This window comes from Tursiops truncatus, chromosome 13 (assembly GCF_011762595.2).
Source record: "Tursiops truncatus isolate mTurTru1 chromosome 13, mTurTru1.mat.Y, whole genome shotgun sequence".
In the NCBI taxonomy this organism is placed as follows: Eukaryota; Metazoa; Chordata; class Mammalia; order Artiodactyla; family Delphinidae; genus Tursiops; species Tursiops truncatus.
This window is the reverse complement of record NC_047046.1, coordinates 88,019,257-88,155,361: the sequence shown is the minus strand read 5'-3', so window position 1 is coordinate 88,155,361 and position 136,105 is coordinate 88,019,257. Positions and strand designations below refer to the sequence as shown.

Genomic DNA, 136,105 nt, shown 5'->3' with positions numbered 1-136,105 from the left:
TTTATAGTTATTGGTGCTGGGTGATGGATACATGGAATTCACTGTGCTATAATCTCTACTTTTGTGTATGTTTGAAATTCTCACTTAAAAATTCTGTAAGCAAAGAAGGGTTCTTTCAGGGTACTGATTTGGACATACAGATTTGAGCATAGAATTTTTTGCTTCCTTTTATTGATTCTAAAATTGTTGCAATGTTTTCATAATTTTAACTTTTTTGTGTTTATTTTTTTTTGCGGTACGTGGGTCTCTCACTGTTGTGGCCTCTCCCGTTGTGGAGCACAGGCTCCAGACGCGCAGGCTCAGCGGCCATGGCTCACGGGCCCAGTCACTCTGCGGCATGTGGGATCTTCCCAGACCGGGGCACGAACCCGTGTCCCCTGCATCGGCAGGCAGACTCTCAACCACTGCACCACCACGGAAGCCCTTAACTTTTATTTTTAATGCAACATAATTAACTATTTTTTTAACGTACTATTTATTATGCAATTCTGGCCCCATTTACAGTAAGTTGCCTTTCCCAGAAGCAATTATCCTGAGTCATGAGGACCTCCGGTACTAGTTGTGAATTTTAAAACAGTGGCTCTCAGACCTGGCTGCATGATAGAGCCACGTAACATTTGTCAGCACTCTGGACGCCTTGGCATTTGTGGTTTTAAAGCCCTCCAGGGGTTTCGGTGTGTGAACAAGCAGTCAAAACTGCAGAATGAACAGATTGAGGAAAACAGAAAAGGAGGAACTGGCTTAAACCTCCCCAAAGGCAGAAAGGGTCTTCATTTTCTCAAATTTGGACATAGACCAATGTCTTACTGCCAGCTGTTTAGAACTTGAAATAAGATAGATTTTCGAAAGATTCTTTCTTCTGCCTGTTCAAATCTGCCTTTGATTTCTCTAGTGAGTTTTTCATTACAGCTATTGTACTTTTCAGCTCCAGAATTTCTTTTTGGTTTCTTTTAGGTTTTCTCCCTCGTTACTGATAGCTCCACTGTTCACACATTGCTTTCTCAACGTTCTATGTTCCTTTAGTTCTTTGAGCATCTTTAAGGCAGTTGTTTTAAAGTCTTCATAGAGTAGATCTGTCATCAGGTCTTCTTTAGGGCCAGTTTCTATTAAATAATTGTTCCCTTTGAACAGGTCATACTCTCCTGTTTCTTTGTATGCCTTGTGATTTTTATTTTGTTGTTGCTGAAAATTGGACATTTGAATCCAATAATGTGGTAACTCTGGAAATCGGATTCTCCCCCTTCCTCAAGGTCTGATGCTTTTTGTTATTGTTTTTGTTCTTTGCTTGTTGTAGGTTGTCTGAGCTGAGGCTCAGTCTGAGGTGGAAACTTAATGTCTGCTCAGGTCTTTCCTGAGCCTTTCCTGGGCATGTGCCATCATTTTCTGTCTTTTCGTGTCTATGCAGTTGTTTTTCAATGCCCTAGTCTTTAATGTCTGGCTTGAAAAGGGGGAAAAGAGAAAAACAAAGGGGGATAAACGGGGCACTCGCCCTTGAAATCCACTTGGTGGGGGAGGGGTTTGCAACAAGGGGGGAGGTGTGGCAACAATGGCCACCTGCCTCTTTGGCTGCATCTCTGCCATCTTAAGCAGCATCAGAGCACAGATTCCTGATAATGGAGGACAAGGTCCTTTTGGTCCACCCTGGCTGGCTTCTGCAAGCTGCTCTAGAAACACGTGTATGGCCTCCTGCCATGTGGCTGAGGGTGGGACGGGTAGGTGCTACGTGCTAAGACCTGAAAGTCACCACAATTGACTGCAGTAACCATCCAGCACTTCCCCTGGAACTTGCAAGCCTTAACCAGCTCTGGATTCCAAGTTAGTTACATCAGACAGATTCTGTCCCTGTAGTTGTGGTCCAGGTGGGGGCCATTCCCGGTGCTTGCTCTGCCATCATCCCAGAATCCTCTCCAACCTATAAACTTCTTTAAAAGCTTTTAAATACTTACTTCCAAGGTTGCCCCAACTCTTGCTCTGACCAGCCCAGCATCTGGTTTTTGTTCTGCATTGGTCAGTGTCAGTGTTGGTGTTCCCACCACTCCAACAACTCCTCTCAAAGGCCACCCCAAGGAAAATACACAATGAAGAAACAGCTTTCTTTGCCGAGTAAAAATAAAATCAGCTCGCCTTTTTCCACTTCAGGAAAATCAGTGTCTTGCTGTCAGCCCCTCAGAGGTAGAAACTCTGGGGCTGGGGGCTGGCTCCTGGCCACCCCCCACCCCATGTTAGCATTCACAGGTACTTCTGAGCCTCTCAGTGGGCACCTGTCTGTGGCCCACAGTTGCCTTGGGAAGAAAAGAAAATCCAAAGTCTGAGTTAAAAATGAAGTTGCTTCTTTTCCAGGTAAACAATTTTATCACGTCACAATCTTCCGTTTTTTTCTGCCGCACCACGTGGCTTGTGGGAGCTTGTTCCCCAGCCAGGGATCAAACCCAAGCACCCCCCCCATCCTCCCTGCACCCCCGTAGTGAAAGCGCTGAGTCCTAACCACTGGGATGCCAGGGAATTCCCTGTCACATCACAGTCTCAATGAGGGACCTCAAGGAAACACTTGCGTGAGCTTTAGAGAATGTGTCCAGCTGGACGAAAGTGTCCAGCTCTCTGGGGAGCCTCGGGTGCTTGTTCCAGCCCCAGCGAGGAGTGAGGGCCCAGGAAACTCTCAGGCAAGGTGCGGGGAGGGAGAGAGGGAAGGAGGGAGGGAGGAAACATTCAAGAAGCCTCTGGGTGATTGGTTGCAAGTTAATGCACACTTTGTATTTAAAAATTCTGTTTAGTACAGTCTATTTTCCCTTTACTGTATGACTTTTCAAATAAAAAATTGTGCTTTTTGCTACTGGTCAGGTCACAGTCTTAAGAGGTAAGATACTTGAGGAAATGTGAATGACAGAAAACTTAAGTCGCCTGAAACGTTTCTGGAGCTCAAGCACATTAATTATCATTTAAAAAGCAGGCCACCAGGCAGCTGAGCAGAAGGGGGGCTCCGGGGGCCCCTGGAGGGAATGAGCATCCTGCTCCCCTGCTTCCTTGGTGTAAACATGATGCTGGTAGAAGCAGCAGACACAAGGCCAGCATCGTGTGAGTCCATTTTCTGAAACGTCCAGAACAGGCAAAGGCATAAAGACTGAGAGCAGACTGCTGGTTTCCAGGGCTGGGGGGGCAGGGGCTGGGGAGGAACTGCCTAAGAGGCGTGAGGTTTTATTGGGGGATGAAAATGTTCCAGAACCAGATGGAAATGGTGCTCCCACCACACTGTGAATGTACTGTATGCCACTGAGGTGTTCATTTAACAGAGCTAATTTTCTGTTGCATGAATTTTGCCTCAATTAAAAACAAAGAAGAGGAAGGTTCACAGGCAAAAGCGTGCGCTTCTGGAGACGGGATCGTGCGTGTGTGCTCCTGAGGGCACCCCTCAGCGTAAGCACTGCTGTTCTCGGCTGACTGGTAGTAATCTGCACCTTGAGCCTGCATTCTGCATCTTCTTTCCAGCAAGAGTTCCTTTCGCTGAATGAGTGCGTGGTGAACCCCGAGGACGCGGCCTTTCTCTCCGCGAAGCCACCTTGAATTCACAGGCGATGCTGCCTCTGGACGCCTCCTCCATTTCTGCTGTCAGCCCTCACGCCCTCTGCTGCCGCCTCCAGCTCCGTCCTCGTCTTTCCCTTCCTCTGCTGCCGCCTCCAGCTCTGTCCTAGTCTTTCCCTTCCTGAGTCAGTCCCCTTTGCAGTCATGAACTTCTGCTATTAGAGCTTGTTGCGAACCACTGCCTTTTGTTTGTTTTTGTGCTACAAGATCTTGCATTCATTTTCAGTGGATTTTCAGCCAAACACAGTGAACAAAGGTCACATTCCAACTTCTCTGTTTTTATTTTTCATCTCACAGGTAGCTGAGATCTAATTACCTGGTTTGAATTTGAAATGGTTTCTATTCCAACTATTAACAAAGAATTTTGAACACGAGACGCCTTCATTTGCCTTCTCTTACTTTCCCTGTGCTCACTGGCCACATAGTCTGCTGGATAAACCAACTGCACGGAACTTCCATGTCACTTTTTAAAATAAGCGAAACCTTTTCTGGGTCTTTTGAGACTTCTGATGTGACCCCATCGGTCCTTTGAGCTCTGCACGTTGTTCACATCTGGACGGTTCTTTGTCTGGTAACTGCACACGCTTATTCTGGTCTTTTCTTTTTCGATGTGATCAGATTCAGACCTCATCTTTACTCAGTGTAATTTCACTATGGGCTTTTTCTCTGCATGTTTTACAAAATAATTCCTTGATAAAACTTGTAACTATGTAGTTCCATAGCCTTCTAGCCTCCCTCTAGTCTTCAACCTACGCACAGATTTCCCACTAGCATTTGTTTAGTTTCTTCAAACTGCAGTTTTACCCCCCAGCTCAGCCTCTTTTTCAGAGAGCATCTTGTTCTGTACACACTTCCGGCCTCCCGCAAGGATGGCTCACTTAACTAGGGGGTATGACATCGTTGCCACAATGCTACTGGCTAAACTGCAGACGTTAGATCTGTCCAGTTTCACAGGCACGTTTGCTTATTCACTTACTTTTGGTGCATAATGCTACCATCACCCGACAAATTTTAAGAATTGCATCTATTTCTCTGAAGATATTTAAAAACGTTCGCACACTCTGCTGTTCAGTCGCTGGCGTCTTTTGCACTTTCTGGAAAGTGAAGTTCCCAGAAGAAAAGTGGCAAAGCAATCGATTCCTGACAAAGCAGTGAGGGTGCCGGGCGCCCAGGTACTTCATGAAAACCAGGCTCAGACCCCCGTGGGCAGCACCGCCAGGGCCCCCGGGCGCGGCTCCACTCGTGATTCTCAAAGGTCTCCGACACCAGCCTCTGCACCCTTGCTTCCTACTCGTCTCTTGGAGGCCGACGGGGCTCTAACTAGTTCCCAACCTTCCTACCACCCGCCTCTCAAGCTGGGGGCTTGCTCTGTAATTCGGGGCCCAGCCGGTGGTCTCCCGGCTGCGGGACACCCCTGCCCCGTTCACTTTGCTCAGGTGGTGTCCCACCTCTGTGCTCGGGCAGCCGCCCCACGTGCTGTGTGGTCTTTGGTGTTTCTGCTGCCCTCCTGATTTCACTGCAGGTGGAGTCTGCATTTCCGTGTAGGGGTTCCTCACTGCTTTGGGGGAGGGACATGTGCATCTAGGCTGGTGCTCTGTCTGGCCGGGCCTGTGGCCCAGGAGCTCTGTCTCCATCTCACCAGGGAAACCTCGGGGCTTCACAACCAGGAGCCGGACAGGACACCTCTCAGGATGCACATCTTTCCTTTCCTGCTTTTAAAAGAACATTCTCTCCCCTTTGTTGTCCTTTTATCTTACTTTTGTGTGTTTGTCATTTACAATCTATGGAGGTGACAGCGTTCTTGTGTAAGGTCCTAGCAGTCCATCGGCTACATGACACTCCCGCACAAAGGCTGAGGTGGGGGGCCCTCCAGCATGGGGCTCTGGAAGGCAGAGGCAAGGCTGAGAAGGGTGGTCATATCCTCGACCTTCGAGGATGTCCAGGGCCTGAGCTGAGTCCAGTAGAGGCCAGAGGAGACCTGGAAGGGTGACGGCCTGTCCCAAGGCCTGCGGAGATGGGACATGTGGCGGGTGCAGGGGCGGGAGCACAGTTCTGTGCTCTCTGCAGGTGTCCTTCGCCTGCAGAACCATTGTTTATGGAGCAACTGCAGAGCCGTCGTGCTGTCAATGAGTGTTGATGCTAATGAGAGGTGCCCTTCACGTCTACCGCCTGCTCTGTGTGGGGCCGAGGGCAACTCGGGTGGGCTTGCAGTGGCTCCACCACGTGGGAACACAGGTGCCAGTCTGGAAAGTCAGCAGTGGGCTCATGTGGGCTGTTAGGGGCCACTGGGCTGGGGTTTGTGTAGTATGGTTGACTGTCGTTAGATGCCACTTGGGAAGCGCTAAAGTTGTGGACACTTCAGAATTCGTGTGCGTGTGAGGGGAAGTGATGCTCCTCTGTAATGAACAACGCCTGTTCCAGTGGTTGAGCCCAGCGACATTCTCATTGGTGGCCACGCCCTAGTGGAGCTCTCTACTACCTTGTTCGCACCTGGCCAGCAGGAGAGGGCGAGCAAGGAGGCTGGGGTGGAGACTGGCGGGGCCAGGCACCTCCACCCATGTCACTGGCCAGAGGTCAGCCGCACGGCCGCCCCGAGGCAAGGGGTGGGCCTGGGGGCCAGCAGTGAGCCCGGCCTCACATGGTAAAGGCACGAGCTCAGGATACATGAAAATAGACATTCGCCAGGCAGAAGCCAAGGCCGGGCCCATGATGCCCTGCAGCTGCCCTTCCCAACCGCCCCGCTCTGCAGCCTCTACAAGCCTCAGCTGGGTGCTTTGTCCACAGCCCCTGGATTCTATTTCGTCTACATTCAGAGGCAGAATGGAGTTCTCAGAAACAACCCGTAAGCACATCCTCCGGCAACGGGATGCATGGACCCTCGGGTGACTCTCAGCCCGCGCGTCCTCATCGTGCCGGCTCAGCGCAAGCCCTCAGCCTGGTGGGCTCAGTGACTTCGGCGAGAGCTCACCTTTCTCGGTGCCGTTTCCATATTCTCCACTCGTTCCAAAAATAGCACCTGTGCGCTGAGGAGAACGTAAGAGCTCACACCTGGAGCCCATCTGCCTCAGCTAGAGCCTTGCAATGGAGCCCACAGGCATCCAACAAGTGGCATGTGCTTGGCTCAAGGGCAAACGGGGGACACGTCTGGATGCCACACGACCCAAGTGTGGGACATGCTTTCACTTCTGGGGAGAGGTAGCAATGCAGAAACTCGCCTTTTCTTCTGGTAAAGTGGAGCCATCTATTTTTTTCAATTAGAAAAGTCATACAGGGACTTCCCTGCTGGTCCAGGGGTTAGGACTCCGAGCTTCCACTGAAGGGGGCACGGGTTCGATCCCTGGTTGGGGAACTAAGATCCCGCATGCTGTGTTGCAGCCAAAAAATAAATATTCCCCCCAAAAATCATACATACTCACTGTAAAAAATTTAAGCCAGGGATTTCCCTGGTGGCTCAGTGGTTAAGAATCGGGGATTCTGCCAATGCAGGGGACATGGGTTGGAGCCCTGGTCCAGGAAGATCCCACGTGCCACGGAGCAGCTAAGCCCGTGCACCACAACTACTGAGCCTGTGCTCTAGAGCCCCTGAGGCACAACTACTGAGCCCGCAAGCCACAACTGCTGAGCCCGCGTGCCACAACTACTGAAGCCCGCGCGCCTAGAGCCCGTGCTCCACAACAAGAGAAGCCACTGCAATGAGAAGCCCGCGCACTGCAACGAAGAGTAGCCCCTGCTCGCTGCAACTAGAGAAAGCCCGCACAGCAAAGCAACAAAGACCCAATGCAGCCAAACATAAAACAAATTAATTAGTTAAAAAAATTTAAACCACACAGAAAGGTATAAAATAGTCATATGAGAGATAAGTATTAAGAATTGAGGCTTTATCTGCTCAGACTTGTTTCTCACGCACTTACTCATATACGTGAATAAATTACTAATGGTCTTGCTGACGCTCCGTCTTTTTTGCAGCATAGAAGCAATTCCCTTGGGAGGGCGAAGGGCCAGCAGCATTGCCTGAGACAGCTGTCCCTGTCACCCATCTGCTCACAGACCTCCGTGGTCCTCTTCCCTGTATTTCTGCTGCACAGGACACCACATACCCCAGGGACAGTGTCGCTTGCGGAGGCTTATTTCTGAACCTCACCCAGCCTGACAATCTCTGTCTTTTAATTGGTGTGTTTAGACCACTCACATTTAAAGTGATTATTGATATAGCTGGATTAAAATTTAGCACTTTGTAATTGTTTTCTATTCATTGCATTTATTCTGTTTCCTTTTCCTCCTCATTTCCTGCCTTCTCTGGTTTTAACTGCATTTTATACAATTCCATTTTTATCTCATCTCTTGGTGTATTATTTATGGTTTAAAAAAACTTTTCTAGTGGTTGCCCTAGGGTTTACAATATATATTTTAAAATTATCTAAGTTCACCTTCAAATAACATATACTGCTTTATGTGTAGTGCTGGTACCTTATATGAGAATATTCCCCAATTCCTCCCTTACATCCCTTGTCATTCATTTCATTTATCCACGTGCTATAATCACCCAATACACTGTTACTTGATTGCTTTAAATAAACGATAATCTTTTAGATTAAGAATAAGAGAAAAAAAAGATTTACCTTCATTTATTCTTTCTCTGAGGGTCTTCGTTTCTTTATGGAGATCCAATTTTCCTTCTGACTACATAACTTATTTTAACATTTCCTCCAGGGTTGGGGATTTCGCTGGTGGCGCAGTGGTTAAGAATCCGCCTGCCAATGCAGAGGGCATGGGTTCGAGCCCTGGTCCGGGAAGATCCCACATGCCGCGGAGCAGCTAAGCCCGTGCGCCACAACCACTAAGCCTGTGTGCCTAGAGCCCGTGCTCTGCAACAAGAGAAGACACCACAACGAGAAGCCCGCGCACCACAAGGAAGAGTAGCCCCGCTCGCTGCAACTAGAGAAAGCCGCAGCAACGAAGACCCAACGCGGCCAAAACAGAACATTCCTTACAGGGCTGGTCTGCGGGCAACGAATTCCTTGGGGCCATGTTTTTCTGAGAAGGTGTTTCTCCTTCGCTTTATGGATTCTATATCAGTTCCCAGTAGTTTGCTGTGACAAACTGCCACAAGCTGGGCGGCATAAAACTGCAGAGATTTGTTCTCTCACAGTTCTGGAAGCCAAAAATCTGACATCAGTTTAACTGGGTCAAAATCAAGGCGTTGGCAGGGCTCTGCTCCTTCCAGAGGCTCCTGGGAGGATCCGCTCCCCGCCTCTGCCAGCTGCTGGTGGCTGCCAGCATTCCTGCGCTGCATTACTCCAGGCTTCAAGGCCGCATCTTCAGACCTCTCTCTGCTCCGTCACCACATGGCCTCTGTGTGTCTCGAGTCTCCTTCTGCCTCTCTCTTATAAAGATACACGTGATGGCATTTAGGGCCCACCTGGGTAATGCAGGATAATCTCTGCATCACAAGGTCCTTAACGTAATCACATCTGCAATTTCTTTCTCTTCACAGAAGGTAATGTTCACAGGTTCCGGGAACTAGGATGTGCTAGTTCTGGGTTTCATTTTTCAGACTGCACAGTTTGACCGGCTTCTTTTGTTTGTAACACAGGAAGCCAGGTAATGTGCAGCAGCCGACATGAGCTCTCTCCTTCTGCTTGAGCGATGGTTCTGGACCAGTGGGTGCCCCTCTACTCCAGACAGGTGGGGTTCACAGGATTACAGGCCCCTTCTGTGGGGCAAAATCTTGGGTCAAGAATGCAAGATTGTATGCACTTCACAGGTCTCTGGAGGCGTTTGTTGCCCACGCTCCACCTGGCACAGCTGATGGGTCCAGGGCAGCAGCTGGCTATGGACGGGCACCACTTTGCCCACGTGCTCCAGGACAAACAGGGCCAGATGCAGCGGCCTCAGATGCTCCAGTGCGTGGGGAGGGAAGACTATATCCCTACTCCAACCTCCACCATAAAGAGGACAGAACATTCTGGAGCTCCAGAGCTCGGGGGAGGATCTGGCTAAGGAGGAACACCACTTTTCTTCTCCAGCCCCTCCAGGACTTCCTTCTCCGTCTGTGTTTCATTTCCTTGTACGTTTCTGGTGCTGCGTTCTCGGCCTTCTCTGGTGGATACCCAGAAGTCCACTGGCCTCAGAGGCTGGAGAGGATGAGAGCAACCTGTGCTTCACGGAGAGCTCTCCTTACAGCCAGGCTCGTTGGGAGTTGCTCTAAGTGAGGTTGTACCTGTTCTTAGGAGTTCCCACGAAGCATACCAGGTAGGAAGCTGGCTGGCCGGTGTGTGTCCCTGGGACCCCCCTCTCTCACCCACCAGCCCTTCCCTTTTGGGGTGATTTGGGCTTGCTGTGGTGGAGGTGGGAGCCCTGGGGGAGCTCCTCTGTAGACAGAGTCCTGGGGGCCTGCAGGCGGTCTTCTCTGCTCTGAGCCCACCAGCACAGGGTCCTGGGCAGGCTGGCTGGCTTCTCACAGGGCCCTCCCTGACCCCCACCCCTCCCTCGCCCACCAGCATCCGGGTTCTGAGCACCTACCTCCCTCGAGCTTCCGAGGGCTCACCTTGGTCAGGTGACACACTCAGGAATTCCTGTTTTCTCTCTCAGTGAGTGCTAGAGTTGTGCGCTCGAGATGAAGCACGTACCCTTCGCGGATCCGAGCTCCACCGGCCAGCACTGTCTTCAGTGACAAGGTACCTAACGCACTTGTGGACGGCAGTCCTGGCTGCTGCCGCCCTGGGCCCCGAAGTGGGCCTTCAGAGGTTTCAGGCTGCGGGTGGGCTTTCGCTTCCCCGAGGAGTCGCGCCCCCGGCCCCCCCGCCTGGCCGAAACTGCCCTGGCCCTCTGCAAACTTCCGAACGCCGCTCCTCAGGGACACGCCCCGGCTCAGGATGGGGAGCCCCACAGACCCGGGCAGACCATGAACGGTGGAAGGACCCCTGGAATCACGGGGCGCTCAGACCCTGCCCGAGTCCCCACGAGGGGGGCGTCCCCAGGCCTCGCGCTGACCCTCGGGGCGGCGACAGGACCCGGTCCTCTGCTCCCGTTGGCGGCGCGCCGCGTCTACAAGGCAACTCGCCGTGGGACAGATGGCGCCGGGTCCACGTGGGCCCCTGGCCCAGAAGGAGAGGCCCCGCCAGGCAGCGATTTCCTAACCAGGGCCGGGTGGGCCCACGGAGCGCCCTGGCCACGACCCACGACACCCGGCTTCGCCCCGGGTCCCGCCCCCACCTCCACGCCCACCGGCGCGCTCTAGGACCCAGCGGCGCCCGCCCCTCCTCCCGGCGCGGGCGGGGCCACGTATTGTGACGTCACGCCGAGGCGGGGCCCGGCGCTTGGACAGACAGAAGGAGGGTGGACTGACCGCTGGGAGCCGCCGGCGCGGGTGAGCCCGGCGGGGTCAGCAGTGTGCGTGGACGCGAGCGCCGCGCTGGGCTGAGCGTCCACCCCGGGCCGGGCCCCCTGGGCAGTGTCTACCCTCTTCCCCCCTCCTCCCATCCCTCCGACCCCCAGGCTGTGCGACCCCCTCGCCCGGAACTGAGCCCCCACCCCGAACTGAAAGTCCACCCCGGGCCGGCGCCCCGGAGGAGGGGTTCGTGCCCCAGCCGCGAGCCCGGCGGTGCGCCCCCCATTGGGCGTGGAGGCTCGGCCCGAGTGCTTTACCGCTTTTCCTCTCTCGCCAGGCCCCGCGACGGAGGACGGCTCAGGGCAGCGGCGGCATGTGAGGGTGACAGCGCGCGCGCCAGGAGCCCGAGAGCGCGGAGCGCGCGTGGGCCAGGTGGACGTCAGCCTGCCGGCGGGGCCGCCGGGCGCTCGGGATGGACGCCGAAGGCTTGGGTTGGCTTTTGGTCCCGCTGCAGCAGCTGGTTTCCTGGGGGGCAGCTGGGGCCATGGTCTTCGGAGGGGTGGTGCCGTACATCCCGCAGTACAGGGACATCCGGAGGACTCAGAACGCCGAGGGCTTCTCGACCTACGTATGTCTGGTGCTCCTGGTGGCCAATATCTTACGAATCCTCTTCTGGTAGGTTGAGGGTTTTCTTACTGTGGGGTGCTCCCAGGGAGATGGCTTTCTCCTTTTCTGGGTGAGGCCGGGGTGGGGTGGGGGCGGAAGTGTTTGCACTTCCTGGGAAGGAGCTGGTGAAATGGATGAGACTTTTTCCCAGGGAAAATGGTGGGATTGAAGTGGAGAAGCTCACATAATCTCGGATCTGCGTCTTCATTTTCGGTGGCTCGTACATGTACTGGATGCTTGCCCAGGGCCTTTTCTGTGGAGCTGTGTCCTAGGACTGGGTCCATGCCCTTAGGAATTTGGGTGAGGTTTGGGGGTAGTGGAGAGAAAACGAAGGGAATTAATGAATACCAGTAACAGAAGGTGGTCAGCATAGGAAGGACAAACCACTGGCCAGTAAAGGCTCTCAGGAGGGAACCAGACAGGAAGGAGTGCTGTGGGGGTGGTCTGCCTTGAAGGGTGGTCCCTTCCTGCCTTCTGCCTTGTGTGTGCGGGTTTGTTTTTGTTTGTTTTAACAGTAAAGTCAACTTTCTGGATAATACTTAAGAGACTATGTTTTCTTGCTCCTCTCAGACCAGCTTCCTCTTATTATCATTTGCATTCTGGTCAGGAACTTGAAGTTAATTTTAACAGTTGTTGAAGCCAGACGTAATTGGGAGGGTACACTTTCAGAGGAAGTGATAAGAGGTCTCGCGGCCTCACTGTAAGGCCAGAAAAGCCCACAACTTTCCTTCCTTCTAGACGGTCCCAGGCCCCTCTGTGAGCACAGACAGGACAGCCTGGGACCGGGCAGCTGGCTCCTTCTTTTGACTTTTTGGAGTAATCGTGCTTTCTTGCTAATGGAGTTTAAGTCAGCCTTACCGAGGCACGATTTACAGGGAAGAAAATCACCCGTTGTGCAGTTTGATGAGTTTTGGCAGACGTCCCCTCTGCGGTCATCAGGGTGTGAGTCCCCTGAGTCCAGAAGTTCTCTGCTCCTTCACCTTCTGTCCACCTGGCCTAAGGCAGCCCTTGGTCACTCTCACCGTGTTTTTGCTCAGTCTGAGGTTTTAAAAGGTGAGCTGGTGAGTCGACCCCTTCTCCTGGAAGAATTGGTCACACCATGAGCCCTGTCTCTGGGCCAGTCCGCTTCTGAAGGAGGGGTCAGAGGGTGCTTATCTTTTAACTTGTTTAGCACAAGTTGAAAAACTGCATTTGACGACTCCTCCTTTCCCGGTGGCTGAGGACAGCACTCGCCCACTGCAGCAAGACTCTCCCCTTCGCTCTCTCAGCTGCCCCTCTCTAGGTCTAAGGTTGCACAGAAGCAGGTCCCAAACTGGAATCGTGTGTGACACTGCTGTCAACCCTGAGCACCCTGGGTGTGGCCCCCGGAGCTCCCAGCCCAGGCCCGGGCCTTAGGTCGGGAAGCAGCATTTCCTTTGGGCAGTGGCAAGTTTTCTGGAGGAGTGGCGGAGGATTGACTGAGGTTGCATTTCTTACGGGAAATAGTTCCTTTGAGAGGGCTTCCCCCCAGCTATGCTTATCATTCAGAATAGCAAAAAGAAAATAGGATATCTAATCGACCTCTAACTATCTGTTTTGGAGAAATCAGAAATTAAACCAGTTTCTTGAATGCCATCTCGTCAGTGTTTCTGGGTTTAACAAGCAAGCATTTGATGCGTTGGGACTGGGAGTTCTCTCTCCATTGTAGGGCCTGAGCCTTTGAGAAAGAAAGAGTCTTTGGTGGAATTCTGAACTTTGTGCACTGGCACGTCCATTTCTGCACATCTGATTGCCCCTTGCCCACAGCATCAGCTGCGTGAGCTGTCCTGGGTCCCTCCGTGAGTTCAGTGGCTGCTGTGTGAACACACAGGGCTGCCCTCAGCCTGGATTCCAGAAGACTGTGGGACCCTATGGGAAGAAGGGAGGGCTGGCAGAGGTCTCTCCTCCAGGATCCCTCTGACCTGGGGTTGTGCTTTCCCTGTGTTTCACACCTGGCAGTACTTTGTAGTTCACGTGGTGAAGCCCAGCAGACAGGCCGGGCTCCATCTATGACTTGTAACAAATACACGCGTCTCCTCCCACGTGGTCCCAAGGCCCCACTGCTCTGAGGGTGATGCCTGTGCTCCCTTTCCTTCCTTTCTCTGGAGCCTCCAAAGCCCCTACTCCTGGGTCCCCTAGCAGCCCATTTGATTTTATAGGTTTTTGAGGGTTTCCCATGGGCCAGACACTGGGCAGGTGCTGCAGGGTTAACGCTTCAGCAGAAGTGCTGTATGGAACGTGCCAGACACGTGTATATGGGTGATGGGTGGTGGGGAGGGGGAGAGCACCGGCTGGGAGCTGTGGTGGGCTCCGAGTGGGACGAGAGCAGTGATGGACTTGGAGGAAGTGAAGAGTACGTTTCCCAAAGCTGGCTGGGAATGCAGTCTCCGGAACTCCAGTCTGCCTGGGAAGCCGCCCAGGGAAATGTGTGGTGTGAGGCATGTGAGAAGCTCTGCAGTCCTGGGGGTCGGGGGTGGGGTGGGGGAAGGCTGACCAAGCTGTAGAAACCTGGCGTTTCTGTAACTCACGGAACTCTAATGCCTTTATTTCTTGCGATTCTTCCCATCCTTTTGCAGAACCAGCATTGAGCAGATCATACAAAATGCTGACGTGCAGGATTTGGCCTTTGTGGTGTCGGAAGCCAGAGGGTGGAGTGATTCTGTAAATGAGAAGGGGAGGGAGGGGGCCAGGGTGCAAGGACGCTGCTGCAGGGCCATCTGACCCAGGGCCTGAGGCATTCACAGAGCTAGTTCTCCAGCCCCGTCCCTATCTGATCAGAGATATGGTGACACTGTACCGGAGATGGAGAGACGTGGTGACATTGTATTGCAGGTGTAGTAAAATTGTATCGGAGATGTGGTGACACTGCACCAGAGGGCTAGTGACAATCCGCTACTCGAGAAGCCAGTCAGGGAAGTAGATACACAGCTTTTCTTCCAATCGAGCTTTTCTCTGCTACTTTGAAGACGCGTAGAAGGTGTTCCTTGTGGGAGCTTTTGCTCAGGCTTGGTGAGGCAGTGCACGTTCTCTGCCGCGTGCGTCTCCCTGGGAGCGAGACATGTGCACTGCACCGGGGGACGGCGCTTCCACTGGCTGCTCCAAGCAGCAGGCCACACGCTCGTCTGCTGGGCTGTCCTGTCCTCTGCTGCAGACCAGGCTTTGCCAACTGCATTCTCAGGGCGGGGGAGGGAGAGGTGCCTGGTGACACCTCTGCCGGCACAGACTATTAGCATTAAAGGCAGAAGTTTAAGTAACTTGATAAGTAAAAAATAGTGTTTTTCTATTTTAATTGGCTTTTAAAAATTACTAATGATGTTGAACTTTGTTTCATATTTGTTTTGTCCCTTGTGTATCTTCTGTGGAAAGTTGTGCTTTTTGAAATTTTCTGTCTTGTTCAGCCTGTCTTCACCCTAAAAGCAGTTTAATGTTCACTCTGCCCCCCTTACTTCACTGTAAATACTGAATTTACCTAGATTGGATTTTCGGTGTGTGGTATAAGGGGAAGCACAAACCTTCATCCCCCCCGCCCCCCCCCCCCGCCCCCCACCGTTTTTCTAGTCGCTCGTTGTTTCTGTTGAAAACAATGGAAGTAGACTTTATTACATAAAGGCCCACCCCGCGTCTTCAGCCTTGTCACTAACTGGAAATGAGCTTGGTCCCTAGACTGAGTGACTTTTTGTGATGCCCGCCCGCTCCAGTCTCCCCAGCCTGGCGCAGAACCTTCTCTGTCTTCTCCTCTGGACTATCTGTTGATTAGTCAGCCCCCCGGGGTCAGTCAGGTAACCAGTGGGGACTAGTTCCTAGAACTGCTAGAAACGTCCTCAAGCAGCTGTAGGGTTGTGTCCGCACTTTACGGAAGAGGTGAAGCCCGGAGGTGGTGGGGCACAGTGAGAAGGCTGGGGGGGCAGCGTGGTCCCCAGAGCCAGCCTGTGGCGGAGCGCGTGTGTGGCCGCATCAGCCAGCTGTCAGTGACCCTCTCCTTGTAGGGGCGGGTGTGAGCGAGGCCAGAGGAGGTGGGCCGGGCCGTGTCTCCTGGTTTCCAGGAGAAGCTGGAGGTCAGACTGCCATCCAGGACCTCCCGACTGTGACCTGTCGGCCACTAACTCGGGTTGGGGACGCCCCGTCAGGCCGCGCTGCCGCCGGTGCCAGTGGGATCTCTGCTCCGGAGCAGCCAGGCTAGAATGGGGGCCTGGGCTTTGAGGGTGCTCTTCTCGGGCCTCGCCTTAGAGGTGACAGTTCTGCAGGCCAGTCCTGTGATGCTGGTGGCCACGTTTGAGACCCTAGCTGGTGTGCGGAGGGCAGTGCTGTGACCAGCCCCTGGGCCGGGGTCTTCTGATGGGCCCAGCAGTGCCACTCACTGGACTGTGGCTGTGGCCTCCAGGAACTCTTGGCCGAGCTGCTGAAATGCTCAACACACTGGAGGAAAGTCAGCAGGAAGGCCTTGGGGCCTGTGGCTGGGAGGGCTGGGCAGGCTGGGGCTCAGAGAAGAGAGTGGACGTGAAGGCGTCCGTGCGGGCCAGCCAGGCCTGGTCGGGCATCAGGGCCTGAGGCTAGCAGTGCGGACCATGCCCTGCCTGCCGTTTCCTCTTCTCCAGTGAGGGCTGGGTGGCCCGGCCCCCCACTGCTCTGCTCACACTGGGGGCCGTGCTGGCCTGCAGACCCCACTCCCCACGGCCAGGGGCCAGGGCTGCCATCGGTCTCCAGACTCTGGAACGAGCCCTGGGGAGGCAGGTGTTCCAGCACCTGGGCTTCTCACCTGGTGGCGGCTGGGCCTCTGCAGGAGGGCGACGGTCAGCTGGCCGGACCGGGGGTGGGGGGGCGAGGGCAGGAGACCCACTCCCACCGGCCCTCGGCCCTGGGCCCTGGGAGGGTCGCAGCGGCTCCCGGGGGGGCCTGCAGCACGAGGAGCAGCCTGCCCGTGACTCGGCTCTGGGGGGCGGTGGAGGCCCGGTCTGGCCGTCGGGGGGGGGCGCCCGGCCCCTCCGCATCCCGGCTCCGTGCCACCGTGGCGTCTGGAGACCTGGCCAGCGCCTCCTGACGCCGCGGCCCCTTCCCCCGCAGGTTCGGGAGGCCGGCTCCGTGCCTCCGTGGCGTGGCATCGGAGGCCCGGCCAGCGCCCCCTGACGCCGCGGCCCTTCCCCCGCAGGTTCGGGAGGCGCTTCGAGGCGCCGCTGCTCTGGCAGAGCGTTGTCATGATCCTGACCATGCTGCTGATGCTGAAGCTCTGCACCGAGGTCCGCGTGGCCAACGAGCTGAACCTGAAGCGCCGGGTCTTTGCAGGTTGGTGACCCGCAGCTGTGGGGATGAAGCCCAGCGACTCGACGAGCAAGGCTCGGCTGGAGCTCTCAGGGTGGGGGGCCTCCACCAGTGCCACCCCAGCAGCGCTGGCGTCGCCAGGTGGCGCAGTGTCTGGCGCGACACCGGTGTTCGCAGTCAGCCAAGTGACACCGTATCGTGTGAAACTGGAACTCGGGCGAGTTACGACCTGTTCTTGCCGTGTCCCTCGCCGTGGCCGTCGTCACGCGGGCCCCTCAGCTGGGGCAGGAGGGCGGCACTGCTGGTCTGTTTCTGATCAGGCCGGAGCCAGATGTTTCCTGCAGAGGCGGTTTTATCTCTGACCTTGTGTGTGGCTTGTGCACCAAACACAGCCTCTGTTTTTCCCATTCCTTGTGGCTGAGTCAACCGGCATCTTTCTCACATACCTTGTTAAACATTCACCCGGCGTCGTGCTCTGTGGGCCTCGGGTGGGCAGCGGGGTCCACGAGCTCGGGCAGGCGAGCCCCACGCTCGGCCCCTGCGGCTTTTTGCTGGCTCAGAAGATAGAAGGTGCTCCTGCTGGTTTTGCCTTCTCCTTAGGAAATGTCTCTTTCAAGCCGATGTTCTGCGTTCGACCGCGCGGGCTGTGGGCTTCTCTGTGCAGGAGGGTTGATGCCGTACTTCTGGTTTTTCTAATGACTAAGTCTAAGACCGCTCTCCCCTTCGACTTTGTCTGAGAATGTGTGTGTGTGCGATCTCAGCTACTGCTTAGAGAAGCGTTTTCTCTGGAGTTTGTTTAGTTCTGGGACTCCTGCAGACTTGAGGTCTTGCCCAGCTATTTTTTCCCTGGTGGTTATTTTCTCTCCCTTTGAGCGACTCCTCTCCTCTTGTGTAGCTTCTGTTTCTAGAGTGACAGTGAGTGTGTGCTAACTTCAGTCTTTGTAGAAGTGGGTCAGCCTCAGCCCCGATGAGGAGCCTGGATCAGTTAGGGTCACGGAGATGGTGAAGAGGATCACCCGCCACTGTCTGTTTCCGGTGTGTTTTTGCTTTTTCTGTCCCGTTAACGCCACCCTCCCAGCTGTGACTCAGGAGATCCACCAGAGGTGGTGCCGCTGGTACCGCTGCTCTTGCCTAGAAAGCAGGGCTTCTGGACCCTGGACCCCTCATGAGTTGAGGAGCTGGCTCTGACCTTTCTCTGAGTCGAGGGCTTTCTGCCTAAGCGGCTTCTGCCCTGCCCTCTGTGGTCTGTGCCCTTTGGAGCCTCCCCTTTAATGGGTGCAGGATCTCACAGCCGAGTGCAGAGTGGGCCGCGTGGGGTGGTCAGTGTGCGTCTTCACCCAGGGCGGGCGGAAGGCCTGGAGAGGACACCCGGTGCCCTGGTGGCGTAGTGGTCCTGCCCCTCAGGCTCTGCAGCGGGAGACCAGGCTTGTGACCTTGTTTGAAACTGTGCGTGGGTCGTGAAGGCGGAGGGTGCCAGGTACAGCAGGTGTTGAGGCCTCTGGGTCACGCGGCAAACTTAGAGTTTAACGTTGGACATTTGATAGCAGCTCACGGTGATGGCCGGTCTGCTGGTGCACGCCGGCCCTGGTGGAGGGAGGACCGTGCCTCCTGACCTCTGGGCCCCCTCCTGACCCCGGCCCTCCCCCACTGGTCCCCTGCGGCCTCAGGGAGAGTCGTCTCCTAAGCTCCGCCCACACGGCTGAGCGTCTGAGCATTCAACACTTGAGTCCAGATCGGTTTACGTGTTTCCGTGTCTACTGTTTATGAGACACACGGGTCTCACCACCGCACTGTGGGAAGCTTTTAATGAATGTGTGGGTTTATTTCCTCTTATTTGCCAGAAGTAGGCGGGTGGGCTGTGAAGAAGCCGAGCGGTTCGGGCCTGGAAGCTCTGAGAGCCTGTGGGCCGCTGTGCCGCGGCCCCCGTCTCTCCCCTCACCCCCCGTGGCAGGTGGCTGGCCTCCGCTTCCCGACGTGTCAGCCGAGGCCTCGGGACACAGACTTCTTGGGGAGCTGACCATGCACATTACAGTAGCTCTCCAGGAGAGTCTGGGGAGCTTTGTTTCACGGTTCTCATAGGATGGCCAGGCAGCCTAAAAAAAAGCTTAAATATTTCCCAGCTATCTTTTATAGAGGTTTGCAGTTTTGAAGGTCACTAATTCAACTTGAAAGTTAGGGTTAAAGAAACATAGATGGTGGTGAGGAGAAAAAGCAGGTTACTTAGAAAATTAAATATCTAATTCGTTATCTGAAGAGCATCATGTGCTCATTGTAGACATTTTAGGGAAGACAGGATATATAGTAAGAGTAAAAAGCCTTCCGTCCTCCCACCCGGAGGTGACTGCTTTGAACATTGTGCTATAGTTTCCCATTTCTTTCTTTTTTCTTTGTTAGTCTCCTATCACAAAATTGGGATCATTTTCAAAATTAGGATCAAACGTTTTCAAACCTCTCATTCCACTGGCAGCTTTTCCATGCCCTTGTGTGTAGTGGGGGCAGGGCCGGGGTGTGGGTCCCCCTCCTCGGGTTGTCCCAGGTGAAATGGCATCCACCGAGACCACGTGTTTCACGGAGGAATTGGCTGGAGACACTAATATGCACCTGATGTTTAACTGTGAACTAGGAGTGAAGTGTGGTGTCCGTCTCGAAGGTGCTGTGTTTTTCCTTTTTCGCGTTTTATTGTAGAGAATTTCAAGCACGTAGAAGTAGGGAGAGTAGCATAACGGAGCTCCGTGTGGCACCGTAACCACCTCCAGACCCCGTTCACGTCTTTTTCCTGCAGTTTCTGAAGCAAATCCCAGATGTAGCCTCTTTATAGATAGTCTGTAACGTATCTCTAAAGAAATCGTCACCCATAAGAAATCAATGGTTCCTTATCATGAAACCACCATCTGTGTGTGACTTTCCGTTTCCTGACTTTTTGGCCAGTTTGTTTCCTTAAATCAGGATGCAGCACACACTGTGATTGGCTGGTGTCTTTTTGTTGTTGATTTGTCTTCTTAATCTATAGGTTCTCCCTAACTCCCCTTTCTCCTTGGAACTTATCTGTTGTTGAAACAGGTCGTTTGCTGTGAGCTGAGCGCTGCACGCCCAGCACAGGGTCAGCAGACCAGCAGCAGTGTTCAGAGCGAGTCAGGCCCACGGGATCTGGACGGAATCGGGCTGCTGAACCAGGTCTGTCTGGGACGCCCTGCAGAGAACATTTTAAAAGATAACTGCACCCAGGTCTGGCCCTTTGTCTTTGCAGGACTGTTGCGCCCTTCCTCTGGGAGGTGTGGCTGTCAGCTGGCCCCTCTGGGTGGTGGCAGCCACGGGGGCCCAGGGCCCAGTCTTGACAGTCAGCCCCGGGCCACCAGCCCCGAGGCTCCGCCGTCTCAGCTTCTGTAGAGAAACTTCCCCACAAACGCTACTTGGTCTTCCGATGGTTTGATTTCTAAAGGAAGGCAGGTAAAGGCCTATATTTGCCTCTTTTCAAAATTGGTTCCCAGCACCTTGCAGCGATGAGCACGTTTGTTTGTATGTTATCCTGTGTTTCATGAGGTGGAAGCCCCTTTACCCACCTCTGGCCAGTGGGAGCCTCTGCCGCCGGCTCTTTTTTTTTTAAATTTATTTATTTATTTATTTTTGGCTGTGTTGGGTCTTCGTTTCTGTGCAAGGGCTTTCTCTAGTTGCGGCGAGCGGGGGCCACTCTTCATCACAGTGCACGGGCCTCTCACTGTCGCGGCCTTCTCTTGTTGCGGAGCATAGGCTCCAGTCGCGCAGGCTCAGTAGCTGTGGCGCACGGGCTTAGTTGCTCCATGGCATGTGGGATCTTCCCAGACCAGGGCTCGAACCCGTGTCCCCTGCATTGGCAGGCAGACTCTCAACCACTGCGCCACCAGGGTAGCCCTGCCGCCGGCTCTTGATCTTTGACCTTTGGTCCTGTGGACCCCGGACACTGGTGCGACAAGATGCTCTGAGCGTGCTGTCCAGTTTCCTGCCCCAGACCTGCAGTCAGCCAGGTGTCCGAGGAGCCTGGTCTGGAGGTTTCCCAGGAGACAGAGTGCCCCCTCCCAGGCTGGCCCTTCACGGGGCCCTGGTCGGCTCTGATCTTCCCACTGCAGCCCAGGGACCCAAGAATAACAGAGCGTGGCGTCTCCACCAGGCGCCTCCCTCATGGCTCCTGGCCAGGTTCCGTCATGAGGCCGCCGACAGCGAGGCTGCTGAGAAGCTGTTTCCTCGGGGATCCTCAGGGCCACACGTTCCTCCCGCCAGATTCCCGTGTTGTACTGTCACTAAGAATAGTGCCTCCCGATGGGTGCGTCACCAACCGGCTGCAGGCGTGAACTCACCTGAGGTTTGCCCCACATCTCAGCACTGGGGTGGCATTGGCTGGGGAGGTGGCCGGGAGGGGTGACTGCTGAAGGGGACAGGTTTCCTGTGAGGTGAAGCAAGTTCTAAAATACCGTAGCGGTGGGGGCTGCACCACACACCTGTGGGCATCCTCCACACCACTGGGAGAGCGACTTTTTATGGTGTGTAGTTACAGCTCAGTAAAGCTGTAAAAACACGTTGGGTGTGGAGGTCACGTACCATCCTGAGATTGAAAGCTGAGGACACCCCCTTCCCCAGGAAGATGTTTATCCACAGACCGTCCTGCATTTTCAAGGGCTCCGTTGTGTCCTCGGACATCAGGCTACGATCCTGCTTCAGTTCAGCCCACTGCCCTGGAGCTGACACAGGGTCTCCTGTTCCCGTGTTGCCTGGACCACCATGATAGTACTCCTCCTGGCCTCCCGGTCCCCCGGTCCCCCGTAGCCGTCCTCCCTTCCACCACACGCAGGCACCGTTGCCCCCGCGTGGTCTCTCCAAGAGACCCCAGCAGTGAGTCTCAAAGTGTGGCAGGACTAAAGCCCCTGGGGCAGTTGAGGGCCCGCCTCTGGTCCACCCCCCAGCCTCCTGCTGGCCACCAGAGGCTGGCTCTCCCGTCTCAGCTCTGCTGGAACTTCTGCCTTGTCATCTCTGGTTCCTGGCTCTGGGGCTGCTCGACGAGTGACCCCAAAACTTGATGACGTGAAAGGACATTTTTGCTTCGGACTCCACAGTTCGGCTGTTTGCTCGAGCTCTTTCTCACAGTCTCATTCACTCTCTCCCGTCCCCTCCTTTCTCTCTCTGTCTCTCCCTCTCACTGTCTCTCCCCCTTACCCTCTCTTTCTCTGTCTAGCTCTCTGTCTCTTGCTCTGTCTCTCCCTCTGTCTCTCTCTGTGTCTCTCTCTTTCACTCCTCTCTCTGTCTCTGTCTCTCCCTCTGTCTCTGTCTCTCTCTGTGTCTCTGTCTCTCTCTTTCACTCCTCTCTCATGTGTCTGGGTTGGTGCTGGCTGTTGGCCGGACCTCAGCCGGGCTCTGCTGGAACATCCCTGCGTGGCCTCCTCATGTGGCCTGGGCTTCCTCACAAGGTGGCGCTGAGTTTCAAGGGGAGAACCGGGTGGACGCTGTATCTTTTTAAAGATCTAGTCTTGGAACTCACACAGCATCACTTCTGAAGACCTGCAGTCTCAGGCCCACCCATGGTCAAGGGGGCAAAGACCCGCCTCCTGGTGGGGGAGGGGAGGTTCTGAGGACAGTGTGGTTGTGTGTTTTTTTAAAGATTCAGTTATTATTTATTTATTTTTGGCTGCGTCGGGTCTTAGTTGCGGCACGCAGGATCTTCATTGAGGCACGCGGGATCTTTCGTTGCAGTGTGCGGGCTTCTCTCTAGTTGTGGCGTGTGGGTTTTCTCTTCTCTAGTTGTGACACGCAGGCTCCAGGGCTTATGGGCTCTGTGGTTTGCAGCATGCAGGCTCTCCAGTTGTGGCACGTGGGCTTAGTTGCCCTGTGGCATGTGGGATCTTAGTTCCCTGACCAGGGATTGAACCCGTGTCCCCTGCACTGTAAGGCGGATTCTTTACCGCTGGACCACCAGGGAAGTCCCAGTGCAGTTGTTTTGGAACCTTCGTGCCTGGCCTGGAGTGTGTCCTCAGTACAGCTCTGTGGAAGCACATGATTGTTGAAAACATTTCTAGCGTCTCTCAGCTTCAGAGCCCACTTTCTTCCATCTGTCCTATACAAAGGTGTCTTTTCTAAAACGTAGATCTGATCATGTTGCTTTCCAGCCAAGGAACCTTAGGCAGCTTGCCGCAGTACACAGGGATGTGACCTTCCCACCCAACTTACCCAGCCCTCTGCTTGCCGACCCCCAGCTCTGCACCCGCGCACTCTGTGCGTCTCCCAGCCATGCCCGGTGCTTCTGCATGTGCGAAGCTCTGCTTGTCAGCTCAGTGTGATCAGGCCTGGAGAGGAGAAGGGAAACGGTGTCTGAAACGCACAAGTAACTGAGTTGAGCGCTCTCTCCTACAGCCTCCCTCCTCTCCCCTCCTTCCCTCTTTTGGGATTTTGATCTGTAGAGTAGGTGCCCATGAATGGTGAAATTGGTCTGAATCAAAGAAATAGAAGCAAAAAGCTGAGAGAATCTGACCAACTCTGAGGGGTCAGAACCCAGAAGGTCCAGGAGGGGGTGTTGGGGAGAGGGGTGGGGTGCGGAGAGGAGACTGCAATTTGTGTTGGTTTATAAACCACTCCCCCTGCCCCGACCCCCCAGCTCCTCCCGGTCTAGGCAGCAAGTCTGGTGTTTGCTTTTAGTTGATTACATGCAAAATTTCCATTTTGGGGTAGAGTGAACATGGCCTGGGGCAGGTGACACACGACCTTTGGTCTTGCCTCTGCTTTCTGACCTCAGTGACTCTTCTCTTTAACTACCGTCTGTCCCAGGTCCCACCTGCAGGTGGAACCCAGCTGGAGGCGCTCTGTCTTCAGGGCCTCTGGTCGGTAGGTCAGTCGGTCATTGTCCTGGGGTGGCCCAGACTAGGGAGGTCTCAGGTGGGGTGGGGTGCTCGGAGGGGCAAGGTACCTGGCAGTCGAATTGTCGCATACTGGGTCAGGTATTCCTTCCTGGGCCACAGTGGAGACAGCTGCCAGACCTGCTCCCTGACTGGGTGTGATGTCCGAGGGCGGTCAAGTTCACGTGCTGAGCTAGCTCTCCGTTTATGGCGGGGGTCCTGTTGAGTGTCCTCTGAAAACAGCTCTATTGAGCAACCTTCCGGAGAGTTTGGACCCTGAGACAACTGTCTTGCAACCAGGGCTTGCGTACAGATGAGTTCCCAGGGGAAAGTAGAAGAAGGGTCTGCTGTATCTCTGTCAGCACCTCTGACCTTAGAAATTAAATGAAAATGAGGTGGCTTTTCATTTTTTTCCCTCTGTCCCAAGCACTTATTTGGAGGAGGGTAGGTTTGGAGAAAAATGGTTCAGAAAGTGTATTTCCTAATGCACAGAAACCAAAAGCTTGCTGTCTTCCTGTTCCATTGTTTTTTTGTTTTTTTTTAAAGAAATACAACAAGGACTTACCAGTGTTAAAACCAGTCTGTTTTTGTCTCTTCTTCCTTCCTGTTTTCTCTCTCTCTGTCTTTAAATGTAGCTGCAGATAATAAAGATGAAGCCAGAGCCCCCCCCAGGCGGTCATATCTGGGTAGGTACCATGTTGCATGAACCCCCCCCAGGCGGTCACATCTGGGTAGGTACCACGCTGCATGAGCCCCCCCCAGGCGGTCACATCTGGGTAGGTACCACGCTGCATGAGCCCCCCCAGGTGGTCACATCTGGGTAGGTACCACGCTGCATGAGCCCCCCCAGGCGGTCACATCTGGGTAGGTACCACGCTGCATGAGCCCCCCCAGGCGGTCACATCTGGGTAGGTACCACGCTGCATGAACCCCCCCCCAGGCGGTCACATCTGGGTAGGTACCACGCTGCATGAGCCCCCCCAGGCGGTCACATCTGGGTAGGTACCACGCTGCATGAGCTTCCTCCTCTGCAGCTCGTCCCTCTCTGTCTCTGCTCCCACCTGTGCCGCATCCTCACCTTGCGTGTACATCATCCACCCAGTGTGGCCGAGGCTGCAGCCAGCTAACCAGCCACACCTGCTGTTTTCGAGCATGAAGTAGCTCCTAGAAACCTGCCCATTTCCTGCGTGTGTGGGAGGGGGGAGAGGGAGGGAGGGGCATGGAGAGGTGGAAAGAAAGAGAAATGATCGGAACACAAGTTTTGGAATTCTTCCGTTAAATTTATTCCAAAGTATTTTATTCTTTTTGATTCTGTGGTAAATGGAATTGTTTTCTTGATTTCACTTTGGTTTGCTCATTGTTTCTTTGTAGAAATAAAATTGATTTTCACATATTGATCTTGTGTCCTGCAACTTTGCAGAACTCATTTATTCTAATCGTTTTTTAGTGGATATTTGAGGCTTTTCTATATGCAAGATTCTGTTACCCACAGTTAGAGGTCGTGTTACTCCTTCTTCTCCGATCTGGATGCGTTTCATTTCTCTTTCTTGCCTAATAGCCCTGTGGCCAGAAGTGGGAGAGCAGGTGTGCTTGTCTTGCTCCTGATTGTAATGAGAGGGCATTTAGTCCTTGACCATTAAGTATGATGCTAGCTGTGGATTTTACAGAGATGCCCTTTATCAGGTTAAGCAAGTGCCCTTCTGTTCTGAGTTTGTGGAGTTTTTCCATCATGAAAGGATATTTAAGTTTGTCAGATGCTTTTTGTGTCTGTTGAGATGATCACGTGGTTTTGTCCTTTATTCTGCTTTTATAGTGTGTTACATTGATGGATTTTTGTATGCTGAACCAACCTTGCATTCTCGGGATAAATCTCATCTGATCATGACGTATAATCCTTTTTATAAGTTGCTAGATTCTGTTTGCTAGTATTAGGTGGAGGATTTTTGTGTCCATATTCGTAAGAAATATTGGTCTCTTTTTTTCCTTCTTCTTGTGATGACTGGTTTTAGTATCAGGATAGAACTGGCTTTATAAAGTAAGTTAGGAAGGGGAAGTGTTCCTTCCTCTTCTATTTTTTTTTAATTTTAAGACTTTGCTATCAATTCCTTATTAATTAAAATGTTTTAATTGAAATATATTTGACATGTAACATTATGTAAGTTAAATGTGTATATGTTAATTTGATACATGTGTATACTGTGGTATGATAGCCCTGGAGTGGTAACACCTCTATCATGTTACATAATTATCTTTTTTTTTTAGTAGTTGGAATAATTACTTTTAGTCTCTTAGCAAGTTTGATGATTATAATTCAGTGTTGTTATCTGTATTCACTCTACTGTGCATTAGATCTGTGGGGCTTATTTACTGCTTGTTGCAAGTTCACCAATTCTTTTAAATGTTTGGTACAATTATCCAGTGAAACTCTCTGGGCCTGGGCGTTTTGTGGGAAGTTTTAAAAGTACTAATTCAGTCTTTTACTTGTTATAGATCTATTCTGATTTTCTATTTCTTCCTGAGTTAGTTTCAATAGAAGTTCTTTCTTAGAATTTGTCCATTTAATCTGTTATTTAATTTGTTGGCATATAATTGTTCTTGGTATTCCCTTATAATCTTTTTGACTTCTGTAAAGTTGGTGGTAATGATCTCTCTTTAATTCTTGACTTTAGTAATTTGACTCTCCTCCCTTTCTCTCTCCTTCTTGTTTTGGTTCTTCCAGCTCAAGGTTTGTCCATTTAATTGGTTTTTTTTCCCCAAAGAGCCAACTTTTGGTTTTGTTGATTTTTCTCTATTGTTTTTCTAGTCCCTATTTATTTCCACTTTAGTATTTATTATTTCTTTCCTTCTGCTTATTTTGGGTTTAGTTTGCTTTTTTTTTAGTTTAAGATAGAATTAATTTATTGATGAGGTATTTCTTCTTTTTTTAAGTTGACGTATAGTTGATCTTCTTTTTAAATATAGCATTTACAGCCATAATTTCCTTGTAAGGAATGCATTAGCTGCATCCTGTAAGTTTTGGTATGTTGTGTTTTTGTTTGCATTTTGGTCTTAAAATATTTTTAAATTTCCTTCAGGATTTCTTCTTTGACTCATCTGTTATTTTTGAGTTTGTTGTTTAATTTCCACATATTTGTGAATCCCCCAAATTTCCTTCTGTTATTGATTTTTAATTTAATTCCATTGTAGTTGGAGAACATATTTTGTATTATTCCAGTCATTTTATTTTATTTTATATTTAAAAAAAATAAATGTATTTATTTATTTATTTTTGGCCGCATTGGGTCTTTGTTGCTGCTTGCGGGCTTTCTCTAGTTGGGGCGAGCGTGGGCTACTCTTTGTTGTGGCACGCGGGCTTCTCATTGCAGTGGCTTCTCTTTTTGTGAAGCACAGGCTCTAGACATGTGGGCTTCAGTAGTTGTGGCACACGGGCTCAGTAGTTGTGGCTTGCGGGCTCTAGAGCGTGGGCTCAGTAGTTGTGGCGCGCGGGCTTAGTTGCTCCTCAGCATGTGGGATCTTCCTGGACCAGGGATCGAACCTGTGTCCCCTGCATTGGCAGGTGGATTCTTAACCACTGCACCACCAGGGAAGTCCCTATTCCAGTCATTTCAAATTGAGGCTTGTTTGATGGCCTGGCTGATGGTCTCTCTTAGAGAACGTTCCATGTGCACTTCAGGACGATGTATATTCTGCTGTTGTCAGGTGGAGGTGGAGGGGTGTCTGTTAGGTTTGTAGTGTGGTCAGGTCTCCTCTTCCCTTTTTCCTCTGTCTAGTTGTTATGTCCATTACTAAAAGTGTGTATTGAAATCTTCAGCTACCTTTAGATTATTTGTTTCTCTTTTCACTTCTGTCAGTTTTTGCTTTTTATATTTTGGGGCACTGTTGTTAGGTGCATATGTTTATCGTTTTATCATACTGATAGATTGGCCCTTTTATCATTATAAAATTTTCCTTCATTTCTAGTGACGTTTTTGTTTTAAAGTCAATTTTTTTCTGACAGTAGTGTAGCTACTGAAGATCTCCTATGATTGCTGTTTGTATGGCATATCTTTTTCCACTTTGCTTTTGACTTCTTTGTATCTTTGAATCTAAAGTACGTCTCCTGTGGACAGCATATAGTGGATCGTTTAAAAAAACTCATTCTGGCAATTCTGCCCTTTGATTGGATTGTTTAATTCATTCACATTTAACATTATTGTGATATGTTTAGATTCACACCTGCCATTTCAGTTTCTGTTTTCTATCCTCATGTCTACCCTAACCCCCAACTGTTCCTTCTTTACTGCTTTCTTTTGTATTAAGTGAACATTTTCTAGTGTAATATTTTAATTCCTTTAATGAGCCTTAAATATATATATATAGACACACATACATATGTGTGTGTGTGTGTGTGTATACTACATTATATCACATTATATTATATTATATTATGTTATTTTCTTGGTGGTTGCTCTAAGGCTTATGATATGCATCTTACCAGAATCTACTTCAGACTTATACTAACTTAATTATTTAATCAGTTAAGAGAGGAAAGGAGAAGAACTACGCACATATACTGTCTTTTATAATTACCTACATAATTACCTTTACCTATACTTTTTGTTTTTCTCAAGTGGATTATAATTATTGCCTGATGTCTCTTTCTTTCATCATGAAGAACTTATTTTTTGTATTCCCTGTAAGATGGGTCTGCTAACAAGAAATTCTCCCAGTTCTTTTTTATCTGGAAATGTCTCTATTTTGCCCTTGTTTTAAAAAAAATTTTTTTGCAGGAATTTCCTGGTGGTCCAGTGGTTAGGACTCCACGATCTCGTTGTTGAGGGCCCGGGTTCAGTCCCTGGTTGGGGAACTAAGATCCCACAAGCTGTGCAGCCAGGATAAAAGAATAAAGTTTTGCTGGATGTAAGAATCTTGGTTGACAGTTTCTTTGCTGCATTTCAAATATGTTACTCATTATCTCTTGCTGATTTCTTTCTTTTTTTTTTAAGTTAATTTATTTTTTTAATTTTGGGCTGCATTGGGTCTTCGTTGGTGCACATGGGCTTTCTCTAGTTGCGGTGAGCAGGGGCTGTTCTCAGTTGCGGTACGTGGGCTTCTCATTGTGGTGTCTTCTCTTGATGCAGAGCATGGGCTCTAGGCACGCGGGCTTCAGCAGTTGTGGCACACGGGCTCAGTAGTTGTGGCTCGAGTGTTCCAGAGCGTGGGCGCAGTAGTTGTGGTGCACAGGCTTAGTTGCTCTGCAGCATGCGGGACCTTCCCAGACCAGGGCTGGAACCCTTGTCCCCTGCATTGGCAGGCGACGCTTAACCGCTGCACCACCAGGGAAGTCCCTGATTTCTTTCTTCTTTTTTTATTTTTTGGCTGTGCCACTCAGCTTGCGGGATCTTAGTTCCCTGGCCAGGGATTGAACCCAGGCCCTTGGCAGTGAAAGCATGGAGTCCTACCCACTGGACCGCCAGGGAATTCCCTCTCTTGCTGTCTTTTTCTTTGGCATTCAACATTTAGACGGTGGTATTCCGTGAGGGTGTAGTTCTCTTTGTACTTATCCTTTTTGGAACTTGTTAAGCTTCTTGGGTGTGTAGACTGATATTTTCATCAAATCTGGGACGTTTTCGGTCATTATTTCTTAGGCTGTTTTCCTCTCCTTTCTCCTCTCTTCAGTGCACCCGTCACACGCACGTTGGTGCGCTGACTATTGTTCTGTGTGTCTCTGAGGCTCTGTTCAGTTTTCTGAATTCCATTTTCTCATTCTTCTTCACATGCATGATCTTTATTGATCTGTGTTCAAGTTTGCCGAATCTTCCACCAGCTCAGCTCTATTGTTGAGCCCCTTATTGTGCTTTTTTTTTTTTTTACCTCAGTTACTGGACTTTGCAACTCCAGAATTTTCATTTGGCTCTTTTTAGTAATTTCTACCTCTTTATTGCTGTTCTCTGTTTGATGAGACATTGTCAGTATACTTCTTCCTTTCATTCTTCATGTATGGTTTCCTTTAGTTCTTTGGACATATTTGTAATGGCTGCTTTGAAGTCTTTTCTGCTGAGTCCAATGGTTCTGTCCCTTCAAAAGCAATGTTTCCTTCTTTTTCTTTTCTTTCTTCTTCTGTGTATGGGCCACTTTCCATACATACTTTGTTGAAAACTGGCTGTTTGAGGTAAAATACTGTAGCAACTCTGGACGCTGACCCCACCCTGCTTGGGGGCCTGTTTGGTGTCTGTGTGTTTAGTGACTTGGCTGGATGGCTGCCCTCTTAGAGTCCCTCCCCCGCTCCCCCGCCAGGCTGGCTGTGGACCTGCTGTTTTTGGCTGTCCTTGGCCCCCCTGTTAAGCTGCTCCGGGGTCTGCCACCACTGATTAACAACTGATTGCTCTGTTGGTTTTGATAACGGCCTAGGCTGCGCAGCGCTCCAAGGTCTGATCCAGTTAAAGGCAGGCAGGGGTGGCCTGAGGCCCGCCTTTGACAGTTGCTCTTGCTGCCTCTCTCTGATAAACGGCCAGCTTCCCCTCAGTTGCCCTCCGGCAGGTTACCTATTGTGTTTGTCTGTGCCCCTCCGGCAGGTTACCTGTTGTGTCTGTGCCCTTAGGCTTGAGCCTGTTCCAAGCAAGGTACCCCTCTGGGGGGAGCTGTGGAGCGCTCTGTTCTCACCCCTCCACCGCCAGGGCAGACCCTCTGAACCCTTGCTCTGGAGCTGGAGGCCGGGCAGCGGTGGCCCTTGTTGGGGTGACTGCAGTGCTCTAAGTGCAGGCACTGGGGGTTGTAGCCCCTGGTATTCCCGGCTTCCCCTCCAGTTGTGGGACCTCCACCCCATGAGCGCACTGAGGCAGGAGGGGTATTCTGTACCTGCTGCTCCTGGGGGCTGCGGGGAGGGGCCCCTCTGGGCTGCCCCCACCTGGGGTGATGCTGTCATCACTCGGGGGCAGGGCGGGAAGCAGGCCACGTCCAGGCTCTTTTCCCAAATAGTTGCCTCTCGGTTCCAGAGACTCACACCAGGGGGTGGAGAACCTCACGACCTGTCCTGGACGGCCCGTCCCCTCGGCTGTATTTCACCCGACGGAAGCCCTGCTGCTGAATCACAGAGGGTGTTTCGGGCCAGGAGGGCACGAGCTTTTCCGTGTTTCTTTACTTACGGGGGAACTCAGGGCACTTGAGCATCTCTGTGGGTTTGCCGTCACGCGGGCGCCCTGGAAGGTCCGCCTTACCGGAAGGCCATGTCCTCCCTTCCGTTTTGAGCAGTAGCCTTAAAGCTTCACTTTAAAAGTGAAGCTGCTATCTTGATTTGGCGAAAACGATTTATCCCAGTCTGCCTGGGTCAGGGCCTTTCTGGCGCTCGTCCAGCTGGGTACAGCCATGTGGGTGCCGTGGTTCAGCACAGAGCTGGTTCGGTCAACCAGTGACCAGCTCGCTGGGCAGACTGGCAGAGCAGGGAGCACAGGCCGTCAGCCTCTGGCCTCTCTCGTTGTCCGAGCAGAAGCTAGCAGTGGGGCCTGGAGGTGTGACGGGACACGACAAAAAGCCTCTTGCAGCCAGGAGCCAGGAAGGCCAACCAACCAGCACCCACGGGGAGGCTCACCCTGCCCGGGGCCGCCTTGGGACGTGATGAGCTCACCTCCCAGGTAGCACTTTTGAATGAGGGGTGTGTCCCCTCTCAGTGGTCAGTCCTGCCCAGCTAGGGGGTCGGTGGGGCCTTCGGCTGGGTCTCTGAGTCTCTGGGCCGTGGCCTGCCTGCTTTGGACGAGCACATACGGGATGAAAGGTGGGTTCGAAACGTGAGCCAGGCTCTGTAGGCTGAGAGGGCATTTATACTCGTGCACCAGATCGCTGGCTACCCTCGCTGAGTGCTGTGTCGTCCCTGGTCATTTGGATAAAGTGAAGCTGGGGGCCAGGAAGGGTCCGCACCTGGGTGGGCTTCCCTCCAGGCCAGTCCCTATCTGGAGCCTGGCCGGGCCATGCCCTGGGTCTTCTCAGATGGCCCTGTGCTCCCATGGGGGCTGGCACGCCCTCGTTCTTTGCTGGAGGGTGAGCCCTGGACATGGGTTCGGAGGTCAGGGCTGTGTCCCAGGACCCAGCGGGCACTTCAGAGGCGTATAAACCGGTGAATGAGACAGCGGTGGGGTTAAGAGCCGGGTTTCAGTTTGAACCAGGGCTTTGAAGGGATGGAAGGTTGGCACGTGAGGGTCTTCTGAGAACGGGGCCATCCCGAGGGTGGCCTTGCCCCCGGGAGTGGGGCGCGTGGGGAGCCCCCTTGGTGGTGTCCCCGCCACGGGGCTCGCGCGCTCTCCCCACGGGGCCGGGGCCGGAGCGCACGGGGCCCTCCGGCGGTCACTCGTGTCTTCCCGGGAGCGGGTCGCACGGGGGCGCGCGCGGGCCGCCAGGCCAGGATTGAGCGTCAGTTGCTGCGGAGCCGTAACTGCCCGCGGTTAATAGGGTCTCGGGTTTAATGGGAGGGGCGGGCCCCGGGCTGTGGGCGGGACGGGTCCGGGCCCCCGTGGCGGGCCCGGGAGGCGGTGGTGCCGGTTGTGCCTGTTTTCCATGGCCTTGGACGGCGACGCGAGGAGCAGACCCGACAGCCCAGTCCGGTGGCAGCAAACCGGCCTCGGCATCAGCCGTGCTGCCGGCCAGGCCCAGACGTCCGGGGTCAGAGGGCAGTGCCCACAGCGTCCCCAGAAGCCTCCTTCCTCTTTGAAATGTGACCTCACGATTTGAGAGGACCAAGTTGTTGCATTGAGATAGGTGAGCGGTTTGTGTATTTTAAGAAATCAACTCCGTGGAGGTGCAGTTTACATACAGCGGAGCCCCACTTGGAGGGAGTGCGCTCTAGAAAAGTCGCTGGGGGCGCAGGGGGCTCCTGGGCCGGCCGGCTGGTGCGTGTCCCTCGCAGGTACCCGGTGAGGACCCGCGATCCTGCCTGGGGAGGGCCCCGTGTGCCGGCCGGAGCAGAGGCCCAGAAGGGCTGCCCGGACACGGCTGCAGGTTGCGTGTGGCGGTACCTGGGGTGTCTGCGCGCTGTTCCTGCTTTTCTCTCACTAAGGAAAGCACCAGGCTGAGTGCGGCGACCCAGGTCGGCTCCGTGGCGCAGCGGCTTCTGTGTCTGGAGCCGCATTCAGAAACCTCCCCTGGGTCTCTGCTCTTCTCACCGGTGGCCGGTCTACACCCTCTTAGGCCAGATGTTTTCCATATTCGTTTGGAGCATAAAACCACAATCCGTTAAGAAACCGAGTCTTTCTTGCCACTAGGACACAGTCTCCTGGTGCAGATTCTCCAAATGGTAAATCACGTCTTAACCCAGAAGTGATGGGACTGAACAAGGAAGGGATGGATTTGTGGATCCAGGGAAGCCTCAGACCTTCTGAGTAACATTTCAATAATTGCGAAGCTTCAGGGATGTGCTCTTCACCATCAGGTGTCTTTAGAGGCAGGTAGGGAGCAGGTGAGCTGGATGCGTCTGAGGCCACACGTGGCTCGGCCCCCAGTCCTGGGCACCTCCCTTCAGCTCTCAACGCCTTGTCTTCAAGTCTTGCCTTCTTGTCTGGAAACCACATCCCGGGACATCCCCACATCCCAGGAGGAAGCATATCCTGCCCGAGTTTGGGGCTCGCTGCGGAAATGGTGACGGGGTGCAGTTTATGTTAACACCTCCAGTTCCTCGGGCCTCCTCCTGGCGGTGTTCTGCCCGTGTTCCTGTTCTCTGAGCACCGTCTGCTCACGCCTGCACCTGCACTTGACTCAAGTCCCGGCACAGCAGGGCGCGGGGGCCCCAGGGGGAGACGGTGTGGCTCCTTTTGAGGAGTCGGGGTGCCCGCCCTCCCCTGTGCCTGGGCCAGCACCAGTTTTTCTGAAAGGGAATCCAGACCTCTCTTCTTTGTTAGCTTCGTTTTTTAAATTATTAATGAGAAAATCTGACATGGGAATCTCTAAAGAAGTAGAAAAAATGTTTGGTCACATCTGATTACAGATCAGGAATCTACTTTTGATTAAGCAGCTTCTGTGTTCCTCTAACTTTTTCTGACTAAACTCTGCAAATTTCATTTCATGCTTTCTATATCTACCCAGTGGTATCTTCAGCTGACATTTTTCCTTATGTAATTCCTACTTTTTTCTCCCTACTGCTTGATTTAATTCACCGCAACACATCAGTTACAGTTGATGGGTAGATGGGTCGCTGAATGGATTTTAAGTTGTCCAGGATTCCAACGACAGCACCTAAGACTTGAAGTTTAAAAGAACTATTTTTAATTTCAGCATTAGAAAATATATTTACTAAAGTGGGTATTTACATCTGTATCTCTCTATGAAAAGCAAATCATATATATGAAAAACTTTATTACACATTAAATTTATTTTTAAGATATAATTTACATATCACAAAATGTACCCTGAAAATTTTTAAAGTTGAGATAAAAGTGGCACAAAGTCATCCATTTTAACCATTTGAAAGTTTACAATTCAGGGTTTTTTTTTTTTTTTTTTACAATTCAGGGTTTTTTTTTTTTTTTTACAATTCAGGGTTTTTTTTTTTTTTTACAATTTAGGGTTTTTTTTTTTTTTTTACAATTCAGGGTTTTTTAGTACATTCACAATGTTGTGCAGTCATCACCACTGTCTAATTACAGAACATTTCTATCACCCCAAAAAGAGACCCCACACCTCCCAATGTCCTTACGCCAAGCCCTGCCAACCACTCAACTGTTTTGCCCGTTTTGGACACTTCACATCAGGGAATAATACAATATGTGCCTTTGTGTCTGGATTCTTTCACTGAGCATAATATTTTCAAGATTCGTCCAGTTTGGAGCATGTGTCAGTCCTTAATTTCCCTTTTAAGGCTGAGTAATATTCCAGTGTGTGGCTGGACCACATGTTGTTCATCCGTTCGTCCATTGATGGACATTTGGGTGGTTTCTACCTTTTGGCTGTCGTGAATAGTCCTGCTGTGAACATTCCTAGGAAGGCTTCATGGAGCCATATGTTTTCAGGTCTTTTGGGCATTTACGTAGGAGTAGAGTTGCTGGGTCTGTGGTACCTCCATGTGGAATCATTTGAGGAGCTGCCAGCCTGCTTCTCAAAGTGGCTGCGCCATGTTACATCCCCATCAGCCGCGTATGAAGGTTCCAGTTTCTCCACGTTCTCACCAAAACTTGTCTTGTTTATTTTTGCCACCATAGCAACTGTGACCTGACAGCTCACCGTGGCTTTGGCTCGCGTTCCCCTTACGATTAGTGACGCTGAGCATCTTTTCATGTGCTTGTTGGCCTCTCCCGGGAGCTGAGTGATGCTTGTTTTGTAGATTTCTCTGGTTTAGTGTCTCTCAGAGCTTCTCTTGGCCCTAACGTCGCGGGAGGTGACCCGGGACGCGTGTGTCCTCCCTGCAGCTGCCCCCGTGCTTCCCCTCCTGGCCCCTGCGTAACAGCCAGCGGTTAGAAGAGTCAGGTCCACAGGAGCCTCCTGGGCGCTGCCCTCCGGGGCTGCCTGGTCCTCGACCGTCGCACCGAGGATGTGCTGAGAGCACAGCCCCTGAGGGTTTCCTTAACTTGCGGCGAGATCAGAAGGCAGAGGAGTGGACGGGCTCCAGCTGTTCTCTCGTGGCTGCGTGACCTGGATGAAGCCTGTGTGGGAAGTGGCCGAGGGCTGGCTTGTGGTGGGAGGAGCCCCTCAGAGGGTCGGTGAGGCCCTGTGCGCCGGGGCTGCAGCCCGGGTGGGGTCTGGACACTGGCAGTTTCCTCGCGTGAGGATGCGCGGACCCCTCCTCGCATCCGAGGGAGCACGAGTGACAGTGACAGTCGGTCCGGGACCTGGGAGGGGCCTCGGTCTTAACCTCTGAACTGGGAAGCAGACCCCCTCCCTCATGCAAGCAGAACGGCAGGTGAAACTGCGCCAGTTCTCATCGACCCCCTGTGCAGCTCCGAACACTGAGCCGTGGGGGTGGGCTTCCTGGGACGGAGGGCCTGTCCCCCTGCCGCGTGGCTCGCTCCTCACGCCCCTCTGAACTCCCGCCCCGTTTAAGCAGCTCCGTTTTCTTTTAGCAGCTTTACTGAGGTCTGATCAGCACATGACGGGCGCACTTGGTGTGCAGTTTTGGTCAGGTTGGGCATTATACAGCCTTCACCCAAATTAGGACAGTGAACATGACCGTCACCCCCCAGATTTTCCTCTTCACCCCCAGGCCCTAATCTACTTTCTCTCACTAGACACTCGTTTGCGTTTACTAGGATGTGACAGAACTGGAACTATACAGTATGTACTGTTTTGTCTGGTTCCTTTCACTCAGCGTAATTGTTCTAAAATTTGTCCAGGTTGTAGAGTATATCAACAGTTCATTCCTTTTTACTGTTGAGTTATATGGTTGCACTACAATTTGTGTGTTTATTAACTGGTTGATGGAAATTTGGGTCGTTTCCAGTTTTTGACTGTTACAAATGAAACTGCTGTGAATGAACCCTTGCGTACAGGTCTCTATATGAACATATGCTTTCTTTTCTCTTGGGTGTATACCTAGGAGTGGACTGGCTGGATCATATGGTAAGTGTATGTTTAATTTTTTAAGAACCTGTTGCACTGTCTTCCGAAGTTCTGTACCATTTTGCATTCCCACCAGCAGTGTGTGAATTCCAGTTGCTTTGCATCCTCATCAATACTTTGTATGGACCTTTTTTAAAAAAATTTTTAGCCATTCAGATAGGTATGTGGTGGCATTTCATCGTTGTCTTAACTTGCATTTCATTAATGATGTCGAGCATCTTTTCGTGTGCTTGTTGTCATCCTTATATCTTCATTGGTGAAGTATCCAAATCTTCTGTCAATTTAACAATTGTTCTTATTGAATTTTGAGTTTTTAACGTTTTGGATACGGGTGTTTTTTATCAGGTACATGGTTTGCAGTATTTTCTCCCCGTCTGTGGTTTGTCTTTTCATTCTTTTAGTGGTTTCTTTTGACGAGCAGAAGTTTTAAATTTTTATGAAGCCCAGTTTATCAGTTTGTTCTTTTATCGGTTGTGCTTTTAGTGTCAGGTTTAAGGCATCTTTGTCAAACTCGAGGGCACCAAAGGTTTCTCCCTATTTTTTTTTCCTGGTGGTTTTGCAGTTTTAGGTTTTACATTTAGATCTGTGATCTAATTATCTGTGAGTTAATTTTTGTTCACAGTGTGAGGTATGGCTCCAACGTTGTTGTTTTTGCATATGGATGTCCAAAGACCGTCTTTTTTCCCCACTGAATCACCTTTGCATCTTTGTCAGAAGTCAGCTGTCTGTGTGTGGGGTCCATTTCTGGACTCTGCTCTGTCGCATTGATTTGTTTCTCGATTCCCATGCCAGCACCCACTGTCCTGATCGCTGTGGCTTTTTGGTGCTGAGTCTTGGAATCAGGTAGCGTCAGTCCTCCAACTTGGTTCTCTGTTCTACGTGCTTTGCATTTCTATATGAATTTTAGAATCCATTTGTCGTTTTCTACAAAAAGCGTGGTAGGGTTTTGATTGGGATTATCTTGAATCTATAGATTAATTTGGGGAGAATCGACATCTTTATGACTGTGCCGAAAGTGTTAACACCGGAGGCCTGGGACTGCTGTCCTTAGGAAAGCCTGCTTGCCAAGTTGGCCCCTGGCTGACGTCTGGGAACTTGGAGTTTGGCATACTTCCCGTCATTCTCAACGATGAGAGGGGCTTTCTGTGCTTCAGCTGTCTGGACACCTGCTTTCCTTCTGGAAGTCTGGGATTTTGGTGTGTGCTAGGCAGAGGGTGTCTACGTGACCAGCCCCCAGTAAAAGCTCTGGGCACCGAGTCCTTAATGAGCTTCCCTGGTGATCGTCCGTTGCTGGAGGAATCAAGCTCATCCGAGGGAGGGTCCTGGGAGAGGCTCCTGGGAGCTCACACCTGGAGTCCTCCAGACGCCGCCCCATCTGCCCCTCCCTTTGTGGATTTTGCTTTATATCCTGTGGTATAATCATCACGGCTGTGGCTCTGGAGACATGCTGGGTGACTCCTCCTGAAAGATCATCGGACCTGGGGATGGTCTTGGAGACTCCCGCCACAGCAGTGTTGAGACGCCAGCGCAGAAGCACCGTGTAGCTCTCCACTTACGTCTGCTTTCATTTCCCTCAGCAATGTTTTGTAGTTTTCAGTGTGCCCATCTTGCACAGTGTCAGATTTATCCCTAAGTACTTCATATTTTTTTATTACCGTATCATGTATGGTATTGTTTATTAAATCTCAGTTTCTGATTGTTCATTGCTAGTATGTAGAAATGCAATTTACTTTTGTGTATTGATCTGATAGCCTGCAACCTTGCTGAACTCATTTATACATTCTAATGGATCTAATCCATGATGCAGATCATGTCATCTGCAAAAAGGGATAGTTTTACTTCTTCCTTTCCCACCTGGATGCCTTCTACTTCTTTCTTTTTTTTTTTTTTTTTTGCCTGGTTGCTCTGGATAGAAACTCCAGCAGTGTTGATTAGAAGTGGTAAGAGTGCGCATACTTGCTTTGTTCTTGATCTTAGGGAAAAGCACACTTTTGTTTATCCCCTGCCTACCTTAGTGTAATTGTCATACAGTTAACTTTTCATGTGCTAAAGCCCCATGCGACATTGCTCTTATTTTGTTTAAATAGTCACTTATCTATTAATAAGATTTAAATGATAAGAAAAAAATCATATATATTCACCCACTTATTTACCATTTCCAGTGGTCATTTTTTTAAATTGATTTATTTAATTTATTTTATTTTCGGCTGCATTGGGTCTTCGTTGCTGCACACGGGCTTTCTCTAGTTGCAGCGAGCAGGGGCTACTCTTCGTTGTGATGCGCGGGCTTCTCATTGCGGTGGCTTCTCTTGTTGCGGAGCACGGGCTCTAGGCATGCAGGCTTCAGTAGTTGTGGCACGCGGGCTCAGTAGTTGTGGCTCATGGGCTCTAGAGCACAGGCTCAGTAGTTGTGGTGCGCGGGCTTAGTTGCTCTGTGGCACGTGGGATCTTCCCGGACCAGGGCTGGAACTCTTGTCCCCTGCACTGGCAGGTGGATTCTTAACCACTGCGCCACCAGGGAAGCCCCCAATGGTCATTTTTGATTGGATGCCAGACATTGTGAATTTTACTTTGCTGAGTGATGGATATTTTTGTGGGCCTATAGATTTTCTTGAGCTTTGTTCTAGGGTGCAGTTAAGTAACTTGGAAACAGTTTGATCTTTTTATTTTTAAAAAAGATTTATTTATCTTGTTTATTTTTGGCTGCATCAGGTCTTAGTTGCAGCACGCAGGATCTTCGTTGAGGCAGGCGGGATGTTTCGTTGTGGTGCATGGGCTTCTCTCTAGTTGTGGCATGTGGGTTTTCTCTTCTCTAGTTGTGGCACGCAGGTTCCGGGGCCTGTGGGCTCTGTAGTCGTGGTGCATGGGTTCCAGAGTGTGTGGGCTCTGTAGTGCGTGCAGCTCACGGGCTCTAAGTTGAGGTGGGTGAGCTCAGTAGTTGTGGCACGCGGACTTAGTTGCCCCGTGGCATGTGGGGTCTTAGTTCCCTGACCAGGGATCGAACGTGCGTCCCCTGCACTGTAAGGCAGATTCTTTACCTCTGGACCTCCAGGGACGTCCCAGTTTGATCTTCTTAGATCTTGCTTTTAAGATTAGTTCAGCGGAACCAAAGCAGTGCCCAGCCTGTTCCCTACTGCTGGGGCAAGTTGCCCCTGTGCTCTGCCTAACGCCTGTGTGTTTTGAGGTTTCCCAGGCTGGCTGGGGTGAGGGATGCTAATGTGAACCCTCTTGGTTCCCTCGCTGGTGGGGGCCCTGCCGAGTCCTTGAGGGCCATTCTGCAGGCGCTTGGCCCCCACACGGCCCTCCCTCCAGCCCCGAGACCTGCGCACTCCACCTGTTCATTCCCAGACCAGCTCGTTCACCCAGGCTGTCTGCCGGCTTGGCTGTGAGGGGCCCACTTCCTGTCCCGTGTCCTGGGAACTCGCAGGATACAGCTGGGACAGGTTGGGGCGCACCACGCCTGCTTCCCATCTCAGAGGTCACTGTCCTTCGCTGCCCAATGTCCAGGGTCTTACTGGGAACTCGCCGGGTACAGCTGGGACAGTTTGGGGCGCACCACGCCTGTCCCATCTCAGAGGTCACTGTCCTTCGCTGCCCAATGTCCAAGGTCTTACTGGGAACTCGCCGGGTACAGCTGGGACAGGTTGGGGCGCACCACGCCTGCTTCCCATCTCAGAGGTCACTGTCCTTCACGCCCAGTGTCCAGGGTCTTACAAGGATGTATTTTGCCCATTTTTGGTCCAAAACTCCGCGTATTTTGACCGTGTTTTGGTTGTTTGGGAGAGTAAATGTGGCCCCTTTGCCCCATCTTGGATGGAAAGAGAAGTGGCAGCTCAGTTCTCACTTTTCCGGCCTTTGTATTCTTCTAAGCACCGCTAGCCCCTTAGGTGTAAATGCCCAGCTAGTATGGGTTTTTGTTCCTGTCCTATAGCCTGGAATTTGCCAGAGTGGAAGGATGATTAACCTTTCTTCTCAGGGCGGTGGTGACTGTGACGGGCTGTTCCCCCGCTCCTTTGCTCTGGTGCGAGCTGCCACTGTGGGTGTCCCAGGGAGTCCCCACCCCTCCCCGCTAGGGGCACCAGCTGTCCCCCTGCTGCTCTGGGGGGCCCCGCTTAGATGGCTCCGTTTGTGGTAAACGGCTTAGGGTGTGCTCGGCTTACCGGTGCCTGTTTTTTAGGAAGGGCCTGTGCCTTGATTTTCAGTGAACATCATAGGCTGAGTGAGTTGACAGGCTTGGATAGGGTTGGATGGGCCACAGAGAGGGACAGTGACCGCATCTGAAGCCCACGTGCATCAAGTCACGCTGTTGCCATGGAAACACAACTGGGCATCTGTGGGGCTCTCGTCGTCTTCTTTTTTTTTTAATTAATTAATTTTATTTATTTTTGGCTGCGTTGGGTCTTTGTTGCTGCGCGTGGGTTTTCTCTAGTTGCGGCAACCGGGGGGCTACTCTTCGTTGCAGTGCACAGGCTTCTCACTGCAGTGGCTTCTCTTTCGCAGAGCACTGGCTCTAGGCGCACGGGTTTCAGTAGTTGTGGCACGTGGGCTCAGTAGTTGTGGCTCACAGGCTCTAGAGTGCAGCTCAGTAGCTGTGGCGCACGGGCTTAGTTGCTCCGCACCGTGTGGGATCTTCCCGGACCAGGGCTCGAACCCGTCTCCCCTGCACTGGCAGGCGGATTCTTAACCACTGCGCCGCCAGGGAAGCCCAGCTCTCATCTTCTTGATCTCATCACACTTTGCCTTCCTCTTTTGTCTCAGATACATGGTAACTTTTGTGAAAATGCACGTGAGGGTCCTTTTTCCTTTCTCTGGCAGTTCACTGCTGTATCTCGTAAAGGGCCAGGTGCTCCCGGGTGCTGGCACGTTTCCCTGGAACTTCAGAAACAGTGGTCAATGCAGCTCCTGGAAGAGACGATTCCCCTGCTTGTGATACAGGCAGAGGCAGACTTCTGGGAAGTGGGCATTGATCATGACAGGTCCTCTGTCCCCGATGACTAGCTCCTATCCCACCTCCTCTGAGCCACACTTCCTCCTGCCCTTTCCCGTTCTCAGGGACCTTTGTCCTCACCCCCCGGAGGGCGTGTGGCGGTCCCCGTGCGGCGGTCCCTGTGCAGCAGTGGCCTTGGAGGCATCGACCTCTTGGATCTTGTTCTCTGAGGCGGCCAAGTACTGTTTGCCAAATGAGCGTTGAATTGGGCAGCTTTCCACCTCGTTGGGAATCCATGCTTGTTGGTGATGCTGCCTGTTACAGTCATTCGGGCCCTTTGAGGAGACACCTTGAGTTACTCGTTCAGAACATGCTTACTTGGGCCCACCTCTTCCTGAGCATAGACCTGTGAGCGAGCTGCATGACTTTTTGTTTCCAAGCCCCCGCACTCAGACGCGGGGCCCGGTGGCACTGCCGGGCCGCCCTCACGTCCCCCGCCCCGCCCCCGCCCCGCACGCCTCTGCGCCCGCCCGCGTCACTCACCCACTCGCCCGGGCTGCCGGCTGGTTCCGAGTGGGGTCCTTGCGCGGGGACAGCACTTCAGCTGCAGCAGGTGGGTGCGGGTCTCAGGTCGGGTTTACTGAAGGGGCGCGTCCCAGCGACTGCAGTGGCTGAGGTGCGCAGCCCGGACCCTCGTCACCACCACAGCAGTGGATGCTTGGGCGAGGGGCTGTCGGATGAGAATTTGACAGCTGGGATGCCTGAGCGCTGCTGTTGGACTCTGACCCACGTGGTTGAAGTTTTATAAACCTGAACGGCAGGAATTACGCTCATTTCCACAGGTCACCACAGTGAGTCACGGTGAAAAGGGCCGTGTCTCCTGGGTTCTCGAAGTGAATTGTTGGCGCCTAATCCTTCGGAGGGGGCAGTTTCCTGAGCATCGAGTCCCGGGAGCTGGCGCGCGCTGTGCGTCCTGCCGGCTCGCCCGCCCAGGGCCCCCTGGCTGGTGCCAGGCTGATGGGAGGAGGCCGATCCGTCCGTCATGCTGGGGGCTCATGTGCCTGTACATAGTCCTTGCTTTCAAAAGGAATTCTTTACAAATGTATCCAAGAGGCTGTGTTTTCTGCCACAGATGAGCTTCATTCCATAAAATGCAGCTTTGTGTTTTCGAGCGTAAACGCAGATTGCTCGACAGACTTAATACAGCCAGGCGCTCTGGCGAACGGCAGCCATGTGAGCGAGCTCTCTGGAGGTGGCAGCGGGGCTCCCGGCCCCTCCGCGCTCCCACGGACGCCGTCCCCCCCATCGTGACCCGCTTCTGGTCCTTGTGTCCCTCCTGGGAGTCCGTCGTGGTGAACGCAGGGAGGGGTTCTGTCCTCAGCGTCAGCGGAGCAGGGGGCTGACAGGACGCGGACTCCCCCGAGCGCCTGTGGGGTGACCTCGACATTCGCTGTGCCGTTTCTGGCATTTGTGTGGATGGTTTTTTGGCTACAACGGCTTTGCAGAACCTGCCTGTGACGCAGCGGGATGTGGACCGGCAGACCAGGGGCCCGGGATGGCCTGAAGAGAGCTAGCGAGAAGTCGGAGGTGGCCAGGTGGGCCCCCTGCGGCCTCCCTGAAGCCAAGGTGAAGCCCCAGGCCTGACCCTCCCTGCGGGTGGGGGGCGGGCAGAGATGCCGTGGCTCTGGCACGGCCCCTCTCTGGGCACCATTCTTCTGTCCAAGCTCGCGCTGACGTCCTGTAGCCTCAGGACTGGGTGTACAAACATCTTTTCGAGTACCTGTTTTCAGTTCTTTTGGGTGTATGCCCGGAAGTGGAATTGCTGGATCATACAGTAATTCTGTGTTTAATTTGTTGAGAAACTGCCGTCCTGTTTTCCGCAGCGGCTGCGCCAATTTACATCCCCACCAGCAGTGCTCGGGCTCCCTCTTCCCACCTCCTCGCCAACACTTGTTATTCCTTGTCTTTTTGATGATGGCCATTCTGACAGGTGTGAGGTGACATCTCATTGTGGTTCTGATTTGCATTTCCCTGATGATTAGTGATATTGGACATCTTTTCATGTACCTGTCGCCCACTTGTATGTCTTCTTTGGAAAAACTTTTATTCAATTCCTCTGCCCACTTTCATTTTTATTTTTTTATTTTTTAATAAATTTATTCATTCATTTATTTATTTTTGGCTGTGTTGGGTCTCCGTTGCTGTGCCGGTTTTCTCTAGTTGTGGCGAGCGGGGCTACTCTTTGTTGCAGTGCACGGTATTCTCATTGCGGTGGCTTCTTTTGTTGCGGAGCACGGGCTCTAGCACACAGGCTTCAGTAGTTGTGGCTCGTGGGCTCAGTAGTTGTGGCTTGCAGGCTCTAGAGCGCAGCCTCGGTAGTTGTGGCGCACGGGCTTCAGTAGTTGTGGCTCGCGGGCTCTAGAGCACAGGCTTGGTAGTTGTGGCGCACGGGCTTCAGTAGTTGTGGCTCGCGGGCTCTAGAGCACAGGCTCAGTAGTTGTGGCGCACGGGCTTAGTTGCTCCATGGCATGTGGGATCATCCCGGACCAGGGCTCGAACCCGTATCCCCTGCACTGGCAGGCGGATTCCCAATGATTGCGCCACCAGGGAAGTCCCATTCTGCCCATTTTTAATGGAGTTGTTTGTTTTTGGATGTTGAGTGGTCTGGTTCTGTATATATTTTGGATATGAACCCCTTACAAGGTAGTAAATATTTCCTCCCATTCCATAGTTTGCCTTTTTGTGTTGCCGATTGTTTCTTCTGCTCTGCAGAAGCTTTTTCTTTGTTTCTTTTTCCATTAAAGTTTTAAAGGTTGCACTCCATTTACAAAGTATTGGCTATACTCCCTGTGTTGTACAGTACATCCCTGTAGCTGATCTTACACCCAGTAGTTTGTACCTTGCACCCTCCCACCCCTGTATTGGACGCAGCCCCCCACCATAACTACTAGTTTGTTCTTTATATCTATGAGTTGCAGAGGCTTTTTAGTTTGATGTAATTTCACTTGTTTATTTTTGCTTTCGTTGCTTGTGCTTTTGGAATCACATCCAAAAAATCGTTGCCAAGACCCACATCAAGGAGCTTTTTGCCTAGAAGCACAGAAGTTTAAGATTTTGATGTAGTCCAATTTATCTGTTTTTGCATTTGTTGCCTGTACTTTTGGTATGTCTGAGAAATCGCTAACAAACTCAGTGTCATGATGCTTTCTCCCTGTATTTTCTTCTAAGAGTTTTCTAGTTTTTTTTTTTTTTTTTTTTTTTTTTTTTTTTTCCTGCGGTACGCGGGCCTCCCACTGTTGTGGCCTCTCCCATTGCGGAGCACAGGCTCCGGACGCGCAGGCTCAGCGGCCATGGCTCACGGGCCCAGCCGCTCCGCGGCATGTGGGATCTTCCCGGACCGGGGCACGAACCCGTGTCCCCTGCATCGGCAGGCGGACTCTCAACCACTGTGCCACCAGGGAAGCCCAAGAGTTTTCTAGTTTTATCTAGTATGTTTAGTCTTTGGTCCATTTTGAGTTAATTTTTGCACATGAAGGTAGGGGCCCAACCTCGGTCTCTTCTCAGAAACTTTTTGACACAGGTTTTCTGGTAGTCATTTACCAACTGACTTGCTCCCCGAGAACCTAAGATAGAAAGGCTTCCGATCGATTGACCACAGACCCAGCTTTCTGAAGTCCCCGCACACTCACCTGGTGTCCTCAGCTGTCCCTGTCCTGCCCGAGCTCTCAGCCCTGACCGTGTTCTCCCTGCTCCTCGGGCACAAAGACAGGACCTAATTCGGCAGGCCTGCGCGTCCTGCCCTGCCACACCCTCTCAGGCCCTCTGTCTCGGACGCCTGCGCGTGGGCCCGCTGTTCCGTGTCCTGCCCCCACACACGCAGGGCCACACACTGCAGCCGGGGCCTCTTCAGGGAGCAGCCAGGCGCAGGACCCTGAGGTCCTCGGGGAGGGGACCTCAGAGCCGCAGGCCGTGTCCATTCCGCCTCTGGCGCCCCTGCCTGCCCTCCCCCTTCCCAGCTCCGATGCCCACAGTGTCCTCACGTGGGGTTAGGTAGTGGGAGACCTGGATGTGGGGGACGGGGCGTGTGGTGCAGCCTGGACCCTCCCCCACGGCGCCTCCCGGCCCCCTGGACGGCCGACTCCTGGTGGCCTCGCCCGTGCTGGCAGCCCTTGCTGGGCCTTTTCCCGAAGGGGTGCCGGGCTCTGGACCTTACCAGTCTAAGGACGGGGTCAGGCTCGGCACGTCACGCCCTCCCCGACTCCCTCCGTGTTTATCCCCATTCCCTGACCTTCCCGGCCACCACGTCTGTGCCCAGGACCCCCGCGTGTCTCTGCCCGAGCCCAGGAAGCTCGTGTGGACTGCTCATTGTGTGAGTGCTTGTGAACTTGGTGTCGGCAGGACACGTCTGTGCGGCAAACGATAACATCGTACCAGCTGAGTGTGTGGTGATATCGTACATTTTTACTGGGCCCTTACTGTGGGCTGGGTACTTTTGAGATTCATAAGATAGTAGTTCCTAGGAGGTAGGAACTATTGTTCCTCTATTACATCTGAGGAAATGGAGAAATGAAATTAATCCAAAGTTGCAGAGGGAAGGAATGGGGACCCTAACCAGGAGAGGCTCCAGCGGCTCTGGGCCAGCCCGCAGCGCACCCTCAGACTGCTTAGGAAGAATTTAAGGATTTTAGTGTCTTTTATGTGGAGCTAGTATCTGTATCAAGGCTCCTTCAGAAATGCCGTAATGGAGGCAGATGGAGCCCACAGTTTACGTCCTCCTCTCACTGACCTTGACCTCCCCACTCGGTCCCGTCCTCCCCCCACTGACCTTGTCCTCCTCACTCGGTCCCGTCCTCCCCCACACTGACCTTGGCCTCCCCACTTGGTCCCGTCCTCCCCCACACTGACCTTGGCCTCCCCACTCGGTCCTGTCCTCCCCACACTGACCTTGTCCTCCTCACTCGGTCCCGTCCTGTCCTCCTCACTCGGTCCCGTCCTCCCACACTGACCTTGACCTCCTCGCTCCGTCCCGTCCTCCCCACACTGACCTTGGCCTCCTCACTCGGTCCCATCCTCCCCCCACTGACCTTGTCCTCCTCACTCGGTCCCGTCCTCCCCCCACTGACCTTGTCCTCCTCACTCGGTCCCGTCCTCCCACACTGACCTTGGCCTCCTCACTCGGTCCCGTCCTCCCACACTGACCTTGGCCTCCTCACTCGGTCCCGTCCTCCCCCACTGACCTTGGCCTGCAAACCTCGTTCACGTTTCTCTCCCTTTCGCCCTAGACCTCGACCCCCAGCACTTTTGGCACTGGGACAGCTTTGGGGACTACGTGCAGTGTGTCCTGGCCTTCACCGGTGTGGCGGGCTGTGTCACCTACCTGTCCATCGACTCGGCCCTTTTCGTGGAGAGCCTGGGCTTCCTGGCCGTGCTGACCGAGGCCATGCTGGGCATGCCGCAGCTCTGCCGCAACCACCGCCACCAGTCCACGGAGGGCATGAGGTAGGGGCGCGGCAGGGACCCGTGTCCACGGAGGGCATGAGGTAGGGGCGCGGCAGGGACCCATGCGCACATCTGCTGCTTCGCTTTCAGTTCAAGAGCAGCTTCGGGTTAGGACGCTGGTCTTCTGACCTCTTGACATACAAGCAGGTGTGCTCCTGTGCGACAGGTGAGGGGAAGCCGAGACCCTCCCGTGAAGCAGCTCACTGCGGGCCATGGACGGGAGGCGGGGTCCACAGATGTCTCCCGAAGGCAGAAGGTTCAAGCCCTTTAATGTAGGAAACGACGCGGCAGCCTCCTCCCCCTTAGCACCACCAAGAGCAGGTCTCAGGCGCTCCCTGCCTCCCTCAGGCACAGTTCCATTTATGAGAACATCAAAAAGCAAAAAATGCTTAGGAATTAACTTAACCAAGGAGGTGGAAGACCTGTACAATGAAAACTACGGTGAGATGCCACCTCTCACCCGTTTGGATGGTGACTGTCAGAAAAACAGAACAGCAAGTGTTGGTAAAGGATGGGCAAAGATTGGAATTCTTGTGTTCTGTTGGTGGGAATGCAAAGTGGTCCAGCTGCTGTGGAAAGCAATATGGCATTTCCTCAAAATATTAAAAATAGAATTACAGTGTGACCCAGCAATTCTACTTCTGGGCATATAACCAAGAGAATTGAAAGCAGGGTCTTGAAGAGATATTGTACACCCATGTTCATAACATAATAGTATTATTCATAACAGGTAAAACACGGAAGCAACCCAAGTGTCCATCAGTGGATGAATAGATAAACAAAATGTGGTCTGTCCATACAATGGAATATTATTCAGTCTTAACAGGAAGGAAGTTCTGACACAGGTTACTTCATGGAGTCGTGAGGACGTGCTCAGTCACAAAAGGACAAATACCGTACGGTTCCACTTATACGAGGGACTGAGGGTCATCAGATTCATAGACAGAAAGTCGAATGGTGGTTGCCAGGGGCTAGGAAGAGGGGAGGATGGGGAGTTATTGTTTAATGAGTATTTATCTATGGTGTTTTTGAGTGGGTATCTCTCTGTATAGATTTTTTTAGTGAAGTGTAGAAACTCTACCTCCCTTTGTGATATTTTTAATGTAGTATATTTTATATATGTGATGTTTCCCTCCACTTATAATTTTTTTTTTTTTTTTCACCAACTTTGCCTCTTTATTGGCCTTTCAGGACCCAGCAGCCGGACCCTGTTTTCCTTTGCAGAGGGACACTCTTACCACCAGGCATGGGGAATTCAGGCCTGGAAGCGTCTATGAACAAACCTTGTTCCTTCTTTTTTTTCTTTTTTTTTGTTTTTTTGCGGTACGCGGGCCTCTCACTGCTGTCGCCTCCCCCGCCGCGGAGCACAGACTCCGGACGCGCAGGCTCAGCGGCCATGGCCCACGGGCCCAGCCCCTCCGCGGCACGTGGGATCCTCCCAGACCGGGGCACGAACCCGTGACCCCTGCATCGGCAGGCGGACTCCCAACCACTGCGCCACCAGGGAAGCCCCACTTATAATTTTCTTAAATATTTCCTCTATTCATATTTAGAACCACATCAGATAATATTGTAATTTTTGCTTCAGTCAACATAATGCACAAAACTGAAGAGGACAGGAATGTCTATTGTGTTTACCCTTATTTTTGCTTATGATGTTCTTCCTTCCTTCCTGCTGTTCCAAGATGCCTTCTTTTCTTGTTTTCGTTTTTGTTTTGTTTTTTCCTGTTTTGAGAAACTCCTGTAACTAGCCTTTAAGGGTATTTCAGGTGGTGGCAGATTTTTTTACTTTTCCTTCACCTGCGAATGTCTTGATATCCCTTTCATCTCTGAAGGATATTTTTGCTGATACAGGTTGAACTGGGTTGATAGTTCATTTCTTTTAGCCCTTGAGGAATGTGCCACTTCCTTCTGGCCTCTGTGGCTTCTGAGGAGAAACCCACTGTGATGTTTGTTTCCCCTGTAAGTAAGGTGTTGTTTTGCTCTAGCTGCTTTTGAGATTTTTTTTTGGTCTTTAGTTTCCAGAAGTTTGACTGTGACGTGTGTCTTGGTGTGGATCTGTCCTGTTTGGGATTCACTCAGCTTCTTGAATCCCTAGGGTTATACTTCCTGCTAATTTGGGGAAGTTTTCAGCTGTTATGTCTTTGAGTACCTTTTCAGTCCTGCCCTTTACCCCTCTTGTCTAGGACTCTGATGATGTGGAACGTTAGGTCATTTGCTATGATTCTTTTGTTAAGATCGTTTCTTTTTTTGTTATGGTTCACTGGTTCTTTCCGGTGTTCCAGCCACTGTGCTCTGAGAGCCCATTTACTGACTGTTTCCTTTGGTTATTATATTTTTCAATACAGTAGAACTTACATTTGGTTCTTCTTTACATATTTGTTTCTTTTGTGAAGCTTTTTGTTTCTTTGCTGAAACTCTCTTTTTTCATTTGTTTCAAGCATACTCATAATTGCTCATTGAAGCAGTTTTAAAGCAGCTGTTTGAAAATCTTTGCTTTTTCTCACAGTTTTGGCATCTAAACACTGTCTTTTTAAAATTTTGTTTGAGATCTTCTTGGTTCTTGATACGACAGATGATTTCCAGTTTAAACCTGGACATTTCCACGTTATTTATAAGACTCTGGGTCTTACTTAGACCTTTGGTTTTAGCTGGCTTTCTTGACAGTACCCTGGCGGTGGGATTGGGACGCCTGGCAGGAGTAAACGTCTAGGATTTCCACCCTCCTCTGCTATCACGGGTGGTGGTGGGGCTGCCTTTTTTTCTGTTTTGTTTGGAGTAGAGCAGTTATTGGCTAAAGTTGCCTATTCTGCCAGGCTGCACCCTTCCTGGTCTTTTGCACAGAGAACAGCCTGTTCCTGGGGCCTCCTGGCATTTCCTGCTTCTTCAGCTCCAAGTCTGGCATTCCTGTGGCCTTTTCCCCACCTTTGAGAGTCTTGTGTTCCTGTGTAATGTCCAGGGTGTATAGGGGAGGAACAGGGAGACGATTCTGTCTTCCAAGAAGCTGAAGTTTGTGTCACACCTGATTTTAACTAACCCTTTGTTTTTGTGTGCGATCCTCTTATCTTGGGTATGGGACACATGACTGCAGCTGTCTTTTAAAAGGCTGACCTTCTAAACCTCCTTTTATCTGACCACCGTCTCCATGTTTCTCCAGAAACATCCTTGCCATCTGACAGTGATGCACGGATGTTTTAATTTGCCCAGCTCATCTACTTGACTGACAGCCTTGAAGGCAAGGACTGTATCCTGTTTCTTTCTTTCCCCAGCACCTGACAGTGTGCTTGGAAAATTACAGCAGTTCAGTTCAGTAAATATTTATTGAATGAACTCATGAAGGACTAAAATAGTTGATACTCGAAATCACTTTCGGGAAAGTGAGAACACTTGGGGAAGTAGGTATGAATGTGGAAGATTTACCAGTGTGGGTACCTAGCTGATCGGGCTAGTTCTTGGAGAATTTGTGCACAACAGCAAAAGTTGCAGAAGGCCCCAGTGGGAATTGTCCCTGGTGGGGCTGTGGTGACTCAGCCAGCAAAGGCAGTGTTGGAAAGACACCAGGCCGCACCACGGAGGTCTGTGCTGCTCTGCAGAAGTGCGGCCGTGGGCGTGGCCATCCCCTTCCTGTGTCAGGGTGACCTCGGGAGTGACAGGATGTGCGGAAGGCCCTGGTACCTGGGGCGTTGGACCTGAAAGGAGGAAGCCCGGGTGGTGCACGTGCTCCTGAGGTTCTGACTTTAGGGCGGAAAGGATGCATGTGGTCATCAGCCTTTGGTGACCGCAGCCCCTCTCCCCCAGTGCCCTCCCCCCAACAGACCACCCGCCTGCCTGGTGGCACTGGGTAAAGGAGACAGAAGGCAAAGGCGGAAGGGAAGGGAAGGAGACTGCGGTCAGTGCCGCGAGCAGGTCGCGAGAAGGCCCGGCTGCGCGGGGACGAAGACCCGCTCCATGCCAGCCGGCGGGGCCTGAGCAGGGCCCGGAGCCAGCGGAGGGGGGCAGTCTCTGTCACGGACATGGGCACGGGCCGCTAATTCAATCAGCTTGGAGTGCAGGGTCCTCTCAAGAGCCCCACTCGTCCTCGTTAAGACGACTAACCTAATCGTGGGCCCTGCCGCTCAGAGCCGGCTCTGGGTGGAGGTGTGATTAGGTTAGGGGCCTGTTCAGCGTTGCTGTCGTGGCAGGGCTCCGTGGGAGGGTCTGCAGGGGCAGGCCGCTGGGGGCCTCTGCGTGTGGTGTGGGGTGGCGTGTCCTACAGGTGACCGGAGGTGACGGGAGGGTCACAGGTTCTCTGCTCAGCTGGAGTTAACAGAGAGGTGACCTTGCTCTGTGTGTATTTAAAGGGCCAACACCCTTTTTCTTAGGCGTGAGCACAGACTGAGTGCTGAGAGAGAGAGTGAGTACAGGGCTGGAGCCTGGTTACAGTTTTGTTTCCTGTAAAATTTGTGCTTCTTCGAAGAAGTCTGTGTAAGAGAAACTCTAAGGTAAAGGAATTTTCACGCATTGATGGATTAAACCTGAAGCAGGTGCGTAAACAGTGCAACGCCGGCACAGGCTTCTCCCAGCGCAGCTCACGGGCACCCGGGCCTCCGCGCGTCCCTCTGCTGGGTCTTCCCTCAGCCCCACCGCGGTCTCTGCTCCATCCCTGCCAAGCTCCGTTTTGTCACTTTGTCCCCAGGGTGGGGCCTTCTTTCCTTGCTCAGTGACGTGTCTTCAGAACAGCCTGGCTGTCACACGTCAGCAAATCCGATTCCACGATCCTGAAAATGAGACTCTTAGGTTTCCCTGTGCAGCCCGGGCTGGTCTGACCTGCGTCTGACCCTTCCCTCGTCCCCAGGGCCAGCACGATGCCACCCGTGTGTTCAGGGAGCCTGGATGCCCGCTGGAGCCTGAGCTGTGGCGAGCATGGTTGCCCCCGAGTGTCCAGCCTGTCACGTTGTAGCCTGATTCCTACGGGGCGGATCGCGGGCTCCTGGGTGGGGCGAGGAGGGTGGGGCTGTGAGGAAAGCGCCCCTTGCGCTTTCCACATCCCGGCCTGGAAGAGAGAGGCTGGGGCTCCCTGTGTGCACTTAGCAGGGTCGGTTCAGCCCAAGTTCAGACCAGAACTTGCCCCGACACGGGACCCTCCGGCCGGCTGCATGGTCAGCCCCCCTCGGCATGGACACAGGAGCCTCCTGAGGTTGGTTGCTCCCGTCCCAAGCAGAGGACCAGAGGCCTTCCTCCCTCTCCTGCACCCAGGCCCGGACTCAGGACTTGGTCTCAGGGCTACCTCTGCCCCTCGTCCCCACTTCCCAGCAGCCGCTCTGCGTGGCCTGACCCAGCGTCCTCAGGCATCCATCCAGGGAGCCCGCCGGGAGGGCTGCTTCACCCCTCGACCTTCTCTGATGGAGAAGCCCTGGACCCGCTGGGATTTGGGATTCTCAGAGCCCTGTGGTCAGGGCCACCACAGATCTGCTGCAGACACTCAGCCTCAACTTGCTTCAGACAGAAGACCGTCAGGAGGTGTAAGAAGGGAAGGGGCTGTGAGGTCCTGTCTGAGGGCCAACTTCATCTCCTGTGGACCTGCTTGGAAGGGCCTACCCATGACGCCTTTAGAGGGTGTGAGCCCACGCGCACAGGTGTGTGCACACGCTCACATGCACACACTCGCACAAACGCGCAGATTCTCAAACACACACATGCACATATGCTCACACACACACATGCACACACTCATTTTCACACACGTACAGTTCTTGGAGGAAATGCAAGAGATACTTGATGATTTCCCTTTACAAAATGTTAAGTGACTGTTGCTTCTGAACCAGTACGAGAAAGTGCTGTCGCTTTTGAAATCATGTTACTAATTAGTGCGGAAGTTCCCTCCTCCTTCCTCCGCGTATTGCCGGATCGGAAGATGTTCCCCAACAAGTAATTACTGGAGAGCCTGGGGGCGGGTGGGACTGGAAGAGGAGGCCAGCTGTGGGGAAAACCATCCGGGGAACCGTTACGATTGAGGAGGGGGAGGGGCAGGCGGGAAGCCCGGGAGCGAGCAGGGGCCACGAGAGGAGGTCGTGTGTACGCGCGTGCGTGTGTGCGTGCGCGGCCCCCGTGGTGTGGTGGGGATGCCCCAGCCCGCTGCCTTGTCCCAGCGGGCACACTTCCTGCCTTGACAGGAAGCGTCCGGGAAGTGTCCACCTGGTCCGGCCCCGGCGCTGCCCTTGAACCTGGAGGTGGGCGCCTGGAGCCTTGCCTTGGCTGCTCGGGAATCAGGGTGGCGTCTCCCCCGGGGGCCGCACGTACGTCACTTCTCAGCCCCCACTCATCTTCCTCTGTCGTCCTTGACACGTAATCAGCCCACAATGGTGTGAGCGGAGAATGCCATGCACGTGGTAACAGCGCACGCCTGGGCTCCCACACACGCTTCTCCGCCACAGTACACACACGCACACGCCACACACCCCTGCACATGTGCGCACACGCCACACCCAGGGTCCAGTCGATGGACGAGGAGGGCTGGAATTAGAATTCAGCAAAAGCCCTGGAACTTAAAAGAAAAAAAAAACTTCATTGAGATGTAACCTATCACACCATCGCCATTTGAAGTACGCAATTCAGTGGAGTTTAGGACTTCCAAAGAGTTGTGCAGCCGTCACCACAATCTAATTTTAGGACATTTTTGTCACCCAGGAAGCAGCCTCACACCCATCAGTACTCCCCGTTTCCCCCACCCTCGCTGCCAGGCCTGGGCAACCACCGGTCTGCTTTCCGTCTCTGCGGCTCTGTGCTCGGGGCACGTCATGTAAATGGAATCAGACGATGCGAGGTCCTTCGCTGCGTTCACTCTGCATAATGTTCCCAAGGTCCGTCCACGTACGATCTGTCAGCGTCCATCTTTTCTAAGGTTGGATAATATTTCAGTGTGCGGACAGATCAGGTTTTGCTTATGTCTTCTTCAGCTGGTAGACATTTGGGTTTGACATCTTTTCGGCTGTTGTGAACAGTGCTTCTGTGAACATTTGTGTACCAGTTTCTGTGTGGACGTATGTTTTCGTTTGTCTTGGGATACACCTAGCAGTGGAATTGCTGAGTTGGTGGCTGCACCATCTTCCGTTCCCACCAGGGGTGTTCGGGGGTTCTGGCTTTTCCACACCCTCACCAACGCTTGTTACCCTCTGACCCCTTGATTGTAGCCATCCTCGTGGGTGTGAAGTGGGATCTCCTGTGGCTTTGATTTGCGTTTCTCTGGTGACTAATGACATCAAACACCTTTTCCTGTGATTATTGGCCATTTATGCGTTTTCTTTAGAGAAAGGTCTATCCAGATTCTTTGCCCATTTAAAAATTTGGTTAGCTGTCCTTCATTGTTGAGTTGTAGAGATCTTTAACTGTTCTTACAGATACATGATGTGCAGATGCCCTCTCCCGCTGTGCGCTGGCTTTTCACGCTGCAGCACGAGGTCTGACTTGGATGGGGTCCAACGGATCTTTTTAAAAAACTGCTGTGCTTTGGAGGTCACACCCAAGAAACCATTGTTTCTTGTGACCCACGGTCACAAAGACCTACTCCTGTGGGATGTGTTCTGGGTAGGGTTTGAATTTCGGGGAGCTTTGGATAGGCGGACAGGAGGGTAGGTGTGGCCCGGGCCGGGAGGTGGGAATGAGGCGCGGCCGGGGAGGTGTGTGGGCTGCTGGCGGGGCCGGGGTAGGCGCAGGGGTGAGGCTCTCACCTCGTGGGCACTGGCCGGGTGGAGGCTCTCTGGACGGCCGGATGGGGCGAGGATGAGGTGAGAGGTATTTTAGGAATAGTCATCTGCCTGCTCACTTGGGGAGGAAACATGCTGGAGCCAAGAATGAGGTACCGGGGGCCCGGATTAAAATAGCACGAGGGCGGGGAGGGCCAGGCATTTGAGGCAGCAGCTGGGGTGGGGCCCGGTGTGAGGGGGGGCCTAGAAAAAGGAATCCAGCTTCCCGGCGCCCCCTGAGCTGGAGGAATGCAGCCTGGGGACGGTCTCCCCTCCCACCCAGACCGGCTTCTGCAAGGTTCTCTGAGCCCTGCGCCCCCCGCATCACTGGAGCCCTGGGCCAGCTGAGCCCTCTGTCGAGGAGGGGTCTTCCTGGAGACCCAGCCGTGCGCAGCAGGCGAGCTCCGGACGTGGTGTCCACGAGGACGTCCCTGGCCTGCTGGCCAGTGGTAGCCAAGCCTCGGGGCTCGCCCTGCCCGATAGCTGTTGAGGGTAAAGGATGACCTAACACCCGTGTGGGGAGAATGGGCCTGGGCTTGGCACACGTCCACAGGGCACCGCAGGGTCTGGGGTGACCAGAGGGCGCGAGGCACGAGCTTGTACGTCCAGAGCGCCCTGCACGAGGGCTCACATCGCTCAGGCTGGCACTGGTCTTCTGCTTAGACGGGCCGGGAGCAGCCTGATTAATACTTGCCCCGAGCCCTCGACACGTGGGGCTGGTGGTGGGGCCTGTCGGATTCCTGCCCCCGGGGCGAGAGCTGACTGTGGGCCGGGCCTGGGGAGGCGCCTGGGCAGCTAAAAATGTTCGTGTGCGTCAGGCAGGGCCCAGCTCTCTGCAGTGACCTCACGTCTCCACTTGTGGGGTGAAGGTGCACCTGTGCCTCCAGGGCCCAGACGGACACCAGCCCGGGCCAGGCTCCAGCTGTGCCTTCTGCCGCCCCCTCCCCAGCCCTTCCCACAGTGTAAGGCACTCGCTGTGTGCCCTTGGGCAAGCCACCGACTTCTCTATGCCTCAGCCTCTCCTCCATGAAAGGGGCCGCACAGGCCACTCCGTGTTGTTTGTTTTTGGAGGGGGGGTCTTTGGGTCTCCTATTAAGTTCGTACCTCTGGGGGAGACTGTGCCTCAGCTCTTAATTCTGTAAAGTGGAACTAGACTCATTTATGACTCGTTGGTTCCCTTCCTGTCTTCATGGCCTTTTGCAGACATAGAGGTTGCTTGTGGGAGCTTCTCCTTGAAATGCTTGCTCTGTGGGTGTGGGTTTTCCTTTGAAATGGAGGTGCTCCGAGCTGTGGAAAGCTGGGAGCAGCCTCGCTGGCAGGCTGGGCATCTCTGTAGCTCAGATGGGTGGCTCCGGTCTGCCCAGGTGCCCGCAGCCTCCTGGTGCCACCCGGCCACACTGGTGCCCAGTCCCCCGGCGCACACCGCTCCCACCGCAGCTGTCACTCTGGTGCGTTTCTCCACCGTGTCATGTGCATCTCCCTCCCGCCCAGCCTCTGCAATCCCCCCCGGGGTTCTACGTGTGCAGGTTGACCCGAGCCACTGCTGGGCAGCCCCTGTGCTCCCACCTGCTGCTCTTTCCAGATACCGCTGTGGGCGGCCCCTGTCCAGTCCCCTGTGTCCCCGGACCGTGATGCAGAGTCACCTGCAGGCCATTTTTCACACCAGTAGTTCACTCTAAAATTCCGAGTTGGTGCACCAGAGCAGGACAGAATTCAGACGGAGAGAGAGGAACAACTTTGCGGCGACAGATGCCACGGAGAAGAGATGACAGCAGTGAGGCATTCTCCCGGCTGCTCCTCAGCCATCGTCCAGGGTCTACTAGGTCAGGTGTCCGCAGGGACCAGTCAGCGAAGGCCAGCAAAACGTGGGACGGGGCACAGGGTGGCCAGTGATGGAATGCTGCTAATCTCAGATCTTTTCCACGAAGGGCCCGTCTTTCCCCTCGGGTGCAGCTACAAATCCGGACAGGACAGATGGAGCAGCTCTGGGTCCTGGAGCAGACAGATCGACGTTTTGTTTTTTCACATCTGCCAGCCTGGACTCCAGCGCAGCCCCAAGTCCAGAACGGTGTGCTGGGTAGAAAGCTCTGAGAGAAGCCGCTCTGCCTGGTCTGAGGGGCAGGAAGGGCTCTCCTCCAGGACCTGCGGGGCACACCACCACCCAAGTCCCCGCCTGGCCACCGAGGGCTGCCCACACAGTGCAGATACAAATAGCGCCGCAGTGGTTTTGAAAACTGAGCTGAAATTGAGCCGTAGCCCCTGAAAACCACCCAGAACTTGCAGCTTGAACTCAATTTAACCGCGTCGGTTCCCTGGTAGAACATAAAACACGACGTTCTCCACAGGACTGAAGCAAGACAGTCTCCTTACGGAACGGTAAAAACGTCTAGGATATAAACCCAAGTTACTCACCACGAAGAATAGGAAAATCTCAGCAACTCTCAAAAGACAATCAACAGACAACAAAGAATCGAGAAACAGTCAACTAAGGTGACACAGATACTGGAATTATCAGATTTTCAAGGCACTAGTGTAACTGCTCTAAAGGGCAACAGCAGACGCTCTTTAAATCAATGCAAAGACGGACCATCTCAGGAGAGAAATAAAAACTGTAAGAAAAGCCAGCTCGAAATTTTTAAATTGAAAAATACAATAGCTAAATAAAAACTACACTTCAGTAGTTCAGTAGTAGAATGGTGACGACAGAGGACGAATTAATGAACTTGAAGATCAATGAAAGTCTGAACAACAGAAAAAGTGAAAGTCTGAACAACAGAAAAAAAATCGGGGGAAAAAAAGAGAACAGACTCAGGGACAGCACCATGAAATCTAACATTCGTGTCACCTGAGCCCACAGGAGAGGGGAAAGGCTGGTGCAGAAGAGAATGCTGGAGAAAGAACGGCTGAAGACCTCCCAAACTTGATGCAAGATCACCGTACAGCTTTAAGATGTTCAGCAAGTCCCAAACATGCATTACATCACAAACTGCTAAAAACCAAAGTCAAATAAATGTGGAAAGCCAGAGAAAAAGGGCTGATGATATAATAACCTGGAGTTTTAAATGCAGAGTTAGGTATCAGCTAATTAGAAACAAAAGTCTTTGAACGCCATGTGGGTCAACCCGACAAGCCAAGCGAGACGCGCTGGGCTGTTCAGATGGGTGGCCGGCTGCGGGGTCGACGGGAGCCAACCTCTGGGCCTCCCCGGGCCCTGAGTCATTCTCCTGATTAAGGATCAGGGGAGCCTCCAGACGCTGTGGTGCAGGTCAGGGGAGCTGTCCACTTCCTGTCCCGGTTCTGCACGGTCGGGCTGACACTCCTGTGGGCAGAGCAGGGGACATGGACATCCCTGCACTGGGCCATGGGCTCCTCGCCTGGTTTTACTGGTAAGAGCTGACCTGGGGTCGGAGGCCGCCCAGCTCTGGGGTGAACCGGGGCCACCTCAGGGGCGCAAAGTGCCCGCCCTGCCTGGGGCACAGACGGCTTCCAGCCTGGTGTCATCCTGTCCCTGAGGGTCCTCTCCTCCGCCCTGTGACAGGCAGCCCCCCCCTCAAGCCGTGGTCTGGTTTAGTGAGCCACGCAGTGTGTGCCTGCTGTGGGAGTGGGTCTGATTTAAACACTTTATGCAGGAAAACATGATGGTGCTCATGCCCGTTACCTGGCAACCAGGCGTTAGATGCTGTGTGTGGAAAGGTGTGTGCAGACGTGAGCGATAGATGACACGGGGCCGCTCTGTGCCACACGGACCGATCTCAGACTTCGAGAGTGGCACCGATGACCAGGAATGGAATCGCCCTCAGGCTGTGTTTTGAGTGAGGGGCCTGGCCTGGAGGGGATTCCCAGGAGAAGCCTGCATCACCCTGCTTCGCCCGGCAGCCTCTGGTTTCCTGCTCAGCACCCCTGGATGCAGGTGTGGGGGGCAGAGGGCCGCCCCTCCCAGGCCAGTTCTCGTGCTGCAGGGTCAGCCTGTGGGACGCGGCATGAGGAGGTGGCGGTCTTCCCTCCCGTCTGAGGCCACAGCGTGTCTCCCGAGGGACACACACCTGATGTGCCTGCAGCCAGGAAGGATGGGATGTTTGTGAGGCCGTGTGGGCTCGGCCCCTGTGCCAGCCCCTCCCCTGCTCTGGAGAGCTGAGGCTGCTCCTGCCGAAGGGCCTTCCTGTCCTTGCGGCCATGCACGCGGTGGCTTCATGGCCAGGACAGGGGGCCTGGCATGTCCCCTGGCCCCTGGATTAGGACCCCTGACCACTGGGTTATGTCTCCTGACCCTGGGTTATGTCCCCTAGCCACTGGGTTATGTCCCCTGACCCCTAGATTTTGGCCCCTGACCCCTGGATTATGTCCCCCGACCCGGGGGTTGTGACCCCTGATCCATGGTCTGTGAGCCCTGACCACCGTTCATGTCTCCACAGCATCAAGATGGTCCTCATGTGGACGAGCGGCGACACCTTCAAGACGGTCTACTTCCTGCTGAACGGTGCGCCCCTGCAGTTCTCAGCGTGCGGGCTGCTGCAGGTGCTGGTGGACCTGGCCATCCTGGGGCAGGCCTACGTGTTCACCCGCCACCCCCTAAAGCCGGCCCCCCACGCAGCACACCCCGCCAGCGCCAAGGCCCTCTGAGGCAGCCGGGAGGATGAGGATGCGGGACCACGGGCCGTGGGCTCCGGCCAGGCCACCTGTCCTCCCCGAGTGGGGCAGGTGGGTGCTGCGGCCCCGAGACAGGGTCCCAGCCATTGGGTCTTGCTCAGCTTCTGTGGCTCTCAGGGGGTGATGGGGCCTGGGTGCCGACGTTGTGCTCTGTTATCCAGGACTCGTGTGAGCAGGTTTTCCCCCCAGGCTGGGCGCCTGCTGCTCTCAAAGTGACGGAAAAGCAGGTCTCCTCTCCCACTTTGGCTCAAAATACTGCTGGCTGGAGCCTGGGTCATGTTCACATACCAGGAGGAGGCCACCCTGGGCCCTGCAGGACCGAGGACCTCAGGAAACCTCCACATCTCAGCCCCCGTGGCCTCGACGTGGCTGATGGGGCCAAGGGGGCCTGCAGCTGGGCTGGGGAGCCCCAAGATGGGAGAGACGGGGGGCAGGAGTGAGAAACGGCACCAGGAGAGCCCAGGTCCCAGCCCACGGAGCCCACAGCCTCAGACTGGCTGGGGGTGACTCCCAGCAGGGTCGGGCCTGGGACACGTCGGGGTGAGGTACCAAAGCATCACAGGGCTCTGGGTGCGAAACCCTAGGTAGGTCCCTTTCCAGGGCCCCCAGTGGCCTCGCTGCTCCGCCGGCCCCTCCTGGGCAGGCTGCCGTGGACCCACCGTCTCCAGCCGGGCTCTGGCCAGTGTGAGCCCCGGGGTGTTGGGAGCGGGGCCTGGGGCATGGCGGGTGCAGCAGCCCCCGGGGCTGCCTGGGAAGGGGCAGACCCACTGGCCATCCCCCCGGAGGGCTACCGCACAGGCATCCCTTTCCTCTGGGAACCGTGTGCTTGCAGATATGGCCTTAGGTGTCTGTCTTCCAGGCCTGGAGATGCCTGCGGGTCAGGGCAGGGGACAGCGAGGCAGGTGTTCCCCCATGCTGTGCAGGGTATCCCTGCCGCCACCCTCCTCCTGTGCAGCCCTCCGCATCCGCTGTGCCTGGCGGTGGTGGGGTGCTGGTCTGACACTGGTCCCCCTTCGGTTTACACGAGCATCTCAGCCGTGCCCAGCGGCCCTGCTCCAAGTCCGGGCCCCGCAGGGCAAGTGTTTAGATGCTTCCACACGGCTCCCGCAGGCGCTCTCCTTCCCCCAGGCAGAGGGGTGGCTCTGTAGCGTCCACGGTCCTGGGGCTGGTGCCAAAGCTGCAGCGTCCGCCGTGGCCAGTGCACGGCGTGCGGAGCCGTTTCCTCCTCCTGAGTTTTCCTCAAAAACTCCTGAATGTTTGAGGATCCTGCTTAGTTCTCTGGCCTGCAAGACGCTTTGAAAACGTTTACTTTTTAAAAATGAAAGGAGATGTCTGTAGCAGTCATTGCCTCCAAATTAACACATTACCAGTGCAGGGGTGACCTACATGCCACGTGTGGGAGCACTGCTGGTTCTGTCAGGGCGGCTTTAATTCAATAAACTGCTCGTGGATCCAGCGTGGCCTTGTGAGTGGCGTCGGAGTGGGGGGCCAGGGCAGAGTAAAGGGCCGGTCTCGTCCTCATTCACCTCAGGGGACCCCAGGGAAGGGCTGGGCCAGCGTCTCCTCCTTGGGGGACAGTTGTGGCCCCTGTGAGACCGGGGCTGCTCCCTCAGGCCCCCGGGGACAGTGACCATCCTGTGCCAGCAGGGCCAGGCGGGGGGAGGTGGTGGCGCCCTGGTCTCCGCCAGTTCACACAGTTCCCTTAACAAGGGGATGCCTCAAAAGGTTGGGGAGTGTCTCCTTTCAAGGCCAGAAGAAGTGTTTCGAGGAAAACGGGTAATTCTGTGTAGCAAGTAGGGTTGGATCCCTTTGTGCCGAGCAGTTCTTTTTTCGTGGAGAGTATTTCTGCTGAGGGCAAGACCAAAAAATCAACAGAGTCGAAAATACATGGAAGTGATATATTTTACGTTTTTTCAGCGAGTCACCCCAGCCTGTGGCGCTGGCCTTGGAGAGTCTGAGGGAGCTGATCAAAGGTGGTGACTCTGATGCGGCCGCCCCAGGCAGCAGGGAGCCTCGGTGTGGACCCTGGAGCCCCTGTGCTGAGTCACGCAGGACAGGGGTCCTGCTCTGGGGGTAGATCTTGTTTTCCTTCTGATAATGTGTTAATTGAAAATATCTATTTTAATTAAAAAATTAATGCCGTAGAAGTTCAAATACTAAAAAAAACAAAAAACATGAAGGTGCCTTTTGGGGACTTCACTGCTGAGCCGGGAAACAGCACTGAACAGGCTCCCGTGTTCCTCTGGGGAGCGAGCCCTGGAGCTGCCCTTCAGACACAGAGGAGAGAGAGCTGTTTCACAGGCCCAGCTGCTGCCCCGAGAGCTCTGAACCCCGAGCTCTGGGCACAGCCATCCACCGGGGAAAGGGCAGACGTTTTTAATAGCCCCACGAGAAGCGGGGCTTCTAGTGAAAAAAATATAGGAAGGTGACTTTTCCCCCAAAGCCTAAATGCCCTGTTTATTTTTATAGCTCTTCCTCTCAACGAGGATAGCATTTTGGAAATGGGAACAAAATGGTGCTGTTGCCCCAGCTCCTGGGGTGCGTGAGAAAGTTCATCTCGTTCAGTTGAGCTGCTGAAAGCTCTGAGCAGATAAAGAGCTGCAAACGGTGCCGGCACCCTGCCCACAGCTCTCGAGCTGCCCTCACCACCCCAGCCCTGGTATCCAGCTGGCCAAGAAGAAACTCTGTGCGTGTGCGCGCGTGCGCGCAGAGGCGGGGGATGCATTTTCCCCAAAGATAAGGAGTACAGGAATTGGGGCTATTTTGGAAGCAAATATGGGGGTTTCCAACCCTCAACATTGACGGTGGAGCATGTTCAGCCCTGGAGCTGCCCTGTTCAGTCTGAGTGGCACACGCGGGTCAGCTGGGGGTGGGGGAGGGCCCGTCAGGGCCCAAGGGAGGATGCACAGCCTGTGCAGAAAGCAGCCCTGAGGGGAAGGGGAGCGCTGGCTGATTCCTGGAATGTCACAGACGCAAGTCACCCCCGAAACGCTTTGCAGACGTTTTGGGGTCAACCAGACAGCTCTGGCGGGGACCAGGATCCTGCATCTTGGGGCTGTGGAGCCAGAGGGTTCTTCCGGATCACTCTGGTTGTACCGATGGGGAAACTCAGGTGCAGAGGGGTGTGCCTGGCCCACTCAGCCTGCCCACTGGTTTGGTGGCCAGCTCAAACCCAGTGCCCCCGCGTGAGCGAGTCGTGAGTCGGCGGGAACTGACCTTCGCTCTCGGCACAGCACTTGGGGGGTTGAGACAGCTGCATTCGCAAACTCAGTCTCCTGTCCTCCCTCCTGCAGTGCTTTCGAGCGTTTTCAGCAGGTGGCCAAGGAGGCAGTGATGGCAACACCACGTCTTCCAGGAGACGCACAGAGCTGTCCCATAGGAGTGTCTCCAGTCTGGGTTTCCTTGACATGCATGAGGGAGCAGGCCGGCGGGGACCTGGCCAGTTCCCGGCCCCCAACCCAGATGGGCAACCGAGGCCACAGCCAGCGGAGCCTTCCAGAGCGCAGCCGGAGGGACGGTGTGGGGGGGGTGGTCGGGGTGGCGGTGGGGAGACGGAACAGACAAGCCAGCGGCTGGCGCTCCGCCCGCGTGGTGGGCAGTGGGTGTGCTCCGCCCCTCCCCACACACCCGCGGTTCCCAGCAGGATGGCCGACGGGCACCCCATCCCGTGACCCGAGGTGGCCTCTGGTCTTGCAGGGCGCCTGGGTGCCCTCAGAGCCACTGCGGGGGGGGGGGGGGGAGGACAGAGGACAGCTGCCTTGGGTTACTCCACCGCTGACCGAACCCTTGGAGGGAAAATCGGCGAGGCCTCCCCGCCCCGCAGGAGGAAGCGGTTCTTCCCGGACGACCAGCCGTGCTGGGTGACGAGCGAAGTGACGAGCACAGATTCCTCTGGCCTCCAGAGAAGCAGCTCAGTCACCCCGGGCGGGGCCGGGGGCCGGGCTGCCCGAGGGGAGGGTGGGGCCGGCTGACGTGCAGGCCTTCAGCTTTGCCGGGCATTTTCAGGGGCGAACAGATGAGGAGGGATCCCGGAAGATCCCCACGGAGCTTGTGCCGGGGAAGGGAGGTCAGAGGTCAGGGCTGGGACCTCCCTCTCCCGAAGGAACTGGCGTGCTGTGAGCATCAGTGTCACACCTCTGTCCCTACCGCTTGGCAGCGATGTGGGCTTCTGCAGGCGTGATGAGGAGACCCCCTCTGATGGGCATGGCCCACTGTGGGTGACACGGCGGGCGCAGGAAGGGACTGTGCCCTCTCCCAGCCCCACTGCGCCCCACCCCCACCAGTGACGCGCAGGAGAAGGTCAAAGTGAGGCCTGGGGACGAGCTACAGGCTTGGAGCTTCTGGGATCGCTGAATTTACTTTTAGCTGGCCATCACGGAGTCAAAAGTCCAGAGGCAGAAGGAAAGCGGAGGACAGGCTGGTGACGCTCCTTGGAGTTCAACTCCAAAGCACAGGATGGCTGTGACCCCCCGATTCAGGCCGGGGTCAGCCCCGGGCCAAGTTCTGGGCTGTGCGGAGCGAGCAACATGCACGGCAAAGGGAGCCGGGCCCCCAGAGTCGTCCCCGTCCCTCCGTGCGCAGCGGGAGGCGAGAATGCGGTTCTGGTCCTGGAGCTCCAGGGGAGCAGCCTCTTCGCCGGTGCCGCGTCCCCGCCGGGTCAGGGCGGCCCCGCGGATGCCCACAGCGCGGCCGCGGAGTCCCCGGTCGGGCCGGCACCGTCGGGGCCCTGCGAGTTGTCGTCCTCCGCGGCGGAGGCGCAGGCAGAGGCGGAGTGCGTGCTGTCCTCGCGCAGGGCGGGCTCGGGGCTGGCGGCGCGCTGCTGCTGCTGCTTGAGCTCCGAGTAGGAGCGCGAGAAGGTGTGGAAGATGGAGGTGACCGGGAAGGCCATGAGCAGGATGCCGCTGAGGATGCTGCTGAGCGCCACCACCTGCCCGGGGAGGCTGCGCGGCACCATGTCGCCGTAGCCCACGGTGGTCATGGAGATGACGGCCCACCAGTAGCTGGCTGGCACGCTGGAGAAGTCGCGGCGCGCGCCCAGCTCGCGCTCGGCCAGGTGCACGAGTGGCGCAAAGAGGGCCATGGCCACGCAGAGGAAGAGCAGAAGCAGCCCGAACTCGCGCGCGCAGCGGCGCACGGTCAGGCCGAGCGAGCGCAGCCCCAGCGAGTGGCGCGCCAGGCGCATGACGTAGAGCACGCGCAGCGCGCGCAACAGCCGCAACACCAGCCCCGCGCGCTCCAGCAGCTTGTTGCCGCCTGCGCCCGGCCGCGCCGCCAGGCCCACGAGCAGCGACACGTAGAAGGGCAGGATGGCCAGGATGTCGATGATGTTGAGCGGTGTCCGCAGGAAGGCACACTTGCTCTCAGCCTGCAGCGAGCGCAGCAGGAACTCGAAGGAGAACCAGGCCACACACACCGTCTCCAGCACAAATAGGTTGCGGCACTTGGGGGAGCACTCGCCCTGGGGGGGGAGAAGGGGACACGTGTTGGGGGCAGGGAGGCCTGTCCCTCCCGGGCTGCCCTTCCTCCTGACGCCCACCCGTGCACATGTGCCACTGTAAGGGCAAGGGTTGTACACCAAAAAAGCCCAATTCCTGTAAAAAGAAAAACAACACAAAAATTTACTGGGAGGTTGGCTTCCCACAGGACAGCAATCAGAGCTCAGCGGACCAACTCCCCAGCAAAACCAGAGAAAATCGTTAAAAAACAACCACTTAAAGTCTCTGGAAACACTCCTGAGGACAACAGAAATTGACAAATGTATTCAAGAAAATCTGTGGAAATTGGTTTAAAAAGGAGTCTTTGGTATTTGAACCGAGACTCCCCCAGCGTCCCAGCTCAGCGAGGAGGGGGCTCCAGTCCAGAGGCTGCAGCCACCAACGCGGGGCTCCCTGGTCCCGTGGGCCGAGTCCCCGGGGAGTGCGGCTGGGAAGAGGGGCACCTGCTCCCACGCAGCCCCCACCCCTGCAGTGGAACGGAGGCTGTATCTTGAGAACGCCGGGACCCCCAGAGCCCTCGCCCCCGCTTGTGAGGGTGGTTCCACGCCAGGAGAGACGACAGAGAGGACCTCAGCCCGCTGGCTCCCCGTCTCTCTGCAGGGCAGTCAGCTCAGAGAATGGGGGTCACCAAGGAAGGAGCTTGCCACTGCCCCACCCCCAGGCCCAGAGCCCTGGCACAGAGATGCTGTGTAGCGGAGACGCAGACTGTAAGTGAGATGCCCCTGATCACTTCCAGAGGAACCGACTTCATTTGCAACAGAAAGTGGTGAAGTTCAAACCCAAGGGTGCTCTCAAGAGTGGTAGAGGTTGCAGTGAAGGAAAACAAGAGGACGTTTGTGGACCTAATGAAGACACAGCCTAGGCTGTGGGGTGGCCAGTTTGCAGGAGAGAACTGGGGTGCAGAACTGGAGGAGCCCTCCTGGAGTCAGAACGAGTATCAGCTGACCTCAGAAACTGTTCCATCCTGAGAGCCGTGAAGCGGCTGGATTGGCTGCTAGAGGAATTTATGCCCAAGGGCAGCTGAAAACAATAGAGCAGTCAGCCAGCAATCAGAGGACTTTCAAAGTTCCGTCAGGGAAAGAGACCCAAGTGCTACCAAAAGCAGTGTCCTCCCAGGGTGACTGGGCCTCTTAGAGGAGCAGCGCCAAGGGCTGGACATGCGTGCGTGCGTGCGTGCGTGTGTGTGGGGGGGGGGGGCAGGGGGCAGGGCAGGAATGGACTTCACTAAAATAATCCAACCAATCACTAAACAAGCAAATGACAGTAATGTGCCCTGAACTGGGGAACAGGGGAAGGCAATATCCAGTGTTCCTAAATTGTATTGTCTAAAATGTCTAGTTTTCAATAAAAAATCACAGTGCAGGCAAAGAGACAGTGAAGTATGACCCACACATCAGAAATCAGGCAACAGAACTGCCAACGAGAGCGACCCAACGTCAGATTGACCAAAAAGCTTCAAAACTGCCCTTATAAACACATTCACAGAACGAAGGAGAACTTGATTAAAGAAGTAGTGGAGGGGCGTCCCCGGGGGCGCAGCGGCTGGGAGTCCGCCTGCCGATGCAGGGGACGCGGGTCCGTGCCCCGGTCCGGGAAGATCCCACATGCCGCGGAGCGGCTGGGCCCGTGAGCCATGGCCGCTGAGCCTGCGCGTCCGGAGCCTGTGCTCCGCAACGGGAGAGGCCACGGCAGTGAGAGGCCCGCGTACCGCAAAAAAAAAAAAAAAGAAGAAGAAGAAGAAGAAGTAGTGGAAGGTATGATGACAATCCGTTCCATCAGATGGAGAAGATCAATAAACAAAACTTTAAAAAGAACCAAGTGGAAATTTTGAAGTTGAAAAGTACAATCACAAAAAATTCACTGTAGGAGCTCAGCAGTGGATGTAAACTGTCAGAGAAAAGGTTTGGTGAACTTGAAGATCGATTGGTGACGATTACGCAGGCTGAGAACAGAGAGACGCAAGGATCGTGCTGGAACCAGGGAATCCAGGTACCAGCAGGAAGGGGAGAGGAGAGGAGGACAAGAGTGTTCGAGAAACCGTGGCTGAAAACTTCCAAATCGATTGAAAAACAAGGACCTACATACCCAGGAAGCTCACTGAGCTCCAGCAGGGAAAAGACATCACAGGAAAAATGCTGACCGCCAAAGACAAGGAGGAAACCTTGGAAGCAGCAGAGACAGCGACAGGTCACCTGAGAGCTCACTCTGGCGAGATTACGCCTACATCTCAGCAGAAAGCAGTGGGCAGTGTGTTCAAAGTGCTCAGAAGACACCCAAGAATCCTACATCCAGCAACGCTGTCATTAAAAAAGGAGGGTGACATAAAGACTTGCCCAGATAAACAAGACTGAGAGCTGCCTTACAAGAACTCGAAAGGAAGGTCTTCAGGCTGGAAACCAGTGATCCCAGAGTCTTCTTAGATGTGACACCAAAAGCAGGAGCAAACAAGATAAAATAGATGAATTAAACTGAATCAAATTTAAAACGTAATCGCTTCAAAGGCCTGAAGTGCTCCTCTTCAAAACCCTTCTGTTCAAGCCCTGACTGTTAGTACCTCAGAAGGTGACTTTTTGGAGATGAGGTCTTTAAAGACAGTCCGCAGAATGGGAGAATATATTTACAAATCATGTACGATAGGGACTTGTATCTAGAATACAGGAAGAATTCCTACGACTCAACCATAAAAAAGACAAACAACCCAATTTAAAAAATGGGCAAGGGATCTGAATAGACCTCTCTCTGAAGAAGATACACAAGTGGCCAAGAAGCACATGAAATGGGGCTCAACACCGTTAATCATCAGGGAAGTGCAGATCAAACCCACTCGAAGGTCCCACTTCACACCCACCAGCACGGCCAGAATGAAAGAGCAGACGACAAGTGCTGGAGAAATCAGGGCCTCGCGCACTGCTGACGGGAACATGCAACCGTCCAGTCACTTTGGACAAGAGCCTGGCTGTTCCTCATACAGTTCCTCACATGACCCTGCAATTCCACTCCTAGGTGTGAGCCCAGAGAAGTCAACATGCACGTGCGCAAAGCAGCTGCACACGGATGTTCGTGGCCGCACGACTCACAACTGGAAACAACCCAAATGTCCATCCGATGATTAATGGATCAGCAAAACTTGGTAGCGCCGTACAAGGGGACATTACTGGGCCACGGAAAGGAATGCAGCGCTCGTTCCTGTTACAACACAGACGAGCCCTGAAGATGGTTCAGAGTGAAAGGATCCAGTGACACAAGACACGTGCTGGGTGGTTCTGTTCTCACGGATCCAGAACAAGGAAATCTATAAAGACAAAGTTGATCCGTGGTTGCTTGGGGCTGGTGGGGGGAGAGGTGGGGCCGGGCAGTGAGTACTGAAGGCACTGGGTCTCTTCTGCGAGGTGGAAATGCTCTAAAATCAGACGGTGGTGACGGCAGCACAACCCGCGAACATATGAAAACCCGCTGAATCGTACACTCAAACTGGGCAAGTTGTACAGTGTGTGGATTATATATCAGCAAAGCTGTTTTTTCTTTTGTTTTTGCAGTACACGGGCCTCCCACTGCTGCGGCCTCTCCCGTTGCGGAGCACAGGCTCCGGACGCACAGGCTCAGTGGCCACGGCTCACGGGCCCAGCTGCTCCGCGGCATGTGGGATCCTCCCGGACTGGGGCACGAACCCGTGTCCCCTGCATCGGCAGGTGGACTCTCAACCACTGCGCCACCGGGGAAGCCCAGCAAAGCTAATTTTTAAAAAAGACATTAATTAATCTCACAGAGTGTGGCTGGCTGGGTGTGGACAGTGAGTGAGGACCCCGGTGTCGGGGCTCCGTGTGCAGGGGCGTCCAGAGCGGAAGCCAGAGAGTGTGCAGACCTCCCCAGCTGCCCCCGTCTGGCCACGTCTCACCTTTGACCCCGAGCCCCCAGCCAGCCCAAGTCCCCTCCCCAGGGTACCTCTGTCACTGCTGAGGAACAGAAGGAAAGGTCAGGAGAACACACCAGACTCAGTGGACGCCCCTGATGCTCTCTGCTGTCAGTCTCGGCGCGGCTCACACCGGGTGTGAGGGGACCCGGGGCCTTGCACCGCCCCCACCTGGCTCACGTCCCTCTGAGTCCCCGCCCAGCAAGAAGTGGTGAGCTTCCGTCGCCAAGCGGACCGGAAGTGAGGACCCGCCTGGTGCTCCCAACGGGGAGCAGGTCGTGGTTCAGAAGACATTTGCAGCGCTGGCCTCGGTGCCCTGAGGGCGCAGAGGTGGGCAGGACCCCGCAGGGCTGCTCCCCAAGCCATACACCAACGTGTCAATGGGGAACCTGGGGCACCCCGACTCCCGCTAACCTCTTCGATTTGCACTTTCTGAGCCAGCCGCCCAGTGCCCAGGGCGCTGTATGTGTATCGAGCGGAGCCTGGCGTTCTCACTAATGAGCTGTCTGAGCCCAGCGCCTTGGCCTCTACATCAGTCACCCTCCCGGCCGTGTGCTTACTTCCCCGCGTGGCCCCGGAAGGTCACCGCTTTCGCATAAAGCCCTGAATGTCACTGGGCAGGTCCATCCTCAAACAGAGGTGCTGGCGGCTCCAGCTGGATGAAGGGCTCCCACCCCACCTCGGTCTCGGACCCGCTCGTGGGGCACACGGGTGGAAAAGCCGAGTCCACTCCCGAGCAGCGAGGGTGGGGGTGGGCGCTCCAAGCCCTGAGGGCGAGCCTGGGGCACACCCTTGTCAGGCTCTGAGCGTTACAGCGCCTCCCCGGCGGCGCTGATGCCCCGGGCCTCTGACCACCTGGCACGGGGCGTCCCGTTGGGCCTGGGGCCTTAGGACACAGCAGCTCCAGGATTTAGGCAGGAAGGCGCAGCTGGGGCCGTGGGGACTGACAGGGTTGGAAACCTGGGCGGGGGAAGGGGACCCGCTGGTAGGTGAGCGGGAGGGGAAGGTGGAGCCCCAGGTCGTACCTGCCTCACCTGCTCGGGACTCTGATGACCTCAGCCCAAGGGGTGCTTGGGGGTCCCGTGACCCACCGCCCCAGGAGCACCCCCGACGACGCCCCCTCGTCCAGGCCGACCTGGGGCTCTGGGTCCCCCGTCATCCCTGGGCCAAGTGCAGCCGCTGGCCCCCCTTCAGGTGGGCTGCGGCCACGTGTGCTGGTGGGGGAGGGACAAAGGCCCCCCGGCCCGCCCGCCCCGTGCTGGAGAAGCGACCCCAGCGCTCCGGCCTGGGGCCAGACCCATCCGGTGGGTCCGGGAAGAGGCGCGTACTGTGAGCGCCTCCCCTCACCCCCTCAAGGACCAGCCAGGAGGTTCACTGGAGGCAGCTATGTCTGGAACTTTGAGTCCAGAAAATGACGCTGATTTATCATAATTTGACACATCTGGCCTGTTTGGCCAAAACTGGGTCAGCGGTAAATCTATGTTCCGCTGGTTCACCCACTTCTGAAGGCCCCACTGCCTGCACTTTCACTGACGCCGGTAATTAGGCCATAGCTGCCCCGCACGGGCTGCTGTGCGCCGGCCGCGGGGTGATGCCGCCCCTGCCCAAGCCGAGAGGACCTTTCACACCCCACCTGCCCGGCTCGAGGCTGGGGGCCCCAGTCGTCCGCTCTTCGTGCCCTCCGCTCCCCCCGGGGGCTGACCATCAGGGCCGGACGGGGCGTCTGCTAACGGCTGCCGCCCCCCAGCTGTCGGGGTGGGAAGGGAGGGCTCGGGTCTCGGGGGCTTGTGGGGGACACAGAGACTCCGGATCGGTCGTTTCTGGAGGGAGAGAAGGTGGACCCTACACCCTGGGACGGTCGCAGGCAGTGGGGGACCTCCGTGTCTGGTCTCGGTGGGTGGGACAGTCTCACCTCCACACCACCCTTCGCGTCCCCCGGGGGTGTTCCCATGAGAACCGCAGGGCCACCTCTGACCCCAGGAAGAAGGCCTGGAACGTGCCAGAGCCAATCAAATGGACCAGCGACCCCCAGAGCCCAGGGAAAGGGCTCCCCCTTCAGAATCACAAGCACCTTTCGGCTCCACAGAGGAAACAGGAGCAGCAAAGGGAATCCCAGGACCCAGAGCCCCTTTCTCTGGCTGGGCCGCTACCACACTGGAGCCCTGACCCCCTCTCGGCCCCTCCGCCTCCGGCCACCCGTGGGTGCGGGGAGCTGAGGGCGCAGCATCTGCTGTAAGGAACCCCTGGGCTCCGCAGGCTGGACCACGCGCGACCATCACAGGCCCGCCACTCACCGGGACCAGGTGCAGGGGGTTCTCACTGGGGGTGCAAGAGCCGGGCTGGGGGTGGGAGGGAGGGTCCCACACAGGCAAGGGGGCTCCTGAGGAGGGGGGAGAAGGGACAGGGAGGTGCGGGTGGCCCAGAACTGGCCTCGGCGGCTGCGGGGCCCTGGGGTGGCCCGGTCGTCCTCTAGGGCAGGAGGCCAGAAGCATAGCTGTGGGGCTGAGGTGGGAGCTGGATGGGGGTGGGCAGGGCCCCCAGCACTGGAGGCAGGGCCTTCTCCCCAGGCTGCAGCTCCCCCCGCACAGCCTGCACTGGTGCCACTCACGGGCTCCGCCAGGGCTCCCGTGAGGCACCGCCACCTCCCCCAGAGCCCTGGGTCCTGTCTGGTCCCACGGGAGACTTCCTTTCCCAGGGAAAGGCCGCAGGACGCCGCCCCCTCCCCCGGACGGGATTCGGCACCAGCCTGCGAGTCTCTGCGTGATGCTCCAGCCGGCGTTGCCCTGGGCGCTGGGTCCCTCCCCTCTCCTTCCGGAAGGGTCACTGGGCGTCCTTCAATTACCTGCGGCTCAAGAACCAGAGGCCGCTGCCCCCAAGGAAGCGGCTCCGTCACCGCGGCGTCGAGCCTGCGCTGACCGCGACGTGGACGCAGGGCAGTGGGCTGTGTGGCCACACCGTCCATGTCCCCGCACGTCCAGAAATGTCGAGGCCGCACATCAGATTCCGTGCCGGACTGCAAACCTACGTGAACGCTACTAGCCACCGTCACCGAAAAACCAAACGGAGCCGCTAGCGTTCCTCCAGGGCTGCGGCAGCCTCGGGCTGGCAGACAAGAACGTTTTCACGTTTATCAGAAATTGCTGAGCTGTTCCCCTCAGGAGCTCCATAATTCACCCGCTTCCCCACCAGGCCAGGGTCACGGGGGCCCCTGCCCCAGGCCAAGGATCAAGGGGGGCCCAGAACACTGCGCAGAGTATATATCGGCACGAACGGCTCACAGATACATCTGAAAAGCCTTCAAGGGTGCGCACCCTTCGACCTGGAAAGCCCGTTTGGGGAGTGGGTTCTCAGGGACTGTCAGACACGAGCCCACAGGCTGACGTGGAAGGATACGCGCTCCGGTGAGGCCGGGGCTGGAGCCGCGGAGCCACCGCTACCAACCCCGAGGCCCCCGCGCCGCCTCTTCACAGCCAGGCCGTCCCCACCCCAACCTGGCAACCATGGATCCCTGCCTTTTCCAGACGCCTCATAAGCGGACTCACGCCGCGTGTGGACTTTCGAGTCTGCTTTTCCCACGTCGTATCCTGAGACTCGCGCTGCTTTGCTCTCTTGCTGACGGCTTGTTGCATGGACGCGCCAGTTACCCCTGCATCCGTGGGTGTGCGTGGCGGTGCTTTCCAGTCTGGGGTTGATGCAAAGCGGCTGCGGGGCTTCATTTCTCTTGGATAAATACACCTGGGGGTGCTGACCCCATGTAACTGACTCATTCATTCCACAAGCTTTTCGGTGGATTTCCTGGGATGTTTTGTGTGTTCATAGTTTTGCTGCTTCCTTTCCCATCATATACTTGTCTTTCTTTTTCTTGCTTCATTGCACAGGGGAGGACTTACAGAACGATGCTGAATTAATAGGCTTTATTCCCCATGGCAGGGAGAAAGCATCGTCATTTATCTTTCTCATTCCGTATGTCATCAGCTGTAGGTTTTTTTAAATAGGTGTTCTCCACCAGGTTAAAGAAATTCCCGCTATTTCTAGAATTGAACGCTTTTGTTTTAATCGTGAATGGGTGTTGACTTTTGTCAAACACCTTCTCCACATCTATTGAGATAACCAGATGGCTCTGCTTATTTATTTATTTATTTTTTTTTGCAGTACGCGGGCCTCTCACTGCTGTGGCCTCTCCCGTTGCAGAGCACAGGCTCCGGACACGCAGGCTCAGCGGCCATGGCTCACGGGCCCAGCCGCTCCGCGGCACGTGGGATCTTCCCAGACCAGGGCACGAACCCGTGTCCCCTGCATCGGCAGGCAGACTCCCAACCGCTGCGCCACCAGGGAAGCCCCAGATGGTTCTTCTTCTTTGCTGTGTTAATACTGTGAATTACATTGATTGATTTTCAAAAGTTGAACCAGGCTTGCTTTCCTGAAAAGTTCCACTTAGTCACGACGTGTTCCCCTTTTATACATTGCCGTACTTGATTTATTAACATTTCGTTGGAGTTTTGCATCTATGTTCATGTGAGACACTGGTCTGTGGTTTTTTTCTTTCCTTAGTGTCTTTGTCTGGCTTGGTGCCAGGATAATATTGGAAGTGTTCTACTTTCTGCAAGAGATTGTGCAGAACTGGCATCATTTCTTCCTTAAACTTTTGGTAGAATTCACCAGTGAAACCATCTGGGACTGGAGTTTTCTTTTTGGAAGGTTTTAAACTATGAATTACATTTCTGTAATCAGCATAAGGTTATCTACTCCTTCTTGAATGAGTTTTGGTGACTGAACATGTTTTTAATTATTTTTGTTTTACGAAACAAAAAAGATAGACTTATAAAGGAAGAAACAGTATTCCTACCGCGACCCATCTCCCAGGGGCAGGAGCTCTCAACTGTTCCTTCTGCTACAGTTACTTCCATACCTTTAGGCAACGTGCTTAGCTGGCTTACTGATGTAGTAACTGTACACAGTTCTGTGACTCTGTGCAGCTGAGGATTCGGTTCTCTGACACCATCCCCGCCACACCCATGATCCCTTTCCTCTAGAAACAGGGCTGTCACGCTTTGAGGTGAAACCTGGAGCTACTAAGATAAGGTGGGGATTCTTCACTGCCGAGCCAGGCTGTGGGCTACGCTGCATTACTTCTTTTTCCCTCATAAAATGTTTTCTTTTTTCCTTCAAGTTTTATGGCCCCGTTCTGAAGTTGCTTAGCTTGCTGTAAATCATGGTGTATTTTCTCCAGATTGAAAACACACCGGACGGTCCTGTTTCCTTTCCAAGGCCTGCCTCCCCTTGCAGGGGCCTCTGCCCTCCTGCTGTGCCCTGTGGTCCGCAGCGGCTCTCAGCTCCTCTCTGTTTGGGGCTCTCCGTCCACCTTGATACGCGGGTTCTCCTCCTCAGTTTACTCCATTTTTCTGCCGAAGCGCATCCTCTGGTACCCCCCCCCCCCCCCGAGAGGAGGTACGCGGCGGGTACGTCTTTGAGCCTCTGCACGTCTGGAGAGTCCTGACTCTACCTCCATGCTCTGGCCTGATGTAGGCGATGGGCAGAAAGCCCATTTCCACTCGGAAGTTTGACGGTGCTGCCCCATCACGTCCAAGCTTTCAGTGCTGCTGGTGAAGCTTAGCACTGACAGGGAGAAGCGCTTAAACCTCAGTCAATGCATTTCCAACCGAAGGGACCCGAACATGGCCAGCTGGGCCTCCCGAGCCTGCCACCCCGAGGCCACCCAGAGTTCCTCCTCGAGGTCCATCTGAGGGCCACCCCCAGGCCCACTCCACCCCGAGGTCTGCCCCAAGCTCCCTCCCCTGAGGTCCGGCGCCGTGGGGACTGTTCACCCGTCACGATTCCCTGTCTCGCGGAAGTTCTCGGCTGTCTTCTCGGGGCTGGTCAACCTAGGACCCGGGCCCTCGGGTCCCAGAGACTCGGGGTCCCCGTGTCCTCCTCTCTGTCTGCTCATCATGATCTCCTCCCAGTGACGGCTGCCCTCCTGGCTCGACCCCTGACTCCTTCCCTCCCCCGACCTCTCCACGTCGTCTCTCAGCGCCCCCTAGACGAGCGCCAACCCTTCCAACCAGGCGCTACGATTACATCTCACCCCTGTTGGCTCTGTGGACGTGGCCCTTCCCCTCGGGCCTCCACAGGGACCAGTGAGGCCCCTTGGGGTCTCCTGTTTCCTTCAAGCTCCACCTTTGCCCGTCTTTGCCATGGGCTTCCTTTCCCAACAGGCCTCTCCTCCTCCGAAGGCCGAGGCACCGTGTGGAAGCTGCCCGCACCACGGGCCCGTCGGCCGCCAGGCTTCGCAGGTGAAAAGCTGGGGCGGCGGCTGCGTCGGGGTCCCGATGCCGGCCGGTGGGACTCCACCCCGTCGAGAGAAAGCGCCTCCAGAGGAGGGTCGTCCAGGTGCCCGCGGCGGGTGCGGGGTGGCTGAGGTCAGCCATGGCAGGCTCTGCCCCACCCTACGCGGCTGCACCCCAAGCCCGCTCCCGGGCTCAGGGCTCCTGGGGGCAGGCGGCCGGAAGCAGCCCCGTCGGGACAGTGGGACCACCGGGGACAGGCCAGGCGGGCTCCACACCAGGGCCTTCTGGACACCAAGTGGTTTTGGAACTGTTCTCGGGAGGTGCGGCCTCCACGGCCCGGCCCTCGCTCAACACCGACCCTGCTTTGATTTCCTAGTGAAAATAAACAGCCGGCCGGGTTTCCTCAGTAACAGAGGCTGAGGGGTGGCCAGTGGCTCGGTGGGCCGGCGGGGGGGCAGCAGAGGCCTGGCCTGGCTGCACCTCCAGCCCCTGCTTCGTTCTCATTTCAGAGCATCAAAGATTCAGCGGCATTCGTCCTGCCGAAGCGCCTGCTGCCCCTATTAGACTGTGTGCAACCACTCCTCGTAGATAAACCCAGGTGTGAGGGCGAGGAGAGGAACAGGGGCCGGGCCGCGGGGGGCGGGACTCGTAACTGCGAGGGCAGTGCTGAGCTCAGCCTGGACGCCTGTCGCCGGCCTGAGGGATCCGACCCCAGGGAGTGTCCCACTGAAGACCCCGAGGCTTGCGGGCTCTCCCTGTGTTTATCTAGGGTGTGATTAGACCCTTAAATGCTCACGTCCCTTCGCTGCCTGTGTGCGCTCTGGACAGATTCTCGTCCCTCCATCCATCCACCGCGGACCTTGTGTCTGGCAAAACAGCGAAGCCAAGCTGTGGCCTGCAGCTGGGGCACCAGCAGGGCCACAAAGCCACCCCGTCACAGACGGGACACTTGGAAGAGTAAAGGGCTCGTCCTTCCTCACTGAGCTGGTCGCTCGTTAACAGCTTCGCGTGCGGGTCTCCTTTGTGCCGCCCGTGAGCACCTTAAGGAAAATACTTATGAACTCACTTCACCAACTCCAAATTTATAATAGTTTGAGCTGAACTGAGGTTTATTTTTTCCGGTTACCTATGGTAACAGGCTCTTGTAGTACAAATGGATAATTAGGGGAAGGAATATTAAATCCACTTAAGAGAACAAATGGTTAAAAAGATCAAACAGTCATTTACACAGAAATAATGAATGTACTCATTTCGAACTGTCTGCACTGAAGCAGCGCTGTCAGTTCACTTTCCTGGCAACAGCCCACGAACCAGTTTTGTGGGGTCACACGGAAAGAAATGAAGATACCTTGGTTACGAAGTACTCCACCCTCTGCCTGGCTGGAATGAGCCTGTCTTCCCGTTGGACCCACCCGCATCTTCTTGTCCCTCCCGGGAACGATGTGCCGGCCCAAATGCTGGAGGGGTTCAAGAACCAGACAGAACCGCAGCCACCAGCATCTTCACGCTCGGTGCCCTGAGGAGGGAGGTCGCTCAGTGCTCACAGCCGCGAGCATGTCTGAGCTACAGGGTGTTCGCTCATCCTTTCCACCAGCTCGCTGAGTGTGAGCGCTGGGCACCCTGCTCCCAGGGCCCCGCCATCCTCGCGGGAGCGGCCCACGTGAGCCGCAGACACAGACGAACGACATGATCACAGACAGCGCCGCCGCCCAGGAATTAGTGAAGAGGGCGTCCGTCTCAGGGGAGAACAGTTCCCAGCCGGGAACCTGAATTCCATCCGAGTCACAGGCAACGGCACGAAGTGGGCAGGCGCTGCTCTTCGTTTGCTCGCCAAGCTTAGTCCTTGCTCCTAGGGAAGCCCTCCCGCAGGGGTGGGCGTGCTCTTTCCAGGGAAACAGGTGTGCTTCCCCCTCTCTGTCCTGTGCTGGGCTTGGTCCCACCCGTCCGTGCGGCGCCCCTGACGCACAGTTGTGCGAATCCCCCTTAGCCCTTGGCGGCAGCGACTTGATCGCACCCTCCCGGCTGCTGGGTTCAGTCGCGGCCCCTCCGAGATGCTACGCACAGGGCGCTCGCCCCGCGACGCTTTCCGGCTCCTGTGACCCGGGCAGGAGGCGGCTCCTGGTGCCCACCAGAAGGGCCCTCGTGCCCTGGCTTCCGTGCGCTTTCTGACTGGCTTCAGCAGGAGGTGATTTTTCCTGGGAAAGCAGCCCCTCCCTGCCGACCTCAGCACGTCCATCTGGCAGCTGAAGGCACAAATGCACGGGGCCAGGGGCAGGGGCCCTGCCCATCACGGCCACCGCAGCAGCGGCAGCGCTGTGGACCCGCAGGACCAGCCAAGGTTTTCTGCAGGACCCAGGGCCGTGCCAACACTGCACGGACATCCTTGGGGCAGAGGACGGAGGGTCAGGCAGGCAGGGAAGGCTGAGCGGGGGCGTGCGTGGCGGGGGACCCCGGCCGGAGGCTGGCAGCCCCTCTCGCTCAGGAGGGGCGCAGTAGATGTGTGTCATCACACTGGGGGAACGTCCGCAACGCACACACCGACTCAAGAACAAACAACCCAAGGCAGGTGGATGAAGAAGGAAATCGTCGGAAGTGCAAATGCAGGTGGAGATGCGAAAAGAGGACAGCCTGTAGTGAGCGAATGCACACGTAAAAAGCCAGGCAAACTGTTATCAGGTCGCCCAGCACCGGCCGGGCCCGGGGTCCAGGGGCTGGAGCCCACGAAGGCATCGCAAGGGCCCCTTGGGGCAGCGTTCGGGGCGTGGGCTCACAGCCCCGCCCCCGACAGGTACAGCTGAGGACCTAGTGAGCAGAGTGGTCGAGCGGTGGAAGATCCGTTAGCAGATGTGACAGGAAGGGCTGGAAACGAGAGCTGCAGGGAGGGAGCGCTTAAAATTACCAAATAACCGGACCGCTTTGACGTTACTGTTACGGGAGCCAAGTGGCCACAAGGCACTACTGCACCACTTTTACAGTTTCACGAAGCGGCTTCGGGAACAGAGGCAGTGAAATGCACTCAGGCTTCAGCAACCACCTCTCATCTGATTTTCACTTTGTTCTGTACACGGCTCTGTACCTGCCACGCTTCCGTAAAGAAGGAGCATCACGTTTACAACCAGGAAAACACTCTGAAGCGTGGGTACGCGTCAGGCTGGTGGGAGCAGAGGGACAGGCCGTCTGGGCAGGCGCGCTGGGCGGGCGAGGGGCCTGGCTGACCGCATCCAGGACAGGATCTGCGGTGCGGTGGCTGTTTTCTCCCAGCTCTGCACCCAGCCGAGCCCACGTGGCCGTTCTCACAGGAGCGCAGGGTTTATTTCTCAAGATGCTCACTGCCAGGTCACATCAGAAAACAGCAGCTCTCCCAGTCCCCCAGTCTCCGCTGAGACCTTGCTCCTTGGGGCACAGCCCGCTTCCCTAGGAGCTGCCAGTGTGGGGATTTCACAAACAAAGCCGACCCGCTGGAGTAACCCTGACCCTCACTCACCAAAGAGCTTGTGGGCGCTGATAAATTAGAAGTTGGGGTTCTGGGAACAGCCAGTTTGCTGAATTACAACAGTTAACGTTTTCTCATTAAAAAATTCCTTCATGTTATGTGCTCAGGTCTGTTCCCGCTAACTGGCTGGTGCTGGATGAATTTTGCTGCCTTCAACGTGCAGCTTTTAAAAAGCAAAATACCTCAAGCCCGTGAGGGAAGTGCTGAGGCCATGGCCTCGCGTACGCTGGGAGACACCCTTGATCGCCACTCATTTCCAGGCACGTTCAAGGTTCTCACAGCTGCCCCGACACCGGCTGCCGTGGAGGAGCGAGGCACGGGTCCCCTGGCACTGACTGCAACACGAGGTGACGCCCGTCCTCCCCGCCTGGGGCCAGGGAGGGGCCTCAGTGGGGACGGGCTGGGTGGGGACGGGCTCAGGGAGGCCCGCTGGGCTCTACCGCTTTCTCCTCTGTCCGCTTCTCTCTCCGCTCTGTCCTGGAGCGAGAGACTGTCCGAGGGCCCGATCGAGGTGGCTGTGTCGGGAGACCAGGACTCAGGCCTCCTCACTTGAAGCCGAGGGCAGTGGCCAGTCTCGCCCCTGGAGGCCGGAGGGGGTCAGTGCAGACTTGGGGTGCGGGGATGGCATGGGGACCCCCGGTGGCACCAGGAGGGAGGGTGGGGAAGCGACCAGAGGGCTGTTTCCTGGCACAGCGGCTTCCCAGTCACCCTGCCCCATGGTCTCCACACCAGCTGGGGAGACGGAGGCCCCCGCCCTGGGCCCGGGTCACATCCTGAGTGCGATGAGGCACCTGCTGACAGCCATGCAGGGGCCGGTCGTCTGATTCCCCAGCTGCCCCTTCGGCCTGGCTTCCCCTCTGCTCCCACTGCGGACCGACAACTCCTGCTGTGTCGTTTACAGAAACCAGTGTCTGGAGAAGGAGAGTCAGTGCCTGGACGCGGCCTCGTCGCCGCCGCCCACCCCGTATCCCGCACGTGCTTTAGCATCTTGTTTGCAAAAGGGTAAAAAGCTGTCACTGGATTCTGTGTGCAAAGCGCCGTCCACAGCAGTTTCCAAGCATTATTCAGTTTAACCTCAGCAGCTCTGAAGTATCTGCATTTCACAGACGAGGAAACTTTGGCTCTGAAAGGACGTGGAAGTGTTGTCAGGTCTTCAGCAGTGGGTTACAAGAGCTGGGGCGGGAGCCCTGGTCTGCATTTAAGTCTGAGAACTTAACCAACACCCAGTTTTGCCTCTTCCGGTGACAGAGAAGGTGAACCAAAGGCCTTGGCCAGATTATGACACAGAGAACCTTGGGACCGGCTTCCAGTTCTGCACGTCAAGAGCTTGGCAGTCGCCGCTCCCTCCAAACAACAACTGAAAATCTGAACAGACTGGAGAGTCAACAACTCTTCTTGGGCCGTAAGAGAGGTGAGGTCACAGGGCAAATCACTGCCCCCCGAGGACTGGAGAGACAGACGGGTGGACGCAGGGAGTCCCGCTTCCTGGGGCAGAGACTCGAAGCTGCCGTGGGAACCAGTGCCAGGCAGGAAAACCCGACTGTGATTTTCCAATTGCTGGAGGCTCAGGGTGAACAAGTCTGAGAGTTAGAAGCTCCAGGGGACCCTGTCAGGGGAGGCCCTCAACACTGTGAGATTAACCACCAGGAGGTCAATGAGGTTCTCACAGCAAATGTGGGAGAAGAGAAAACATACAGGGCATTGGTTCAAGATGGCGGAGTAGAAGGACGTGTGCTCAGTCCCTCTTGCGACAGCACCGGAATCACAACTACCTGCTGAACAGTGATCGACAGGAAGACACTGGAACTCACCAAAAGATACCCCACGTCCAAGACAAAGGAGAAGCCACAGTGAGACGGTAGGAGGGGCGCAATCACAATAAAATCAAATCCCATAACTGCTGCGTGGGTGTCTCATAGACTGGAGAACACTTATACCACAGAAGTCCACCCACTGGAGTGAAGGTTCTGAGCCCCACGTCAGGCTTCCCAACCTGGGGGTCCGGCAACGGCAGGAGGAATTCCTAGAGAATCAGACTTTGAAGCCTAGTGGGAATTGACTGCAGGACTTCAGCAGGACTGGGGGAAAGAGACTCCACTCTTGGAGGGCACACACAAAGTAGTGTGTGCATCGGGACCCAGGGGAAGGAACAGTGACCCCAGGGGAGACTGAACCAGACCTACCTGCCAGTGTTGGAGGGTCTCCTGCAGAGGCAGGGGGTGGCTGTGGCTCACCAAGGGACAAGGACACTGGCAGCAGAAGTTCTGGGAAGTACTCCTTGGCGTGAGCCCTCCCAGAGTCTGTTATTAGCCCCACCAAAGAGCTGGGTAGGCTCCAGTGCTGGGTTGCCTCAGGCCAAACAACCAACAGGGAAGGAACCCAGCCCTACCCATCAGCAGACTAGCGGATTAAAGTTTCACTGAGCTCTGCCCACCAGAGCAACAGTCAGCTCTACCCGCCACCAATCCCTCACATCAGGAAACTTACACAAGCCTCTTAGACAGCCTCATCCACCAGAGGGCAGACAGCAGAAGCAAGAACTACAGTCCCGCAGCCTGTGGAACGAAAACCACATTCACAGAAAGATAGACAAGATTAAAAGGCAGAAGGCTACGTACCAGATGAAGGAACAAGATAAAGCCCCAGAAAAACAACTGAATGAAGTGGAGATAGGCAACCTTCCAGAAAAAGAATTCAGAATAACGATAGTGAAGGTGATCCAGGACCTCAGAAAAAGAACGGAGGTGAAGATCGAGAAAATGCAAGAAATGTTTAACAAAGACCTAGAAGAATTAAAGAACAAACAAACAGAGAAGAACAATACAGTAACTGAAATGAAAACTACACTAGAAGGAATCAATAGCAGAATAACTGAGGCAGAAGAACGGATAAGTGACCTGGAAGACAGAATGGTGGAATTCACTGCAATGGAACAGAATAAAGAAAAAAGAATGAAAACAAATGAAGACAGCCTAAGAGACCTCTGGGACAACATTAAATGCAACAACATTCGCATTACAGGGGTCCCAGAAGGAGAAGAGAGAGAGAAAGGACCCAAGAAAATACTTGAAGAGATTATAGTCGAAAACTTCCCTAACATGGGAAAGGAAATAGCCACCCAAGTCCAGGAAATGCAGAGTCCCAGGCAGGATAAACCCAAGGAGAAACACGCCAAGACACATAGTAATCAAATTGACAAAACTTAAAGACAAAGAAAAATTATTGAAAACAACAAGGGAAAAACGACAAATAACATACAAGGGAACTCCCATAAGGTTAACAGCTGATTTCTCAGCAGAAACTCTACAAGCCAGAAGGAACTGGCGTGATATATTTAAAGTGATGAAAGGGAAGAAACTACGACCAAGATTACTCTACCTGGCAAGGATCTCACTCAGATTCAACGGAGAAATCAAAAGCTTTACAGACAAGCAAAAGCTAAGAGAATTCAGCACCACCAAACCAGCTCTACAACAAAGGCTAAAGGAACTTCTCTAAGTGGGAAACACAAGAGAAGAAAAGGACCCACTAAGACAAACCCATAACAATTAAGAAAATAATAATAGGAACATACATATCAATAATTACCTTAAACGTGAATGGATTAAATGCTCCAACCAAAAGACACAGGCTCGCTGAATGGATACAAAAACAAGACCCATCTATATGCTGTCTGCAAGAGACCCACTTTAGACCTAGGGACACACAGAGACTGAAAGTGAGGGGATGGAAAAAGATATTCCATGCAAATGGAAATCAAAAGAAATCTGGAGTAGCAATACTCATATACGATAAAATAGACTTTAAAATAAAGAATGTTACAAGAGACAGGGAAGGACACTTCATAACGATCAAGGGATCAATCCAAGAAGATATAACAATTATAGATATATGTGCACCCGACACAGGAGCACCTCAATACATAAGGCAACTGCTAACAGCTATAAAAGAGGAAATCGACAGTAACACAGTAATAGTGGGGAAATTTAAGACCTCACTTACACCAATGGACAGACCATCCAGACAGAAAATTAATAAGGAAACACAAGCTTGAAATGACACAATAGACCAGATAGATTTAATTGATATTTATACAACGTTCCATCCAAAAACAGCAGATTACACTTTCTTCTCAAGTGCACACAGAACATTCTCCAGGATAGATCACATCTTGGGTCACAAATCAAGCCTCAGTAAATTTAAGAAAATTGAAATCATATCAAGCATCTTTTCTGACCACAACACTATGAGATTAGAAATCAATTACAGGGAAAAAAACATAAAAAACACAAACATATGGAGGCTAAACAACACGTTACTAAATAACCAAGAGATCACTGAAGAAATCAAAGAGAAAATCAAAAAATATCTAGAGACAAATGACAATGAAAACATGATGATCCGAAACCTACGGGATGCAGCAAAAGCAGTTCTAAGAGGGAAGGGGAAAGAGGGAAATCCAATCCTACCTCAAGAAACAAGAAAAATCTCAAATAAACAATCTAACCTTACACCTAAAGGGACTAGAGAAAGAAGAACAAACAAAACCCAAAGTTAGTAGAAGGAAAGGAATCATAAAGGTCAGAGCAGAAATAAATGAAACAGAAACAAAGAAAACAATAGCAAAGATGAATAAAACTAAAAGCTGGTTCTTTGAGAAGATAAACAAAATTGATAAACCTTTAAGCAGACCCATCAAGAAAAAGACGGAGAGAACTCAAGTCAATAAAATTAGAAATGAAAAAGGAGAAGTTACAACAGACACCGCAGAAATACAAAGCATCATAAGAGACTACTGCAAGCAACTCTGTGCCAATAAAATGGACAACCTGGAAGAAATGGACAAATTCTTAGAAAGGTACAACCTTCCAAGACTGAACCAGGAAGGAATAGAAAATATGAACAGACCAATCACAAGTAACGAAATTGAAACTGTGATTAAAAATCTTCCAACAAACATAAGTCCAGGATCAGATGGCTTCACAGGTGAATTCTAGCAAACATTTAAAGAAGAGCTAACACCTATCCTTCTCAAACTCTTCCAAAAAATCGCAGAGGAAGGAACACTCCCAGACTCATTCTATGAGGCCACCATCACCCTGATACCAAAACCAGACAAAGATACTAAAAAAAAAAGAAAATTACACACCAATATCACTGATGAATACAGATGCAAAAATCCTCAACAAAGTACTACCAAACAGGGCTTCCCTGGTGGCGCAGTGGTTGGGAGTCCGCCTGCCGATGCAGGGGACACGGGTTCGTGCCCCGGTCCGGGAAGATCCCACATGCTGCAGAGCGGCTGGGCCCGTGAGCCATGGCTGCTGAGCCTGCATGTCCGGAGCCTGTGCTCCGCAACGGGAGAGGCCACAACAGTGAGAGGCCCGCATACTGCAAAACAAACAAACAAACAAACAAAAAACTAGCAAACAGAATCCAACACATTAAAAGTATCATACACTATGATCAAGTGGGATTTATCCCAGGGATGCAAGGACTCTTCAATATATGCAAATCAATCAATGTGATACATCATATTAACAAACTGAAGAAGAAAAACCATATGATTATCTCAACAGATGCAGAAAAAGTTTTTGACAAAATTCAACACCCATTTATGATAAAAACTCTGAGAGGGAACCTACCTCAACATAATAAAGGCCATATACGACAAATCCAGAGCAAACATCACTCTCAACGGTGAAAAACTGAAAGCATTCCCTCTAAGATCAGGAACGAGACAAGGGTGTCCACTCTTACCACTATTATTCAACATAGTTTTGGAAGTCCTAGCCATGGCAATCAGAGAAGAAAAAGAGATAAAAGGAATCCAAATTGGAAAAGAAGAAGTAAAACTGTCACTATTTGCAGATGATATGATATTATACATAGATAATCCTAAAGATGCCACCAGAAAACTACTAGAGCTAATCAATGCATCTGGTAAAGTTGCAGGATACAAAACTAATGCACAGAAATCTCTTGCATTCCTATATACTAGCAACGAAAGATCAGAAAGAGAAATTAAGGAAACAATCCCATTCACCATTGCAACAAAAAGAATAAATATCTAGGAATAAACCTACCTAAGGAGGTAAAAGACGTGTATGCAGAAAACAATAAGACACTGATGACAGAAATCAAAGATGACACAAACAGATGGAGAGATATACCATGTTCTTGGACTGGAAGAATGAATATTGTGAAAATGACTACACTACCCAAAGCAATCTACAGATTCAGTGAAATCCCTATCACATTACCAGTGGCATTCTTTACAGAACTAGAACAAAAAATCTTAAAATTTGTATGGAGACACAAAAGACCCCAAACAGCCAAAGCAATTTTGAGGGAAAAAAACGGAGCTGGAGGAATCAGACTCCCTGACTTCAGACTACACTACAAAGCTACAGTAAGCAAGAAAATACGGTACTGGCACAAAAACAGACATATAGATCAATGGAACAGGATAGAAAGCCCAGAGATAAACCCACGCACCTATGGTCAACTAATCTATGACAAAGGAGGAAAGGATATACAATGGAGAAAAGACAGTCTCTTCAATAAGTGGTGCTGGGAAAACTGGACAGCTACATGTAAAAGAATGAAATTAGAACACTCCCTAACACCATACACAAAAATAAACTCAAAATGGATTAGAGACCTAAATGTAACACTGGACACTATAAAACTCTTAGAAGAAAACATAGGAAGAACACTCTTTGACATAAATCACAGCAAGATCTTTTTTGATCCACCTCCTAGAGTAATGGAAATAAAAACAAAAATAAACAAATGGGACCTAATGAAACTTAAAAGCTTTTGCAAAGGAAAGGAAACCATAAACAAGACGAAAAGACAACCCTCAGAATGGGAGAAAATATTTGCAAACAAATCAACAGACAACGGATTAATCTCCAAAATATATAAACAGCTCATGCAGCTCAATCTTAAAAAAACAAACAACCCAATCAGAAAATGGGCAGAAGACCTAAATAGACATTTCTCCAAAGAAGACATACAGATGGCCAAGAAGCACATGAAAAGCTGCTCAACATCACTAATTATTAGAGAAATGCAAATCGAAACTACAATGAGGTACCACCTCACACCAGTTAGAATGGGCATCATCAGAAAATCTACAAACAACAAATGCTGGAGAGGGTGTGGAGAAAAGGAACCCTCTTGCACTGTTGGTGGGAATGAAATTGATACAGCCACTATGGAGAACAGTATGGAGGTTCCTTAAAAAACTAAAAATAGAATTACCATATGACCCAGCAATCCCACTACTGGGCATATATCCAGAGAAAACCATAATTCAAAAAGACACATGCACCCCAATGTTCATTGCAGCACCATTTACAATATCCAGGTCATGGAAGCAACCTAAATGCCCATCGACAGACGAATGGATAAAGAAGTTGGGGTACATATAGACAATGGAATATCACTCAGCCATAAAAAGGAATGAAACTGGGTCATTTGTACAGATGTGGATGGATCTAGAGACTGTCATACAGAGTGAAGTAGGTCAGAAAGAGAAAATCAAATATCGTATATTAACGCATATATATGGAACCTAGAAAAATGGTACAGATGAACCGGTTTGCAGGGCAGAAATAGAGACACAGATGTAAAGAACAAACGTATGGACACCAAGGGGGGAAAGTGGCGGGGGCGGGGGTGGGGGGGGGGGTGGGACGAATTGGGAGATTGGGATTGACATGTATACACTGATGTGTATAAAATAAATAATAAGAACCTGCTGTGTAAAAAATAAATAAAATAAAATTCAAAAAAAAAAGAAAACATACAGATGGCAAATAAGCATGTGAAAAGATGGTCCACATCCTATGTCATCAGGGAAATGCAAGGTAAAACAACGAGACACCGCTCCACACCTATTAGCATGGGAGACACCGCTCCACACCTGTTAGCATGGCCAAAACCCAGAGCACTGACAGCATGAAAGGCTGGCGAGGATGTGGAGCCACAGGAACGCTCATCACTGCTGGCGGGAACGCAAAAATGGTGCAGCCACCTCGGAAGACATTTGGGGGCTTCCTTAAAAAACTAAACATAGTTTTACCAGACGATCCGGCAATCGCACTCCTTGGTATTTATCCAGAGGAAACGAAAACGCATGTTCACACAAAAACCTGCACAGAGATGCGCAGAGCAGCTTTATTCATAACTGCCAAACGGAAGCGACCAAAAGATGCCCTTCAGTCCTTCAGTGATGAATAAACTATGGCGCATTCAGACAATGGAACATCATTCAAGGCCAAAAAGAAATGCGCTACCGAGCCGCGAAAAAACTATGCAGAAACCTTCAATGCATATTCCTAAGTCAAAGAAGCCAGCCTGAAGAGGATTTCAGCTACAGGACATTCTGGAGAGGGCAAAACTATGGAGAAAGTAAAAGATCAGTGGTGCCAGGGCCTGGGGAAGGGGAGGGAGGGGTGCATACGGCGGCGGGGCGGGGGGAGGAGCACAGGGGATTTTTAGGGCAGTGGAACGATTCTGTGTGAGGCCATTATGGCGGGTTCATGTCATTTCACATTTGTCCAAACCCACAGAACGTACACTACCCAGAGTGACGCTCATGTAAACTCTGGGCTTTGAGTGATTATGACATGTCGGCGTAGGTTCATCATTTGTAACAAACGTCCACGCTCTGGGGACGCTGATGCTGGGAGAGGCTGTGCATCTGGGGGTGGTGGTGCAGGGGGCATATGGGAAATCTCTGTACCTTCCTCTCAATTTTGCTGTGAACTTGAAACTGCTCTAAAAAATTGTCTTTAAAAAAAAAAAGAGTCTTGTAGCTTCTATTCTAGGCATTTGAGCACAAGTCTTTTTTTCCCCGCAGACTAAAGCACAAATTCAAAACAAAAATCCCCTGTTTTTCCTGCCAAATGTACATGGAAAGTAGAGGAAAGTGTCCCGAGCTTCATGTTTATCCCCTGGCACATCTGGCTCGGTTTCCAGTGCCTCTAAGAGCCTCGTAAGAGGGTCTCCCTTGAAAACAGGCAGTGGTCCCTCCAGCGTGGCGGCCAATGACTGCTAGGGGCCTTGGACTACAGTTCTGGGCGGCGTGGTGGGGGCATGGTGGGGGGAGAAGGGACGCGTCAGGGGGAGGGGCCGAAGCCTCGCCTTTCCCAGCAGCCCTGAAGCCACCACCCTCATTTTACAGAAGAGAACGACGATCAGGGTTAGCACCTGGCCCAGGAACGTCTGGCTCTCAGATGAGCTTCTGCCACAGCAGAGTAGCTGCCACCACATTTTGGTGGTTCCTGGATCAGATCTTCGCAAACAAGAAAATAAACCAGCCAAACCTATTACCCGTTTTCAGTGGTCCTGGGAGCCTCTGTTCCCAGCTCAGTCCCTGGGGGCCCTGGGGTCACAGGGGCGCTCCCTGCAGCCCCAGGGCGGCTGTGTCAGCAGAGGCTGCTGGCCCGTTTCCATCCTTCCTTTTTCCTTTCAGCTCCACTGGGCCCTGTGGCCACCAGGTCAGGACAGCACCACCAGTCCGTTCGCATGCGTGTGACGATGGGACACAGAGGGTCACGGGCCGCGTTTCCACAGGGAAGCCACCTTCCCCTGCTGGGTGGGGACCGGAGCCTCCTGGGACGAGGTGGAGGTCACGTGCAGCCCCCGTGCCCAGCGGATGCTGGTGGGAGAGCCCCGTGGTCCGGCCCTGTGGCAGCGGCCCAAATGCAGCATTCTTACACGTCGTGGACGGGAGACGCTGTGCCAGGAGCTGGAAAGAAGCCCAGGTCCCCAGGCTCAGGGGCTCCTTTGCCGCCGGCGCAGTCCGTTTGTGCTGCTGCCGGGGCTGAAACAACAGATGTTCATCCTTCGCAGCTCTGGAGCCAGACGCGTGGGGTCCAGGCAGAATCGGTGTCTGCTGAGGACCTGCTCCTGGTACGTGGACGCACCTTCTCACTGTGTCCTCACATGGCGAAGGGGCAGGGGAGCTCTGCGGTCACTGTTACGGGGACACTAATCCCATCGCGAGGGCTCCACCCTCATGACCTCGTCGCCCCCAGAGGCCTCCCGGCCCCGACACACTGGGCGTTAGGATTCAGCATGTGAATCTGGGGGACATGACATTCAGCCGGTAGCACTCTGCACCCCACCGCCGCCAGTTCATGTCCTTCTCCCCTGCATTCCATCCAACAGCCCCCAAAGTCTAAATCACTTCAGAGTCTAAGGCCTGACATCATCCGAGGCAGGCCGGGGGCGGGTGGTGGGGGATTCCAGGCCAAATCATCGGAGGCAAAATCCCTCCAGCTGTGAGCCTGTGACCAGACGGTGCCGTGCTTCCACACATCACGGTGGGCCAGGGGTCCCACAGGGGAGAACCAAGGAGAGACAGCCCGCTGCGCTGGTTCCGTTTGTTTCTCCCGGGAACCCTGACTGACACAGGTCGGAAGCAGCAAAGCTCTCACCCCAGCTCCAGGCTGGCAAACTCGACGTGTGTGTCTGTGCCCACACGCAGCAGAAGCTCTGTCACCAGCTTCCGAAGCTGTTGCCAAATGTCTTAGTGAATTCAATACTTGAAGTCCCAGTCATGAAATCCATAACTAATTATGTGGGTCTTGATTTAATCATATGAGCTTAAAGGAAAAAATCGACTCGCAAGCCAAACACCAGCCTCCGTGGAAAGGAAGTGCTGGCTCTGAGCGCAGCCTGCGTGAGGACGCGCTGTTCCCCCCAGGCCGGTTCGCAGCCCGTCCCGCCGCCGCCAAGCTCTGCACTGTCTCCAGGCAACGACGGCCGCCACTGCATGAAGGAATCTGCGAGCTGTTTGCTGAAACAAAGGCTCCTGTCCCATCCTCCCAGCGGTTCCAAAGGCCTGTCCTCAGCATCTGATGGCTGGGCTGGCGCCACGGGGTGGCTTCCAGCACGGGGAGGGCCCCGATGGGACGACCTGGCCCCGTGGTCACCTAACCACGCCCGACACAGCCTCAGGAGGTTGGATTATCCTGCAGCGATCGTGGGCTCTGGCATGGCCTGGTGCCCAGGCCCTGGGCCTGCGTGGTGCCCGGCGGGGGGTGGGGTGGGGAGGGCTGGAGAAACGCTCTGTCTCCTTCACAGAGCCCCCAGTACCCTAGGAGTGAGGCCAGAGGCCCACTGGAGCCCCCTGAGGCAGCGGGTCGGGGGCCTCGCCTCCTGTCTGGCTTGGGGCTCCCACAGCGACTTGTAGGTGGGGTCTGGGGTCAGCCCTGGAGCTGGGGCTGCCTCGCCGTCTGCAGGAGCTGGGGTGTGTCCCTCCAGCACTGGCCCCCCGCCTCACCTCACCGGGTCGGGGGGCACAGACCCCTCCCTCTCCCTCTGAGCCTGGCATTAAAACTTCTGCTCGCGTGCCAAGGGGAGACTGTCCAGCCCGGTAATGAGACGGGGGGCATCTCGGGGTGCTGACCGCTGTGATCGTTTCTCCCAGGAACCAGGCAGTGCGTTAGCTGAGAGTGTACTCTTGGGGTCAGAGGAGGCACGGTAACTTTCTGTGGCCACGGTGTTTAGGGGTTTGGTGTTACTAATCTCATCTCTGCAGACAAGGAGGGGCTGTTGAGCAGACAGCCCTGAGGCCTGGTCACGAGACCCGCTGGGTGCCAGGGAGCCTTTCCTTCCTGCATGGATGGTCCCACCGTGGACCAGACACTGGGGACCGAGCCCACTCCGCGGGGCCCTCCCGGGGCAGGACAGAGCGGGTCTTGCGTGCACGCCCCCAGCCCCTGCCCCTGGGTCCTACAGGCGGAGGCAAGAGCAGCCACAGCCCCAGAAGTCTGGGGGGGACACCGGTCCTTCTTTGTGCTCCTGACCCGGTGAACGCCCGAGACGCCACAGCAACGCTCCTAAGAGCTGTTGCCGACACACAGCGAGCGCTGTGCTAAGATAACTCAGGGCTGGTGTGCGTTCCATGGGGCTTCCGGGTGGCGGTCTCCTTTTCTCTCGCTGGCCAGCTTCTCGCCCTGCAAACACCTGTCTTCATCTCCAAGGCAAAACCAGCGTCCGGGCCTGGAGATTCTGCATGGACAACTCCGATGTCACCTGGGGTTTCGAACCCTCGGAAGCCCTCAGACGGGCGGGATCCTTACGTCTGCTGGGCCTGAGGTTATGAACACGACACGGAAGGGTGAGGACAGGCGTCCACGAGGGCAGAGCTGAGCGCTGGAAGGGGCTCCTGGCTGAGACCTCAGTGCAGGAGGGAGACAGCTCCCTGGGCAGCGCCAGCGTGGCCCCGACCGGGGCAGGGACCTGGGGACACGCAGCAGGAGTCTCACCCTCGAGTGTTTTCATGACGGTGGTCGGCCACATAATGCCTGGAAGACATCCACATCCTGGTCCTTGGGCCCACGGCTGTGTCGCCTCTGATGGCAGAAGGGACTATGGAGGGTGGGATGATGGCGAGGCCGGAGCCGGGAGCATCCTGCTTACGGGGCCAGTGTCGTCACAGGGTCCTTCCAGCCCATCACGAGGAGGGGACGGTGGTGGGAGAGGAGAACCAGGCGACGTGCTGGGAGGACAGAGGAGGGGCCGAGGGATGAGGGAAGGGGACAGGCCCCCCCGGAGCCTCCGCAGGAACCAGCCCTGGACGTGAGGCCCGGGTCCCACCGGGACCTCAAGGGCGAGTCGTGCTGTTTCATGAGGCAGTCGTGGTGGTTTATTTCACGGCAGCAGGGGACACACGCGGTCCACGGTGGAGCCGTAGCCGTCAAGGCCCCACCGCGAACAAGGAGCAGGCCTAACTGCTCACCGTGTCACCTTCAGAACGACAGGAACCAGAGGACGGGCCGTGAGGGTCCCGCGGGTCCCACCCCGAGGCCGAGCCCAGCCCTGGGCTGCCCCACAGACGCTCCTGGGGACCCGGCCCCCACCCGCGCGCTGACCTGGACACCGAACGCCATGGAGTCGGAGGGGCGGCTCTGCCCGGGGCCCCCCCCGCACCTCGACGGGGGCGCAAGAGGCAGCAAGGAGTCCCGGTGTGGCTGTGGGCCCTGTGGCCTTTCCTGCTGCAGCCATGCCGGGTCTGCTCGGCCCGGGGCTGCCCTGCTCTCGCTAAGCGTGAGGGGGGGTCCTGGGACCCGCCTGGCCGAGGGTCGGACGCACCGGAGCCCCAGCTGCTTTGACTTGGGACGGGCTGCGCCCTGCGGATCACTGCGGCCCCCACCCGGCCCGTCCACACTCCGACTCCACGGATCTGATGGCTCTAAGTGCCTCATGTGAGTGGAATCAGACGGGATTTGTCCTACTGAACGGTCAGTTGGCTTGTTTCATTCGGCAAAACGTCCTCAAGATTCGTCCCGCAGGTATGCTCTTACCATCCTTCTTCCTATAAACCGTGAAAAGCAGAGACCTAGCTCTCACTCAGTTACAGCACGTGAGAGCAAATTCTGGACAGAGCCACCACCGGGCATGGGGACTACCAGGGCACCGAGGAGACACAGGGGCAGCGCTGGACAGCAAGAGCCTGGATTCCAGGGGAGGGCGGACCGCAGGGAGCCCACCCACAAGCACACGGTGCCTGCGCGGCCTCGGGGCACAGGGACTTTGCGCAGCTCTGCCAGCCACCCTGGGGCTCAGGCCACGTCACCAGCCAGAGGGGACCTGGATGTCTGGCTGCAGAGTCTGTCCTGGGGCCAAGACAAGAAGGCAAAGGGAGCTGGTCCCTGTGCCCAAAGGCCGCGTCCCGGCCACACTGGAGCCGGGGGCCGGGATTTCTGTGCAGTGGGGGCCTCCTTCCAGCCCAGGCGGGGGCCTGGCCACTCAAGGGGTGTTTCAGGGATCGGCAGCAGGAATCAACTTTCCTCTGAGTCCCTGAATAATGGAGGATAATAATCTTTTTTCTCCCTTGATGCTTTTCTGCACCTACACACAAAAATAACCACCGATGCCAATGCTGCCAGAGATGACAAGAGATGTCACCAGACAGACTGATGAAAAGGGAGCCGCACCAGCTCACCCCTGATTCTTCATGACACTCCCTGCTCCCCCAAGGTCGTTTTTCAGGAGGGAATTGGGTGCATTTAACTGGAGTGCTAACTAGAATGTGGGCGCGTTGGGGAAGCGTCCCTGCTTGTCACTGATGGAGGATGAGGACCTCAGGCCCACGGAGCTGTCGGTGCTGTGCCTCTCAGAGGATGCTTTCTGCAGCCTTCAAGAGAAGACCTGAAATCTCACAAAGAAGTTCTTTAGCCACTTAATTAAAATCAGAGATCACACAGAGATAATGCTTCAGCCTTGTGCCTTTCAAGCTAAATTCTCCTGGAGGGCTTCCCTGGTGGCGCACTGGTTGAGAATCCGCCTGCCAATGCAGGAGACACAGGTTCGATCCCTGGTCCGGGAAGATCCCACATGCCGCGGAGCAACTAAGCCCGTGCGCCACAACTACTGAGCCTGCGCTCTAGAGCCCGTGCTGCACTACAAGAGAAGCCACCACAATGAGAAGCCTGCGCACCGCAATGAAGAGTAGCCCCCGCTCGCGGCAACTACAGAAAGTCCATGTGTAGCAACAAAGACCCAATACAGCCAATAAATAAGTAAATAAAATAAAATAAAAATTTCTACTGGAAAAACCCCAACAAACAAGAAAATAATGAAGGATTCCATGCCCTCCATCCCTGATGCCTCGTGCCTGGAAACTTCCGTGGTCGGACCATCAAGGGTGCAGCTGCAGGGGACAGCAGGGAGGCTCCCCGCAAAAGTAAACACAGAATCCAGCTAGTGCACTCCTGGGATAAACCCCAAAGAACCGAGGGCAGGGACTCACCAGATGTTTGTGCCGCGTCCACAGCAGCGTTATTCCCAACAGCAAAGGGAGGAAGCGACCCAAGTGTCCACGGGTGGATGACGGATGAACAAGGTGAGGCGATACATATGTGGGAGAGGTACTCAGCCCCTAAACAGGAAGGGGTCTGACACCTGCTGCATCACGGGTGAACCCAGAGGACACTGTGCTCAGTGAAACAAGACAGTCACAGAAAGATGCTGCCTGTGGGATTCCACTTAAATGAGCCCCTGAAGGAGCTGCATTCACAGAGGCAGAAGGTACAGGCTGGGTTCCAGGGGCTGGGGAGTTAGTGTTTAATGGGGACAAAGCTTCAGTTTGGGAAGATGAAAGATTTCTGGGGACAGAGGGTGGTGATGGGTGCACAGCACTGTGGATGTACTTAACGCCACTGAACTGCACATGAAAATGGCTGAGACGGTGAATTGTATGGGGTTTTACCACACACACAGCTGATGAAACATAAAACTTCCTCCTTCCTGTGGCAGTGACAGCTCCTACTGTGTGCGGGCCAGGGCTTCGTAAGCACCCCTCACGAGCACACGGCCACGCTCACCACGTGCTCACCAACACTGGGGTCCTGACTTCCTAATCTGACGACTGATGTGGTGAGACAGCACCTGGGTGGTGTGAAGCAGTGTTTCTGGAAATGGGGAAGAGGTGGGTGACGGACGTGAATGGCAGGTGACGTGGGGACCAGATGACGCCTAGAGGATTCTCAGGGTCAGCTCAACCTCTGGTGACGCTGTCATCGGTTGGCACAGCCCTAACTTCTGTTCCCTGATCCCTGTGTAAGTGATTTCCCTCCTCGGACTGTATGGAGTTACTGCTACTGAGGAAGTCCAAACACGTCAAGTGTCTTTCCAAGCAGAATCCCCAGCTGGGGCCTGGTTAAGACAACTGGAAATGACAGCTCAGGAGTCAGACACCCACACGATGAAGGAGAAGCCAAACCAATTTCCTAAAATTTACATTTAAATCTAATCTGCAGTCAGGATCACCAGGCTCGTGGTCAAGACGGCTCACAGCTAATGTTCCAGGAGAACAGAGCTCCGTGTCTCTGAATAATGAGCTGACGGCAGGGAGCTCGGGCTCTACCCCGGACTGCGGAGGGGCTCTCACTGAGAGGCTGACATGAGCTCTGCCCTGCTCTGCCTGGGGCTGTGGGGTTCAAGTCCGAGCCTCTGCCACCCCTGGAAGCTGGAGCTGGGGAGGTTAAGGCAGGACGCCCCTGCCACCCCGTGAGAAAACACAGGCAATGCTTTGAGGGCAACACGAAGCCACATCCTTCAAATACTGCAGCACCTCCTCTCGTCTAAGCCCGACCCGGACGACACCCACTCAGGCCTTCCCCGAGTGTTTCCGAGACATTCCGCAGTGTGCACATCGCACAAACGCTGCTGAGCTCTGGGTGACATCCTGATCCCAGGACGACACTTCTGCCCGCTGCCTCACGGGACAACAGAGGGGGCAGGAAGTCTACTGTCTGCTCAGAAACGAGCCCCAGCACCTCCACAAAGCCGGCCCTGGGTGTGCCAGAGCTGGGCGCCTGGAAGAATTCAGAGGTCCTGTCCCTGTGGTCCAGGACGACGGGACTTGAGTTTAGAGCACAGCGCTGTCTAGACCGTGTGTTTTAACTCCAAGCTGTCCAAGCCTCAAGGCCTGGCCGTCAGAGCGGTTCAGCGAGAAGGCCCGCCGGCCCGGCAGCCTCGCCGAGTTCTTGAAATCGGCTGGAATTTGGAGCCTCTGCTGGCAGCGCAGTGGGCGGCCTGATGGGGCAGCCGCGCCGGGGGCTCACTCCCAGCAAACCTGCCCTGGGCGGGTGCAGGGAGGCCCAGGGCCTGCAGTTTCAGCGACCAACGGGGTCGCGGTGCCTAAGACCACCACCCAGCGGGCGCCCCACGGCCCAGCTGCCGCCGCCCCTCCCCAGTTCCGGCCCAGCCGCCCCCAGCCCTGCCCGGCCCCGTCATCCCGGCCCCGCGCTCACCCTCTCCTCCTCGGCGCGGATGTCGGGCATGGTGCTGAGGCAGAGGCCGACCGCCGTGACGGCCACGAAGGCCACGGACACGCAGGCGAAGAGCTTGCCGGCCGGGCCCGAGCGCGGGTCGTCCAGCACGTCGCGCAGGCGCCGCCGGCCGCGCGCCAGCCGCCCGCCGCCGGACCCAGGGGCGCAGGCCGGGCTGCCGGGGCCCCCGCGCTCCGCCGGCCCCGCGCGCGCCTCAGCGGCCTCCTCCTCGCGGCGGCGCAGGCGGCGCAGGCAGCAGCGCTCCAGGCGCGCCTCGTCGATGCCCCAGTAGGCCAGCTCGTCGCGGAAGGCCAGGGCGCACGCGCCGCGCAGCAGCCGCAGCTTCCCGGCGCGCAGCAGCGCCACGATGGCGCGGAAGGCGCACGGACTGCGGTCGAAGAAGAACTCGTCGCGGCTCACGTCGTAGTCGTCGCACACGCGCAGCAGCTCGTCGTGGCCGCGGCAGGCGCGGAGGCGCTCGAGGCGCGCCAGGGGACAGCGGGCCAGCGCGGCCCAGGCCAGGCGCACCCTGCAGCCGCCCACGTTGATGATGACGTGCCGGGCGCGGGCCCCGCCAACGCCGCCGCTGCCGCTGCCGCTGCCAACCGGGGGCTCGGGGCCCGGGGGCTCCGCGGGCCCGGGGAGCAGGGCCATGGCCCCATGCGCCACACCAGGGTCCGGAGGCTGGGCCTGCGAAGGAAGGGAGCGCGCGTTAGGCCGTAGACCGGCCGGGAGCTCTGGGACACCCCCGCCCACGCATGACCTTGGGGCTTGGGGAGCGAACCAAACCAAGGGCTCCATCGGCCCAGCCGCTCGGTTCTTCTCTGCTGCATCCCTGACGCCTGCAGGTGGTCCCAGGAGCCCGCCCCTCAGCTTTCCAGCAGGCCTCGCTTACAAGGGACCCGCCTTAATTTCTTGCCTGGAGACTAGGGACGCGGCCAACGCGGGGCAGCACGAGGGAGGAGGGCGGGCCGCCCTGGAGATGCTGCCTCAGGAGATGATGGCAAGGCCAGACCTGGGGGGTTTCCGGCTGGTTAACAAGTGGGGCCGGGGGAGGGGGCTGCTACGGATGTATTGATCCTTCAGAAGCGTCAGCCAGGCTGCCGGAGCAGCCTGTGGACGTTGTTCGGATTCGGATTAGAGGGAACCAACTATAAAGAAACACGTAAGAGTAAATAAGAAAATCCCAGCACTACCTATGGTTTTAAAGCCGCCTTGAAGGCATGAGACGAGTACTGCACTCGTGAAAAACAGGGCGTTTCGGCCCCTTAGGGGCCCACAGTGAGGTATTCACGTGCAATGAGGGCTGGGTCTTCGTTAAGCACATCTTTCTCAAGGTGGTGTGCAGACAAAACGCTTCACCTGCTGCTGGAGCCCGGTGATGGGAACACTGGGGCCATTATACTTTCTCTCTGCTTTTACGTACGTTTACAAACGTCCCTAATAAAAACAGGTTTGTCTTGCTTTTTAAAAGCTTCCAGATAATTCTGCTGCACAGCTGGGTTTGGGAGGCGCTGATGCAGAGAAACTCACGGTGCTTCGGTTGCCTTGATTCTCTAAGCCAGAGGTTCATGGGAATCCTTCAGGGGTCTCTGAGCCTCCTAAAATTAGATGCAAACTTGCCTGTGTACACGTGTTTCTAATAGAGGATCCTCAGCTTCTCAAGGGATCTGTGGCCTCAAAGCTTAATGAAGCTCACAGCTCCAAACATAAGGGAGGGAACTATCTCTGTAGTGTGGGGATTGCTAGCCCGGGTCCCCTTTACAATATTTTGAACGTGGGTCACCCACACTAGTTGGTGGGCATGTACACTTTGGCATTCGTTGTCGGATGCCTTCTTAAGAATGCTTGGGCAGAGGGAAGATTCCAGGTGAGTTTCTTACAGGAATGATTACTTGTTTTATTCTTTGACCAGGGTTCAAGAAACTCACAAAAGAGATCATATTCTTCTTAACGAGTATCTCATCGTAGCTTGTGCAGAGACCGCAGCCAGAATTCCTAAATGTGTTGGTTTACTCGGCACTTGTTAAAAGGACGCGTCGCGAAATATGTTACTGGGACAAAATCATTTTTGCCCTGAATGTGGACATTTAAAGTTTTGTGGCGTATTTACCCACAATTGCACCTGGCATTCCTTCCTCTGCCCAGAGCTGGGTCACCCCTTAACGTCTATGTATCTGTTTGGAAACAGGGTCCCTGACTCAGGAACCACATCAAAAAGGGTCCATAAGTAACACTGATGACTGTGTCCTTTGCAGAGGCTCCTGTGGGTTCTTTTCCACGCCTCTGGAGGGCGGTTCTGTTCCTCCAAATCCTGCTCAGGATGGCCCCCCTTGACGTGTTAACACAACGGGGCACCACGCACTTCTCTGCACTGTGGCAACAGTGACAGAGCAGAGAAAACAGGCAAATACCAATCCGGGGACATAAACTCCAAAGGTCCCATTTACCAGGGAGTATATCTTAGACATTGGCTAGGCAGTAATCTGCAGGGGAGGGACAGTTCCAGTTTGGATCTCAAAGTGTAGACTGAGGGCCAACAGCACCAAAATTATCAAAAGAACCTGCAAAAAAAAGTATATTCCTGGCTCTACACTTAAAATTCTGAGGGACTGGAAAACTGCACAGTAAGGACCCCCGAATATCCCCCCCATTAAAGCAATGAGAAAACCGGCAAAAACCATCAGAATCAACTTTTTTTGGAACTCTGGACAGTAACCAAAGGGTAGCAGCAGCCAGGGGAACACTTGAGTAAAAACAGCTGAGGGCTTCCCTGGTGGCGCAGTGGTTGAGAGTCCGCCTGCTGATGCGGGGGACGCGGGTTCGTGCCCTGGTCCAGGAGGATCCCACATGCCACGGAGCGGCTGGGCCCGTGAGCCATGGCCGCTGAGCCTGCGCGTCCAGAGCCTGTGATCCGCAGCGGGAGAGGCCACAACAGCGAGAGGCCCGCGTACCGCAAAGAAGAAAAGTGAGCTCTTAGCATTTTATTTAACCTGCTTCCCAGTTCAGCATTCGCCTTGAAGATGACAGCCTGCGTTCCTGGTACCAGGACTGGTACTGGAAGAGGAGAGTGGACCCGATTCAGGAGGAACCATAACTATTTGGACCCTTCTGGTGGCTCCCGCGAAAGGCCCGTCAGAAGGCTTGCCTGTACCTCCCCTCACTCGGGACTCTCCCAGGGCTGAAGTGGCCACCCGGGCAGTTTGTGGAAATCACTTACACGAAAATGTTTGCTGAGGCAATGGATGAATATTATTGTTGGGGCAAAAAATAGACTAACCAGAAAGCTTGGGAGAAGAGGCTGGGGAGTGAGACGCTTTGGAAATGCTCCAACACACTGCTGGAAATCTAGAATGCTGCTCACGCGCCTGGGGCCATGTGCGCGCTCAGGAGAGACCTGAGAAGGCCCTACACTCTCCCCCCGCCCCGCCCCCAGCGGACCTGCAGCTCTGCACAAGCAGGAGGCGAAAGGGGGAGGCAAGGGACAGGCCTGCTGGGTGTTGAGGGTGCCCTGACACACAGGGCCCGTCGGCAAAGACTGGTTTGTTTTTGTTTTTGTTCCAGGCATGTGAGAATCTCTGTCCAGTCACTTGCTGACCATTAAGCTAATGGGACAGAGATATCAGTGGCCACACAAGACAAAAACATACAGACTTTGCCTAATTCGTCCAGAAAAGTCAAACAAACAACAGCAATTACAACAAACCCTGGGGAGCGGAAGAATCTGATTAGAAGAACACAGGAGTAAATCTTCATGGCCTTGGAGTAGGCAATGGTTTCTGAAATACAACAGAAGCATAAGCAACAAAAGAAAAATAAATAAACTGGGCTTTGTCATACTTAAACTCTTCTGTGCATTAAAGGACCTTATCAAGAAAATGAAATGATAGCTCATGGGATGAGAAAAAATGTACAAATCATATATCTGATAAGGGTCTAGTGTCCAGAATATATAAAGAGCTCCTACAACTCAAAAACAAAAAGACAACCCAACTAAAACGTGGGCAAAGGATTTGAAGGACTTCTCCAGAAAAGATACAAAAATGGCTAATAGACACTTGAAAAGATGCTCAGTGTGATCGGTCATCAGGAAAACGCCAATCAAAATGACTTGGTACCACTTTACGTCCATTAGCTTGGCTGCGACCAAACAAATGGAAAAAGGAGTGTCGGCAAGGGCGTGGAGAACTCAGGACCCCCGTCCGCTGCTGGCGGGAATGTGAAATAGTGCAGCTGCTGTGGAGAACAGCTGGGAAGTTCCTCAAAAAGTTAAACATAGACGTACCATGGGATCCAGCAATGTTACTCCAAGAGAAATGAAAGCCTAGGTTCACGCAAAAACGTGTACGCGAATATTCACAGCAGCCAAAATGTGGGAACAACGCAACTGTCCGTCAGCTGACCAATGGATGAGTAAACGTGCTCCATCTACATACCGGGACACCATCAACCACAAAAAGGAATGAAGTGCGGACACAGGACGCAGCACGGATGGATGTTGAAAACATGGTGTAAGTGGAAGAGGCCGGACAGAAAGGAGCTGTCCAGAGCAGGCAGATCTGCAGAGACAGAAGGTAGTAGGTTAGTGGTTGCCGGGGGCTGGGGGCTGGGGTGGGGGAGTGACCGACTAATGGTGACGGGGTTTCTTTTTGTGGTCATGAGGATGCTCTGGCATTAGGTAGTGGTGAGGGTTAAAATACTAGAAACACTGAATTGTACACATTAAAATGGACGTTATCATTTCAATTAAAAAAAAATTGACATCCGGTTCTGTGCATGTCAATGAGCAGGTGTAGTGCACTAAAGCCCGAGAACCACTGCTTCAACGGCCAAAATCAAGACCTTTCGCTGTTGTTAAGGATTTGCTGCTCTAACCACTGCCAGGCAAACCTACCACCAGGGCGACTCACGAACCGTAAAGCGGGGGGGCGCCCAAGGGGTGTTCGGCATGCAGCCCGGATGCCTCACTGACCCTGAGATTTGGGAGGGGGAGGAAACCAAATAGAAGGGGCCGTGGGGAGAGAGCCAGCGTGCCCGCCCAGTCACTGCAGGATTTGAGGGCGAAGGCGCTCCGGGCTCAGCTGTGTTGCTGACGCCTCGGGGTCGGCGTTTCATGCAGCAAATGTCAGTAACATCGGCTGGTGCTAGACACGTGATGCTGGAGCTCATGGCGGTGGGGGTGGGGGGCGGAGCCGGGGGCGCGAGGACGACAGGCACTTCCAACACTGCGAGGCTGGCCCTGCGCAGAGGAGAGGCTGCCCCGAGGGCTTTGCAGCCTCGCCTACCCGCAGGAGGTTGGGGAAATCTGAGGAGGTAATGCTGAGGAGGAAGATCCTACTTTCCTCAAACGCAGTCAGTTGTTTAGGTCGCGGAAACTTGTTGCAGAGATCCCCCAACTGCCGCTTCTCATCGAGGACCCAGGGACAGCGGCTCGAGTTCCACATCAAGGATGCCAGCGGCTCACAGCCGACCTCCTTCCCAGGCAGCTCGGAGGAGGACTCAGCATCTGCCCAGGAGGCAGGCGGGGGTCCTCACGGGAGGCGCCCCACTCTCTGGAGCCGTGCGAGGCCACCGGGGAGGATGGAGCCTCCAGGGCAGGCTCACAAGTTTCTGGGCTGAGGCCGAGGTGTGCCCGAGGGAAAGCGCCACGTGCCCTCACGTCCTTTTCCCGTAACTGTCAGAACCAGAGCTGACGGCAGCTTCTGCCTGGAATACCGTGAGGGGCAGAGACAAGTATGGAGTGGGAAAGCCCACCTTGCCTGCGCTAGGCTGGGGTCCTCCACGTCTTCCTGTCCCCGTGCAGCCAGTGACAAATCCGTACCACAGGTCAATCAAGTCCCTTTGTAGCCACGTCAAATGTGTGCCCCGAGTTCTTTGTAGGCAGGGGTGACCGATCGTTAAAGTAACTGGGGAATCAGCCAGACCCGACAGCTTTCCTGTAGAGGGTTTTCTTCCCCGGAATATACATGTACAAACATAAACGTAACTTACATGTAACTAAGTGTCGTTAAGTCACGTTCTCTCTGCTGAGAGCCCTGAAGTGCGTCCCTATCCGCTGTGTGGGGCATAAGAGGCATTCAAGTGCCGTGGATTTTAAGAAAAAAACGGACAGCTCGATAGAAAAAATGGGCAGATTGTCACAGAGTTTACAGTAAAGGGAAAACACAGACTTTAAATATATGAAAAGATGCTCCAGTTCATTTCTTTTTTTTTTAATTTATTAATTTATTTGGCTGCCTCGGGGGTTAGTTGCGGCACGCAGGATCTTTCGTTGTGGCAAGAGGGCTTTGTTGTGGCGCGCGGGCTCTCTAGTTGTGGCTCATGGGTTTTCTCTCTCCCTCTAGTTGAGGAGCGCAGGCTCAGTAGTTGCGGCGCGTGGGCTTAGTTGCTCCACGGCATGTGGGATCTTAGTTCCCCGACCAGGGATCGAACCCACGTCCCCTGCATTGGAAGGTGGATTCTTGACCCCTGGACCACCAGGGAAGTCCCTCCAGTTCATTTCTAATAGCAAAAATAAGCATCTCAAATTACTACGTTGTAAGGTGGGAAGGTTTGATGACACACTTTATTGCCAAGGATGTGGGGTCTCTCGGACGTGTTCATTTCTGATAGATAGTAAACTGGTAAACCATCATGACAGGAGGTGGAGGGTTTGAACTAATCCTACAGGAAGCACTGATGTTTGTCCTTACACCCTAGTGAAAGGGTAAACTAGAAAAAAATCTGCCTATGGGATAGGAGGATTACAAGATTTCTCTGCCTGGCTCTACAAGAATATGTGTCAAAAAGCCCACCTGCACAGCGGATTTGAGGTTGAAACTTTTGTCTCTGAAACTCAAAGCTAGGAAATTATCCCCCTTGAAAGGTGGTCCCAGGTTGGCAATATCCTGGAGACACACATAATCAACTGGGGTGACTCTGCCCCCGGGACCCCTGGCAAGGCCCGGGACATTTTTGGTTGTCGTGATTGGGTGTGACTGGCATTGGTGGGAAGGAGCCAGGGGTGCCACGAAGCCCTACAGCGCACGTGCAGGACACCCCAGAACAAGGGCAGACCCAGCCCAATGCCATCAGCACCCCTGGTCCAGAGGGACGGCTCGCCACTCAAGCCTCATAGCTTCCCGCTGATGAAGCCTCAACTGAGATGAATTTACAAACCGAAATTATAAAATACACAGGGCAGAGTCCCACCCGAGCAAACCCCAGCAGACACAGGAATAGAGGATCAGGCTCCTGGGAACTTGAGATGATAGGATTATCAAAAATCTTCACAGACATCAAAGAAGGAATTAAAACCCCAGAGGAAGAAAGACATTATCACAAAGTCCAGGAGGATCTGAATAAGAAAGACAGTTTCCGGAGGTGAACAGATGAGACTGAAAGTAGAGTCTGTCAGGTTAGGGTCAGGGTGAGATCAGGTTGGGGTTAGGGTGAGATCAGGTTGGGGTTAGGGTGAGGTCAGGCTGAGGTCAAGTTGGGTCAGGCTGAGATCAGGTTAGGTCAGGTTAGGTCCGGTTAGGTCAGCTTGAGGTCAGGTTGAGGTCAGGTTGGGTCAGGTTGAGGTCGGGTTAGGTCAGCTTGAGGTCAGGTTGGGTCAGCTTGAGGTCAGGCTGGGTCAGGTGGAGGCATTCTCTCCCAGGAACCCTCCAAAAGGGGTCAATGGAAGACAGACATCACAGACAAGGACACATAAAGCAAGCAAAGGAGAAAGGAAAATGATCAATTCTGTTTACTAGGAATCCCAGGAGAAGAGGTGAAAATAAACCAAGTGACGAAAATGTGGTGAAGATGGAAGACATCCAGCTGCAAAGGCTCAGTGCGCAATAGGACGAGGAGATTCCACGCCTGGCGCTTTACAGGGAGACCTGGGGGCTTTATCCTCAAAAGGAATGTGTGCTGTGGGACTTGGCTTCGTAGCTGCTCTGGGGAAAGACGCCCCCGTGTCTGGCACAGCCTCTCCCTCAGCTCAACGCCCCGTGACACTGTAACTGGGGCTGGACACACTCAGCGGTCACCGCAGAAAGGGCCAGGGGCCTGGTCCACTGCCTCCAAGGCAGCCGTGGCCAGAGGAGAGGGAGCGTCTGCCCATCGTGCTGTGCGCCCGTCGGGTCCTGCCCCGGCTGGCACACCCGCATTCCGTCCCTGGGCCCTTGGAGCTGCGGGCAGGAGGGGGGCCGGTTAGGGATGCATCTCCTGGGGGGCCTGCAAGGGAGCGCGGCAGAGGGGTGTGTGTGAATGAAAATGAAAAGGGGGAAAAACACACATGATTAGGAAGAGGTTCTCAAATACCAGGTCAACCCACAGTGGAGGAAATATTTATTCTGTAGCTGAATTTACCAATTTAGGCTTAAAAACACGAACTGGAGCAGACTAAAACCTCTTCAGCAGAGTATTCTCTAGGAGAGATTTCTTTCCTTGTACGAAACAGACAGCTTCTTACTTGGAGAAGGTGACCTTTAAAATGAGACCCCTGGCTGTACCTGGGACGAGGGATCCATGCTGTTGGGCACCCCGCACCCCCCTGTGGCCCCCACGTCCCCGGCCTGTGCACACGCTGGTGGACTCCCAGCTGTCAGCACCTGTCTCTTTGCCGGACAGGCCACAGATGCTTGAGCCTTCGTGCTCCCCGGGGCAGCTCTTGCCATGGTGACATGAAGCCCCTGAGCCCCCGGTCCCCGGACGGGCCTCAGTGCAGACTCGGGGTTAGGGCGTGGGGGTGGGGGGTGGGATGGGGTAGGGGGTGGGGTGTGGGGGTGGTGGGTGGTTTGGGGTAGGGGGTGGGGCATGGGGTGGGCTGGGGGCTGGGGGGTGGGGACTGGGGTAGGGTGAGGCACGGGGGGGAGGGTGGGGGAACCAGGCGCCCCGAGGGCACAGGAGGCCCCCAGATGCGTCCAAAAGGTGGGTGTTTGATCTCAGCTGAAAAGCCAGTGGCTTTAGGATCTAAAACATTATTTCACACCGTAAATGTTGCCAGATAGTTAATCCAGTGATTAAAGGCTCTGATAGACTGTTCCCTGCCTCAGTTCTGGTTCGGAATCTTTACAAGTTCAGTTCACACGCCACCTCCTCCCTCACCTCTTCTCACCCTCAGCCGCCCGGTGGTTTGCGGGAAAAGGGGGTCATGACCCGGCCCTTCCACAAAGACCATTCCCGCCTCTCGGCTGGTCTCTCCTTCCAGGTACTGCTTTGCTTTACAGCTGAAATGCTTAACCTCTGAGCTGACACAGGTTCACGGGAACGAACACATGAAACAGGCCATGTGACAGGATGGAAAAAGTGATCTAAATAAGAAATGCTTTTCTCCAACCAACCAACTAGCAGATGACTGCGGCTGAGCTAGTTTAAAATAAAAATGCATCTAACCTCCTGACCATAAAGAGAGCAGAGGTTAATATTTCGTGAGCCACTGCATTTTTTGTTTTTCAATTCTTATTGTCCTACCAAGACAAACATCATATGAATTAAGATAAAAATCATCTATGGGTTAAAAACACAGCCCCAAAGGCAAAGAACTAATTTTAAATGAAACATGATTCTTAGGAAGCTTCAGCCTTAAAGATACGTACTATTAGGATCATTCCTATCATTTCCTTCCAGTTGTTAAACTCCAGTGTGTTCAACTATTTTGTTTCGAAATGCATTTATATTCTATATGTCAAAGTTACACAAATTACAAAAGGCTTCTAAAGTGTATATATGAACAGAACTCAAGACTTGCTGATTAGATCGATCTAATTCTTAGCCATGTTGCTGACGGAAAGGCTGATGGTTATTTCTCAGTTATGATTTATGAGAACCACATATAATCTCCAAATCTGTAAGACACGTTGGCATTTGGTAACTGATAACTCTTATTCACAAAGCATGAGGTATATACAGCAGAGCTGCATATAATGGCCCTGAAGATTTTCCTTAAATTACACTTTCAATTTTGAGCTTGAAGAGATCCTTTTACCCAATTTGTCCAGTGGTAGCATCTCGCAGAACCGCAGGGTGCAGACACTGACACAGTCCAGACACAGCATCCGTCACCACCACGGCCCCCGCAACCCACCTCTAGCCCTCCCAGCCCCACCCCCAAACCTAACCCGGCCACCACTGGTCTGTTCTCTGTCCCCGTGCTCCCGTCATCCCGAGAATGGTGTATAGAAGGACCTGCGCTGTTATGTAACCTTTGAGGATTGGCTCTTTCACTCAGCGTAATTCTCTGAAGACTCACCGGGTTGTTGCTGTATCAACAGTTCACGCCACGAGCTCTCATGGTGTGGATGCTCACAGCTCTTGAACCGCCCACGAGGTGAAGGACAGTTGGGTTCCTTCTACGATTTGGCTGTTACGAGCAAAGCTGCTATAAACATTTCCATAAAGGTTTTTTCCCCTCTCTGGGTTAAATAGCCAGTGGAGCAAAAGCTTTTACTTTTTTTTTTTTTTTTTTTTTTTTTTTGCGGTACGCGGGCCTCTCACTGCTGTGGCCTCTCCGTTGCGGAGCACAGGCTCCGGACACGCAGGCTCAGCGGCCGTGGCTCACGGGCCCAGCCGCTCCGCGGCATGTGGGATCCTCCCGGACCGGGGCACGAACCCGTGTCCCCTGCATCGGCAGGTGGACTCCCAACCGCTGCGCCACCAGGGAAGCCCCAAAAGTTTTTACTTTTGATAAAGTCTAATTTACATTTCTTTTTTTCCTCACTGTGCTTTTGGTATCAAGAATGATGTGTATGATCCAACATCCCAAAGATTTTCTACTGTTATTTTTCTAAAGTTAATAGTTTTGCATTTTACATTTAAGTCGGACTTAATTTGACTTACATTGAAGTCTGACTTAATTCTTGTATAAGGTGTGGGACTTAGGTGCTCAGCAGGAAAATACGTCTACACCATCTTCCCGGAAGTGGAAGTCCCCAAAGATTTTGAAAGCAAGCTATAAAATGTTCGCTAATCTTGTGACTTATGATAGAGTCATTTACAAGAAATTCTGCCAGCTCTGGAAACAAGTTACAGTAAAATAAAACCAATGTAATTTCTCCTCTAAAAATTTTACAGTTTACTTAAATGATATGCTTGGAGCATCTAGCGTGTCTTCATGTTCTAGCTGCTCCGTATCTTACACATTCTTTGGAAGCTGTGTGTAAATATAAATTTGTAAACAGATGTTTCAGGTGCCCATTGACTCTGATTTCTAAACAAATAGTTTTTCTAAAATTATTCTTAGAATAGCAGTCACTGAAAGCGGCTCTAGTCTCCCCAGCATGACTCGGAATTTTAATAGCAATCTTCACCCACATTCCACCCAATTCTGAGGGAACATCTGGCCTTGGTTCCAACAGCTGTGACACCCGCCACCCACCTTGTACCGGTACCCGGTGGCGGAAATGCGCCAGTTCTCTCAAACCCCTCTGTTCAACCTCTGCCTTTTGGGGATTTGAAATCATAAGCCTAGACTGGGTTAATTTACCTCTAAGTGTTTATTAAGCTCAGATAGTTCTACTGAATAAATAGGAAAGACATATCCGATCTGCTCAGAGCGTGGACATGAACACGCCCAGCATAGCTTATAGGCTCGTACAGCTAAACGCTTTCTCTTTCTACTGCAATCGCACTTCACCACCTGGGACCACGTCTTCCCACTGAAGAACCGTTTCTCACCAGAAGCGGCTCATTTCTGATGGGAGCAGGCCAGGCCCAACGTGAGATCAGACACCGTGTGCCAGAAAGCAAGGCAGAGCTCCAGTGTCAAAGGGCATGAGTCAAAGGTCGAGGGTGGCACAGAAGGGCTCCTTCAGGCAGCCTTTGAAAGCCTAAATACATAGTGACTGGACTTAACACACGAGTAAGTAAAGCCCTCAAGTCTATGGTACATACAGTATACACAGTGACAAAGAGAGGAAGAAAGAGAAAAATCAACTCACCGTCGGAAAACAAGACATCCGCACGGTTCTGGCTACCACGTCATCGAGAGGGGGGCGGGCTTCACGACGGGTGCGAACCATGTCCACCCCTAATCCCGTAGCCGAACTTGGTGCCAAGGGTCTGGGCTGTGGTGAAGGTGCAGCAGTCAGAATCTCCAGCAGCCGTCCAGCTCTGCCCTGGGCAAGGACGAGCTCCAACAGGTGTCCAGACCCAAGTCCCTGCATCCGGAGGATACGGGAAGAGGGAGAGACAACTGGGGTCTTCAGAGTCAATGACCAGGGAAAATAAAAGGTGGGAGGGATGTTCTAGAATGTGGGGTAAAGGAGATCAAGAGACATAACCAAATGAAGTACATAAACCTTGATTAGATTTTATCCAAAAAACCTACAAAACACAGTTTTGGGACAACTGGGGAAATCTGAATTTGGACCTGATATATTCATTGTTGTTAACTTTCTTAGGTGTTACAGTGGAATTTGGTTACAGAAGAGAATGACCTTATTTTTAGTAGATGCATGCTTAACTATTCAGGGATAATTGTCTTGGTTTCTGTAAACTACTTCCAAATGGTTCATACATTTCATATATATATGGACACACACACATATATATACACACATTTCATATATATATATATATATACACACATATATATATATATATATATATATATATATACTTCCACACAGATGGCTAGGTTTTCACTGTACTACTCTTTCAACTTCTTTTTATGCTTGAAATTTTTCACTTAGAAAGAGCTAGGAAAGGGGCTTCCCTGGTGGCGCAGTGGTTGAGAATCCGCCTGCCAATGCAGCGGACACAGGTTCGAGACCTGGTCGGGGAAGATCCCACATGCCGCGGAGCAACTAAGCCCGTGCGCCACAACTACTGAGCCCGCTAGCCACAACTACTGAAGCCTGCGCGCCTAGAGCCCGTGCTCTGCAACAAGAGAAGCCACTGCAGTGAGAAGCCCGCACGCCACAACGAACAGTAGCCCCCACTCACGGTAACCAGAGAAAGCCCGCGTGCAGCAATGAAGACCCAACGCAGCCAAAAATAAAATAAAATAAATAAATTTTAAAAAGGAGCTAGGAAAAAGCAGCCCCCTGCCAAAACCAACTAAACGTGATTCTAATGACATTACTTTTCTCCTCACAAAGCAGGAGGCAGAGCAACGTACGCCTCCATTTTTATTGAAGGAAACATTAATAATGGTTATGCTGTGTCAGCTGGGCTGGGCCACGGGTGCCCAGATATTTGGTCTAACACTTTTCTGGGTGTTTCCGCCGAGGCGTTTTTGGATGAGATTAACATCTAATCTGTAGAGTGAAGCGGGCTGCCCTCCCTGACGTGGCTGTCTTACATCTTATGTCTTAGCATGAAGGTTTTTAAAGATACAAACCCTGCTATGTAGCCAAGCCCGCTGCCTCTCGGCCCTGCAAGGTCCCCCTCCCCCCTCCACCGACGCCCGACGCCGGTCCCTGCTCCTGCTGCTGGTGGCGTTTCTGGGCTGGCAGCTTACGTCGGCTGTGGGTCACCCCACCTTCCTTTCCCTTCCTGGCGTCTGCCAGCTGCGCTAGGACAGAGCCCAGACACCCTCCGACACAGAGGCCCCGGTCAAGGACTCAGCTTTGCTTGTGTGGATCTGCCTTTGTGCTGTTTCAGTCAGAACCATCACTCAGAACCGACCACACTGGTCTTGACCACGTGGGCCAAATGACTCTTTTACACATATTGACTTGTCCATCGTTCATTCACTTTTCAGCACACTTTGACCTGCTCCCAATGGCTCCTGCCCATCCGCGGGGAGTTCTGCAAAAGTTTGTTTCTTTTAAGATACTGTGGCCACAGATTTGGGTTTTGTTCTATAAACTCGTCCTTACTAATTTCTCACTTTGCAAACATCACTCACACCGTAGGTGTCGAAAGAAAAGCAATTAGAATCACAACGGAAATTCCCAAGGACAACAGTCACATCCAACGGCAGCAGGAGAGATTTAGGTTACGTGGCGAGAGAGCCTCCATTCATTATAAGCTTGAGAAACACTAAGAAAAGTTATACAACATCCTCCCCGGCCAGTTTTTAAGGGAAGTCGGGCCTCTGCCTGCCACACCGACGGGGAGGCGCCAGCTGGCAGGCAAGCAGGTGAGGCGGAAGCGGCCCAGCTCTCGCAGGGCCGGCATGTGCTGCAATGCGGGGACAAAGCCAAGACTGTGTTTCTTTGAAAACAACACACGTAAATGTGTGAACGCCTCGTAAGCCTGCCAGGTGCTGCACACAGCGAGATTCCCGCATGTAGGCGGGAAAACCCGGGACGGAGCCAGAAGCCAGGTGCCGGGGCCAGTTACTCAAAAGTTACTTAAAATCTCTCAGGGTCTCAGGGTCCGGTCGGTGAATCAAAGGATTGGATGAGATGATCCCTAGGCCTCTTCCAGACTCAAGGTCCATAAGTACCAGACAAGAGTGGAAAAGATGGAAAGCCTAGCCTCTTGGAAAAAAACAAAAGAGAGCGGGAAGATGGAGGGGGGCAGTAGCAGCAAAGCCTGAAGAAGAGAGAGACCTGGGCAGGTGGGGGACACCTGGCGGCAGGTAGACACAGTTCCACCGGGGGGTTAGCACCCCCGACCACCAGCCCAACTTTCAGTCCGGGTCCTGGGAGGAAATGATGTTTCCTCTGTGGCCTCCGTGTCCTGGGGTGAGGCAGCCCTGAGGAGAATGAGGTCGGCTGGAGCCTGGGGCACCCAGGGGACAAGGATGGGAGGGGACAGTGGACACAGGCTCTCTGGGGGCCCCGAGTTCTTCATTTTGCCACCACTCCACTCTTCTCTACTCAGAGCTCCTCGTGGCCATCTCTCTTTGTCTTTGTCTCTGTCTCTGTCTTTCTCTGTCTCTGTCTTTCTCTCTCTGTGTCTGTCTCCCTCCTTCCTCCCCAGCACAGCCTCAGGCTCCGGGGAGCTGTCCGGTGGGGACAGGCGTCCGAGTGGCCAGTCCATGCCACTGGTTCTTTCCCCAAATCTCTGTCCTCCTCCCTCTTGGGCATTAACCTCTGAGGAAATCGCTGTTTTCAGGTGTCCACATGTTGGGACTCTTTAGGCGATGGTTTTAATTCGATGAGCCCATTCTCCCCGGGGGCGTCTGGGCCACACGCAGGACCCTCTTACCGTTGGCTGGTTTCCCCGCGTCAGGGCTCATCCCAGGGAGCCCTCTTCCAGAGCTGCTGTCTCCCAGGCCGTCTGCCGGTGCTTCTCCAACCCCTGAAACGACAGGTCGGCCCTCCTTCGGGGCGCCGTGTCTGGACGTTGGTTGGTCACGGACTTCTTACAGAATCCGGGAAACACGGTTCACTGCCTCCTAAAGCACACGGTCGGTCTGGGGGTCTGAGGACCCTCTGAAGTCTGCCGTGGTCACGGGGCCCCACGGTCCCGGGGGAATGTTCATTCCAATTACCCGCTTAATGACATCGTGATGGTCATTGTACTTCGTCCCAATCAACGTTCTCACTCGCGTCTCCAAGGTGTGCACATGCTCTGAGCGCAGGGCTTTGACAAGACAGATGGAAACATAATAGCTTCTCAGAACTTGTTCTTTTCTTATCTCCTCTCGGTCTCCCATCAGCGACCTAGACAGACACTCGGCGTATCGCTCTATAAATGTAAGAACTGTCACCTCCAGGCTCAAACGCAAGGCCCCTGACCACGTCTTCCCTGTTTCAGGGAGAGGATTCTTTCTGGAGGCCAGTGTGTGTCCTGTGCCCTCATCCCGCCTCGCCTCCCCAATTATTCCCTCTTCCAGCCCCCTGTGGGCTCTTTCTAATCAGCAGAAGAGCAATTCACAGATGGACACCCCTGCCCCCAGTGCTAGCCGCTTCCGGCCCTGCCTGCTGGGCGAGAGTCTCCACCGTGCGCACCTGCCCCGGCCCCACAGAGCGCTCGGGGGATGAACAGCGTGTCCCTCTGGAAGCCTCCCCTCTCTGGGCCCACCCGGGGCTCCCCGGCTCGCCCCGCTGCCCCCACAGGCCCGACGCCCTCCTGGACGACCATGAGCTATGCCCTTGCACGTGGTAAGTGAGCTGTCCCCGAGTGGAGGAGCCGCTGGGGCAGAAGCCCAGGGGTCATCAGGGCTCAGGCCACCTGCGCACCACTGTCAGCCGCCCGGAGCCCAGCTGACCCGTGTGTGCACTGCAGCACCTGCCCGTGGCCCAGGCCTCTGGGCGCGCCCAGGCCCCGGGCTCTGTTGCGTGATTCACAGGACGAACGATCACTTCAGAGGCGCCTGGGCCTCACCCTCAGCAGGGTTAGGGTCTCTGGACGCTCAGCATGAACCTCCTTATGGGCTTCAGTGCGTCTCCCTGTGCCTGTGAGCCTACGGGCTGGAAGAGCATCTTGCGTTCCAGGACAACGGTAACTGCTGAGTCTGCTTCAGGGTATAGCTGAGAGGATTCTAATTAGCACATCTGTATGCGGATGTCTGTTACATCCATTGTTTTCTCTGAAATAGCTATTTGCATAGGTGCTTTTGCTTCTGGAGCCCAGAGGAGAGGGGCTTCCACCCAGCCTCGGAGCTGCGGCACCAGCGGGGGGAAGGGAGTCGCCCCATTCCTTACGCGTGGATTCCTGGTTTCCAGCCTGTGATTTGGAGGAAACATCGCCCCGAGGGAGGGGTTCACACTGGCATTCTGTCTCTCTGCAGCATTTCCCAAATCCATCCTGAGCACCCTCAGTGTGTCAAGGGGCCCCCAGTGGGTTTGTCCCCACCCCTATCAATTTCTAAACCCACATAATGAAAGCTCTTGAATGGTCTAAAATAGACCGCGGAGTTTGAGAGCCGCTGTCCTGAGCTAGCGAGCCCCCTGGCCCTGCCCCGCTGGTGGGGGCCTGAGCTCTCGCTGGGCCCCGGGGGCTTCCTGAGCTAAGAGGCTGAGCCTGCGGTCCAGCCTGGCCCTGGACACCGACCCCAGAGCAGATGTTTGTACAGGACGGAGCTACTGAAACTGCAGTGAATGGAAAGATGATGGTTTGAAATTCTCGTGGGTCACGGCTGCTACCCGCTACCGCTCTCTGCCCATCACACAGGGATCGCGGGGGGGGTGGGGGTGGGCGTCCCTGTGTGGACCAGTATCCCTGGCACCTGAGAGGAGGGGCTGCAGCTTGAGGGCACAGGGCTGGCCCAGACCAGCCCCCAGACCCTCCAACTCCAGCTCCAGGGCCCCTGGACTCTCTGGGGCCTTAAGTGAGGGTCCCCAGGCTGGTCCCCAGAAGGAGGCCCAAGGCTTCCACTGCAATCCCATAAAAGACCAGAGGCCCCCAGTGATCCCAGTAAGAGCAGGCGGCCTCCTCACAGGCTCCAAACATCAGATCTCAGCTCCCTGAGCAGGAAGTGAACAAAGCAAAGTTTCTAGATAATTGAATTTTTACTTTTTAGTCAGGACAATTCTTAATTGGTAATTCCTTTTTCAAATCAATTTTATTAAACAAGTAATCATTCCCACACCTTCTGCAACAGAGTGTGATGCACGTAACTGGACCTCCGTGTGAGCCCCTGCGAGGCTGTGGGGCACCGCTGTGCTGGCACCTTCTCCAGGGAGTCCCGACAGCAGGGGACTCCTGTGCACCCCGAACCCCTCACGGAAGGAGCAGTGCACCTCAGGAGAGGGGGTGCTGCCTACTCTCTGCAGAAATAAGTCTTCAATCCAAGTCTGAAGTGACTGCCTCACTGTGAAGACCTCATGCACCAGAAATTCTCTCTCCAGTTCGGCGCGGTGCCTCTGAAAATTATCAGAAACACCCCAACTAACTGCCCACGCAGAGGAGAGTGACCGAGTAACTACCACGGTCCACACAGTGAGCAACCAGCCACTGCAAAGAGAACGAGGAAGATGTCTGCAGCCGGGCGTGATGACTTCTGGGACGTGTGTTCAGGGGCACATCTGGAGACGCACAGTCTAGTGAGGCAGAGGCATATAACACGCACAGGGCCTGCCTGTGCAGGAGACATTTAGGAAGGAGAAGCAGAAACCACAGGGACTGGTCCCCGGCTGGGCGGGTGGGGAGGACAGGGCGGGGGCCTCCCCTGAGCTCCCAGAGCCACACGCTCCACGTTCCCTTTGCCACCAACGACCAACAGCCAGGTGGGAGAGAAAACAGTACGAGCCTCACCGTAGGGGGGGGAGGAAGAGAGAACCCGCCCGAGAAGCCGTGGGAAACAGCACTGATGGCTGTGAGGCCACAGACAAGAGCCGGGCGTACAAGGCTGTGCCGAGTAGGTAAACTCTCAGGCTGAGAACATCCTTCTGCAGTGTCAGCAACCGATATGCAAAGAAAAACTGGAATTGCAGACTCAGGAGATGAAGGAGAAACACAACCCAGACGTGGGGAGGGATCCGAGCGTCCTGGAGCACAAGTGAGAACGGGAGACCCCGGAACGGGCTTCAGCGCGGTCCCCGTGCAGGACCAGCGTTGATTCCCTGGTTTCACTGTGTTTTTGCAGAAGATCTTAACATGAGGGGAAGCTCGGTGGGGATACAGGAGAACTCTGTGCTAATTTTTCAGCTGTTCTGGAAGTTTAAAATAGTTCAAATAAGAAGGGTTTTTTTAAACTAATTTTTTCTGTTTAAACCCTGAGGCACTGGAATGAAAAGCACCTTGAGTCTGAACTTGATGAGTTTCACTTCAGCCTTCACACCCCCTCCCCAGGTATCAGCGCTGGGATCTCCTCAAAGGCCAAACCCCCAGACACTCAGCCCACTTCCAGCGTGGCCTCCGACGCTTTCTGCAGAAACCAGAAACCGTCCAAAATTCCCACGAAACACCAGAGACTCGAACAGCCGATCTTACGAAAGAAGAGCAAAGTTGAGGACTCACGCTCCAATTTCAGAACATACCACAAAACTGCAGTAACTAAGAGGGTGGTCCTGGCACGTGGGCGTCATCGAGAGCCCAAGACAAAGCCTCACGATCACAGTCAGTTGATTTAGACACGGGTGCCGGGTCCACTCAATGTGGAAAGGACAGTCTTGTTAACAAATGGTGCTGGGAACACTGGACAGTCACGTGTAAAAGGATGAACTTGAACCCCTACCTTACACCACATGTAACACTTCACTCAAAATGGGTCAGTAATCTAAGTTTAAGAGCTAAAACTATAAAAACGAAGTAAGAATGGGATCAAATCTTCACGATCTTACATCTGGCAATGCTTAAATATGACACAAAAAGCATACACAGCAAAATCTAAAAATAGATCAACTGGACTTGATTAAAATTAGACTTTGGTGCATTGAAAGACTCTATCAGCAGAGTGAAAAGACAACCCACAGAACAGGAGAAAATATATGCAAATCACATACCTCATCAGGGTTTAATATCGAGAATATATAAAGAGTTCTTACAACTCAACAACAAAAAGAGAAACAACCCAGTTTTAAAATGGGCAAAGCACTTGAATAGACATTTCTCCAAAGAAGGCAAACAGCCAAAAAGCACAAGAAAAGATGCCACACATCCTTAGTCCCTGGGGAAATGCAAACCAAACCCACAGTGAGATTCTATGGGGATGACTTTAGTCAGACAGACAGACAGTGGCAAGCACTGACTGGAATGTGGAGAAACTGGACGCCCACACAGCGCTGGTGGGAATGTAAAATGGTGCAGCCTCGGTGGAAAACAGTTTGATGGTTTCTCAAAAAAGTAAACACAGAATTACCATATGACCTGGCAATTCCACTCCTAAGTATACACCAAAATAATCAAAAGAAGGGACTCCAACAGTTATATGTCAGCCAATGTCTGCAGCAGCATTATTCCCAATAGCCAAATTGGGAGCAACCCTCAACAGATGAACAAATAAACAATGCGGTCCACCCACGCAAGGGGATATTTCTCAGCCACAGGAAGACATGAAGTACCGACACCTGCTACAACATGGATAAGTCCTGAAATCGTTGTGCTAAGCGAAATAAGGCAGACACAAAAGGACCAATATTGTATGAAACAGCTAGAAGAGGCAAATTTGTATAGACAGAAAGTAGACTAGAAGTTACCAGGGGATGGGGTTTCCCTCGTGGCACAGTGGTTAAGAATCTGCCTGCCAACGCAGGGGACACGGGTTCGAGCCCTGGTCCGGGAAGATCCCACGTTCTGCGGAGCAACTAAGCCTGTGCGCCACAACTACTGAGCCTGCGCTCTAGAGCCCACGAGCCACAACTACTGAAGCCTGTGGGCCTAGAGCCCGTGCTCCGCAATAAGAGAAGCCACCGCCATGAGAAGCCCGCGCACCGTAACTAGAGAAAGCCTGCACGCAGCAACGAAGACCCAACGCAGCCAAAAATAAATAAAATAAAAATAAATTTTTAAAAAAAGAAGTTACCAGGGGCTGAAGAGGGGAAATAGGGAATTATTGCTTAATGGGCACAGGGTCTGTCTGGGGTGATGAAAAAATCCCGAAAATAGTGGTGATGGTCACACAGCACGGTGAGTGTAGCTAACGCCACAACAGTACAATGTAAAACGGTCGAAACAGCCAACTCTACGCTTTACACGGTGCGGAGCCTCCAGCCGTGGCCTGAGCTGACTCGCCACCCTGACCGGCGACACGGCCCCGGCGCGGCCCAGCCAGAGCGGACAGCAGGCGCCGGCTGCACACTGCCGTGTAGACCGCGCGCTCAGCGTGGCGCCCGGTGCGGACCCACAGCCGTGAGTGACGGGGCCTCGGGTGAGCATGGAGGAGCCCTCCCCATCTGCTCACACGCTGCGGCCTGAGCCCCAGCTGTACCCGATCGGCCACCAGGGAAGCTCCCAGGACAGTGAGGCCGAGTGTCCTGCCCCAGGGCAGGTGCCCGGGACAGCCAGGCGGTGCCGGCGGCGGAGCCGTCCCAGGCGGCCATGGCCCGCGGGGTCCTGCCTGCGTTGTCCTGCCCAGCGTCCCTCTGCCGGCTCCTCCCATAGCCAGTGCCCTGTGGGCATGTGGCCTCATCCGCTGGCCTCCCCACGCGGCCGCTGCCCCTCGCTGGGCTCGGGTCAAGGGGGTCTCACCTCCCCCCCACCCCGCCATGGCAGAGCTCTCTGCTCTTCTTACTTTGCTTCTTTCATCTCTTGAGTATTTGCAGATGCCTCAGTTTCTTGTTTGACACACGGTCACTGAGGTGCCATATCGCCAGGCACCGGGCTGGGCCCTGGGCTCTGAGGGGCTGGACCGAGAGTCACAGGCGATTCCAGAAGCCTGGCCAGACCTCGGGCTGCTGGACGCCCACCTCTGCTCCCTGGGAGCGGCTCACCCTGCAAGCGGCACGCAGAGCACCGCGCCAGCCCTCTGGAGTCTCCAGGACAAGGTTCTGTCTGGGGACACAGAGGCTCTGCAGGTTCCGGCTGGGTCAGCATCGCACGTCCCCAGAGGTGATGACTTAGCTGCTCTGGCAGCAGCCCACATTCTCCGTAATTAGGACCCCTTAGGAGACGCCTTCGCAGCCCTTAAGCGATTTTGAGGGGGAGCCCCCGCTGTGACTTCAGGCTTCAGAAAACAACATTTTTAGAAGAAATGCTGCTTCCTGTCAGCAATGGGAAGACTTTTTCCCCCTTCTCCTTTATCCACAGCTGCTATAGATAAAAATGGGTCAAAATAAGTAAAAACTGACATCCTGCTCCTGCAGTCACGAGGGCCCCCTGCCACGCGGAGGCCCCTGCCACGCGGAGGCCCCTGCCACGCGGAGGCCCCCTGCCACGTGGAGGCCCTGTGCACCCCCCTTCAATGGGGCGCCAGCCATGAGGCTCCTGAAGGGACCAGGCGTCAGTCAGTGATGGGAGACCCCTTCCTGGGAAACATCTGTGCTGGTTACATTTTCTCCTCTGGCAAGTCAGTTCCTCGGAGGCAAAGGGCACTAGCAGTAAGGATGTGTCCCAGTCGTGGTCCCACCTCACTGGACAGGGTTCACCGGGGACACGGCTGGACCAGAGGCGGAGCGGGGCTCCATCCTCAGTGGAAGCCCAGAGGACCTCCGGGCAGAAGCAGCGGGCGGAGGCTCGGCGCAGGGCCCCAGGAGGTGGGGCGTGTGTGGGGAGGGCCGGGGATGGGGGCGCGGGCGGGGGCACAGTGCCTGAAAGGGCTGCTGGTGTGGCCCCTGCTTTACAAGCTGGGCTGTATCCAGGCCTGGCCGTTGTAAATGAAAGAAACTTCCATGTACAAGGTACTTAGGGATACACCCGACCAAGGAGGTAAAAGCCCGTTCCCTGAGAACTACAAAAGGCTGTTAAAGGGAATGAAAGAAGACACAAATAATTGGAAATACATCCCGTGTTCATGGACTGAAAGACTTAATATGATTATGATATCTACACGACCCAGAGCGACCTGCAGCTTCAGTGCAATCCCTGTCAAATCCCAATGACGTTTTTTGCAGAAATAGGAGAGCCATCCTGAAGTTCATGTGGAACCTCAAGGGCCCCGAAATAGACAAGACAATCTTGAAAAGGAACAAAGGTGGAGGCCTCACCCTTCCTGATTTCAAAACTTACTACAAAGCTGTAGCCAACAAAACAGTACATCACTGGCACAAAGACAGTTTATGACCAACAGAACGAATTGCGAACCCTGAAATCAACCCTCGAATACGTGCTTAAATGGTGCCAAGACCATTCAATGCGGAAGACCATCTCTGCAACAAACGGTGTTGGGAAAACTGGATATCTGTATGCAAAAAAAAAAAAAAAAAATTAAAAATAGAGTCACTGTATGATCCAACAATGCCAGTTCTGTGTATCTACCCAGAAGAATTGAACGCAGGGACTCAAGCAGATACTGTGCGCCCACGCTCACAGCAGCGCGGTTCACAACAGCCGAAGGTGGAAGCAACCCAGGTGTCCATCAGCCGACGGCTGGGTCAGCAGCGGGTGGTGATAGACACAGGGAATGTTATATGGTTACGTTATAAAAAGGAAAGAAATTCCGCTACAGCGTGGACCAACCTTGAGAACACCGTGCTAAGTGAGAGAAGCCAGTCACAAAAGGGCAAACATTGTAGGAGGTCCCTTGAGGAGTTAAATTCAGGGACCGAAAGCAGGAGGGGGCGGGGGCTGGGGGAGGGGAGGAGGAGTGAGTGCTTCACGGGGACAGCGTCACCTGGAAAATGAGGAGGTTCTGGAGACGGAGATGGGGATGGTTACACAAGAATTCAAATGCATCTAATGCCACTGAACTGTACACTTAAAAATTGTTAAAATGGTAAATTTTACGTTACGTATCGTTTACTGCAATTAGCCATGTAGTTGCCTAGATCTTATCACTGATTAATTTTCAGATTACAGGGATCATGAAGAAAGCACTGTTTAGACGGCCAAAACAGGAAACTTCGGTCATGTTTAAGGAACCCTGGCCGTGGCATCTGTACTTTCCTTTTGGTACACCCGGTGGTTCCTCACGCTTTCCTATTTCCATTCTTTTTCCTCAGCTAAAATGTCCCTCTCAGAAGACTGCTTCGGAACACCCGGGGCAGACTGCACAGTTCACGTTCGCAGTGATGCGCACGAGATTCCTGGAAAAACCCGCTGTCTTGTGTTGTGAGGTCACAAGCAGGGACTCTCAGCCTTCCCAGAAACTGACAACTACCCCCTTCCTAGGGGAACCCCCGGCTGCTCTCCTGGGGCCTCACAAGCTTGCGGCGTCTGAGGGGCGCGAGGGTGTCCCCGTGGGACCACAGCTGGCAGCTGTGCCACTTCTCCCAGGAGGCGGTGGGAACCGGGGCTGGAGGCTGACCTGGACTCAGTACAGAGGAGGCTATTTTGGGAGGCCTCAGGGTCTCCCGCATGGGTCAGCCTGCTGACAGGTTCAGCTCCAGTCCTCCTTGGCGTGCACCCCGAGACCCCCTCCTTCCCCTCCCAGCTGTGTCCCCCTCCCCAGGTCACACTCCTGCTCCCACTGAGGCTGTGCTCAGGGGCCCTTGGGGAATTGCCAGGGTCGGGCACCTGCCCAGATACTTGAGCTTTAACCTGTGGGATTATCCACAGATGAACGTGTCAGCCCCTTCACCACGATGCCTACAGTCTGAATAACTAATCAGTGACAAGACCACAAGCACCTTGTTCTTCTGAAATTATTCAGGATAAATAATAAAGGAGCTCAGCTGATGAAGCCACAGAGGCCAGAGGCCCCGAGTCTCCACCCTCCGTCTGCGCCCAAAGCTGGGCCGCAGGCGTCACACCTGCTGTCCTCCCATCAAGGTCAACACCTGCCGCTCGGTTCCGGAAACCCAGCCAAGGAAGACTTAAGGGCTCTTGCCTCCAGCCCGGGGTCCGAGGGTCGAGGCCTGTTCCTCGAGAGCTATGTGACATTCGCAAGTCGACTGCCTACCCTGTGTCCGTTTCTCCACCCGCGACGGCGAGTGGCAGTGACGGTGATACGGGCACCGGGTAGGGAACCAGCGAGGCCATCGCTGTTCCTTCCAGGCAGTGCCATCACCTTCCTGCAGCCCAGATGTGACCATTTCTACGATGACAACAAAGCCCTCGTGTTTGCCTGTGGGACTGCAGGCAGGTCCTGCCAACGGGCAGCCGCTCTCCGGTGGCCCAGGGGTACCCAGGCCCTCGGGCCAGTTCTGAATGAGGCGTCCAGATCAGGCGAGGCTTGTGTGGAAGCGCAGCAGGAAACTCCGTTGACTGGGGAGGGGCTGCCGCACACGACGACCTACTTGGGGTGAACTGGTATCATTTAATTTTTATACAGCTTGCTGTTAACAGAGGCCCCAAAATAAACAGTTGTGCCACTTGCTTCAAGAACATTTTCTCTTCGGTTCAAATAGTTTCTTTTTTAAAAAAAAAAAAAAATATATATATATATATTTAAAATTTATTTATTTTTGGCTGCGTTGGGTCTTCATTGCTGCACGTGGACTTTCTCTAGTTACGGCGAGTGGGGGCTACTCTTCGTTGTGGGGCGCAGGCTTCTCATTGCAGTAGCTTCTCTTGCTGCGGAGCACGGGCTCTAGGCGTGCGGGCTTCAGTACCTGTGGCACGTGGGCTCAGTAGTTGTGGCGCACGGGCTTAGTTGCTCCGCGGCATGTGGGATCTTCCCGGACCAGGGCTCGAACCCGTGTCCCCCGCATTGACAGGCGGATTCGTAACCACTGCGCCACCAGGGAAGGGAAGCCCCCAAGTAGTTTCTTACCTTACCAACGCACACTTGTTCTAAGAGGTCGGGAGAGCTGGTGGGGGGACGGGGATGAAGAGGAAGCAGGGCGCGGCCCAACAGGCCCAGGGCAGCCCCGAGGGAGGGGACTCCACCACCCGGGCGCCTCACCTGTGGGTCCCACCCAGCGGGTTCCGTCGGCACCTCCGTAGGGCGACCCGGATGGACCTGGGGTGGGAGAACAAATGGGGGTGCACTGCCCCTCGCACTCACGACTGGGATGACGGCCAAGCAGCGGCAAAGTCTTCCTGGGGGTGTGCGGCAGAGGCAGCGAACAGGTCCCTCGGAGCAGCCGCAGCCAGGAGGGGGCAGGGGGCTGGGCGCCGCTCCCGCCAGAACCTTCCGTCAGGGAAGAGCCCACAGCCTGATCCTAGCAGCTTCCTGGCAGCCCTCCCGGCACTGGGCCTTTCCAGTGGCCACCTTCCAGGGGACACGCAGGGCTGTCGGACCCTGTCTCGGGTATGTGGTATCCTGAGCGTCGCAGGGTCCTAAGGAGGTTCCGAACTTTTCACGGGAGGATGTGAATGTACGTGGTTCCCAGCATCCCGAGTCCCCGAGACGACACGCCCCGCCCCTGAGCCCCCGCCCAACCCGCCCCATGCGATCCAGCTGCTTCGACGGGACTAGAGGGTTAATTTCGCCCAAACAGAGCACTACGATCCCACTGCGATCCAGCTCCCAGCAATGAGGGAGGCAGCTGTGCCTCGTCCACCCTGCAAAAGCCCCAGGTGTCACTGGTCAGCTGCTGGATACAGAGGAGGAGGTCTGTCAGGAAGGCGTGGGACGAGACTTCCCACCACGGACGCAACACTTTTCTTTTCAGCCACAAGAAGGATATGTTTTGATGTTTCTTATTCATCTCTACATTAATTTGCATAAATGAGTCTTAGAAGTTCATCTTCATAAAGAATAATGTTCCAAGTATAAAACTAAGCCATGGGAAAAGTGGAAAATTGGACAGGGCGATAACATAGAAGGGAGAACTACCTTTAATCCCATCACCACTGACAGCCGTCGTAGAGCTGGGGGTCCGCCCCCACGTTCTTTCCGTATTCTGACACAGGTGGCTGAGTTGACTTCCGGCTGCTGGCAGCTGCGGTGGGCATGGTGCCCGGCGGGGAGGGAGATGGACGGGTGGGTGCCTGCAGGCCCTGCGTCCACAGCAGGAGAGGCAAGAGAGCCCCCGGGGGAACACTGGAGCTCACACGTCCTCAGACTACACAGTTCTCCTCTTTGCTCCCTCCCAGTCAGACGGGAAGGCTGAGCAAGGCTTCCACGCAGGGGTCTGGCTGGTGGGACGGGGTCGGTGGGCAGCGAGGGCTGTAGGGAAATGCCCACATTTTCGCTAAATCGTGGTTCTCTCCTTGGCACCGGGAACCCCATGGAAATAGGACGTTGGCTCTCCTTTGATGCCACTCCAAGTCCTACCTAAGCTCTCCTGACTGCCTGTAAGCGTGTGGGTGGACACTGGGGAGGGTACTGGGCCATTACCCTCCCTCAGCACTGCCCTATCACTGGACACTATTTCACTGGTACTTTACAGCTAGACACTTGTATGAAGGCTGCAGAGAACACCCCTTTGCCTATTAAAGTCATTTTCTCTGAGAAGCCTTCCCTACCCCCAATAGAAATATATATCAAAGTATATTACTAACTAACACATAAATAGATTTTTCATTGTAAAGAGTGTTTTTACTCAGCGAATTCCCCGGAGATTCATCCAAGCTACCGCGTGTATCAATAGGTCACTCCTATTTTATTGCAAGTAGTATTTCATGGTGTGGACGGACCACAGTTAACCGTTCACCCACAGAAAGAATCTGGGTTGTATCCAGTTTTCGATTATTACAAACAGAACTGCAATAAACTGTCGTGTGCAGGCTTTTATGTGAACAGAAGTTGTCATTTCTCTGGGATAAATGCCCAGGAGTGCAACCGCTGGGTCATATTGTAGTTGCATAATCGATTTCATAAAAAACCGCCAAAGAAATTTCCACGGTGATTGTACCATTTTACATTCCCACCAGCGATGTGCGAGAGATCATTTCTCCACGTCCTTGTCGGCATTTGGTGTATATTTTTAATTTATTTTGATAAGTGTGTAGTGAAACCCTTTTGTGGCTTTAATTTGCTTTTCTCTAATGGCTAACCATGGTGAACACCTTTCACGTGCTTATTTACCATCTTTATATCCTCTTCAGTGAGATAACTGTTCATGTATTTTGCTCATTTTTAATTGGATATTTTTGGTTTTGTTGTTGGCGATTGAGTTCTGAGAATCCTTTATACACCACAGATCTGGGTCCTTTATTGGATGTGTGCTTTGCAGACATTGTCTCCCACTCTGTAGCTTTTCCTTTCATGCTCTTCAAAGGGTCTTTGGAAAAGCAGTTTTTAATTCTGATGAGGTCCAATTTATCAAGTCTACCTTCTACAGACCATGCTTTTGGTGTCAAGTCTAATAACTTTTTGCCTAACCCTAAATCCAGACGATTCTCTCCTATTTTTTTCTAAAAGTCTTACAGTTTTACATTAAAGTCTGTGATCCATTTTTGAGTTAATTTTTAAAACATGTATTTTATTGAAATATAACTGAGTTACAGTGTTGTGTTTGAGTTGATTTTTTTTTTTTCCTTTCTGCGGTACGCGGGCCTCTCACTGTGTGGCCTCTCCCGTTGCGGAGCACAGGCTCCGGACGTGCAGACTCAGCGGCCATGGCTCACGGGCCCAGCCGCTCCGCGGCATGTGGGATCTTCCCGGACCGGGGCACGAACCCGTGTCCCCTGCATCAGCAGGCGGACTCTCCACCACTGCGCCACCAGGGAAGCCCCTGTTTGAGTTGATTTTTATAGAAGGTGTGAAGTTAAGGATAAGTTCTTTTTTTCTCCTGTGGATGACCAACTGAACTGCCATTTGTTGAAAAGGCTACGCTTCCTCCACTGAACTGGTTTTGTAACTTCGTTGAAGATCAGTTAGGTGTACCTGTGTGGGTCCACTACTGGGTTCCGTGTTCTACGCATCTGTCTGTCCCTCTGCCAGCATCACATTGTCTTATTACTGGAGCTATATAGTGAGCATTAATATTGGGTAGAGTAATTATCCACTTTATCCTTCTTTTTCAAGATTGTTTTAGCTATGTTAGAGTCTGTGCCTTTCCATATGAATTTTAGAATAAGCTGTACATGTCTACAAAAATTCTTGTTGGGGTTTTGATAGAAATCGTATTAAACCCATAGATCAGTTTGAGGAGAATAGACAACTGTACTGTGCAGAGCCTTCTAGTCCATGAACATGGTATGCCGTTCTATTGTTCAGGTCTTCTTTGATATCTTTCATCCGCATTTTATAAATTGCAGCATATGGACCCTGTAAGTGTTTTGCACCATTCATACCTAAGTATTTAATTTTCTTTCAAGTGACTGTAATGGTCTTGTGTTTTTAACTGGTTTCACACATTAATTGTTGGTATACAGAAATGTGAGTGATTTTTGTGTCTTAATATCTTACCCTGTGACCTTGCTGTGTTCACTTACTGGTTCTAGGAGCTTTCTTGGTACATTCCTTGGAATTTTCTACACAGATAATCATGGCACCTGCAAAGAGGGGTAGTTATATTTCTTCCTTTCTGAACTGTGTGTCTTTTATTTCCTTTTCTTGCTTTATTTAACTTTCAGTACTAGGTTGAGAGGAGACGCCTTTGCCTTGTTCCTGATCTGAGGGGGAAAACATTCAGCCATTCACCATTAAGTATGATGTTAGCTGTATGTTTTTTTCAGGTGCTGTTTATCAAGTTGAGGATCTATTTCTACTTTTCTGAGAGTTTTCATTATTAGTGGGTGTTGTATTTTATCAAATGCTTTTTCTGCATCAGTTGATGTGATTATATATCTGTTCTGTTGATAAGGTGAATTATACTGACTGATTTTTGAATGTTGAACCACACTTGCATACCTGGATTAAATCTCACTTGGTCCAGCAACTTTATGCATCACTAGATTCAAAGTGCCAATATTTTGTTTAGGATTTTGTGTCCAAGTTCATGAATGATATTGATCTGTAGTTCTCTTTTTTGTGTGTTGTCTTTGTCTAATGTGGTCTCCAGGTAATGCTAACCTCAAAGAGATTTAGAAAGTGTTCCCTCCTTTTTGTTAAATGTTTGGTAGGATTAATTTTTTTTTTTTTTTTTTTTTGCGGCACGCGGGCCTCTCACTGTTGTGGCCTCTCCCGTTGCGGAGCACAGGCTCCGGACGCACAGGCTCAGCAGCCATGGCTCACAGGCCCAGCCACTCCGCGGCATGCGGGATCTTCCCGTGTCCCCTGCATCGGCAGGCGGACTCGCAACCACTGCACCACCAGGGAAGCCCTGGTAGGATTAATTCTTTTTTGAATGTTTGGTAGAATTTTCCAGTGAAACCCCCAGGACCTGGAGATTTCTTTTCTTTAGGAGTTCTTAAAGAATTAACACAATTTTAAAAGTTATATTATTGATACAGTATCATATATAGAGATCTTTCCTCTTTTCTAATATAAGCATTTTAGTGCTATCAATTTTCCTCAGCACTGCTTTGGCTGCATTCCACATGTTTTGATTTGTTGTGTCTTCATTTCCTTTCAGTGCTATGTATTTTAAAATTTGAGACTTCCTCTTTGACATATGAATTTTTTGTGTGTGTTATTAATTCCCAAGAATTTAGAGATTTTTCTGTTATTTTTCTGCTCTGCTCCTTGAGTCTGTAGGTTTGTATTTTTTGTCAAGTTTGAGAGGTTTTCAGGCATTCTTTATTCAAACACTTTTTCAGTCCCATTCCCTTTCTTCTCTCCCTCTGAGGCCTGATGATAAAAATGTTGATATTTTTGTTATTTTCCCACAGGTCCCTATGACTCTGTTCATTATTATATACAGTCTTTTTTTTCCTCTCTGTTGTTGAGACTGGTCAGTTTTGTTTAGTCTCAGGTTCACTGATTTTATCCTCTGTTATGTCCTCTCTACTTTTGACCCCATGCAGCAAGTTTTTAAATTCAATTATTGTATTTTTCACTTCTATAATTTCTTTGTATTTTTTTATAACTTGCATTTCTTTGCTGAAATTTTCTGGGTTTTGTTTGTTTGTTTGTTTCAGGAAAACCCATAATTGCTTGGTGAAGCATTTTTGTGAAGGCTGCTTTAGAAGACTAGTCAGATAATTCCAACATCTGATTCATCTCTGTATTTATTGATGGTCTTTTTTCAGTCAGGTTTTGATATTTCTGGTTCTTGGTATGATGAGCGATTTTTTTTTTTTTGTATCAGAGATACTTTTGGACGTTCTTTTGCATGTTGAATCCTATTGTTCCAGCTCCATTTGTTGAAGAAACTATTCTTTCCCCACTAAATGGTCTTGGCTCCTCTGTTGAAAATCAACCTCCACAGATTTTGGGGTTCATTTCCAGACTCCCCACTCTATTCCATTAATCTATACATCTCTTCTTATGCCAAGACCACACCATTTTGATTACTGTTGTTTTGAAGTAAGTTTCAATAAGTAGTAAGTGTGAGTCCTCCAACCCTGTTCTTCTTTTTCAAGATTTTTTTTACTTACCTGGGTCCTTTGCAATTCCATATGAATTTTAGGACCAGCCATTTCTGCAAACGGGAAGTAGGGATTTTGACAGGGAGCATACTGAATCTGCAGGGCAGTTTGGGGAGTACTGACACTTTGACAATGTTAAGCCTTCCAATCCATGAACACAAGACGTCTCTCCATTTATTCAGGTCTTTAATTTCTTTGTATTTTTCAGCGTACAAGTACTTCCTTGGTTAAATGTATTCCTAAGTATTTTATTCTTTTTGATGCTGTTATAAATGGAGTTGTTTTCTTAATTTCCTTTTCAGATTGTTCAATGCTAGTGTATAGAAACACAACCAGCTTTTGAGTGTTGTTGAAGTTCTGGTTTGTTTTTATAACAGTCATTGCTGACGGATATCACCCACCACTTCTGAGGTTGGAAGGTCCTGTCCCTCCAGAGACTTTAAATAGTAACTTCTAGATTTTTCTAGTTTGTTTTTAAATGTTTGCTTTCCGCATGTACTGCCTCTACTCAGTATCTGGTATTGGATGACATCGAAGTCGGTCTCCTCTTACTGGTTGAGCCACGGCCCCAGCATCCTGGTCAGCCTGCCCTGCTCTCTGGAGTGCTAGGGTGAGCCTCCCTCAGTGCCATGGATTCCCACCCCGTGTCCCAGGAGAGCCTGTGCCCCATCGCGACTGTCACATTCCCGACACGGGCGTCTTTCTCCAGCCTCTCCTGTCTCTTTCCCAACGCTTCCTTTCTAAGTTTCTCTTTTTGTCCCTCTTTACTTTGATTTTTTTCTTTTAGACTATTTCCAAGTTCCTCCTCTTTTTGAAATACTAGCTTCTGCCCTAAGACAGAAAGGCCTTTTACCTAAGAAGCTCCACCCTGGGTGCCGACAGTGCTTCCTGCCTGCTCTCCTCCCTGCAAGGCCATGGGGGTTGTTTCCACGCCACAGACAGGGATAGCAGTCGTGTGAGCAGTGTGGGACCAGACTGAACCCGGCCACAGGTGCCTGAGTGACATGGACACTGGCCACCAGCTCAGCGACCTCACAACCCCTGGAGGCTGGGCGCCCATGATGCAGGAGGAGGGGTTGGAAACCACAGCAGTGAGTCACGGAGGCAGGGAGGCTGGGCCCCAAGTCGGCGGGCATTCAGCGAGACTCCTGTTAACAGTGCCTGGGAGAAGTGAAGGCTTCTGCTCTAGGCTGGGACGCCTAGAGGTACCATCTGGAGGTGTCATCAGTGGGTCCGAGTGCCCGCCCTGCTGTGAGGGAGGGATGGCAGGGATGCCCCATCAGGTGCCCGTGTGCTGGGGTGTCTGCGTGGGGCTGGGGCCGCACACCAGGCTCTCAAGCGCAGACTCCAGCCCGGGTCTGGGGCCTCACAACCACGGAGGCTAGAAAGGATTGTGAGTCAGCAAATGTGAGCCTTGGCCCCTCAGTCGGGAGCTGTGTGGCCTTGAACTCATCACTCAGATGTTTCTCGTCATCCAATGGAGCAAACGACGCGCCCAAGGCCCTCTGGCGGCAGGGCTTGTCCCCCAGCGAGAGGACATCTGGGTGATGACATCCCCAGGCAGACGGAGCCCCGAGACGCAGGAGTCACATGGACAGTGAGGACAGACAAGCCCCAGGGGCACAGACCTCTCAAAACACACCCCCAGAGGCCCCGCTGTTGGGGGAGCAGAGGACGGCCGCCCGCCGCCTGCAGACCCCAGGCGCCGACCCAAACTCGAGGTCTGAGCCCAGGGCCGTGACTGGTCATGGGCAGGTCAGTTTCCTTGTCCTTGGGGTGAGTCTCCCCGAGTTCTTTCCAGCTCAACACCTGGGAGTCTCAAGTGGCCCAGGTTTGGGGCTAATTCTAATATTTAAACGTGAAAAAAGGTGAGGGAGTTCAGCCTTGAGACTCTACACGGAGCCTAGACCCGTGGGGAGGGTGAAGAAGGAAATGCTGCAGAGCTCAGGTCAGTAACTTCTCATTCTGGCCCCGAGCCGATGACGGTTTTGCAAACAGATGCCCACACTGTCCTGTTTGTCCTCCATTAACATCGCCTTCACCTGCCTGAAACGGGGCTTGTAAGCCCTTATTCTGGTCTCACCACCAAAGGGGCAGCGGGACGCCCCTTCACAGGCCGGGGGTGGGGGAGCCGTGTGCCAAGGCCTCCTCCCCGCAGCCGTGAGTGGCGCCAACTGACGATTCTGGGGCCCTTCTTCTCCAGCCCGAGCTGGGCGGCGCGTTGTGTGTGAGGACAGAATGATTCCTGTTCCCCAGGGCCGCGGGGGTGGGAGGGCAGGCCGCACCTGGCCCAGGGCCGCACGGGCTGCAGGGCAGGTGCAGTGAGAGGCCGACTGAGTACCGAGTGCGGACAAAGGGCCTCGCTGGGCAGCCTCCCTGCACTGGGGGTGCGGAGTGGAGGGGGACGGGGGGCAGCCCCAGGGCAGGCGTGTGGCCTGAAGACGGCCGCATGCCGCTCAGTGGGGACACGTCTCAAAGTCGCCTACATTCCCCCCACGTACCGACACCAAGAAGAGGTCTGTGAGCCACACAGGCGCACACGGGCCACCCAGCTCAGAGCCCCCAACCCCCGGGCGCCACTCCAGGTCTCCAGGCCGCGTGGCTCACGGGGCGTTGCCTGGAGATTTCTCTAAGGGTCTCCCCTGCCTGCCAGGCTTGTGCACGCGAGTCTGTGTGAATGTGTGTATATGTGGGTGTGTACACATGTGGGTGGGTATGTATGTGTGTATGCGTGTGTGTCGATGTGCCTGCGTGTAGGTGTATATGTGGGTGTGTACACGTGTGTATGGGTGTGCATGTGTGTGTAGCTGCGTCCATCCTCCTGTATCTGTACACATCTCCTCCTCCACAACTGGACTCCAGATGCTCAGCACAGAACCCAGCTCACTGTGAACACTCAGAGACGTCTGCTGGGCCCTGCAGCACAGACACAGCCCTGTGGCCAAGGCCAGAGGGTGGGCGCCCAAGTGCTGGTGCTCGCACAGCCGGTGGCCCACTGCAGGGCTGGAGGTAAATGCAAACAGCGTGGGCAAACGGTGGTCCGGGAGGAAGCACACGCCAAAAACGGGAGAAGCGAGGCCGCCACAGAGAAACAGAGGACAGGAGGAAAATGCAGCGGGGGAAGAAGCACAGCCTTCCCGGGAGACAGATGGGACAACTGAGGCAGCAATGACCCCTGAAAACACATGCAGGAAACCAGGCGTCTCCCGGTGCGGGACATGCAGGGACATGCGTGACAAACAGCCCAGGAGCCGGCCATCTCGGTGGCAACACACGTCCCGATTCACACTTTCTCCTGCGCGAGTGTTTTGTAACGACCCCGTGGTACCTTCCGACAGAAAGACCTTGGCATTGGAAACGCAGAGATTAAGATTCGAAATGTGATGAGAGTCAAGGTGATGTGCAGGGAACTCCAGCACAACTTTCCCGAGAAACCATCTGGCGTCATGTGTGAAAAGCCTGAGAGCTCATGCACTGTGACCAAATGAAACGCCTTCTGAAGACAAAGATGTCTATTATAGAATATTGAGAAATAAGAAACAACCCACATGGCCAACAATAGAAGGAAACACAAACACATTTTGACAAATCCACCCAAAAATATTCAATTTAACAAGTGAAAACATGAAGACATAAAATGATCCCAAATGCTTGTGTGAGAGTGTGTGTACGTGGGACTGTGGGTGGTAATTCTGTATATAAACCCTGAAAGAAGGACATATCCTAACGAATCAGTAGCCGTTCCTCTAGGAGTGGAATTACACAAGCTTGGACATATCCTAACATCAGTAGCCCGTCCCTCTAGGAGTGGAATTACACAAGCTTCTTCTTAAACTTATGCTTCTCTTTAATCTATGTTTCCAGTTCCTCTATGATAAAAATGTACTTCTTTCATGGTGAAATAGCAGGTATTTTTAGTCGCATTTGTCGTATCTGGAAACACGAGGCGCCACCTTTCCACTTGCTCCTCGGGCTTGGAGCGGGCTTCTCTTTGGTCGCGTTCCCTTCGGTGTGAAATAATCTCTTCACATAAAAGGGCGTCAGCCCAGACGTGACCCACCCATGACGCCGCTGAGCAGAGCGGGCCCCTCTCCCTCCCAACGGCCTGTCTGCCTGCAGCTCTGCTCCGGTGGACGCACCGGGCACCCCCCTTCCCGGGGACCAGGCGTGGGCTCAGATGCGTCGCGGCCCCCAGCCGGCCGGCAGGTGTTTGCCGGGAGTGACAGCCCCGCGGAAGCCTCTTACTGGCCAAGCCTCCGCCCCCCAGTTGTAGGTTTCTTGTTAAAACAACACGTCAGGATTCCAGGAGATGAAAAGCCACCTTGTTCGTCGTGCTCGTTGCCCCGCACACCTCTGCGTTTTCTTGAGACTCTAGAATTTTTCTACTTCCAATTTGGTGAGTATTCAAGAAGCCAACGATACATATTTCCTATCTTTCTTCATCTAAAATATGTCTTTGTTTTTTCTTTTGGTGGAAAAAAAAATCAAGGAAATTTGTTCACAGTCAGAAGCGGTCATTTTCTTGAAGTAACTGTGAACTAGCTAAATTCTCCAGAAAGGGGCCTCACAACAGTACAGCACCACAATCAAACATCAGAGGCTGAGAAGCAAGACCGTTCCCTTCCCAAGACTAAGTAGCTAATCTACATAATGGGCATTAATTTTTAATGCGTTTTATTTCACTGAAGCGTTACACTCCATTGCATTAATTGCTATGATGTTACATAAAACATACGGATTTAACACTTGTCATGCACTTTTTCCCATGTTAATCTACACGCCTCCTCGGCCCCCGGAAAGGAAGGGAACCCTCTTCCTGGCTGTTACCAGACCCGGTTGGGCCGCTGTTTGTTCAGGGAGACGATCTGAAATCAGCTTGGCCTGGAGGTCGAGGGCTCAGACAGCGCACGGGGACTCTGTCCCAGGGGCCGGCGGCGGCACCCTTGTGCGGGTGGGACTCGGGGACCAGGGAGTCCGGCAGGTGCCTGCTTAGCAAGGGGCGGGGCCTAAGCCAGCGCCCCGCCCCCCGGGCCGGCCCCACCCCAGTGGGCATCCCTGCGCTCTGCTGTGAGCCTGGCCGTTCGTGCCCGGCTACGCTGAACTCAGCAGGGAGATCCGGCTTTTAGACATACATTCTGGGCAGGGCCTTTCCGTTATTTTGAACCCGTTTAACGTTGTGACCCAGAACACAGAGAACTGCACTCCTAATAGGTGACATGCCGGTACTTTCCGTTTCACTCTGCTACAAAGACGCCAGTCAGAACCCACACACCAGCTTCCCACTGCCCCAGTGATGGGAATCACCTGGACTCCGGCTGAGGCTCCGAAGCCCAGGCCCCATGCCAACCCCCGGACAGAACCCGGGACGGAGGCAGGCACCCTCTGGGGAGGGGAGGGGGGAGGGTGCATGTGGAGACCCCCGGCTGGGAGTGCACAGGCTCCAGGAAGCCTCGCCAGCGGGGGGCAGACCCTCCGTCCACACACACCCTCCCTGCGTCCTGTTGGGGCCGGGTGGCTGCAGGCCGGTGAGGGCTGAGTCAGGAACACGGAGATCACAGCCTTTCCCACCGGAAAAGGCTAATCCTTTACAAAAATAAACCTGCGTCTTCAAGCTAGAATTTAGTAAAAACCCAACATTCATATCAGCCTGAGGGTTTCTGAGGCTCTGCTGGGCCCCATAATCCTAGCCTCGCTTTTCATGTGCCCAGCACTTCCCAAGTCTAATCTGAGGTTTAAACTCCATCGTTTAAATATCTGAGAAGGTTAAAAATATCCAGGAAGGTCATTAAATTCTGGGAACTGCAGCCCAGGGCTCTGGCTCTGCCACCACTGGAGCTTATCTGCTCCCTCCCCAGGAGGCTTGTCTAGGGAGGCGGGAGGCCGAGGGGGGCGGACAGAGCAGGTGTCGGGTGGGTGAGGCGGGGGCAGAGCGCTGTGGCCCAGCCGGAGCCCCTCGGGAGCGGCGAGGCGTCGGGGGCCCAGGGCGCCGTCTGCCCCTCGGTGTGCGGTCTGCTCTCGCTTCTTAGCTTCATTAATTTAAAAAACAACGTAATGTCTCCTGTACTATTTATACGTGACATTTCAGTTTGTCTTCTTTCTAAACAGACAATCAAATTAAAGTGTTGGGAGTTTCATTCTGCGTGAATGTATGCCCGGCTCTGTTTCACAGAAACGAGTTTTCCCCCGAAAGTCAGAGAGCTGGCATGGTTCAGTGCAGCCTTCTGGTCTGACACGGGAGGGATCAGGAAAGACAAAGCAGCAGCAGCTGAAACGTTTGCCCTGCGGCTACGATCGAGGAGGCCCAGTACGCGTGGGTCTGGCCTCACAGCGACGCGCACCCGTGCCTGCTTGGGTGCGATGATGGCACGGGGCACCGAGGAACCGTCCGTACCTGGCAGGTGCCCACAGGTGCGACGCCGAGTGGGGAGCAGGCCTCTGTCTCGTCTGCTTCGGCTGAGAAGCGCTGAAGCTCTCAGGAGAGCCACTGGGAGGTGACAGAGACACGGCTGTTTCTTTCTTTTTTTTTAACATCTTTATTGGAGTATAATTTCTTTACAATGGTGTGTTAGTTTCTGCTGTATAACAAAGTGAATCAGCTATACGTATACATATGTCCCCATATCTCCTCCCTCTGGCGTCTCCCTCCCACCCTCCCTATCCCACCGCTCTAGGTGGTCACAAAGCACCGAGCTGATCTCCCTGTGCTATGTGGCTCCTTCCCACTAGTGATCTATTTTACGTTTGGTAGTGTTTATATGTCCATGCCACTCTCCCACTTTGTCACAGCTCACCCTTTCCCCTCCCCCTATCCTCAAGTCCATTCTCTAGTAGGTCTGTGTCTTCATTCACATCTTACCCCTAGGTTCTTCATGCCTTTTTTTTTCTTTTTAGATTCCATATATATGCGTTAGCATACGGTATTTGTTTTTCTCTTTCTGACTTACTTCACTCTGTATGACAGACTCTAGGTCCATCCACCTCACTACAAATAACTCAATTTCGTTTCTTTTTTATGGCTGAGGAATATTCCATTGTAGGTATGACACGGCTGTTTCTTCAACGCCCAAGCGGACCCCCTTTCAGCTGTGACGTGCAGACTAATCACCCACTGAAAGGCCGGCTGGGGCCAGAGCCTGAGCCCCGACCAGCTCCGAGGGTGATGCTGCAGGTTCCAGGCCGTCGTGGGGCAGCGAGGGAGGGCTTGCCAGGGTGCTGGGGTGTGAGCGGCTCTCACCCGGCACCCTCCTCCACCTCGGCCTGGAGCTACCCGGTGACGCCCTCTTCAGTCTGACCCTGAGTGACCTCGCGGGCAGTGCGGGCTCCGCGCCTCAGTCCTGAAATGTCCCTGTTCCTCGGGAAATTGCCCATTAGGACATGGTGCTCAGATATTCAGACGCACGTGGCCATTCTTCCCGGACCCCCTGGGCCCTCACATCCGGCACCGCCTCATCTGCTCCCCTTCACTCCCACCCCTCGCATCCACGCTGCCGCGGAAGCTGAGAGGCTGCTCCCCACTCCAAACGCCCCTGAGCCCGCCCTGCCCTCCTGGTGCCCGGGGAGGAGAGCTGGGGTAGGAGCGGGGCTGCCCGCGCCCCTGGCTGTCAAATCCTCCAGGGACACGGAGCCCACCTGCTTTTGCCAGGGCAAAACCCAACATGTTATCATTTCCTACCAACCCATGTGTTCCACACGACCTATTAACCATCGCACATACACCTGTAATTATGATAGTGCAGGTCCCAGCCATACCCTGGGTAGAATCTCTTAATTAAACTCAAACAATGAATCAACCAGCACATATTTTCTGAGCATCTGGCGTGCGCAGGCCTCAGTGCCAGGCAAGAACTCGTGTCCCTCCTTTTCTCTCATGCCTATAAAAACATCCAATTGTTTCCTTAAATTATGGGAATCTCAAGGTATTAAAAAAAAAAACTTTTGCAAAGTGGAAATACACAAATTGTAAGATGAAAAGGATCAAGACACTTGGCACTGGACTTGGAAGGGGTCTGGGAGTTTTCTCCTAACTTATCCCCAGTGAAGGTGCAGATATACCAGCGTTTCATTGGCAATACTGTGTAATCCTTAGCGTGTGTGTGGCTGGTAAGCAACGGGGATCCACAGCAAGGGGATTCCAGCCCCAAATGAGCCACCACGCTCCCCCTGCGTTCAGTTTAAGGGAAGCCAGAATGAGTCCATCCATTGACTAACGGGGCATCATAGATGCGGTGAAGCCTCGGGAGGCCTGCTGTATACACCGCACCATCTAGAGATTAGGGGTGGGGGAAGGACGGCGCCCGCTTCTGCTTAAACTGCCTGGGTTGTGGGATCGCCCTGGAGGTCGCCGCAGAGACGGAGGGTCTCTGTGCTCCCACCCCTGGTGGACAGGGAGACCTTGGGGGTTCTCCTAACTGACCCCCTCGGCAGCTGCCCCGGGGAACGAGGGGGCAAACCAGCTGCCACCGCCGCCTCCGCGAGGCCACCTCCCAGCGGGGTCACTGCCACTGGCTCCAAATCTTGGCCTTGAGTACAGGACTCAGGAAACTGGCATCTTTGCAGCCCAGCGAGAGGGAGGAGAAGGGGAGGCCCAGGCAGGGAATTCCAAAGGCCAAGTAGAATCCACCGGGGCCAACCCAGCTCTGGGCTGGAGTTTCGGATGAGGTGACAAACCGTGACAAAAGGAGACACAGCCCACGATCAGAGCCCTGCCCGGAGAGTCGGAAATCAGAAACTGAGTCTGCTGGGACCAGCGGGCTGGGAGGGGGCTCCACCGGTCACCCGAAACCCCTGGAGAGCAAACCCGCGCGGGTGCAGGGACACGGCAGGGTCCCCAGGGACTCGGGAGCTTGGGGGAGCATTAGGGGCGCAGAGAGACCCCAGCTCGCCCTTCTGGACGTCCTTGTCATCCCTGCCGAAGATCGGGACCCCCTGAGCACCCGCCTCCCTCATTTCTGGAGCCACTATCCGGACCCCGGGCTGCTCTCTGAGCCCCCCAGCCCCGGCGCCCGATATGGGCTCAGAGGGCGAGTGTGGGAGCCCCCTGGGCTCGGCTCGGATGGGGAGGGCGCAGGGAGCGCTTGGGATCCTAGTTGGCAGAATTCGCAGACCCTCTCGTGGGTTCAGGTCCGCGCCCCGGCTCCGCGCCCGGGCCAGAGAAGGCAAGGCTGGGAGGGCGGCCGTGCGTGCGTGCGTGCGTGTGTGTGTGTGTGTGTGTGTGTAAGGCTACCCTAGCGCGCACCGCTGTGTATACGGGGCGACGTTCCCCTCTGCACAGCAGGGGCGGCAGGAAGGGGCGAGGAAAGGGCACCCGCGCGCCGGGGACTCGCCCACGTCCCGCGCCCTCTTCGCGGAGCCGGGTGCGCCCACAGCCAGCCAGGGAGGGTGCCTGGGAGATCCCTGGTCATCCCACTCTGGTGCCCCCACCCCGATCTCCGCTTAGGTCACCGCCCCGCTCCCGGTCGCGGACGCCGCTTTGTCCCACCCCTCCGTCCCCTCACCTGGGCTCCTGCAGATCCGACACAGACAGACGGGGCGGCAGCTGGAACGAGGCTCCGGCCAAGGCCGCCCAGACATCCATGAAAGCGCACGAAGCTGGCGGAGCCCGCGCGCGCCTGCGGCCGGGCGCCGGCCCAGCGCGGGACTTGGAGCCTGACGGGGGGCCGGGGGCGGCGCCCAGCCCAGCCCCGCCCGCCGCTCCGGTGGCCGGGGGGGTGGGGGAGGGGCGCTTAAATGTCCCTCCCGCAATCTCCTTGGCCCCAGCCCCCTGCGCAACAGAGTAGAGACCGCGCGCGCCGGACTGTCGCCGCTGTGGGACAGGTGCTTGCGCCCCCGTTGCCTTGGGCCCGCCCAGACGCTCGGGTGTAGACCCCGCGCCCCTCCCGCCCCCGCCCCAGGATCTCACGGTGTAGACACCCTGTCCCCGCTACGGCCCCGGGAGACTCCAGCGTAGGTCTCTCTCCCCGCCGCGTCTGCCCCCCGTCTCCCCTCTGGCCTCGGGACCCCCGGTGTAGATCCTATTGCGTCTCCTGTCCCCGCTCCGGCCCGGAGCCCTCACTGCAGAAGCCCCGCGCCCTTCCGCCCCGCTCCGGCATCGGCACCCTCCAGTGTGGAAGCCTGCGCCCCCGGCCCCGTTCCGGCCCCGGGACCCTCCCCTGTGGGTCCCCGGCTCCACCGCGCGCGCAGCTTCACCTCGGGGCCCCCGACTCCGCGGGCTGCCGCTCGGCTCGCCGGGCCGGCGGCCTCCTCCAGGAGGAGCGCGGCGTCTCTGGAGCCCGCAGCCCGCGGAGTCCGGCACCGCCCCGCGCACCGCCCCCGGCCCGGCCCGGCCCCGGCGATCCGCCCGGCTGCTGTGGCGCGGCGCCCCCTCGCGCCCGGCCGCGGGTCCCTAGGGCGAGCGGACCCCTGGGCGCGGCGGTCCGTCCGGGAGCCCGGGGACGTGTCCACTCAGGGCGAACTCTCGGGGGCGCACG

The 136,105-nt window shown here is 53.9% G+C and overlaps 2 protein-coding genes across 7 annotated transcripts; one reads left to right on the top strand and one right to left on the bottom strand.

Moving 5' to 3' along the window:
* The first annotated feature begins 11,378 nt into the window (after positions 1-11,378).
* SLC66A2 (solute carrier family 66 member 2) lies at positions 11,379-60,463 on the top strand. 6 transcript variants are annotated; one of them, XM_019937267.3, is made up of 5 exons: positions 11,379-11,581; positions 16,737-16,870; positions 24,336-24,386; positions 46,423-46,639; positions 58,773-60,463. In XM_019937267.3, exons 1-5 carry the CDS (start codon positions 11,379-11,381, stop codon positions 58,978-58,980), a joined length of 813 nt encoding a protein of 270 aa, XP_019792826.2. In that variant the 3' UTR covers positions 58,981-60,463. The 6 variants fall into 6 exon arrangements, with proteins under 6 accessions (XP_019792826.2, XP_073646945.1, XP_019792827.2 ...); XM_073790844.1 differs by lacking the exon at positions 58,773-60,463 and adding an exon at positions 47,831-57,167; XM_019937268.3 differs by lacking the exon at positions 24,336-24,386.
* Positions 60,464-63,664: 3,201 nt separating this feature from the next.
* On the bottom strand, positions 63,665-135,882 carry KCNG2 (potassium voltage-gated channel modifier subfamily G member 2). Its single transcript, XM_073789898.1, has 4 exons — positions 135,134-135,882; positions 106,898-107,116; positions 94,974-95,681; positions 63,665-64,465 (listed from the first exon to the last, which is right to left on the bottom strand). Exons 2-4 carry the CDS (start codon positions 106,976-106,978, stop codon positions 63,665-63,667), a joined length of 1,590 nt encoding a protein of 529 aa, XP_073645999.1. The 5' UTR covers positions 106,979-107,116; positions 135,134-135,882.
* Between the last annotated feature and the right edge of the window lie 223 nt (positions 135,883-136,105).

Excerpts from the sequence above, each read along its gene's own strand:
- SLC66A2 (XM_033837884.2), top strand. The coding sequence starts at position 11,379 with ATGGACGCCGAAGGCTTGGGTTGGCTTTTGGTCCCGCTGCAGCAGCTG. Across the intron at positions 16,871-46,422 it reads GAAGCGCCGGGTCTTTGCAG|ACCTCGACCCCCAGCACTTT; the intron begins GTTGGTGACCCG and ends CTTTCGCCCTAG. Across the intron at positions 46,681-58,772 it reads GTGTCCACGGAGGGCATGAG|CATCAAGATGGTCCTCATGT; the intron begins GTAGGGGCGCGG and ends ATGTCTCCACAG.
- KCNG2 (XM_073789898.1), bottom strand. The coding sequence starts at position 106,978 with ATGGTTCGCACCCGTCGTGAAGCCCGCCCCCCTCTCGATGACGTGGTA. Across the intron at positions 95,682-106,897 it reads GGATGTCTTGTTTTCCGACG|GCCCAGCCTCCGGACCCTGG; the intron begins GTGAGTTGATTT and ends CTTCCTTCGCAG. Across the intron at positions 64,466-94,973 it reads TCCGCGCCGAGGAGGAGAGG|GGCGAGTGCTCCCCCAAGTG; the intron begins GTGAGCGCGGGG and ends CTCCCCCCCCAG.